Source organism: Grampus griseus, assembly GCF_964374135.1.
Source record: "Grampus griseus genome assembly, chromosome: 2".
NCBI classification, from domain to species: Eukaryota; Metazoa; Chordata; class Mammalia; order Artiodactyla; family Delphinidae; genus Grampus; species Grampus griseus.
Window position 1 is genome coordinate 50,660,406 of NC_139018.1, and position 144,179 is coordinate 50,804,584.

Genomic DNA, 144,179 nt, shown 5'->3' on the forward strand with positions numbered 1-144,179 from the left:
TTTACCCCAGTAGGTGTCAGTACTGAGTGAAGGCAAAAATCCTTTTTCCAAGTGTAAAATTTTAATTAAAACAATGTAAAAGGTTCAGACGATGATGAAGAGACGGTATAATAGTGACATCATTTATTTCTAGAGGGTTCAAAACTCATTTCTGGGGGTTCAAAAGAGACGGGGTCTCGCTATGTTGCCCAGGCTGGAGTGCAGTGGCTATTCACAGGCGCGATCCCACTACTGATCAGCACGGGAGTTTTGACCTGCTCCGTTTCCGACCTGGGCCGGTTCACCCCTCCTTAGGCAACCTGGTGGTCCCCCGCTCCCGGGAGGTCACCATATTGATGCCGAACTTAGTGCGGACACCCGATCGGCATAGCGCACTACAGCCCAGAACTCCTGGGCTCAAGCGATCCTCCTGCCTCAGCCTCCCGAGTAGCTGGGACTACAGGCACGCGCCACCGCGCCCGGCGACGGGAGCCGGCGAAAGAGAAAACTAGAGGCTGAGGTGTGGTGACGTCATCAGCTGTGCCCGCCTAGATTATTTCCAAGCTTCCTCTTCACACCAGCGTAACAGCGTAGCCACACTGCGCACGCGTCCTTTGTCAGCACTGCCTTCTGGGTAAGCTGTGTCTGAAAATTTTGAAGAGCGCCTGCGTGCGTTCCGTCTTTCCTTTTGCCTTGTTGCAGCCAAGGAAGCAACATGGGGCACCAGCAGCTTTACTGGAGCCATCCGAGAAAATTCGGCCAGGGTTCTCGTTCTTGGTGAGAAACAATGTAGCTTCAGGGAAGGGTTGCTCTGGAGCGCGACGCTGCTTGAAATGTACTGTGGAGGAGCCCGCGGGCGGCGTGGCGTGGGGAGACGGAATCGTAGCTGTGTCTGCCGCCATTACAGGCGTGTGATGGGTCCGTGGAGACCGGCAGGCAGTGCGGGTGGTGGCCTCCCGAGTGCCGAATACTTTGCTTTCTGCGACTTGGGGTAACGTCATCTCTTTCCTTGCAGCCGCGTCTGCTCAAACCGGCACGGTCTGATCCGGAAATACGGCCTCAATATGTGCCGCCAGTGTTTCCGCCAGTACGCGAAAGACATCGGCTTCATTAAGGTACGGCCGTCGACGCCGTGCTCTCCTGTGTCCGTGAGGGGCCGACGAGCGGTTAGTTCGTGGTGTGGGCATTTGACCAACGCCGCTTTCCGCTTGTAGCTAGCAGGGCCCTTCCTTGGTAGCGTATGACACTGTTGAGGGAGTTTTGGCAGTCACGTTAATAGAATGGAGGTGGAGGTGAAGGCCTTAAAAGTAGACTTTCTCATTCCTTTTTACCCACTTCTGACAGTTTTAGGTGCTATGTATAATGTTGCATAAAATTACTTTTCAGGAACAATTAAGTACTAAATGTCTAATCGTATTTAGCTAATTTTAGCAGAATACATATGTTGTCCGCTGTCCTGAAATGTTGGATAGGGCCGTGCAGTGGAATGAGCTTGAGGTTTGGGGCCAGGTAGACCTTTTTAGGATTCAGAGATCTGAATCTTAGTCGTGTGACTTTGGTCAAGTCACTCAAAGCTAAGTATTTGCCTGTGAAAAATAAATGTCAGGGTTGTTGTAGAAATTAATGTATATGTGAAGCTTTCTTGGCTCCTAAAAATCGCTTAAATGCTAGAAGTGAAAACTAATTCCTTATTGGCCGTTTGAGATACAAAATAACAGTCACTACTACCTTTTTATTCATAATTAGAGCTCAAAAATACCGAGTAGAATGTATTTTTTAAAATTAGGTGTCCTTATGTTTTAGTGTTACAGTGGATATAAGTTGTTTAATGTGAGATTCCTGTGACAGGAACAAAGTATCTTAAACTTTTGGCTTTGACCAAATACTTAAGAGTATGTTTAGTATTACTTTGTGGAAGTTCAGATAACTTAGTTGGAGGTAGTAGATCAGAGAATGGCCCCAAGCCCGGTAATTTTGTGTCCCATTTTTCAGAGGTTAAGATTAAATGAGTTAATTTATGAACGGCTCCTTAGAATAGTGGTAGAATTTGCTGCCTACTTAATGACCATCCTGAGCTTTTGGTAAAGATCATTTTATGTAGTAGTGTTTTTCTAGCGGGAAATGTCTTTGATGCTAGAAGTGGGTATACCAGTATTAAAACTCACTGTCTAAAATATAATTGTTGAGATTTTTGGAGCAGTTTGTAGTAGGTGTTCAGTAAATATTTAAGTTCTTTATTCTTTAGATCGCCATAACTAGTTGGGGTGGTCAGATTTCCAGTTTAAACCTCATTCTATAATGAGCCATTTTTTTTCCTTGAGCATGAAATGGATATTTAAAGTGTTATGCATTAATTTATTTCCTATCTGCCTTTTTTTTTTTTTGCAGTTGGACTAAGTGTGAACTTCTTGAATGGGTCATCACGCATATCTACCTTCCTCAGAAACAATACTAACTCTTTGTATATAAAATAAAAAATTTAAAACTTCAGTTATGAATGTTTTTCATGTGAATGTAATAGCCAGTTGTTCATAGAAATCTTTTAAAAATTATCTTCAGTGGATTCGTCTTCACAATATGTGTCTTATTTTCCTTCAGTTATATAAAAGTATTCTTGCTGGACTCTGGTAAATCCCAGTTTTATTTTTATACTTAACATCTTTTGTTCCATGAAGTGCCCACTATATATAGGAGCATCCAGCATATAACCTGAGACAAATTGTCTTTAGAGTAGTTGACTGGCTACAGTGAGCTGGGCAGTGAAAGTAAAACTACAGAAAATTGATTTTGAGAAAGAAGGCTAGCCCTAAAACCTGCTCTGAGCATTTACCTGGTGGTGGCAGTCCTAGCTTTTGGTATAATTAGCAAAACTTGTAAATTTCTCAATTATTTGTATGTGGAAGGGGTGGGGTGGGGAGTGATTAAAATGGGTCTTGTGAGCAAAAGTAGATCTTTAGTGGGGCAGGGGTAGAGACGGAAACGAGTCTATTGGAATATTTTAGGCAAATGATCTTGGTTTGGGCTAGGATAAGAGTAGTTGAGGTAGTCACAGTGACCTCTTGAAGAGGAAAAAGACTGGATTTGCTGATGGATTAGTTGTGGGAGAGCAAAGGATGACTCCAAGGGTTTTGGCCTGAGCAACTGGAAGGGTAGAGTTACTATTGAGCTAGGACTGAGAAGTTGTTTTAGGGAAGAAAAAGTTCAGCTTATAGCATATTAAATTCAAAATGCTTATTAGACATTCACGTGGAGCTGTGAAGTAGGCATTTATCTGGAGTTGACAGGAGCTTGGGACTGGAGATGCAACTGGTTGTCCTCAGTATGAATAATTGATGCTATTTGTGGATCTCATCCTTGTGACTGGATGAGATCTAAGCCCTAAAGTCTAAGGATTGAATAATACATGGAGAAGACTGTTCTGGGTTATTCCAGGGACAGGTGGGAAGATGAGGATTCAACAAAGTAGACAGAAGGAGAACCAAAAAGTGGCATACTAGAAGCCAAGCAGGACGTGATCAACTGTAACTGCCTCTTAAAATTGGTTGGTACAATGTCATCCAACAGGAGAGAGTGTGCGCCAATGGAAGCTGGAGTGGAAAAAAAAGCATCTTAACTGACTGGTTAAATTAGCTGTGGAATTTTCAAAAACAGTGCAACACATTGCTAGTTTAAGAACCTTAAAGGGAGCTCATGAAAGCTAGGGACACTGAAGCTTAGGTCTCGAGAGCTTCATGGTAAATTCACCTCTACTGACCCTGAATCCCAGGAGTACATGATAATTCTATGGTGGACCTCCCATGAAGTTTCTGTTTTTTTGTTTTTTTAACATAGTGTTGCTGGGGAAGTGTCTTTAGGGAACAGCTAGGTTTTAAACAGGAAGAGGAGGTGGATAGAATTTTGGTAGAGGAGATTGAGGATGTGGGAGTTTTCTGATGTAGTTAGAGTGCGTGGGTGAGAAGCAGTGCTAGCTGAGCAGTTGTAAAAGTATTTAGGTGAAAAAGAGAGGCTTATTCATAATGGTTTAGGAAAATGAGGTCTGGTATGTGTTTGAGAGTTTTGGGGAAGAAATGGACACCGCTCTAATGGGATAGTCCTGGGTAAATGCACCTGTAAGAATTATGCATTGGTTGAGGGAATGTGTGAAAGGGAACATTCCCTAGCCAGTCCCTGCTCTGTGTGGGTGTGGGTGTGGTGGTAGTGGGTACGAAGGCTGGTGTGCACAGCTGGTCTTCCCTATTAGTGGTTGAATAACTTACTGCTAAAGATTCTATTTTAAAATGTATGTGCCAGATGTTCTTAATACCCACAACACACTGTAAGGTTGGAAGACTGTACCTCTTGTCCCCAAAGATAATTACGTGATGGCAAGCACTACTATTTTCATATTTACCACAGCATGTAGCATGATACCTTGTATATTAATAGTAGGTCCTGAATTGTTGAATTAAATTCCCTAGTAAAACTCAATAATGTTTTGTTTTTTATAAATTTATTTATTTTATTTTTGGCTGCGTTGGGTCTTCATTGCTGCGCATGGGCTTTCTCTAGCTGCGGCGTGCGGGGGCTGCTCTTCGTTGCAGTGCATGGGCTTCTCTTCGCGGTGGCTTCTCGTTGCAGAGCACGGGCTCTAGGCGTGTGGGCTTCAGTAGTTGTGGCTCACGGGCTCTAGAGCACAGGTTCAGTAGTGGCGCATGGGCTTAGTTGATCGGCATGTGGGATCTTCCAGGACCAGGGCTTGGACCCCTGCATTGGCAGGTGGATTCTTAACCACTGCACCACCAGGGAAGCCCAAGCTCAATAATGTTGATGGCAAAATATGATAGATTTTATAAGAGAGGTTTAAACAACCTTTGAAGCATAGAGTATATAGTCTTAGGTTGACTTACTGAATTAGGGCTGAATGGGACCTGTTAAAAGACCTGTTGAGATTTTATTTAACTCATTAATGAAACCAGTAAGATTTTTCTACCAGTTCAAGGGAGAATTCAAAGCATCACACTTAATAGGTGAATCAAGGATATTGAAATGAATTTATAAATAAATGTAAAACTGGCATTTTCAGCAGGGGAGGGAGGTCAAGTTATCCACCAGACAGAATTTGCGTGTCCATGGACAAGTATCATTTATGTATAACTTGCAGAGTTGTAAAATAGCTCAAACAAAAGGCTCAGGTTTCCTCATCCCAAGATTCTACTAGACAGAGCTTTAAGTTTCATGAAAAGTAGCCAGTAACCTTTTGGTCCATTTTGAAGTCTCACAATTTTTCTCTGCAGACTTTTTGTCTTACCTATAATTGGTAAAATTTTTGGGTGAATGCTGTATGTCAGGCACTTTCTTAGTGCTATTACCGAGTCCAAGCTCGCTCTGCTCGCTGTACGACAGGCCAGTAAATCGGGAGACAAGTGCTGAGGCAAGGAATATAACTTTCTTCGGAAAGCCGGCAGACCTAGAAGATGGCAGACTAATGTCTCCAAAAAACCAGCTTATAGTTTTTTTGGGTTTGGATGCCAGTTTCTTTTATAGAACAGAGAGGGGAGGAGATGAGGAAGTAAAGTAAAAAGGCCATAAGATTTGCAAATGTCCCCTGGAATGGCCAGCCCCAGGGAGAGGATGTGTTCATTTCTTCTTTCTTGCAGCCATCACAGGTGGACAGGGTCAGGATGTTTCCCTGAACAGAGGCACTTTGGCTTTAACATTCAGGCAGAGGGCAGTGTTCCCCAAGGCAGGCCACTGTGTATAGACAGTATCCTTTTAGTGAACAAAAGCAAAGGAAAGCGAAGGTTAAAGTGAAAGAAACAGATCCAACATGTCAGATTTGGCTCTTCCCTGTTACAGTGTTTTACTTGAATTAGCTCCTTTAATACGACAGCTATGTGAGGTATAATCCCCATTTACAGATGAGGCAGCTGAGACACAAAGAATAACTTTTCAAAGAAAGCACAGTAAGTGAGATTCAAACCACCAGTTAGGACGTCTTGAGAACTCCTGCTCCTACCATTAAATTCTAAATGTACAACAATTAGAGAAAGCTTTGGTAAATATTTGTAGTCTACAAAATAGCCCAGAGAAATACTTTTCAATAAAAATGGGAAATTGTATATATGGTACAATTTCGCTATGTTAAAGTGCACAGAAAATACAAGGAAACCTGCCAGTATGTCATCAGTGATTGCCTTTGGGTAATAGAATTACAGGTGATTTGCTTTGAAGCAGTCAGATTAAGATATGTTTAGGGGTGGGGTATCCAGTGATGTAGTGTATAGTGCCCCAGGTACCAACTTTGCTAATTAGGTTTCTGCTCTTCCCCACACAGCTCATTCTATTTTTAGATTGCTCTGATAGCAAGTTCTTCTTGCTATTTCCTTCCACTGATTTCTATCCATTGATATTAATTCTATGTGGTCCTATACAAAACAAGTCTAATCTCTTTACTGCAAGAAAAAAGGTTAATTATTTAGGCATGAGGACTCTCATGTTCTTCTGGAATCTTCTTATTTCAGGCTAACCATTATTGATTATTTCAACTGTTCCTTATAGGACCTGATTTAAGAGCCGTCTCTGGTGTTCTCTGAATTCCACTCCATCTAGATCCTGACAGTGCCTGGCATAGCATGTTTCATAAGGCAGGCACATGGTAAAAATATAATGAATGAATGAACAGATTTGGTAGTGTCTTTAATTTGTTTGGGCATCAGTGCTTCTTCACTTTTTATAAGCCCTCTTTTACCATTTCAGAAAGACCAGAGACCCTGGCCTTCAACAGCTATCTACATGGCTAATGCCCCTGACAATTTTAAATCAACCTGCTCTGTCTGAGACATAGTTCTTGTTGAAAACTATCTTTAATGATTGGTGCCTTAGAGAATTGGGCTTTGGGGTAGGCAGAGCAAAAGGTAGGAGGTAGTCACACCTACTAGTGGTGTGACTAAGAAGGGTAAAACAAGGTGTTTGAATTTCCTCAATATCCACAAAAATTGAAAAAGGGAAAAAAAGGAAGATAAGGCTGAGCTGCTAGATGTTTCTCAAGGGTTAATCTAGAAAATTAAAGGCTCAGTTTTTTGATATTGCTGAGTATATATGTGTGTAGCAATCAAAGCTATATAGGGGCCAAAGATTAGACTAGATTAGACTATTGGCTGTGCTAGTTCCAGGTGTCCTCTGTCTATAAGAACTTTAAAGAATTGAGATTGGAAGTGAAAAGTTTATTCTAGATGGGCTAATTATCATATAATTTAAATTTAAAGTCATTTGGTTAATGAGAAAATAATTCAAACAAGTTAAATTCAGCCTATTATGTATGTCATGGTGACCACCCCCTTGAGCTGATTCCAGACTTGACCTTCTGAGTCCTGTAAACAAATGCTGGATTCCCTGACAGATGAACTGAAGACCTATAGAACCACAATGCCCCCATTTCCCTTCACCCCCTAAGCCCCCACATTGTTCCTATTAGCCCCCTTATCCCCTAAACACCTTTTTATTTGTTTACGAAGAGATCCCTACCTGCCTGAATTGTTTCAGAACCACTGATCTTGGGGCAAGGACTAAAACATCTCTGGCTCTGGAAATGGCTGCCGTGGTCCTCAACTGAACCCCCATCCTAAGAGTTCAAAGGATGCATTTCAAGAAGCTATGCTCTTGGTGAAAATGACCAACATTCCCTTCACCTTGGGATGTGTGCCATTGGTCACTTTCCTGGACTCATTTTGTAAGCAGGTAGGGTAGGGGGATCCCCAGAGAAAGAGAACCAATCATGGCTTTCTTGACATAAGAGAAGCCATTTTTGGCTTAAACCCTTTTGTGATCTAAGCCTGGCCACAGTGCTTGTCCTTGAACAGGTTTCAGTAATAATGATCTTAGGAGAACAAAAGGACAAACTTAGCAGGCAAGAGGAGTAACAATAGCAAAGATAACAAATTAGTTGTAAAGTCTTCCAGTTCTGTTTCAATGGTAAAGACTAGCCTAAAGCACTGTCTTGAACTATTTTGCAGAATTTAAATACCCCCTTAGGTGCTCAGCCAGGAGATTCAACTGGAATCTAAGGGATGATGATGTTGACCTTTTTTGAGCTTTTCTGAGTGACTCCTGACCAGTCCTTTGATGTCCTTGGTCAACTCACTTTGTTGCTCAGACTGCCACTCAGCTGTATTACTGTAAAACCTTTACTAATTCAGTTAACCCTAGAACATAACAGTGTTAACAGAAAGGGAGGAGTGAATTTCTATTGACAGGGACTGTGACTAGAGTTGCTAAGGTCCTAACGAAAGGGAGGAGAGTGAAGAGGTACCTGGAGAGTGGGGGAGAGAAGCTAGTGTTAAGAGAAAAATCATGCCTTCTTTCTGCTTATATATGACAGTGGTTCCAAGGTCAGTAATGCAGGATATCAGTGGTCTCTTTGAACACATTTTAGGACAGGTACATGTTCAGAAGCTGCTTTGTAACTTCTTGCTGTGTATAATCCAGGTTTCAGAATAGGATCATTGTAGGTATGTTTATAGTTTTAGATGTTGCAGCAATGAAAGGAAAAAACAGCTTTGCTTAATAAAGTTGTAAAGGGTGTTAAGTACCAGTAGCCTCATGCACATTATACAACCCAATAATAATTATGCTGATTGTGTAAACAGCTCCCCTGTGTAGACTAGCTGAGCCTCCACTGCCAAACATCAAGAATTAATAGCAGGAGCTAGAAAAATCAATAAGCCTTTATCCAGGGAACCAAAGATATGTAGGTTACTAAAACTGTTAACAGTTGCCCATAAAGAATAATACCCCAATATGTTAATGCTAAAGGAGGTTTTGTTTTATTTCCTAAATAATAAAAAGATTACATAATAAAGGACTAGTTGACAGAGTGATATCATTCATGGCAGCACAGGCAAATCAATAAAAGCATAAAATAAGAAATGGAACCTGTTTCTTGGCAATCTAGTTAGTTGAATTTCATAGACTGAGCCTGGTTTACTTTGCGTTCTCTTTTCACAAACCACAAATCCCATTTTTGATAACATGTGCATCTGTTTTTCCTTTGATGCTAATTAACATCTATTACCATTCACAAAGATTAACTGGGGACATCTAGCACAGATGATGTATTCAGTCAATCATGAAAGGAAAGGGTTTGTGAAAATGAATTCTTATTTGGAACTTTTTGGGTAGGTAATCTCCTTAAACACAGTTTCCTTTAAAGTTTTCTCCTTGGACAGGAATCTTTATTATCTGATTCCTGAGTATCCTAGCTTCTTTATTACCAAGGGAGCAAATCATTTGGGTCCTTCATTATAGATTTTCTAAATAACCTTATCCCTTTTTAATGACTTAAATTTGTTCCTGAAAACCCTATCACTAGGTTAAAAGCTGTTAAATGAAAAAATTTTTTCATTAGTTTTATTAGAAAATATTTATGGTGTGTTCCATTGCCCCACAAGATACTCAAGTAATTTTCACAAATACAAAAATATACCAATTAAGCAGTGGGAAAAAAGCTTATAAAAGTAATAAACAATAATTTGAGAGTATTCTGTTACCACCTGGTGTGCTGAAATTTAATTCTGGCACTAACTACTGGAGTTAGCACAGACCCCACCAGTTAAAAGTCATAGTCTACAACTAGGCTGCCCTCATTTCAGATGCTAGCCACACTTGGGGAGTCCCCAGGCCACCTGCAGGATACTGTTTACTTCCTACCTTTTTTAGTGCAATGCTATGTGGGAAAATGAGACAATGTCTGTAAAACTTCTTGATAGAAATTGGCCCTTAAGTGCGTAGCCTCTGCCTTGTTATAATTGAACAGGATGCTAGGTTTTGAGGCCTAATTGTACCACTTGGATGCCTGAGCCAAGAGAAGAATCCTTGGGCCTACCTGGAACTACTAGGTCATATAATTCTTCCGCCTTTGGGCAAAACTGAAGCTGAGCCCTCCTAGGAGGTGAGGGAGAGAGAGAGGCAGAGATGGAGAGAGGCGGAGAGATAGAGGAGTTGGGAGGTACAGTTTGTGAGGCTCATTTCTTGAGAGCCTGTAAAGTAGGATAGATCAGCATCTTATCTAGCTTTGGCAACCTCCTGTCAAGAATATTCTCAAGGGGCTTCCCTGGTGGCGCAGTGGTTGAGAGTCTGCCTGCCGATGCAGGGGACACGGGTTCGTGCCCCGGTCCGGGAAGATCCCACGTGCCGTGGAGCGGCTGGGCCCGTGAGCCATGGCCACTGAGCCTGCGCCTCCGGAGCCTGTGCTCCGCAGTGGGAGAGGCCACAACAGTGAGAGGCCCGCGTACCGCAAAAAAAAACAAACAAATAAACAAAAAAACCCCTCAAAATCTCTCCTTGCTTAGTCTTGGAAGTTCAACTTCCCTTTCTTTGATTTATATTTATGAGGAGAACAGCTGGTTTACACTGTTGTCTAATCACCCAAAATAATCCTTACTGTCCTAGTGAAAGATTCCCACTCTTACATTTAAACACACTAATGGGGCAGTTGCTTTCATAATAAAATGTCAGTGAAATGTGGGTCATTCTAGAAGACAATAACTTCATCTAGAAAATAAACATAATGATCATATTTACTTTAAAGAAGTATTGCAAGTATCCAATGATTTAACGTGTAAAAGTGCACAGATAGTTGACTGTGCATGGTTTTGGATGGTACAGGGCCTTAAAGACTGGGGACTTGATACAAGTCCTAGGCATCTGAGGACTCAAGAGGAGGCTGGACACACTAGGAGCACACATCTCACTTCTGTTGGTCCATCGAAGAGTCACCCAGAGTTGGAATGGCCATGGCTCCAGGGGCCTGAAGAGTGTTTTGGCTCTGTGAGCACTGCTGCTCTAGGGAGCACAATATCAAAGCACTATGGAATGAGTGCCTTGTGCATCTGAACAGGTCATGCTTTTTCTGGAGACAGCATCCTATTTTCATTGTTCTGTGTGTTTGAGAAGAATGTATGTTCTGTTGCTGTTGAATGGAATGTTCTGGATATATCCGTTAGGTCCATTTGGTCTACAGTATGGTTCAAGTCTAATGTTTCCTTGTTGATTTTCTGTCTGGACATCTATCCATTGTTGAAAGTGGGGTATTGAAGTCCCTTACTATTATTGTATTGTCTATTTCTCCTTTCAGATCTGTTAGTATTTGCTTAATATATTTAGATGCTCCAGTGTTGGGTGTGTATATATTTAATATTGTTATAATTGATGAATTGACTCCTTTATCATTGTATAATGACCTTGTATTTCTCTTTTTTATTTTTATTTATTTATTTTTATTTATTTATTTATTTATTTTTTGCAGTACGCGGGCCTCTCACTGTTGTGGCCTTTCCCATTGCGGAGCACAGGCTCTGGACGCACAGGCTCAGCGGCCATGGTTCACGGGCCTAGCCACTCCACGGCATGTGGGATCTTCCCGGACCGGGGCACGAACCCGTGTCCCCTGCATCGGCAGGCGGACTGTCAATCACTGCGCCACCAGGGAAGCCCTGTATTTCTCTTTTTTAAATTAAAAGATTATTTTATTTATATATAAGGTCAGAGAGTCTGAACCTAAAGACAAGAAAATGTCTTACGTTACTGTGGGGTGGGGAGCTTCTTTAGTGAAAATAACCCCTGTCACCACTGATGCTCAGAACTGGATGCCAAAAATTCCACTGCTGCCTCCCCCAAAGAACCTAGTGATGGTGGGGTGGAGGATGCAGTGAGGATGAGTGCTAGGGTTAGAGAGTCCTGGCTTCAAATCTATAACTCTGTAGTCCAGTGAAGAGAAGATATGCTCATGCATTCATTCATTTCACAAATATTTATGAACTGTCTCATTTGTGCCAGTAACTGTGCTAAGTACTAGGGATATACTGATGAAAAAAATGAATGTACACAGTTCTTGCTGTCATGATGCTTAGAGTCTACTGGATAAGACAGAGCTAAAACAAGTAAGCCCTTGGGGAGAATGACAGAGGCAGAGTTCCTCTGAGGAGGCTAGTGTTGAAAAGAGAGCAGAGGAGGAGGCTGAGCTGTTTCAGAAAGCAGCCATAGCCTATCCCTATGTGGGGCTTCCTTGGACTTCAGCATCTCAGAGAAGCACAGGTGCCAGGCTCTCTCAGGCCCCAGGTCCTGGTTCCTTTCCACTGCAGATGGTGGTGCACTTCTGTAAGAAGTAGTTCTTCACTCTGCAGCTGCCATACATACTCTAAGGTCTCACAGAGCCTGGAGCTGGTATTGAGGATGCACTTGATTTTCAGGGAACTGTAGTGTCCCAGAAGGGAGGCTCTATGCAGGAGGCAGGCAGTGGGGCTTCAGAAGGGGTTCTGGTTTCATTCCACTGGCTGCTGGCAGGTGCTTACAAAGACAAGAAGAGCTGCAGAGAGAGTGCTGGTTCATCTTCATGGCCTGGAGGGAGAGCTCCTGTGGGAACCTGAGGGCTGACAGAGCTCTCTCTCCACAATCCAAACCTCTGTCTCTTGTTACTGTTTTTGGCTTAAAGTCAATTTTGTATGATATAAGTATAGCTACCCCTGTTCTATTTTAGTTTCTACTTGCATGGAATATCTTTTTCCATTTCTTCATTTTGAGCCTTTGTGTGTCCTTAAAGCTGAAGTGAGTCACCTGTAGGCAACATATAGTTGCATCTTGTTTTATGCTCCATCCAGTCACTCAGTGCCTTTTGATAAGAGAATTTAACTCATTTACATTATTTATTGATAGATAAGAACTTACTAATGCCATCTTAATTGTTTTCTGCCTGTTTTGTATCTCCCTTCTTTCTTTCATCCTCTCTTACTGTGTTCCTTTGTGAATTGATGATTTTCCATAGTGGTAGGCTTTGATTCCCTTCTCTTTATATATATTTTTTTGGGCTGCATTGGGTCTTCGTTGCTGTGTGCAGGCTTTCTCTATTTGCGGTGAGTGGGGGCTACTCTTCGTTGCGGTGCACTGGCTTCTTATTGCGGTGGCTTCTCTTGTTGTGGAGCATGGGCTCTAGGTGCACAGGCTTCAGTAGTTGCAGTGTGCAGGCTCAGTAGTTGCGGCACGTGTACCCTAGAGGGCACGGGCTTCAGTAGTTGCAGTGTGTGGGCTCAGTAGTTGTGACTTGTGGGCTCTAGAGCATAGGCTCAGTACTGTGGCACATGGGCTCAGTAGTTGTGACTCGCAGGCTCTAGAGCGCAGGCTCAGTAGTTGTGGTGCATGGGGTTAGTTGCTCTGCGGCATGTAGGATCTTCCCAGACCAGGAATCGAACCTGTGTCCTCTGCATTGGCAGGCGAATTCTTAACCACTGTGCCACCAAGGAAGTCCCTCCCTTCTCTTTATCTTTCATGCATCTATTATAGGTTTTTGCTTTGTGGTTACTGCGAGGCTTACACAAAATATTTTATAGATGTAACAGTCTGTCTTAAGCTGATAACTACAGTCCCATATAAAACCTCTACCCTTTTACTCTCCCCACTTTTATGTTTTTAATTTCACAATTTATTTTTATTGCGTATTCATTAGCAACTTATTATAGCTATTGTTATTTTTGATATTCTTGTCATTTAACCTTTATACTAGAGTTAAGTGGCTAACACACCACCATATTGTAGTATGGTGTAATATACATGCATATACAGACTCACCAAAGCTGGTGAGGCTCTACCCATTTTTCTCAGCTCCTGCCATATGTGGGACTTCTGTGCCACCTGATTCTAACTCTGAGGATACCTGCATCCTGGTCTCTAGGTTTCCACGGAGGTGAGTGTGGAAGCAAGAATAGAACTCAAAAGGGACCAGAATATGCTTCTTTGGCATAAGGATTATTTTGAGCTGATTACCTTGAGAAACAGCAGACACAGGAGAAGCTCTGAAAAGAGAGCATAAGTTTCCCTTTTGTAAGGAAAATGTACACTTACAGAGGAAATTTCTATTTGTAAAGGTGTCTCCCTTTCTCATACTAGGAAGGAAGAGGAAGACTCTTAACAACTCTTAACCAATGGCCAAGGCATTGACTTAAATCTGCATAACACACCTTACTTAAAAACCCTTGGTTTTTTTGAGACTTCCATGGTGGTCCAGTGGTTAAGAATCTGCCTTCCAATGCAGGGGACACAGGTTCAATCCCTGGCCAGGGAGCTAAGATCCCACATACAGCGGGGCAACTAAGCCCATGTGCCGCAACTACTGAAAGTGCACGCTCTGGAGCCTGCGCGCCACAACTAGAGAGAAGCCTGTGCGCCTCAGTGAAGAGCCTGTGCACTGCAGCAAAGATCCTGCATGCCGCAACTAAGACCTGATGCAGCCAAATAAATAAATAAAAAGAAAAGCACTTGGATTTGGGTTTTTTTTTCCATTATGGTTTATTACAGGATATTGAATATAGTTCCCTGTGCTACACAGTAGGACTTTGCTGTTTATCCATTCTATATGTAATTACATCTGCTAAACCCAAACTCCCAATCCTTTCCCCCCTCTCCCCCACCGCCCCTTGGCCACCACAAGCCTGTTCTCTATGTCTGTGAATCTGTTTCTGTTTTGTAGATAAGTTCATTTGTGTCATATTTTACTTTATTTTTATTATTTTTATAAATTTATTTTATTTATTTATTTTTGGCTGCTTTGGTTCTTTGTTGCTGTGTGCGGCTTTCTCTAGTTGTGGTGAGCTGGGGCTGCTCTTCGTTGCAGTGTGCGGGCTTCCCATTGTGGTGGCTTCTATTGTTGTGGAGCAGGGGCTCTAGGCACACGGGCTTCAGTAGATGTGGCACGTGGGCTCGGTAGTTATGGCGCATGGGCTTAGTTGCTCTGCGGCATGTGGGATCTTCCCGGGCCAGGGTTTGAACCTGTGTCCCCTGCATTGACAGGCGGATTCTTAACCACTGTGCCACCAGGGAAGCTCTTTACTTTACTTTTAAATTTTTTTATGTTTTCAGGAATTTAATCTACTTTATATTTTAAAAAATTTTATTGAAGTATAGCTGCTTTACAATGTTGTGTTAATTTCTTCTGTACAGCAAAGTGATTCAGCCATATATATATATATTCTTTTTCATATTCTTTTCCATATGGTTCATCACAGGATATTGAATATAGTTCCCTGTGCCATACAATAGGACCTTGTTGTCTATCCATCGGATATATACTAGTTTGTATCTGCTAATCCCAAACTCCCAATCCTTCCCTCCCCTCCTCCTCCCTCCCCTTGGCAACCACAAGTCTGTTCTTTATGTCTGTGAGTCTGCTTCTGTTTTGTAGATAGGTTCATTTGTGTTGTATTTTAGATTCCACATATATGTGATATCATATGGTATTTATCTTTCTCTTTCTGACTTCGCTTAGGATGATAATCTCTAGGTCCATCCATGTTGCTGCAAACTGCATTATTTTATTCTTTTTTATGGCTGAGTAGTATTCCAGTGTGTGTGTGTGTGTGTGTATGATATAATGGATACCATAAGTATGGTATATATATGTGTGTGTGTATATATATGGTATATATATATGTGTGTGTGTGTATATATATATATACATATGTACCATATCTTCTTTATCCATTCATCAGTCAATGGACATTTAGGTTGTTTCCATGTCTTGGCTATTGTAAATAGTGCTGCTATGAACATAGGGGTGCATGTATCTTTTTTAATTATAGTTTTGGGTATATGCCCAAGAGTGGGATTGGTGGATTATATAGCAACTCTGTTTTTAGTTTTTTGAGGAACCTCCATAGTGTTTTCATAGTGGCTGCACCAATTTACATTCCCACCAACAGTGTAGGAGGGTTCCCTTTTCTCCACACCCTCCCCAACATTTATTATTTGTAGACATTTTAATGATGGCCATTCTGACTGGTGTGAGGTGGTACCTCACTGTAGTTTTGATTTGCATTTCTCTGGTAATTAGCGATGTTGAGCATCTTTTCATGTACCTATTGGCCATCTGTATGTCTTTTTTGGAGAAATGTCTATTTAGGTCTTCTGCCCATTTTTCGATTGGGTTGTATGGGCTGTTGTATATTTTGGAAATTAAGCCCTTGTCAGTCGTATCATTTGCAAATATTTTCTCCCAGTCCATAGGTTGTCTTTTCATTTTGCTTATGGTTTCCTTTGCTGTGCAAAACTTACAAGTTTGATTAGGGATTTGTTTATTTTTGCTTTTATTTCTATTGCCTTGGGAGACTGACCTAAGAATACATTGGTACAATTTATGTCAGAGAATGTTTTGCCTATGTTCTCTTCTAGGAATTTTGTGGTGTCATGTCTTATATTTAAATCTTTAACCCATTTTGAGTTTATATTTGTGCATGCTGTTTTGTAGATAAGTTCATTTGTGTCATATTTTACTTTATTTTTATAAATTTATTTATTTAATTTATTTATTTTTGGCTGCTTTGGTTCTTTGTTGCTGTGCGCGGCTTTCTGTAGTTGTGGCGAGCAGGGGCTGCTCTTTGATGCAGTGTGCGGGCTTCCCATTGCGGTGGCTTCTATTGTTGCGGAGCAGGGGCTCTAGGCACATGGGCTTCAGTAGATGTGGCACGTGGGCTCAGTAGTTGTGGCTCGCGGGCTCTAGAGTGCAGGCTTGGTGGTTATGGCACACGGGCTTAGTTGCTCTGCGACATGTGGGATCTTCCCGGGCCATTAACTAACTTCATTAATTTGCATGTGGCTCTCCAACTTTCCCAGCACCACTTGCTGAAAAGACTGTCTTTTTCCCATTGTATATTCTTGCCTCCTTTGTTGAAGATTAATTGACCATAGGTGTGTGGGTTTATTTCTGGGCTCTCTATTCTGTTCCATTGAGCTGTGTGTCTGTTTTTGTGCCAGTACCATGCTATTTTGATTATTGTAGCTTTGTAGTATTGTCTGAAGTCTGGGAGGGTTATGCCTCCTGCTTTGTTCTTTTTCCTCAGGATTTGGCAATTCTGGGTCTTTTATTGTTCCATATAAATTTTAGGACTGTTTGTTCTAGTTCTGTGAAAAATGTCATGGGTAATTTGATAGGGATCACATTAAACTTGTAGATTGCTTTTGGTAGAGTGCCCATTTAAACAATATTAATTCTTCCAATCAAAGAGTATGAGAAAACCCTGACTTAATACACATTTCCTGATCACCATCCTATAATTTACCCCCCAACTTTCCTCCAAGTCAAAAAATACATTTTCGGAATTCCCTGGCAATCCAATGGTTAAGACTCCACACTCTCATTGCCAAGGGCCTGGGTTCGATCCCTGGTTGGGGAACTAAAATCCCACAAGCCATGCGGTGCGGCCAAAAAAACAAGCAAACAAAAACAAAAACAGCTGAAGATAATACATAAGCCCCCAAATTTTGGCCATTTCCTTGAGCCACATTTTTCTTCATGAACTCCTGGGTGTATGTATATAATTAACCTGTTTTTTTCCTCTTCTTAATACATCTTTTATCAGTTTGATTGCAGGTTCCTGCCATTGAACCTAGGAGAGTAGAAGAGTTCTTTTTCCCTTCTTCTGTAAACTCCAACAGCTCTTTCTCTATTTATCCTTCTTACAGCTGAATGGGACTACTTTCTCCCTTTGTATAAGCTGTCTCTGCCCACCTCCTCACCCCCATTTCAAGGCATCCCTCTATCTCCCCAAGGGTTTCTCAAAATATTATCTGTATTTTGATGTTTTTCCCTTTATAGTTCCTTCAGAGATGATCTGGTAGCCAGTAGCTCTGAGCCAGTAGTCCTTGTGAATTCAGTCTCTTGGTGGGAAATGGAGCTGGAATTCTGGTATTCTTAATTTTTTCTTTCTATGGTGACAGTAAGGTTTCAGTGCTCTTGGGAATAGCAACAGTAAGAAGTGATGCTTAGACCTTGGAGTAGACCTTATGAATGAGGGGCAGTGTGGGTCTCAAATGTAATGACAGCTTTTTTTTTTTTGTATCTTGGAGTACAATGTCTTCAGGTTCAATTCTTACCCTATTTATTATTGTAAGATATTATATGTTTTATATAAAATATATTTAGATGATAATATGATCATTTGTTGAGGGTTTAGTATCCATTTGTCTCTGCCAAAAACTTTTAACTCCTCACAAAATCTCTGAGAGGGAATAGCTTATTTTTCCACTTTACACATAAGGAAATTTGAGGCTCAGACAGTTAGATCAATTGCTTAGAGGTAGAGTTGGGATTTGAATTTAGGCTGTCTGACCTCAAAGTTTAAGGTCTTAATTATACTGCCCTGCAGACAAAGAACAAAGGAATGTTAAGTAAACTCCTATATATCCTAGCTCCTCCCTTGCCTCTTTGGAACTGTTCCTCAGAGGTAAGCCTCTGGGCTGCCTTCCTGGGCTATAGTCCTCTGTAATGTCCTTGAATAAAAAATAATTCTTAAATTTTTGTTATGCTTTTTTTAGTTGACACATGTCTCTCTCAAATATGACATTCCAGTCAAAGCCTTGGTATTATAGCTAATACCTAATATAGTTTCCAATTGTATGCTCTTATAAGGAGAATAGATTCTGATTGAACTTATGCAAATAACTATATTCCCATGAAAATAAGAATTTTGGAGGGATCAGGTAGGGAGAAAAAAGATAATTGTTTCATATTTGTTCACAAGGGTATACTTTACCAAATTGCTCTAAGTTATAGTTAGCTCAAGAGAGAAGAAAAAATTTTCCTTAAATCTGGAAACATCAGCAATGTTTCAAACAAAAAGTCATAAAATTATAAGCATCCTCATCAGTTTATTCAGTCCCATATAATTAATTCTTGTTGATCTTGAACTTTTGTTAGCAGTTTTATGAAGCCGTCAGATTTTCCATTAAAGTTCTGTAATATTTTACCCAGTTGGGTGGTATGCCCTAAAGGTTATCAGAAGCCTATATTTGTCAAAAAGTTCTATGGATCTTCCTGAAGATGAAACATTTTTGCAAAAGCATCAGAGTAAAACAATAACTGTTTATAAATGATGAAGTCTTAAAATGGCATGGTTAAAGATCTGATTAGAATGCAGTTGATAACGAAATTTGGTTGTTTCTGCAACATACAGCATTTTAAGATAATAACTAGAATTATGACATATTATACCAGGACATATCTAAATTTTAGGAATTTCATATAATTTCTAGAACATTTTATTAATAACATTTACCCATACAGTATAATCTGAGAAAGTTTATCATCATTCATTTGACAATGCTTTCCATGTAATTTAACATACCAAATATCATAGGTCATGTGAAACAATACTTATTCTCTTAACCAAAGTGTTACTAAGATTTCCAAGGCAAATGCAGAAAGATAAAACAGATTTAAAAGGGAAAGAAACTTTACAATCTGTTATCAAAAGCAGATCAATATTTCAAGAAAACTCTGTCCTCTTAACTAAATTCTCATTTTGCACCAGCTTACTTTTTTTTTTTTTTTTTTTTTTCAGTACGCGGGCCTCTTACTGTTGTGGCCTCTCCCGTTGCGGAGCACAGGTTCCGGACGCGCAGGCTCAGCGGCCATGGCTCGCAGGCCCAGCCGCTCCGCGGCATGTGGGATCTTCCTGGACCGGGGCACGAACCCGTGTCCCCTGCATCGGCAGGCGGACTCCCAAACACTGCGCCACCAGGGAAGCCCCAGCTTACTTTTAATATTAGGATTCATCCAACCAATTAAACTCATTCTAATCCCAGCCAGTCCTGACCACACACAAAATTCTTCTCAGTGTTGCTTTTCTACAAACCTTCTATAACTTCCCCTTTTACATTCAGATTTTGTCCTATGCATGTTCTCTCTCTCTCTCTCTCCCTTCACCCCCAACCTCTTTTTAGGACAAAATTACTTTCTTTTGCCTTAACAAAATGCATTTCCATTTCTTGTACCTTAAAAAAATCTCCTTGCATACAAAGATGTTTTCCTTATTAATTTTAGTAGTTTTAGTTACATATGTTAATTAGAATTCTTAACCTTTAAAAACCTTAATTTCTAGTGAAAACTAAGAAGCCAGTTGTGAACTTTTTGTTATACCAGTATTTTTTTTGGTTGTCAAACTTATGGGTACATAACTTCTAGAAACATACATTTCCTCATAGCATAATTTTTTTTTAATGTGGTACATGACATGTATTTAATAAACCTAAATATCTTTAGCTTTTCTCTAATAAAAAGTCAAAAGTAGGTAACTTGTTTAGCAATTAATGTTTCAGTATTTTATCTTATTTGTAAATGATCTAAACATTCAATAAATTTTCATCATTTAACTTAGCAAAAGTCTAAGGTTTCAAGTTACCAAAAAGAGAGAAACTATTTTAAATAGACATACCATAAAACATAGTTACTCTTAACGAGTTCACCTAAAAACTCTTATCCCATTGACATTTATTTACTTATGAAAGTTTCATCATACAAAGTTATTTTTCTTGCTGAAAAATTTTGTAACAGAGATAACATGAACTTACTTGATTTCCAGTAAACTTAGGTATAATAAAAGTATTACACTTAATGTTGATGACTCTAAAGACATCTCTGTATTAATTAAGCCAACAAACTTAAACTAGTTTAATACATTTTCTCAGATCAAGTGAATCTGAAATTCATTTGGGTCAGTTTCTATTATATTACTGAGAATTTATATAAGTGCTTAATTTTATTTAAGCCAATTAGATACAGCTCTTTTACAAATTAATTTTAGCAATACCACACATCCACAACACACACATATGCTGGACACAATATATAGACCCAATACATAGACACATACAAACACACACAGAGACACCATAGCTCCCATTCTAACACTTCACGATAACACCAAACCTAGCAGTTACAAAAGAGGTTGGATTCAAATTGGGTTTCTGGCAGATAGAACAAAACAAGGTCACCTGTTCAGATAGCTAACACCCTTTTTATTACTATTTGTGGGGAAGACACTTGAGATTTATATTTGTCCTTGACAAGCCAAGTTCCAAATGACTTTTTCCCCTTTTGTGTTTTTCCTTTTGATAAGTTATCTTTCTGAAATTTACATTTTAAAGGGATTGTGTAGGTAAGAGTTCCTGGAGAAGACTAGGTAGAACATTCAAAGGCATGGGGAAAGAAATTCAAGTTCCTCCCAGGACTTTTGTTCCTGTAAGGGCAGATTTTTTTTTTCAGTACTTACAAGCATCTTAAGATAAATAGGGAAGGTTGGGAGTGGTAGAAAGGATTGGTGAGCTTTGAATTGCTTTAGGAGCCATACTCTGGTCCAATAAAGACTAGATTAGTAAAACAAGGACAGCTGTTTTTAATTCCTTAGGGTTGCCACCTAAATGGTATAAACAGGCTGATCTGTCCAACTACGTGTTCTTTAATTTGCTTCTTTATATCAGGGAGATTTCCAAGTTAAATGGAAATAAAAAGATTTCTATGTTCTAGAACTTCAGGGTTTAATCTATCATGTCTTTCAAAAGCCTGCACAAGGTGTTCAACAAAGGCCCTCTTTTTTTTTTTTTTTTTTAGTGACCAAAAACACTAATAAATTGGCTTTGGTCTTCATCCTTTCAAACTTTTTTCAAGTAAAAAATAAACATTACATACACATAGATTAGTTTTTCCAACTTTAGCATATATAAATAAAAGTGTCAATTTAAAGATAAAATACTTAGTTCTAAAAGAAAGAGAGAAATCATACCAGCCTGAAAATACTCTGGCCAATTCTTAGTCAGTCACACAAAACTACCTTCTAAGGAAACCTGATCAGTGAGACCAGTTAAGTTTGTGCTTTTAGCTATAAAGAATTAAATGTAAAATGCACTCACTCTTTCATCTTCTAATGAAAGATAACTTACTCTCGGAAACAGCATAAGCATTGTTATAGTAAGTCTAGTTCCTAAATGAAAATTTGGCAAAGGGCCTCTTTCTGAATGCATAAATTAACCCCAGACCAATCTATCTTAGGGGCAAAAACCTTCCATTATTGCTTCTATTAGTCCCGGAATATCAGGCCCCAGTTTCAACCTCACTTTCTGTGGGTTCAGGTGACCCTACTGGCTCCTTTTAGCATGTTTAATTAACAATGCCTGAAGGGTGGATTTATATGCCCTGTCTTACAATACCAGGCAATACCAGCTAGACACAATATCTATTCCCGCAATACAATCAGGCAAAAGAGGTGCAACCACCTTACATGAAGCCCATTCAAACACACCAATTTTCTTATAAACTTTCACCTCAGTTGCATGAACTCTTATACCTCTAACCATAGCCTCCATTAGGACCCCATCAACAAGTCTCAGTCTTAAAAGGGGTCCCAGAAACTTTTCCTCTTAATCCCCAAGCCAGTCTATCTATATCTGTATAAAAGGCTGTGGATCCCCAGTGAGGGGTCAAGCCAAGGGATCAGGCCCTTTGTCAATCTTTGTGTGTGTGTTAGTGAATTTTATTTTGTTTTATTTCATCTTTTAAAATTTATTTATCTATTTATATTTATTGGCTGCGTTGCGTCTTCTTTGCTGTGCGCGGGCTTTCTCTAGTTGCGGCGAGCAGGGGCTCCTCTTTGTTGTGGTGCGCGGGCTTCTCATTGCAGTGGCTTCTCTTGTTGGGGAGCATGGGCTCTAGGAGCCTAGGCTTCAGTAGTTGCAGCATGTGGGCTCAGTAGTTGTGGCTCACAGGCTTTAGAGCACAGGCTGAGTAGTTGTGGCGCACGGGCTTAGTTGCTCCGCGGCATGTGGGGTCTTCCTGGACCAGGGTGCGAACCTGTGTCCCCTGCATTGGCGGGAGGATTCTTAACCACTGCGCCACCAGGGAAGTCCCTTTTGTCAATCTTTAACCTGATTAATTGGTCTGTTGTCCCAAGCAATTGCTGGTCAGGTTTCTTAGAGTAATTTTTGTCTTCAGCTTTTTAAATTTCTCCAAACTAGGGTAAATAGGGTCGAATTGTTTGGGGCCCTTTAATGTTGGGGGACAAAATGGCATACCTTTGGCTCATCCAATCTTAGGTAGTGCTGTATTAAAACCTTTGTTTTAATCCCATCAATGCTCATTTTATTTATTCCATTTCTTAATAACCATCTAAAGATTGCTATCCTGCTTGAGTCCTGCTCTCCTGAATGAGTCCTGTGACTCTTCCCTTTCTGATTCCCCTTTATTCCACCACTTTTAATATTTGCTTTACTGATCTTATATCTTAATACCCTTTTAAAAAATTTCCACCTTGTTGGGAAGAGTCGCTTGATTTTCCCCTCAGCTTCTTCCTGTTCTCTTGTTAATTAACCTAATATTTTTATTAGCATCTGTGAGACCCATGAGGGGAGGCTGAGACTGCAAATTCAATAAGCCTTCACAAACTTTTTTTTTTTTAAACCAAGGGATTTCTTAGGGTTAGCTGTTATATTTCTTTGTATTTACCTTTTAACTTGGTCTTTCCCTAAGTACCAATAAAACAGCTGTTTATGATGAGAGTTCTCTAAAAATTTTACCAATTTAGAAGTTTTTCCAATTTATAGGATCCATCGTCTGACGATTGGCTACTAGATTGACTACTAGTAGGATCTTAATAGGGACTCAAACCAGTAAGACGCAAGAGGCATCCCCACAGGAAGAGTGCAAAGGGTGTAGCCCTCACAAGATCCGGATAGTTCACTCCCAAAAGTTAGCTAAGAAAGTGAAACTGAGGAGGATCCTGCGGCGCCCTCCCAGATCCAAAAACCTCTCCATGTCCCATGTTTTTTGTTTGTAGAAAAAGGCTTTAGTCTTCTAGACCTTCCCTGAGTTCTAAAGAGCAGGCATAAGTAGTTACTAATTAGGAAAGTGAGGGAATGCAGAAAGAAAGGAAGAGCAGTTAAGCAAGAAAAGTAATGATAATAGTTCAGCAATATAGCAGAATCCTAGTTCCCCCTCAAGGATGTATGTAACAATCTGACATATATCTTTGAGTTGTTCTGCAGGAACTAAGACCCCACCTAGATGGAGGATGGTGACAGCATGCTGACCAAAAGCATACAAACAGGGAGTCCCCAGATGATTAAGATTCCTGAAAATCACCCTGTTACCTCACCACTAACCCATCAGAAGAAAGTCATGCACCCTGCAGCACTCCCTACAAATGTTGCCTTTAAAAATCCTTCCCTGAAAGCCATCAGGGAGTTCGGGTCTTTTGAGCATGAGATGCTTGTACTCCTTTCTGGGCCCTGCAATAAATGCTGTACTTTACTTCACCCAACCTGGTGTCAGTTAACTGGCTTTGCTACGTGGTGGGCAAGTGGACCTAAGTTTGGTTTGGTTACAGAAGTAAACATTTTCGTTGTATCACTAATAGAGCAATGAAGTTTGAGATGACAAAGGATGCTTATGGACTGAATCTCCTTGTAACGAACTTCCCTGAGAGCTGGCATCGCCAGACGAAGAGATGGTTGGAATTCCAGTCCATTGAACTGGCTGCCAAATGCATACTGGTATCTGTGTGCCCCTTCAGGATGGCAGAGATGAGAGAGAGTTTTCTCTCTGGTCAATAAGCCAAGCTCTCAAGACAGAATGGGGTAAAAGAAAAACCTAATCAGATCAACGGTTTTCCTCCTTATGACAAATGACACAAAAGACAGAGATGAAGAAAAACGGTGACCATCTCTGGGACGAAAAGAACAACAAACCAAGAGCACTCTTCCAGATTTTAAACCAAGAGTTGCTGAGTCCAAGGAACTAGCCCTACAAATATTTTCTTCTGCTAATCTAATTTTAGAAGAGTGAAAAACTCTTACCACTCTCATTTCCAACAGACCCTAAGGCAAAGATTTGGGAGACTGACAGACATGGTAAGAATTTTCACCTTCTGCTGGCTTTTGTCAGGTGTCTCTGGATCTGCAACAGCTTTGGGGCAAGTAGTGTCCAGCCAGTAAAGTTGTATCACACCAGAGTCGCCAACTTCCTGGGGAGGAAGAACTTTTCCTCTACCTTTACAGGATCTTCTGACTGGTGTAAGACTTGAAATTGACATGGGACAGATTAACAGGAGAAATCAAACAAAAGTTTAATAACATGTATATCTGGGAGAGACCCAGGAAAACTGAGTAACTCATCAAAATGGCTGAAGCCCTCACCTTAAACACCTTCCTCAGCTAAAGACAAAGGAGGATGTTGAGGGTGGGGACAGTCAGTTACCAGAGGTTCCCTGGAAAAGCACAGTAAACAAGGGTAAGTTATGATGCAGATTGAAGTTACTGCGTTCTCCATTGATAAGAATTTCTAGAGATTTGGCCATCCTCCGTGTATGGTCAGGCCGCTCAAGGTGGCTGTTGTCTTGCTCTCTGTACGGCTCCTGTTCAACCAGTCCCTGCTTCATTCACATGACTATCCAATCCTCTTAATTACAGAGCTTAATCAGTAACTGCCTCCGTGGTTGCCTCCTGCCCCAGCCACCGGTTTCCCTGGTAACTGATGAACCAACCTGACGTCAATATCCCCTATAAACGGTAGCCTCCTTCGCCCCTCAGTAGCGAAGATTGCTGGGTATGTCCTGTCTTCTGTCTGCAGTAGTGTCGCTCCAGGACCTTTGGCTTCAGACTTGTAAGATTCCCTATCTACTAAACCATTGATGTCTCTGCTGCTGCCTTTGGGCTCTTTCTTTGGTCTTGTGGCTGGGCAACTACAAGGCTTGCAGGCCTGTGGGGTGCAGCCCAGCACTCCTCTACTAGGTATACGGAGAGGGAGATAGCCTTACAACTGGAGATTTCCCTTGCAAATGTAAATGTTTCTTACAAAAGATTAACTCCTACTTGGTTTTCAGAGTTTTTCCCACGTCTTCTGTCTTTTACAAAATAACCAGCTTAAAATATTCCAAAGAGACACATTTTGGGGCGGCAAATTCTGTTCCCCTATAGTAGCTTATGGGTAGCAAGTTTATAGAAAATGCTGTTATAGAACATACACAGACTATTAGAAAACACATTCTCTTTTCAACTAAATTTATAAGATTTAGTCAGCAGATGGCTGCTTGGTGTTTTATATGTTGGCCTTTCATGTTAACTTCACTCACTTTAAGTCTTAAAATCTGCATTCTAGATGCTTGAAAAGAAGGAATGCTGTTCCATTGATTTTTTTTTTTTTCCCCAAGCAGAAATCTCAAGTGTCTCAGTTCTCTCTCACCACATTGTAGATTGATCTTTCTGACAAGGACTTCTTCCTGTTGAGGAGACATGCTTCCTGTTACTGCCGTGTGTGTGTGTGTGTGTGTGTGTGTGTGTGTGTGTGTGTGTGTGTGTGTGTGTGTGTGTGTGTGTGTGTGTGTGTGTGTGTGTGTGTGTGTGTGTGTGTGTGATGACTGAACAGTTGTTAAGTGATCTAAAACAATGCATTTTAAAACAAAGCAGTGTTTAGCCCTAATACGCCCCAGGAGAGTATCATGAACAGCCGTATAGACTTAGGAAGCTAGATGGCAGAGTAATCTCACAGTTAAAAGGCTTTATGTGGAGTTGTAGAGAGAAGCTAAACCCTGTCTTCAATTTTAAAAAAGTGAAATTCCTGTTTACCTCTCTGAATGGTAGAAAAGAGGTAGTTGAATGTGATAGTTTAAGAGGAACAATTTTTTTCCAGCTTTATTGAGATATAATTGACCTATAACATTGTGTATGTTTGTTTGATATGTTTGTTGTATTGATATGAATACAAAATGATTACCATTCACCATAGCATGAGCTAACACCTCCATCTCAGAAACACCTGGTCACATGATTACCCCGTTTTTTGGTGGTGAGATCACTTAAGGTCTACTTTCTTAGCAACATTCAGTGTATGATCACCATGCTGTACCATCCATGCATCACCATCCCTAGAACTTGTTAATATTATAACTGAGAGTTTGTACCCTTTAGCCAATATCTCTCCGTTTCTCCCACTCCCACTTCCTGGTAAACACCAGTCTACTCTGTTTTTAAGAGGAACAATTTTTTTCTTTTATTGAAGTAGAGTTGCTATACAATATTATATAAGTTACAGGTGTGCAATATAGTGATTCACAATTTTTGAAGGTTATACTCCGTTTATAGTTATTATAAAATATTGGGTATATTTCCTGTGCTCAGTATATCCTTGTAGCTTATTTTATACGTAACAGTTTGTGCTTTTTAATCCCCATCCCTATATTGCCCCTCCCCTCTTCCCTCTCCCCACTGCTAACCACTAGTTCGTAAGAGGAACAATTTTTAAGGTTAAAAAAATCAGGAAAATATCCTTTATGCCAGAAACTCAATTATTGTAACCAACTTCACGCATTAGTCTCTAAAGAGTGATGCAGGGTGGGAGGTGTATTAGAAGCATGGAGTTGGCAGAAGCCTGGATGAGGATTGTCTTCCCAGCCCTTCTAATGGTTATCCTGTTACTTAGGCTTCACCTCCTCATGGTCCCACCTGGAAAGTGTGCATGCAGTCCTTTAAATTATGATGCTAAGTTACAAATGCAAATGACTTAAATACCTAAGACAATTGATTAAAAGTTCTGCAACCATGGGAGAATGTAATAGGGTAATGGATGCCTAGAACTCTTCAGTCACCAAGCTTCCAGTCATCACCCCTATGACTTTAGCCTACATATAGAGCTTCATTAAGTCTCACTTTCCTTATTAGTAAAAATGAAGATTACAATAGAACTCATGTCACAGAGTTGCTATTGTTATGGTTATTGTGAGGATTGACCTCAGTCTCTGGTGCATAGCAAACAGTTCATACATGACAGTTATTATTACTACTGCCTTTTATTTACATAGCTTTGCACTTAAATATACACATTTCTTTAAATCCTCACAGAATGTTGAGGCATTGTCGTCTCCATTTATCTACAGTGGAGACTGGGACAGGCAGTGTCCTCGATTTGAAGTGGGGGGCCTGGAACTGGGCTCTTCCCAGTCACCATTCCGTTTTCTGAAAAGAAAAACAACTGCAAATGAGGAGCCTAGGGGATCCCTTTGAAATATTGGCAAATCTAAACACTCCCAGAGGTAAAAATATTTTAGGGGTAGACAAGATAGAAAAGTTGCCCAGGCCCAATCCATCCAGAGAGCTGGGGTCTGTAAGACCAGAGTTCCGGGGCACAGTCTGCATCCCCCTGCCAGGGTGGGCAGAGGGTGACCAGGAAGGAGCAGCCAGTTCCAGTGGCCTCAGTTCCGGTGCTTAGCGAGCCTGCTGTGAGATCCTTGAAGGCAAACATCTTCCATCTTTGTATCCCAGGTCCTAGTGTGTGGCATCGTAGGTGCATAATAAGTGTTTGTTGACCTGTATGTATGAATGCCCCAGGAAGAAATCTTCTTTCTATTTTAATGACTGTGTTGGGATGGGATAAAAATTACTAATGTGAGCGTATCTGTGGACTTTCCATCCTGCATCCTGGAGCCCATCAAAAGAATTCTGCAAGGGTCAGCTTGGGTTCTCTATCCACCTCCCTGGGGAGGGGTGTGTGTGTGTGTGTGTGTGTGTGTGTGTGTGTGTGTGTGTGTGTGTGTGTGTGTGTGTGTGTGTGTGTGTGTGTGTGTGTGTGTGCTGGTTATAAGCTTCAACAAGAAAAATTTATTTCTTCACAGTTCTGGAGGCTGGAATTCCTAAATAAAGGAGCCAGCAGGGTTGGTTTCTGGGGAGGTGTCTCCTCCTGACTTGCAAACAGTGCCTCCCTGTTGTGTCCTCACCTGTCCTTTTCTCTGTGTGTGCCTGCACTCCTGGTCCCTTTTTCTTCTTATGAGGCCACCAGTCCTGTTGGATTGGAGCCCCACCCTTACGACCTCATTTAACCTTAATTACCTCCTTAAAGGCCCTTTCTCCAAATACAGTCCTATTGGGGGTCAGGGCTTCAACCAATGAATTTTGTGGGCAAAATACAATTCAGTCCATAACACGCCTCTTCAATACTATTTGAGGAATTGGAGGAAATCTCTTTAAACTTATTTTTACTGCTAAACACTGTACTTGTTTGGTGATGGCATAGTTCCAGGGCTGGCCCACATGGGTCCACAACTTTACTAGAGTCACAAAGTATCTTAGCCAGCAAAACTTCCTGCAAACATACCAGTATACCTGGTGGAGACGATGCTGGTACACCAATTCTCTTTGGCTTTGTTTGAAGTTCAAAGCTAGTTGACTCACTTTTGGGGTCTCATTCCTCACTGGTCTTTATGATTCCCTCCTTCTCAATAAAACCCAGAAAGCATGGCTTAGCATTGTTTGCATTTGTGGATTATTCATCAATGTGTGGAACAGTGTTCACATATTCAGCCTCAATCTCTACTTACAGCAGAAAGGACTTTTCGGGAATCAGCAAACAAGTGGGGAGAGATTTCCTTGGGTGACCCATGAAATCACCCTTGGTCTCCTTTTAATATTGACTTTGAGAACACCCCTTATTAATCTCTTTGGTCAGGACCAGGAAGAGAGACAGAGGGATGCGTCTCCTTTCTAGAGGGTGCCCCCAGATTGTAAGGGCTGATGGAAATCCATTCCTGGATCTTGGGCACAGATTACATGGTGGGGCCTCTCTCTCTTTCTGGCTACCCGTCCTTGATGTTTATAGACAGCTCTCTTTTTCAACAACTTTACTAACTTTACCCCCAATCTTTCTCTGCTTTTAAAGATCGAGACTCCCAGGTGTACATTTTGTAATTTCCAGCCAGTTGACCTTACCTTAATTAGAATCTAATGACTTTAATCACTTTTTTAACTGTAGAATCCTCTTACCACCTTTGCAGAACACAAGTCTATGTTTTTTCCATTACTGATAATTTTACTGATAAATCTGTGTAGGAACTATACCTTTATTAATAAGAACAGCTCTAGAAGGTATAAAAGGGGCTGTGAGGAAAACTAGGCTCACAGTTGGACCCTAAATTTGTCCAACCTTTCCCTTTGCAGTGTTATTCATTGGTATTTACTTACCTTGTTTTAAAATTCAGCATCTCCATTACTGGGGCTGGCTGGAGGTCTGGTAAAATATTTATAACAATCCACCGTGTCAGCAAATAAAGCCTGCTTGGGTTAAATGACACCACACATAGAAAGGTAATGAACAGCACAAGGAAGCACAGGACCACCTCCCCACGAGGGGCAGAGACAAGGGCTGTGGGCACTCAATGAGGAAGACAGCATCGTAGGACGGTGTAGCGGGGTTACTTTGCAGAGGAGGGAGGCCCTGCTGGGTCCTACTGGGATCAGCAGGAAGGAAGGAAGTGGGGGTGAGGAGAGGAAAGGGCTGTTGGGGGCAAGAGGCTAGGATAGCTTGGAAGAGGCATTGAAACCTCGTGAATAGCAGAATAGCAATGGTAGCTTAACAGTCTGCATTCCTGAAGCCCTGCTGTGTGCCTGTCACACTTGTAAACACTCTGTACATGGTCTCATTTCATGCTGACCTGTGACCTTGGCAGGCAGTTAACATGATCCTCATGAGAAATGAAGCTCTCATGAGAGAGGTTGGGTTACTTACCCCGAGTGACCCAAGTGGTTCTGAGGTCCATGTTCTGAACCACCAACAGTCCCTCCATGGAAAAGGGGTGCAGGCCAGGTTGGAGGGAGGTCAAACATCCTGGATTTAGAAAACTGAGGAAGTCGGTGCCTTAGGAAAAGGAGAATGTGTTGTTCAGAATTTCCATATCCCTGGTCCACGGGTAGTCCCGGACTGCACTGGCCCGGACAATTCAGAGCCGACTTGTAGGGCCACAGCCCAGTGGAGGATGAGTTCTCACTCAGCAGGCAGCTATTCTCGGGAAAATGAAAACAGAATGACTCCATGGTGGTTTCCTCAAAAACATGGCTGAAGCGTTTACTGGGGGGAAATACCTCCCAGGTGAAGGGAGGCAGAGAGGGAGTAAAAGGAAACTCTGGGAGCAGCCCGAGAGAAGGCAGAATTAATAATGCAAGCCACAGGTGAGGAAAGGAGGTGGGCCGGTGTGTTGAAAGCACGGGGATATTGTTATCGTTACAATCAGAGACAGCAAATGTTGGAAAGAAGCATTTTCTACTAATAAAAGGTCTGATATGACTGAAGAGTTGACAGTGGCTGAGAGATAGTCTTCTTTGGGAAATGTGGCTGCTGAAAGGAATTCCCCTTTTCTGTTTGTGCAGCACTTTACAGTTTGCCAAGTGTTTTTTCCTCTGTAATCTATTTGACATTAGTGCTGTGAAGCATGGCATTGTCAACACTGAGTGACAAATAAGGAAGTAAGTTTCAAAACGGAAAGGTTTTTTTTTTTAATAAATTTATTTGTTTTATTTGTTTATTATTTTTGGCTGTGTTGGGTCTTTGTTGCTGCACTCAGGCTTTCTCTAGTTGCGGTGAGCGGGGGCTACCCTTCGTTGCAGTGCACGGGCTTCTCATTGCGGTGGCTTCTCTTGTTGTGGAGCACGGGCTCTAGGCGCGCGGGCTTCAGTAGTTGTGACTCGCAGGCTCTAGAGCGCAGGCTCAGTAGTTGTGGCGGACGGGCTTAGCTGCTCCACGTCGTGTGGGATCTTCCTGGACCAGGGCTCAAACGCGTGTTCCCTGCATTGGCAGGTGGATTCTTAACCACTGCGCTACCAGGGAAGCCCCAAAAGAGAAAGGTCTTATTTGAGCTCCTCTGACTGCTTAGCTAGAGCTGAGAGCAGAACTCAAATCAGCCGTGCTAGCCTCCAGCATCATCTTATGTCAGGAGGACAAGCAGGGTGATCACAAAGTAAAGGAAACTTTGGGAAAGAAGCTACAGAGCTGCCTTGGAAAAGCTGAACTCTGTGGAAAAATTTCTGGGGACTCTATTCATGTATAATGACTTTGGAAAGTTTTTTTGAAATCCTTCCAGTTAAGACTGAATTCACAGGAACATCTTATTAATATATATTCAGGTGACCAGAAAAAGCAACTCTGAATACAAAGAGTTTGAATTATCTGATACCCCTTGTTCTAGCAGAAGAGTAAAGCATTCATTCTTGATTCTTTAAAAAAAAAAAAAAAAAAAAAAGCCTGATTATTTGCCTTTGCTCTCTTTCCCCAAGGAGAGGCCTTTCTGTTTTCACTCTCTCCTTCATCATGGCACTTTGTTTTAAAGAGACTGAGTTTCTACTGGCAACGCTCCCTCAGGAACAGAGCCACCTCAGTGAGCTTAGGGATCTGGTTTCACCACTGAGTTTGCTGTAGTTCATGATACTTATTTTGACTTTTTCCGTATCAGCATGGTGACATTTGAGTTCCGCAGTTTTGTTGTCTGATGCTCTGCATACACACAGGTAACCCCATTTCCAGTCCATCCCATTTCGTTCATAGTCTTGGGGTTTCTCCCTTATTCTAAAACCAAACCATTGATATCTGGAATTTTATTATCTTTCCACATTGTTGTCGATTGTTGGGTAACAAATTGCCTTAGATTTGGCAGCTTAAAACAACAAAGATGGGCTTCCCTGGTGGCGCAGTGGTTGGGAGTCCGCCTGCCGATGCGGGGGACACGGGTTTGTGCCCCGGTCCGGGAAGATCCCACATGCCGCCGAGCGGCTGGGCCCGTGAGTCATGGCCGCTAAGCCTGCGCGTCCGGAGCCTGTGCTCCGCAACGGGAGAGGCCACAACAGTGAGAGGCCCGCGTACCGCAAACAAAGAAACAAACAAAAAAACAACAAACATTCCTTAGGTCACAGTTTCTGTGGGTCAGGAATCCAGACACTGGCTTGCGGTCTCTCATGAGGTTGCACTTAAGTGTTCAGCCAGGGCTGTAACCATGCGCAAGGGCTGGAGGGTCCACTTCCAAGGTGTCTTGGGGCTGTCGGCAGGAGCTACAGCTCCTTGTCATGTGAGCCTTTTCATAGGGCTTCCCCCATAGTAAGGGACCCAGGACAAAGAGGGAGGGAGAGCACCCCAGATGGAAACTCCAGTCTTTGTATAACCTACTCTTGGAAGAGACATCCTATCACTTTTGCTTTAATCTATTCAATAGATGTGATCAAATAAGTCCAGTCCGCACTCAATCAGAGAGAAATTAAACTCAGTCTCCTTTAGAGCCCTTAATATATTAATAGTTTTTTTCCCCCCAGGGGCCGCACAGCTTGCAGGATCTTAGTTCCCTGACCAGGGATTGAACCTGGGCCCCAGGAGTGAAAGCGCCGAGTCTGGACCGCCAGGGAATTCCCAATCATAGTTGTTTTAAGTTCCCACTTAATCATTCCAACATCTTTTCCATATCTGAGTTTGGTTCTAATGCTTGCTTTCTCTCTTCAAACTGTGTTTTTTGCCTTTTAGTATGCCTTGTAACTTTTTTCTTTCTTTTTTATTGATGTACAGTTGATATACAATATTATATGTCACAGGTGTACAATATAGTGATATACAATTTTTTTGGGTCAATCCCAAGCTCCCTAACTATCCTTTCCCCCTACCCTTCCCCCCAGGTAACCATAAGTTTGTTCTCTGAGTCTGTTTCTGTTTTGTAAATAAGTTCATTTGTATCATTTTTTTAAAATTCCGCATATGTGATATCATATGATATTTCTTTCTCTGACTTACTTCACTCAGTATGACAATCTCTAGATCCATGCCTTGTAATTTTTTGTTGAAAGTTGGATGTGATATATTGGGTAAAAGGAGCTCCAGTAAGTAGTCCTTCAGTGATGTGTTGGTCAGGCGTGAGGGGAGGGGAGAGGAAGTGTTCTATAGTCCTCTGACTACGCATCAGTTTTTAGTGAGCCTGTGCCTCAGGACTGTGAACTTCACAAGTACCTCCACCCTCACTACCTTAGGTGGGACCGGATGGCCAGAGGGGACTAGAGTTGGGCATCTCCCTTCTGCTGGGTTAGTTAGGCTCTGATAAGACCCCAATAATTTAGGATCCGATAAAAGTCTCTCTTGAGGGCAGGCTCTGTTAAGAAGATAAGGATGCTCTGGTTATTTCAGAATGGTTACTTTTCCCCTCCCCTTGCAGGAAGCACCAGGGGATTTTTTAACTGTTTTTTTTTTTTTTTTTTTTTTTTTTTTGCGGTAGGCGGGCCTCTCACTGTTGTGATCTCTCCCGTTGCGGAGCACAGGCTCCGGACGCGCAGGCTCAGCGGCCATGGCTCACGGGCCCAGCCGCTCGGCGGCATGTGGGATCTTCCCGGACCGGCTCACAAACCCGTGTTCTCTGCATCGGCAGGCGGACTCCCAACCACTGCGCCACCAGGGAAGGCCCCGCACCAGGGGATTTTTTTTTTCCCTGTCTTCACTGTGAGAACCTGGTAGAGCTCCTGGAGGTAAAACTCACAAAATTCCCCTCTCCCCTCGCACCCACCCCCACCGTGACTGGGTCCTCCTGGAGTTTTTCTCTCTCAGATTTGTCCACACTGAGCCTCCAGCAGTTTGTCAATTACAGGTCAGGTTTTCTTACCTCAGCACTGCTTTCTATGGAGGTTTCTGCTCCAATAGGGTGTAATCCTCTATGTCTGTCTGTCTGTCTCTCCAGCTTTAGGGGTGTTACCTTGCGACCTCACTTCTGACAGATCTTAGTTGAATTGTTGATTTTTTTCAGTTTGTTCAGCTTTTTATTTGTTGTTAGGATAGAGGGGTGTCTTTTCTTTAAAAAAAATTTATTGAAGTATAGTTGATTTATAATGCTGTGTTAATTTCTGCTGTACAGCAAAGCGATTCAGTTATATGTACATATATATATTCTTTTTCATATATTCTTTTCCAAACTCCCAATCCATCCCTTCCCCACCCTGCCCCACAGCCACAAGTCTGTTCTCTACGTCTGTCCTATATGATTTGTCTTTCTCTTCCTGACTTACTTCACTTACTATGATAATCTCCAGGTCCATCCATGTTGCTGCAAATGGCATTATTGCAAGAGGGATGACTTTTAATTTCCATACATGTTAACTGCAAGCCAGGGGTTTTGTAACGTCATTATTGCAATCAGCATATCACCATGTTTCCTGGCCCATTTTCTGCTCAGTCTTATTGAGAAATTGCTACATGCCAGGCACTGTTTCAAGTGCTCTACTTGTATTATCAACAACGCTGTGTGAGTAGTACTGACTTAGTTTGGGTTCTATAAAAGCAGAGCCTACAGAAGCAGTTTGTGTGCATGAGATTTATTAAGAGCATGTTCTAAGGAAAACTGGTAAGGGAGAGAGGGAAGCAGAATAAGAAAAGAGAAAGTGCTACACAAGAATGGGATTTCAGGTGAAGTGTGGTCTCAGACTGATGCCTGGGGGCTCTGGAGTGTAAACGGTACCTTGTCTCATTGTTAGGAAGGGAGCAGAGCTTCTGTACCCTCACCTCAGCCAGTCATTAGTTACAAGCCATGATGAGAGCCCTCCTACTTTTTCCATTTTATAGATGAGAAAATTGAGGCCCAGAGAAGTTGAATAATTTGTTCAAGTTCACATGACCAGGAAGTGGTGGAATTGTATTAGGACCCCAGGCATTCTGGCTCTGTGGATATATTTTTATTTTGCACTTTATAAGGAATACTCAACTAATCTCATTTGACTTTCCAAAAGCTCTCTGAGGTAGTTGGAGCGCCAATGATTATTCTAAATTTTCAGATGAGGAAATCGAAAGTCAGATCTAGGTTTTTAAAAAGCTCTAGGTCCTGGTCTTGTTCTGTCTCCCTGTAATGTCTTGCTCTCTTAAATCAACCAGAGTTTGTTTCACTGACCGTATGATTAAAACAGTAATCACCTGATTTAGGAACATATAACTTGATGGGTATAGAGTATCTATAAGCTATTCATACGATTGAAATGGAAAACCTCATCTCACCAATAGGGGAGGGGCCCTAGCTTCTGAGATGTTATTGTAATTTTTTTTTTTTTTTTTTTTTTTTGCGGTATGCGGGCCTCTCACTGCTGTGGCCTCTTCCACCGCGGAGCACAGGCTCCGGACGCGCAGGCCCAGCGGCCATGGCCCACGGGCCCAGCCACTCCGAGGCATGCGGGATCCTCCCGGACCGGGGCATGAACCCGCGTCCCCTGCATCGGCAGGCGGACTCCCAACCACTGCGCCACCAGGGAAGCCCTGAGATGTTATTTTAAATCACAGGCTGGCTGGCTCTCAGATGAGTGGATTTACTGCCTTGTAATTGCAAAGTAATATCAAGAACAGCATCCTGCTGCTGAATTCTTTTTTTTTTTTAAGTATTTATTTATTTATTTATGGCTGCGCCGAGTCTAAGTTGTGGCACACAGGCTCCAGAGTGCATGGGCTCTCTAAGCAGCACCTGGGCTTAGTTGTCCTGCGGCATGTGGCATCTTAGTTCCCCGACCAGGGATTGAACCCATGTTCCCTGCTTCGGAAGGTGGATTCTTAACCACTGAACCACCAGGGAGGTCCCGGTGCTGCTGAATTCTTGATTGCAGAAGAGTTAAAAATTGTGTAAAAAGAGCTTATACACGGAGGCAACTCAGGATGTTATTGGAGAGAATCATACAATTATTTATTATCTTCATTAATATTCTTGAAGAAAAGGAATTACAAGTTAATAAAGAGGTTATAGGTTTCAGCAGAAAAGGAGGAAGGAGAAACTTGAGGAAAAGCTATTCCATCTGGGGAAAAATAACTTGAAATGGAGCTTTTAAAGTCAGCTTTTAGGAATATTTAGTTTCCCCAAATCTCAGGAATATAAGCATGCAAACAGGACAGAGTTAACACTGAAACGGCACAAATGACAAATGTGTGGTCTACATTTGCTGCTTCTGTTTCTTATTCCTCAATTCCTTTTGAATCCTCCATAGTCTGATTTCCACCTAGTTATTTGTGGATGCTCCCAGATTCATTCTCTACTCTTTCCCTGCTCTGTCTGTATCAAACCTACCTTTCTGAGTAGATCTGGTCCATGAAAGGAACTGGCAGGAGGCTAAGGTGGTTTCTCGGGCAGTGGTTCAGTCTCTGTCATTTCCGGCTCGGTGGACTGTGCCCTTTTCCTATAGTCCCAGCTCGGGAAGGCAGCCTCCGCCACTGTTCTCCTTCCCACCAGAAGTCCAGGTTTCTGGCATCACCATCTCCTTCTTTTGTTCCGTCAGGCCCAGGGGTGGCAAAAACTTCGTGGCATTGCTAATCTCTGTGTTGCCTCATTGCCCATTTAGCTTCTCAGCTCTTCCATCACTTGGTTAACCAGTTACTTGTACTGAATTTCCTCTACTTGAATTGCCTCTCCTCACTTTTTAATTATTTGTGCCTCTTACATCTTGACCTCTGCACTTTTCTTTCCACACTGCTTTAACTAAGTGAACTCATCTACTCTCATATCTTCAACCATTATCTTCACCTCACCGGTACCATTTTTCTACCTGCCTAGAGGATGTGCCCACCTCGCAATGCTGCAAAACCTTTGAGATCGAGATGCCCCAAGTTACTTGGCGGACAAAGGTGATGGTGGGAAGCTTATTGGCTCAGAGATATTCGGAGATTGAACATCAGTGGTAGGGAATAGCAATAAGTATAAAGAATATTGTGGGATAGTGACATGAAATTTAGATGATTTTTCTGCTTTCCACCTGCATGGCTCTAGTCCAGAATCTCAAGCTGCATTGCCTACAGAGTTCCAGGCAGGTAACAATTGAGTGAAGTGGGCAGGATGAAAGAAAAATGGTCTCTTGATTTATGTTTTTTTTTGATGCAGAAACACTTTGTGTGCATATTAAGACACTGTAGGAACCCTCTTCCCTTCCATAAGGAAAGTGTTCTCTCCCATTTTTCAGGAAAAATTCTGCCCTCTTGGTGTATCTTTTGTTTTCCTACTTCAGTATAGACTTACAGGTTTTCCCCCCTATCCAAAAGTAGAGAGTTCCTATGAAACCTTTTGTAAGCTGAAAGACGTAAAGAAGCAATTACCTTAGGACACATTTTGCTAACGGATGCACAAAATAAATGGAGAGAAAACACAGATTCTTACAGACACAGTTCAAAGCTATGGCGGCCTGATGCTGAGATCCTGCATGTAGTTCCTGGGGAGGGAGTTTGGTGGGGCCGTTCTTGCTGCTTGGGCTGCGCACTGACTCTGTAAAAGCTTGCTGCAAAACAAACGCTGAACACTATTTTTGCTTTTTGTCTTTTGTAAAAGCGAAAATCCTTTTCTGATTTCTTTCGGTTGGCGAAAACAGGTACTAACGTAGGTCTTTCATAAAGTGAATTGGTGAAAAGCGAACTTTTTAAAAGCAGGGGATACCTGTAAATCCAGAGAAGTGCTTTTCTACTATAAGTAAACACCCCTGTTTACCTTAAACTTACACAGTGCTCTGCGTCAGTTATATCTCTAGTTTAAATTTATTTATTTATTTTTGGCTGCGTTGGGTCTTCGTTTCTGCGCACGGGCTTTCTCTAGTTGCGGCGAGCGGGGGCTACTCTTCGTTGTGGTGCGCGGGCTGCTCATTGCGGTGGCTTCTCTTGTTGCTGAGCATGGGCTCTATGTCCCCTGCATTGGCAGGTGGATTTTTAACCACTGCACTACCAGGGAAGTCCTCTTAAGTTTAATTTTTATCTTCTTGTATGTCAGTTGTATCAATAAAACTGGAAGAAAAAAATATTGCAAAGTTAAAACAAAGAAAGAAGACACCCCTGCAAGCCTAATGCTGATTGACACCTCCAGGCTGAAAACTTGCCTTTGACCTCAGTGTTAGGCATGGAAGAGAAGGTGGTGACGCCTGAGGAAATTTGGACAAGGCATGCCCTGTCTAAAGGGGCTGCAGTTAGCTCCACAGCTGAGTGTTGCCCTCTAGGAAATGGGTCTGGTGTTGCTGGATCTTCCAATTTTTAAAGAAAAGCCAGAAATTATATTTCTATGTGCTATCTCCTGATTTGAAAACACTTGGAAACACGTGCTTTCTTTTTTTTGGTATGCAGGCCTCTCACTGTTGTGGCCTCTCCCGTTGCAGAGCACAGGCTCTGGACGTGCAGGCTCATCGGCCATGGCTCATGGGCTCAGCCGCTCCGCGGCACGTGGGATCTTCCCGGACTGGGGCACGAACCCATGTTCCCTGCATCGGCAGGCGGGCTCTCAACCAGTGCGCCACCAGGGAAGCCCCCATGTGCTTTCTTTGATTTGAAAACATATATACACATGTTTTATTGGCCAAACAAAACCTGTCTGCATGCTGAATTTCCTGTGGGTTTGGTTTGTGGCTTCCAGTCTAGTCCCAGTCTGCATGCTAAGTCAGACTTATTTCTTTAAACCAGTGTCTTTGAGCTAAAGACACATGCTGGCGTATTACCACAGCTGCTCCTAATCCTTGTTAAATCCACTGGATGTTTTTCGTTTCTTCATCAGATCCACTCTTCATGCCTCTCCTTCCTTATCTCTGTCCTGGGAGGCTGACTGGTGTGTCCTTCCTCGATGGCCTTTCTGTTTGGCTTCCGGCTGCTTTTGGCCAGTGAGAGGCACAGGTGGGAAAGGGGAGGAAGGGAGGAGAGCGAGGTCCCAAAGTAGATTACACTCGCAGCGTTGAGAGATCACCCTTCTTGGGCCATGACTTTGGCCTATTACTGAGGAAATTATGAATTGAGTAATGTTTCAACCCGTTATCCAGAAAAGCTAGATCTACACCTCAGCAGCTATGGTCCTTGACCAGTCTTGCTATAGAGTTGCAACTAAGACCTCTGACAAAAGTTGCAATTTTTCTCAGAGGTCTTGTTTGCAACTCTTGTCTGAAGCAGGATTTTACTTCTTATTGATCTGTCTTCCCCAGATTGTCACTTCAGACACACTTCCTGCCTCTAGCTTTTTATATAACAATGCCAGTAACAGGCATATCTCTTGCAGTTAGCAGTTTTGGATGAATACAAGGTTGCTTTTACTTTTTTAAAGCAGTATTTGCGGGCTTCCCTGGTGGCGCAGTGGTTGAGGGTCCGCCTGCCGATGCAGGGGACACGGGCTGGTGCCCCGGTCCGGGAAGATCCCACATGCTGCGGAGCGGCTGGGCCCGTGAGCCATGGCCGCTGAGCCTGCGCGTCTGGAGCCTGTGCTCCGCAACGGGAGAGGCCGCAACAGTGAGAGGCCTGCGTACCACAAAAAAAAAAAAAAAAAAAAAAAAAAAGGCAGTATTTGCAGTTCATAGACACCCTTGACCTTTGCTTCTATTCCATTTCCCCAGGTAGGATAATCACAATTGCAACACTTTGGTAATGTCCCATACCGTTAAATATAAGACCCACCTTTTCACATTTCCTTTAATGTGGACATGAAATCCCACCTGCTTTCTCTCTTTGTGTAATCTCCAGTGGCTTACTCCCCAACTCTTCTCCCAAGCTATTAGCCCCTTCATGGTTTCATTTCTTTATCCTTCCTGATGAAATTCCATGGTGTGTCTCATCCTTCAGTCTCTCTCTTGCTGGCATCCTTGCTTCCTTTGTCCCCATGTCCATCTACTACTTCTTGCCTGCAAACCACCAGCTCATATCTTTTTCACTTCTGAGATGCTCCTTCTCCAGAACTTGGGTTTCTGAAAGATACTGGAGACGGTCACACTACATGGGTACTGGTGTAGATGTAGGTTTATAGCATCCAGTGTCAGTGGAGTGTGCAATCCTTTAACATTTCCTCCAACCCTCTCCCACTCTTCCTAGGCACCCATCTCTACTCCAACTCCTTCATTTTCTGTGGACAGTCTTATTTAATATGTTCCAGGAAAAAGACAGATGATAATTGCTCCCATGTACACATTTTCTGCATGGGAACAGTCTTTATCTCCCGTCATCATGCTTTGTTGATGAGTCGCTCCTATCCAAGGCTCATCTGAGAGCTGAAGTGCTACCTCTCTGATCCCCTCCAAGACTTCAATCTGTCAAATTTACCTTCTATTTTCCATATTTGTGTCCTCTTCTTCTTCATTGCTCTTCCCTGCAGAATAAAACCACTTTCAAATCTTTCCCATTAGAGAACTTTGACAACAAAAGAACATCTGCTGATGACCCAGCTCCACTTCTAGGTATTCCCCTCCCCACCCCCATCTCTCTCCTTCCCTGCTCGGTCAAGTCTCATGAAGGGGCTGTCTACACTGCCTCACCTTCAATTACTCTTCAATCCTCAGTACTCTGCTTTCCGCCCCCATCTTGAAAAGGTTACCAATGATTTCTCAGTTGTTAAATCCAATAGACACATTTTGGTTGACATTTTATTTGACCTTTATGAGACATTTGACCTTTTGGACCACTCCATTCTTGAAATCCTTCCTTTAATTTTCTTGGCACTATTCTCCTGGTTAGTCTAGCTGTCTTCTTCTTACTCAGTATCCTCCAGTTAGTCCTCGGTTTTGGTTTTCCCCAGGGGCCTCCTCTCAGCCTCCTGTGTTCTTATGCCATATCTTCTTTTTGGGCAGTCTCATCTATGCTCATGATTTCGCTTACCACTTATGTGCTGTTATTCCCAAACCCTCTGTGTCGAGACTAAACTACTCTCCTGAACTCTGGGCTTATACAGTCAGTGTATTTTTGTTATGTCGTCCCAAGGTACACAAACAACAATACTTCAAAACAGAACTGAGCTCATTCTCTCTCCTTCCAGCGACCCCCATCCCCACCTCACCTCCCTGTAATGCCCACCACTTGTTAATGTCAGTGAAGAGAACTATCAAAGCCCACGTTCCCTGGGTAAGAAATCTGGGCATCATTCTCAATTCCTTCTTTTACTTTGCTTCTACACTCCCAATTAATCAGTCTATCTATTTTCTAAAAATGTCTGGGACTTATCACCTCCCGTCCAGATCCATTGCCTCTCGTCTCTAAGTTTAGGCCCCTCTGCTTTCTCCTTTAGAAAGAGATTTATGTGTGTGTGTGTATATATATATATATACTTTTCTATTCTTTTTCTGATTCTTTTCCATTATAGACAGGTTATTACAAGATATTGAATATAGTTCCCTTGCTATACAGTAGGTCCTTTTTGTTTATCTGTTTTATATATAGTAGCGTGTACATGTTAATCCCAAACTCCTAATTTATCCCTCCCTCCCCAGGCCTCCGCTATCTCGTTTGATAACCATAAATTTGTTTTCTATGTCTGGAGTCTATTTCTGTTTTGTAACTAAGTTCATTCGTATCTAGAAGATTTCTAAAGCTCTGTGACCTGCCTCGTGAGTGGCCGTCAGGCCTGCTCAAAGCTCCAGGATTCCCTGCTGGGCTGTCACATACCTGCCAAAGCACAGCCTTCAAGCCTCCCAAGAAACCAGCCGTGGAAGGCTTCCTTCTTGAGGAAAAATTCTTTGATTTATTCAGAGATCACAGAGGCTAACACAGCCGCAGAACAGAAGAAAACCTGGCTTCATTGCTGTTAAACCCGGTTCAAAGGCTCCAGCTCCTTGAGCTCCCTGCAGGGCGATTTTACTATTCCCCAAAGGTAGATCCATTTGGAGCCTGCATGGCTGTGCTAGTCCGGATTTGCAGATTTTGTTATTTTCCTCTATCTCATCAGTGAAGGAAACAGCTTGGAATGCAGGTTCAGGAATACAACTTCCTTACTGTTCCTCCCCCCACCCCCTTGGTATCTCAGATCTTTTCCTGCTATCCCCTCCTCCCCTCAGCTGCCAAAGTGATCTTTCTTATATTTAATCAGACTCTTTTCCTCCCATCTATAGGCAGCACCTGGCCAAGAAGGTAAAAGAAAGGACATGTGGGCTGTTGGGTCTGGGGAAAGCCTCATGTGTATTCTTCCTGTTGAAACTTTAGGGCTGTCTAATACCAGCCCTCATTCAATTAGGTAAAGCTCTAAGCTCTCTTCAAGTTTCATCTCAAGCACCTGATTTCCCCAAGCAGACTGTGGGCCCCACATTCTCCCCTCACTTTGTGCAAGCTGCCCCGCCCTCCAGCAACCTCCATGGTGCCATTGTTCTGGGCCCGTCTTCCCATTGCAGTGTCAGCTCCATGAGAGCAGGGCTCTGCCTTTTCTTCTTGATGTTCCCAGGGCCAAGCACATCCTGGGCACTTTATTAACGTGTGTTGAATGAACAAATCAAACGTCACTACCCTCCCCCGTAATGGAAAAAATCAAATCAACAAAAAACTGACACCCTCTCTCATTTGGATGTACAATCATACACCTGATCACGTAGATTAGAAATGTTCAAAGTTCCCTTTTCTTCATTTCCCAAATCTAAAAATTAAAAAACAGAAAAAAAAAACCATTTTTGTCGCTTCTTAACTGGGCTGGAATTCACTCTCTGTTGTCCTTTCCTTTAGTACCATGCTTATCCAGGTTCCTGTTTTCTCTGACCAGGAATTAAGATTTTTTTTTTTTTCCTTAAACACCGCTATTTGAGTGAGTATGCCAGAATCTAATTGGCTGTAAGATTCTATTCCAGAGATGTTAACCTGGAGTTCATGGAGGCCCCAGAGGGTCCCGTGGATGGTCTTTAAAGGTCTGCAACCCTCTGAAATATTATGCGAATTGTTCAATATGTGTGTGATTTTTTTTCCCTTGGAACAATGGTCTACCTTTCTGCTTCCTTTCGAAGGGATCTGTGTTCCCCTCCCTCTCACCTGGTCCTCTCACCTTCAAATTTTCTTATCCTAACACAAGTGTACCTGGGCCCCTCCCAAAGCACCATTCGCATCGTGCCAGTCTCCAGCTTAGACTTGCCTGCCTCCTTTCAAGGCCCTCCTTGATTTGGCCCCATCCTACTTTTCCAGCCTAATTTTACCCTCCTTTCTCGTCTTGAACCCTTTGCTCTAGGTGGCCTGCTTTCCCATAGTCCTAACTTTCCTCCTGCACGTGACAGTGATTCTAGGAGACTTGGTTTGGGATTCCAGGTCCTGGCTGGAATGAGGGGGACTCTCTCTGGCACGGAGCTCTGCAGAAGGTAGTGCAGAGGGTGGAGAAAGCTGGGTACACGTTGATAAGTGGACCCAGTGGATCCTTGTTGTCTGAGCCGGGAGAGGTGGCATTTTAGAGCAGGACAATCGTGGAACTGTGCTCTGGAGGAGAACCCTCAGAGATGTAATGATCTAGTTTAATCAGCCAAGAAAATGGAAAAAGGGTAGTGGTTGGCTGACGTTTTGGACCAATCTGCTCATGGAGGATGGCAGGAGGGCTCTGGGGTGGGGAGTGAGCAAGCAACAACTGAGGGCAGGTGGAGAGAGCACACAGGGCACTACTCCAGGTCAGCTTCAAGGAGACCAGCAGAAGGTAGCTGGTCAGTCAATCAACTGATATGAATTGAATGGCTACTTCATACCTGGCAGAGCTCTATCCGTGGGTCTGCATTTCAGGAGCTGGAGTTTAGTCATGAGAAGGTGACTAAAGATATGGTGTTGGTGGTAGAGGAATTGGACATTGGATAGATTACGAAGGCAGGGATACAATGACAGGGGCCCGAGGCAGGAGTCTCACTCCTCACAGAATAAAGCAGGAGTGTAACTGGACTTCTTAACCTGAGACTATGAAAAGAATAGGACTAGCAGCCAGGCCAGATTCCCTCCTTAATCCCAAAGAATAAGTCTTTAGTGGTAGACTTTCAGGCGCTATGGAAGATAATAGATAACAGCTCACATTTATTGAGCACTTTCTACATGCTAGGTACTGTTCAAAGCATTTCATGTGTATTATTTCATTTAAGCCTCACGACAGCCTTGTGAAGTAGGGTGTATTACATTATTATCCTTATTTAAATTTTTTTTTTAAATTTTGTATTGGAGTATAGTTGATTAACAATGTTGTGTTAGTTTCAGGTGCACAGCAAAGTGATTCAGTTACACATATACACATATCTATTCTTTTTCAGTTTTTTTTCCCATTTAGGTCATTACAGAATATTGAGCAGAGTTCCCTGTGCTATACAGTAGGTCTTTGTTGTTTATCTATTTTAAATATAGCAGTGTGTACATGTCAATCCCAAATTCCCAGTCTATCCCTCCCCCCAGTCCACCCTTCCCTGCTGGTAACCATAGTTTGTTCTCTTAAGTCTGTGAGTCTGTTTCTGTTTCGTAAATAAGTTCATTTGTATCATTTTTAAGATTCTGCATATAAGTGATATCATATGACATTTGTCTTTCTCCGTCTGACTTACTTCACTTAGTATATCATTCTTACTCTTTAAACAAGGAAACTGAGGAGTGGAATGGTTAAGGAATAATTTGTACAAGGTTACACACACTTAGTTCGTGATGAAGGTGGGATTGGAACCCGGGCTAACTCTTTGCGAGTAGGAGACCTTACTTCAGGCCCTCAAATCCATCTCTTCGGCAGTTGCCAGCTCTGCCCATCTGACTCCTGGGTGTCCTGCAGGCTTCAGGGCACAGCGAATGCTCAGGGAGTGTTGCCACCGCACTGACTGCTACTTGTCTCTATGGGCCCACCCCCCCTATTGCTTCCGTGGTCCCCCTACCTCCTACCCTATGAATGGCCCTGACATTAAGTATTGGAAAGGCAGAGACAGAATGGGGAAAGCTCTGAGAAAAGCAACAAAAATGATTCAGGAAAGAAAGGGATTGATGTATTTGGAAAGATAAAAAGAGATATATTTATCTGACCGGCTGGATGACAGCTAAGAGAAGATGTGAACAAGAGGGCACATAATGGGCTAGATCTGTCTTTTTTGGGGTACTTTACAGCTCCAGCATCAATACCTGTCTCTCTGGTCTCATGCTGAAGTTCAACAAGGATTTATTGAGTGTAGGAGGCTTCGCTTTTAGATTCAGTGTGTTTCCAGAGGCTGCGTCTTAAGTGGCTCAGTTGTAAGGTAAAAACCCGAGGGCACCTGTGTTAGTGCCTTCACCTGAGCTGATGGATTTTGGCAGCGTTGTTGGAAGTCATCAAATGAATGGGATAAGATAGAAAGATATGACTTTTATATCTCAAAGAGACCTGAAGGATCATCTAATCTTCATTTTCTAGGTATGAAGACTGAAGCTCCAAGCAGTTATGTGATTTGTCCAGAGTCATGGCAAAATTGGTGACTGGGGAGGCAGGGAGGCATCCTGATTAGAGGGAAGAGCATGGGGCTTCCCTGGTGGTGCAGTGGTCAAGAATCCGCCTGCCAATGCAGGGGACACGGGTTTGAGCCCTGGTCCGGGAAGATCCCACGTGCCGCGGAGCAACTAAGCTCGTGCGCCACAACTACTGAAGCCCATGTGCCACAACTACTGAGCCCGTGCACCTAGAACCCATGCTCCGCAATGGGAGAGGCCACTGCAATAAGAAGTCCGTGTGCTGCAACAAAGAGTAGCCCCTGCTTGCTGCAACTAGAGAAAGTGCGTGCAGCAACGAAGACCCAATGCAGCCAAAAATAAATAAATAAATTTATTAAAAAAAAATTATAGGGGTTGGCAAAATCCATGCTAAACCCAGCTGTACGCATCCAGTCATAGGCAGGTCTGGTCTGGAGTAGGCTTCCCATGTTGGGAGGACAGTCTGGTACAACACTGGCAAGGAGCAGAAGAGAGTTCCTGTTCCACGTGGTAAAAGGGAGATGCTGAGCAGAGCATGTCTGGTTATTCTCCCCAGGTTTACCAATCGCATGTGTTACTCTACCTCCTTGGGTTGAGTGCATAGCTGGACAGAGAGAGGTCACCAGTGTATCACTCACGGGGCTCTCTCCTATGGAAGGAAACTTTAGTTTTTTGGCTGCACTGGGTGGCATGTGGGATCTTAGTTCCCTGACCATGGATGGAACCCATGCCCCCTGCAGTGGAAGTGCAGAGTCTTAACCACTGGACTGCCAGGGCAGTCCCTGGAAGGAAACTTTAAAAGGCAGAACAAGTGTTCTCTCCTCACATGAGGAAAGACAATGATAATCCAATAATCAAATGTACAAAGGTAAAATTTTCATTGTGACATAAGTGGGCATTCCTGGTAACTTATTTATTGATGGACATTACAGTTGCTCCCTTATTTTGTTCTTACAAAAATGCAGCAGTGAACATCCTGGGACATCCGCCTGGTAATACATTTGCTAATTAACTAGTGACTCGTAAATTTCCAGGAGCAGGGCTGCTGGCTCAAAGGAAATGTGTATTTCAAATTTCGATAGCTGTTGCCTTATTGGTCTCTAAGAATGTTGCACTGATCTGCATTCTCAGCAGCGTAGCAAAGTAGTGGCAGGCTCAAATGATGGGCGCGCAGTCTGTTTTAAATGATCCAGAGGGAATATTCAATTTCTATAAAATCATATAAAGTGATAGGATGTAAATTTATAGAGTGTTTGTTGGGCATTTTACTTAATATGAACTTACTTAATCCTCATTCCTCTGAGGAGGGTGTTATTTCCATTTAACAAATGATGGTATGGGGCTTCCCTGGTGGCGCAGTGGTTGGGAGTCCGCCTGCCGATGCAGGGGACACGGGTTCGTGCCCCGCTTCAGGAGGATCCCACATACTGCGGAGCGGCTGGGCCCGTGAGCCATGGCCCGTGAGCCATGGCCGGTGGGCCTGCGCGTCCGGAGCCTGTGCTCCGCAACGGGAGAGGCCACAACAGTGAGAGGACCGCGTACCGCAAAAAAAAAAAAAAAAAAAAGATGATACGGAGGGTGAGCAACATTAAACCATTCAAGGTCACAGAGTTGTAAATGGAGGAGAGAGTTTGAATTCACTCTGGTTCCTGTGGTCGTGCTCATAACCTTGCACATCACCACACCACACAACACACCAGCTGTGTGACACGGTGATTTTGCAAAGAAGAAAAGATCATAATAAAATGATGGTGCTGTAAAAGAGAAGGTTCTGCTTTCATGCAAATGGTCCAGATAATGAGTCTGAAAGAATCATCGACAATGTGTGGTGTATCTAAGAAGAACTGCTAAATAAAATGTTTTCCAAAGATTTGCATGAAACATCAGCTGGGTTTTGATGCTTGCTGGTTGTTTAAAATGTTTATTCATGTTGAACAATGTTTATTTATTGAAAATACCATCTATTTAAATCAAATTATCTCCATAACTGAATATTTATATGGATGGTTTGTTGAATATTCCTAAACATTTGCCCAAACCACAAACGATTTATTCACAGTTATAAACGTTTACTTCTTTAGAGTAAAATATTGCTTGAAAGGAACTTAAAAGCAAATTGACATTTCTGCAGTTTGCGAACATCTGCAAAGCTTTCTGCACAGTAGCTGCTAGATATTTCTGCCTTAGAAAATAGCTAGATATTCTAATTACTTATGTTCAATATAATATTTAAAATTCATACAGCATCTCTTTTATTGTGTCATATAACAGCAGCAGCTCTTGGCTCTGGGACTGGCTGGTAATAGATGGATTTTGAGATTTTTCGAACACCTCAGCTTTGCGCCAGCACTTAATTAGCTGAAACCCCATTTCTTTCACTGTACACTCCAGCTCCATGAACGTTAGGCCTTAAATAATCGTGGGCGGAACAGATGCCAGTATGAGCTGTGAAAAAAGCAATAAACAAAGTGATGTAGTGCCTCGCGGTTTTATTCACTGTATTGAAGGTTCCAAGGGACTAGATCTGGAAACTTCACCGATGCCTGTAAAGGATCATTGACACGTCGATGGATGGACGCAACTACTCGCTTGTTTGGCTTTGGCGCAGATGAGTGTTTTCAGGACTCTGAAGGTCTCAGTGGGAAGCCTTGGTGTCCTCACCTGTGAAGGGGGTGCCCAGGGCAGGGTGGGCACTGAATAATGACCTCGAGATCCTCTTTGGCTCTCTCATCTATGGTTCTATGATTCTGATCGCTGAGTCCCAAGGCTGAGAGGGATTTTAATGCTTCCTCTCTTTCTGGGTGTGCCAATTACTTTGTTGTTGTGGTCTCAAGGAGCACTATTTTATTGTTTTTGAAACAGGTGAGGGCCTCAGTGTTCCAGGGTTACACTCAACACCCTCTCTCCCCAAACACATGCCCCCATCCAGTCAGAAAGTGCCCTGTCTTGGTCCCACTGTTGAAGCAGTGAACTTGTTGGGAAGATAGTGAGCCAGTCTGGAGCAAAAAGGCACACACTTGCCGGGAAGGTGGCTTAGAAGGTTGATTCTAGATGTCCTAACCAGCCCCCCACGCCTCCCCACTGCATTCTGTGAGCCTCACATTGGGAGTAAGGGGATACTTACCCCAAGGTAAGGTCTGTTGAAGTGGGGAAATAAACCAGAAAATAGGAAGAGGCCAACCTCAACCCTGTGAATCTCATGACTCTTCTTCTCTCCACCATTCTTTCCTCAAAGTCTTCTTTCTCCAACACTTTTTCTTTTTTTTAAAACCATTAAAAAAATTGAAGTATGGTTAATTTACAATGTTGTGTTTCAGGTGTATAGCAAAGTGATTCAGACTTTTTCAGATTCTTTTCCATTATAGGTCATTACAATATATGGAATATAGTTCCCTGTGCTATACAGTAGGTCCCTTTTGTTTATCTATTTTACAAATAGCAGTGTGTATACGTTAGTCCCAAACTCCTAATTTATCCCTCCCACCACAGTATCCCCTTTGGCAACCATAAATTCGTCAACACTTCTTCTAAGTGCAAGGACATTATGGGAGAAAAACTAGGGTAACGAATCAGGAGAATGTGGAATAGACAAAGAGGGAGAAGAAATAAACTAGGTGACTTGGATTATACCCAGCTGGGATTGCCAGTGGGTTAGGCAGCTGAGAATAGCTGCAGATGGGGCTGCCCCTCACTCCCCAGTCCCAGCACTCATTTAGTAGTTGGGGGCTAGAGATGAAACAAAGTAGGGAGAGAAGTATGTGTTCTATCAGATTGTTCCCATTCTTTCCCACTTTGCTTTTAACCATTATGCATCTCTTTCAGGGGGAAAATGTGAGGCAGTTGCAAGGACAAACAAATCATCATACACCCCTTCATTCTTTGGTGATGTTTGCGGTGGCGGGAGTGAATGCGGGGCGGGGGGGGGTCCGCCCTCACTCTCCTCTGCTTGGCTTTTCTAAAACTGCTCCTGCCCACAGTCTGTGATTGTTGTGGACTCAAGGACTCTAAGCCCTCCCCTGACCTGCCTGGCCGTGGCAAGTTAAGGTTGCTGATGGCAGAGGTCAAGCTGACTCCTCTGTGGCTCCTTCTGTCTGGGGGTCCTGCTTTGCTCATCCCTGACTCCCATTTTTGGGACTAGGTGAAGTTCAGAAGACAGGTTGACTAGCTCTCTGAAGAGGAAACTAACCAATACTGTCTTAGACATTTGTTTTGCTTGGCTACGGGTGAGTTGTTGATTGTAAGCCCAGAGAGAAAATGTTTTGTCCTTGGGTTGAGGTTTAGGGATTTAGGTTAATTAGGAAAAGTCACCTATTGGAGATCTATCTATCTTCTTGATTTTAACTCATGTTTTTCTTTGTTGTAGTTTTATTTAATTAAATGCTCATAAACATTAATATACAAAAGTATGTCTAGTAAAAAAATAAAGGTTCCCCCCTCCTCCATCATCTCTCCATAGTTTGATATCTTGTTCTATAGTTTTTGGATACTTTGCCTCATTATCATGTCAGTTACTTAACAAATAATTTTAAGAAAATGAAGGTGTCCAATCCACTACCACTCACCCACAGAGTGTGAATTTGATGGTAGCTCAAGATGATAACTTATTCTGTCCCAAGTGTCATTTATCACAGAGCTATCCTTCTGTAACCATTTTATGGCAATCAGACAAGCTTTACTTACTTTTGTCTTAAGAAAGGCTGATATTTGATGCTATGCCTGTTCTTACCAAAATTTCCATTTTTTAATTTGGCTCAATAAACATGGTAGCCTTTTGTGGTCTTGTTGACGCTCTCTCTGGTTAGACTAGGTAAAAATCCTTAATATAGTTGATTTCCATCACAAAATTTTCAGGGAAGAGTGCACATCTTTTGATTGTTTTCCTGTCATCATGCCCTGTGGTTGTGGCCTCTGAGTTCCTCCTTGAGAGCAGTGATGGAATCTTACCCCAGTGCATAGAACAGTGACATTCCCTAAAAAAGAAAAGATTTATTGAATGAATAAATGAATTCTGGAAAGTTTTAGGGTATAATAATGATATCTTACATCTATCAAGGGTGTTCCTTTTTTTTCCCAAAGAACTTATTTATTTATTTATTTATTTTGGCTGCGCTGGGCCTTCGTAGCTGCACGTGGGCTTTCTCTAGTTGCGGTGAGCGGGGCCTACTCTTTGTTGTGGTGCGCGGGCTTGTCATTGTGGTGGCTTCTCTTGTTGTGGAGCACGGGCTGTAGGCGCGCGGGCTTCAGTAGTTGTAGCGCACAGCCTTGGTTACTCCGCGGCATGTGGGATCTTCCCAGACCAGGGCTTGAACCCGTTTCCCCTGCATTGGCAGGCAGATTCTTAACCACTGGACCACTAGGGACGTCCTCAAAGAACTTTTATTTTCTTCATCTCATTTTTTCCTCAGAACAGTACTATAAATTGGGTACAGAATCTCTCCTGTTCCTGTTTCTGATGAAGGACTTGATATTCAAAAATTGTGACAGAAGTGAGACTAGTTCTCCTAGTCTGGAACACTGAGGTTTCATGTTGCACAAAACATCATAAATGTAGTCTTTTCTGTTTTTTTTTTTTTTTTGCGGTACGCTGGCCTCTCACTGTTGTGGCCTCTGAGCACAGGCTCCGGACACGCAGGCTCAGCGGCCATGGCTCACGGGCCTAGCCGCTCTGCGGCATGTGAGATCTTCCCGGACCGGGGCTCGAACCCGTGTCCCCTGCATCGGCAGGCAGACTCTCAACCACTGCACCACCAGGGAAGCCCCGGATTTTCTGTTTTTTATTAAAGAGTTATACAAGTAATAGATAAATGAACTTTCATTTTAAAATATTGAGTAATACAGGAGTAAAAAGAGCAAAATGTAAGTTCTCTTGTTCTGCAAACACCATTCCTAGTTCTCCCCACTATTCAACTAGCCTCAACAATGTGGTATGTATTTTATATTCCCCCTTTTATGCAATGGCATATGTATTCATGTGTTCATGGCAAAGGTCAAGCCGACTCCTTTGTAGCTCACTCTGCTTAGGGCCCTGCTTTGCTCATCCCTGGCTCCCGTTTCTGGGACTGACTTCTGGGAGTGACTAGGTGAAGTTCAGAAGACAGGTTTGACTAACTCTCTTAAGAGGAAACTTTAACCAACATTTGTTCATCTAAATGGAATCTGGTTTGTTTTATCACTTCACAGTCAATTTTGGAACTTCATCCATGTCAGACACTTAACTCCACCTCATTTTTTTAATCCCACCCCTGCACTTCTCGGCATGTGGGATCTTAGTTCCTCAACCAGGAACCAGGGATCAAACTGTGCCCCCTGCAGTCCTGCAGTGGAAGCTCAGAGTCGTAACCACTGGGCTGCCAGGGAATTCCCAACTCCACCTTGTTTTTAAACAGCTGCTTAGATTTCCCAGCATGTGGGTGTACCATATTAAAAAAAAATGACTCTCTTATTGATGGTTATCTAAAGTTGTTTGAACTTTGAAACTTCGAACCTTTACAAACGGTACTGAATTTAATATCATTGTATATGCATCCTCGTGTACATGTACAAGAATTTCTGTAGGATATGGTTCTTATCCCACCTAGGAGTCTTCATTGCTGATTGAGTTAGTGTTTCTTAGTTTTCTTTTGTCAAATTCTTGCTTATTTCCAGCCTGGAACTGTTAAAAAAATTTTTTTTAAACAGTTTAAGCCCATTTATCTTGCAGGTTGGGTGGTTTTGCCTTGCATAATAAGATTAAATGATGGTACATACTACTTCAACTATATCTGAAGACTAGGAGAGATTTCATGATTTAAGAGAGAGATAGCATTTTTGGTTTTTCTTCCTCATACTTCATGGCAGATTCTGGTAAATTTCCCTCTCCTTAATATCATTCTCCTCCGTGTTGCTTACTAACATTTGGTTCGGGACAATAATGGAGCAGTGTAAAACTAGATTTCCCAGGCTTTCTCAGAAATAGAGTGACACAGTTCTGACCAGTGAGATACAAGTCCAGGAAAACTATTCTTTTCCTGACAAATGGACAGATTCAGTAGGCACACATCTTTTACTTCTAGCCTTTTGCCTTTCCTCTTTCCTTTCTGTTGCTTCCTAGAAGGAAGTCTCAGTGTCTCTGTGACCATGAGGACAAGAGCCACATGCTAAAGATGGAGGAGCAGGAAGTTACAAGAAGCCTGCATTGTTGGTGATTTCTTTGAGCACCTGGTCCAGCCATGGTTGGCCTGCCTGTGATTTCTGCTTCCATAAGAAAAATAAACCCTAATTTGTAAAGGCAATCACGTCAGGTTCCTGCTGCATGCGGCTTAACACAATCCAAACAGAGTCTTATCTTAGTTACTGAACAAACATAACTCAGCCCAAGTGAGTGAATTTTCTAAAGATTCCTATCTCTGACCTTCAAAACTGTATGGTCTATGTCAAAGACTTAAGGTTTTTTTTTTTCTAGCAAAGTATTCTAATTTATTGCTTTACATATAACTATATATCTGTATATCTCTAATGTAATTATTTTTTGAACTATTATGCAAAAATTAAAAAATATCTTGAGGATTGTGACAAAAATTTGTGCTTGTTTAGTAGATTTTTTTTTTGTTCTTTGTCTTTGGCATCAGCTGTCTGTTTCATGAGAAACTGAATTTAAAACTTCTAATATGTGAGGCATCTTTTCCTGAGAAACCCAGGAGGAAGGCAGTATCATCCTGAGCACTGTTGTCAGGTTGTTGTCTTTTTTTTTTTTTAATTTATTTTATTTATTTATTTTTGGCTGCATTGGGTCTTTGTTGCTGTGAGTGGGCTTTCTCTAGTTGCGGCGAGCGGGGGCTACTCTTCATTGTGGCGTGCAGGCTTCTCATTGCAGTAGCTTTTCTTGTGTGTAGAGCATGGGCTCTAGGCACGCAGGCTTCAGTACTTGTGGCACATGGGCTCAGTAGTGGCTCGCGGGCTCTAGAGTGCAGGCTTAGTAGTTGTGGTGCACGGGCTTTGTTGCTCCGCGGCATGTGGGATCTTCCTGGACCAGGGCTCGAACCCGTGTCCCCTGCATTGGCAGGCGGATTCTTAACCACTGCGCCACCAGGGAAGCCCCAGGTTGTTGTCTTTAGAGCATATAGAGTTGATGATTTCCTCCTGGTGCCAGGTTTGAAGGCGGCGGTGGGGTGGGGTCGGGGGGAGGGGCTGTGGGACAGTAATAACGTAATGTTTTAAATAAACATTTCATCAGAGTAAAAGCAAGTGGGAGAAACATCTTTTTCACTTTGTTGATGGAGTGAGTTTGCTTTCATTAAAAAAAAAGTTTGAAAGCTCTTGATAGCGTGAGTTAAAGGGATTAATCCGCTGGAGCCATTACCTTCCCGAGTCACTGAGAGAAGGGTGTGAGTGTGTCTGGGTGGGGAGGGAATTGCTGGAGGATGGGGTGGGAATTGAACATGTCTGAGAAAGTTTGGTATATATTATACATTTGGCGTATTAGTTTCCTAGGGCTGCTATAACACACAGACTGGGTGGCTTCAAACCACAGACATGAATTGTCTCACGGTTCTGGAAACTAGAAGACCAAAACCAAGGTGTCGATAGGGCCACGTTTCCTCTAAAGCCTGTAGGAGAATCCTTCCTGGGCTCTGCCTCGCTTCTGATGGTGGCCGGCAATCTGTGGTGTGCCTCAGCTTACAGCTGTGTCACTCCATTCCTGTCTTCAAGTAGCATTCTCCTGTGTCTCTTCACGTTGTCTTCCCTCTGTGCGTGTCAGTCTCTGTGTCCAAATCCACCCTTTTATAAAAACACCAGTCATATTGGATTAGAGCCCCACCCATCAGGACCTCATTTTGATTTGATTACCTCTGTAAAGGCTCTGTTTCCAAAACAGGTTTCATGATGAGGTACTTAGGGGTGAGGACTTCAATATATCTCTTTTGGGGGATACAATTCAACCTATGACAAAAGGTTTTCCAAATCTAACCTGAAATAATCAGGAAAGAGTTTCTTGCATATATCCACTATTACCTGAATTTTGGAGCAGGGAAACAAAATAGTGAATTTGATGCCATTGGTTGTAAGCACTTTACCTCCTTGAGAGTTCCCCTCCTAGATGTCATGTTCCTTTTTGCCTCCCATTAAAACCATTGCCTGGTCCTAATCAAGTTCCGTTTAGGCCTCTCCTTCTAGTGGTGCCCCTAGGATCTTGGCCTTTCCAGACCCCTCCTTCCCATCAAGAGCGCTAGGTTTCAAAATGTCATTTTTCACGGCCACCTCCCTGACCTTGGGGTGGAGTAATTCCATGGCGCTAAGTCCATCCTGGTCACCCCTGAGACGTTCGCTGTCCATTCTCATAATGAGGTCTTGCTATCCCTGGGCAATTACTCTTAAGCAAAGTGGTTGGTCTCCATCTGCAATTTCTGATTTCCTCTCCCCTTCCTAGGGTAATCACCCCTTTCCTTATTCACTGCCTTCTTTTTCAGTTCAGCAAAATGTTTACCCTTTCCCCCAATAATGATTTCTTTCAGAGTGGGGCTATTGGTTCATCAGGAGGCTCTGGAGTTTTCTTCCAGTTAGGCCTGGGCCCTGGGACCACAAAAGGCACAGCCATTTTCTCTGGAAGAAGGCCTTAGCCTTTAGAAATGTTGTAGGCCGTAGAAAAAGGGAACAGAGATGCTTGCAGCCCATTCTTGGAAAGGACGCGTTACCCCCCAGAATGGGCAGAATGACTTCTTCTAAATACAGCAAAGAGGAAGACAAACAAAGTGAGATTTCATGTTAAAAGCAAGTTGGACATTTGTATCCTGTGACAGGCAGATTCTCTGGGCTAGTCTTGTTTTAGCAGGTCCATAAATAGACTTCAAGAGCCACTTGGGGGGCGAGAGTGTTGGGTCATGGATGTAGTCTTAGTTCTTTCCCTTTTGCAGACACGTAGTAGCTACTCATTAAGAAGTGCTTTTCCGAGCCTAAAATAACCTTTAGTTAGGTTTTATGTTGTGAAAGCTCCCGTTACATAACTTGGCTGGTTGTTACATATTGCCACTATAACGAAGTTACCACAAATTTGGTGGCTTAAAATATCAGAGATTATAGGGAAGGTGGGAGGGAGATGCAAGAGGGAGGAGATATGGGGATATATGTATATGTATAGCTGATTCACTTTGTTATGCAGCAGAAACGAATACACCATTGTAAAGCAATTATACTCCAAGAAAGATGTTAAAAAATAAAAATAAAATGCAAAAAGAAAAAAAATCAGAAATTAATTCTGTCTCAGTTCTGGAGGCCGGAAGTCTGCAATCGGTATCACTTGGCAGAAGTCTGGGTGTTGGCAGGGCCCCACTCCCTTCAGAGGCTCTCTTCCAGCTTCTGGTGGCTGCTGGCATTTCTTGGCTTGTGGCTGCATCACTCCAATATCTGCCTCCATGGTCTCATTGCCTCCCCCTCTTCTGTCTGTGTCAGATCTTCCCCTGCCTTGCTTGTTAAGGGTTCCTGTGATTGCATTTAGGACCCAGCTGGATAATTCAGGATGCTCTCCCCATCTCAGATCCTGAACTTAATCACATCAGCAAGGTCTCTGTCATATAAGAGGACATTTTCCAGAGATTAGTAGATTATTTTTTTGGCCGCACCCCATGTCATATAAGGAGACATTTTCCAGAGATTAGTAGATAATTTTTTTGGCCGCACCCCACGGTACGTGGGATCTTAGTTCCCTGACCAGGGATCGAACCCCGTCACCCCTGCATTGGAAGCACGGAGTCTTAACCACTGGACCACCAGGGAAGTCCAGTTCCAGAGATTAGGATCTGATATCTTTTGGTGCCGTTATTCAGCCCACCACATGTATTATGTGTGACAGACATGCATCTGCCAGGGACCTCTCAACACTGGGCTGCCTGCCTTTTGAATAGGCCTTTGTCCCAGCGGATAACTCTTCCCTTTGTTATTATGAGGGCACCAGCACTCTCCCTGGCCACTGATGTGTTAGCAGGGAGAGCTGTAGAAATTAGTTTTCATATGGCCCGAGATCTCTGCCCACAGCCTTAGTAATAAATGGCAGACCAAGGAATCTGGGTTAATTGCCTCAGCACATGGAGGTGCACTGAGGGGTGTGTGTGTGTGTGTGTGTTCACTGTGTTCCTGATTAAGAGAAATGTATCCTCCCCTTGACTTTGAGACTTGGCTTTTGCTCTGGACTCAAGGGTCATCGGGCACTGACAATTTATTTGCAAAGAGGCTCACCGAAATCTCATCCTACCTGTGAATTCCTTCCTGCCCCTCAAAGACAAAGAATCCTTCCTCGAGGTTCTGGTATCCCTGAAGCCCTACTACCTAAAGACCACAGGAGGTAGGAGGGAGCCACAGATGGCTCAGGATTCTTGCTCTAACTCAGAGTAACTGTTTTTTTTTTTTTTTTTAACATCTTTATTGGAGTATAACTGCTTTAGAATGGTGTGTTAGTTTCTGCTGTATAACAAAGTGAATCAGCTATATGTATACATACATCCCCATATATCCTCTCCCTCTTGCGTCTCCCTCCCCCAGAGTAACTGTTAATTCAGAGCTGGGCTGTGGAGTCTTCCTTGAGGGTTGTTATAGCTTGTAGAAAGCCTCAGTGGATATGTTTTCCCCCATCTTGATCCCTGGGATTTGGCTATGCTGTTTGTTATTGATAAGGTTTTGGGAAAATGGTGTAATTTAACAAAGGTTATTGGTTTTATTCTCCTGGTGCTTCTTTAATTAGGCTGCTGACACCAAGCAAGGCAAGGGTTTTGACATTCAGAACAAGACCTAGAGTTGAGTTAGATCCAAACTTTGAATCACTAAGGACCCAGGAGGTAATTTTCCTGTACCCAATTAGCATTTAAATTTGAACCCATCAACATGGCTCTCTGTGGAATTTTCCCTCCGTTTACCTTTTCTAAACAGGAACCACTGGCATGGAAGTTTATCTGTATAGTAATGAAAATATAATTAGTATTAAAATACATCCACCATCTTGTCTCATGTTAGTTCTTAATCCCTGTATATATATTTTTCTGAGCCAAGGTGTTCTCCATCTCTTTTCAATCCTAGGAAAGTCACTTAATCCCTTGCCATAGGCTATGATAACGGTGTAGCTAATGCCCTTTGATTCATTACGCAGAGGACAGATGTATTGTCTTCTGAGGATGGTACATCTACCCAAGTATATCCCTTTGAGTTAATTATGGTCATTGCCTTACTGCATTCTGGACGCCGTTTCCGTTTGGGAAGTGTAACCAGTGAAGATGTTGGGAATTTGGTGTATGAGAAGCAGCTGCTCCCAGACTGTGGAACACTGGTGCTTTACCGGTTCTTTGACAAAAGGCAACCCCGAAGTACATAAGTGAATGCGAAGAATTAAATTCTCCCCTAAATTGTTCTTAGATCATTGGAATCTACTATTACGGGCAACCTTGAGCACATCGAAAATGACTGACCAAGGAACAGGTGCATATTGATGGGGAGATTCCGAGACCGCTGATCTGGCTTAGGTGGAGTTAATTTTCTTGCGGACCTGGGGACTTGTAGTTGTAATGTTGTTAAATCGCAAACACCTGCTATAATATGACATTTTTTTTCCTGCTAATACAAATGTTCCTAAGTTGTGTGATGGAATAAGTACTTCCATGGCGTCGAAAGAAAAGGATTTAGGTGACTCAAATAGAGCTGAGAGGCTTTCCTCAGCTGAGGTACGTCAGGGAGCACCTACAGACTGGGTGCTCCCTCCATCAAGCAGGGAGGGGCAGGGTAGGGGAGCTGAGTTGTGGCTGTGTGGTGTTGGCTCAGGCGGTGGTTTTGTGTGTTAATTGAAACTTGCAGCTGGGGTTGTTCTTGTTTCCACGTCTCTTGTTTGGGGTCAGACAACAATTCCAACAGTATTTTCTGAGGACTGTTTTTTATTTTTATTTTTTTAATTTTTTTGCGGTACGCGGGCCTCTCACTGTTGTGGCCTCTCCGTTGCGGAGCACAGGCTCCGGACGCGCAGGCTCAGCGGCCATGGCTCATGGGCCCAGCCGCTCCGCGGCACGTGGGATCTTCCCGGACCAGGGCACGAACCCGTGTCCCCTGCATCGGCAGGCGGACTCTCAACCACTGCGCCACCAGGGAAGCCCTGAGGACTGTTTTTGAAGCCTTGTGGTTTATTGGCTAGTTGAAATAGGGGGCAGGGACGGTGGTTGCCAAAAAAAGAGAGAAATAGAGGCAAAGGTAGAAGACATGGCAGAAGCTAAGGACCCTTTATTGGGTTTGTCTTAGTCCTTTTATGTGTTTTGCAAAGGGTACCCGGGCTTCTAGTTCCTTCCTACTTTAGCATTTTGAGAATTACTAGGAAAAATGATTGGCTTCAAGTGAATTCCATTTGTAGGAAACTATAAATAACCTATACATATAAATTATATATAAGTATATATTATATTTAAAATATACTTATATAGCACAAATATATATTATAAAAACATAACTTAAAATAATAATATATAAATATATATTTTAAATATAAACAATATAAACATATCACATAAAATATATATTATATGTGAATAAATTATAGTGTTATATTTATTGCATAAATATGTTATATAAATATCTAAATATGTAATATGTATTATATTATAAATACATTATATAAAATAAATATGTGATAAAATACATTGATTGTATGTCGTCTTCGTTGCTGTGCATGGACTTTCTCTAGTTGCAGCAAGCGGGGGCTACTCTTCGTTGTGGTGCACGGGCTTCTCGTTGCAGTGGCTTCTCTTTTTGCGGAGCACGGGGCTCTAGGCGCATGGGCTTCAGTAGTTGCAGCACATGGGCTCAGTAGTTGTGGCTCGTGGACTGTAGAGTGCAGGCTCAGTAGCTGTGGTGCAAGGGCTTAGTTGCTCCGCAGCATGTAGGATCTTCCTGGACCAGGGCTCGAACCCGTGTCACCTGCATTGACAGGTGGATTCTTAACCACTGCACCACCAGGGAAGTCCCTACATGTTTCTTAAAAATGACTTACATTTACAGAGTAAAAAGCCTGATTTAAAAAAAAAAAATTTCGACTCAGGAATTTGGAGTGGTTGTGAGTAGTTTTCTCCTCAAGATGGTGCTCAAGGTGCTCATGGGCTTTAACTTTCTGTGTTGAATAAAAATTTATAGTACTCTATAAATTATGTCACAATCTACGGAATTATTTTCATGTAGTTCTGACAATTCTGTCACATGTCTTACGGTTCTAAAAGTTTTGCCCCTTTTGGGCTCACAGGGTGTTACTTTGTGGGTAGGCTGGCAGTGGAAGTTGGGAGTCCTGGGTCCCTTCTTACGCCCCTGGTGTTATGCACTTGCTAGAAATTATTTGTCCAAGCAATTGTTGTCTTCTTAAAAGATCTCCACGGGGTCGACGATATACATTTATTCTACTGCTGTTAGTGCCTGAAACATAATAGAAATTCTTCTTAGCCTGCCTTCAGAACTAGTCTTGTGAGCACACACATTTAAAAATTCTTTCTCAGTGCTTTATGCGCATTTTGGATGAAAAAGTAGCTTTAACAAGTTTCATTGTCCACATTATTGACTGACTTTAGCGGTCAATTCTAGTTAGCTGTTCTCGGTCAACAAATTCTTTCCTTAAAGGGAAGAAAAATCCCACTAGTTAGGAGAGACGAAAGAATAAATGCTACAAGACTTGAAGGTAACCGTAAGAAAGAATTTCCAAAATGTTTTGTGGACCAACATCTACTATTGTAGGAATAAGCATATAGCCACATAAAGGGGGTACTTTGAAGATTTTGTGTTTGTTAAGAAAGCACAACTCTACTGTGAATGAGGAGCCCTGAGTGGATGTCAGATAAATCAGATGTGTTTGGTCACAGTAGGAAGTGTCAAGGCCAGGAAGCAAGTTCCATGGGTGGAATTACTGTCTTGGGTTATAATTAAATAAGGCTTTGGGGGAGGGGGACACAGGGACATAGGACAGAAAAAAACAGTTACTTTTTAGGATTAAGAATATCTAGAGGGCTTCCCTGGTGGCGCAGTGGTTGAGAGTCCGCCTGCTGATGCAGGGGACGCGGGTTCGTGCCCCGGTCCGGGAAGATCCCACATGCTGTGGAGTGGCTGGGCCTGTGAGCCATGGCCGCTGAGCCTGCGCGTCTGGAGCCTGTGCTCTGCAACGGGAGAGGCCACAACAGTGAGAGGCACGCGTACCAAAAAAAAAAAAAAAAAAAGAATATCTAGATATGGTTATGGTGGTTTGCCACCTTATTTGCAAATTTGCATACATTTGCAGTGTCCTTATTTGAATTTAGTAAAGTTGGCTGGAGAACTGGAATGAAATGGGTTATTTTGCCCCACAGCAGAACTGATGCTATCTGTTTTTATTTATGCTGTTTTTATTTATAAATGCTATCTGTTTTTATATCTAGATCTCTAAAAGAAATGAATTTCAGCCATGAAATGTGGATTGAATAAATAAATATAGTTCAGACCTTCTCAGGATAGGTCACTACTTGGAACCGCCCTGGCTGTATAGATATGTAGTTAGTAAAGAATACTGACCACTTGGGGTAGTGTGGAGTCTCTGAACCGGAGAGGATGAAATTCACATTTGGGAAAAGTTTCTGATTTTTTTTTTTTAAATAAACTTATTATTTATTTATTTATTTTTGGCTGAGTTGGGTCTTCGTTGCTGCGCATGGGCTTTCTCTAGTTGCGGCAAGCGGGGGCTACTCTTGGTTGTGGTGCACAGGCTTCTCATTGCGGTGGCTTCTCTTGTTGTGGAGTACTAGCTCTAGGCGCGTGGGCTTCAGTAGTTGTGGCTCACAGGCTCTAGAGCACAGGCTCAGTAGTTGTGGTGCATGGGCTTAGTTGCTCCCCGGCATGTGAGATCTTCCCGGACCAGGGCTCGAACCCGTGTCCCCTGCGTTGGCAGGCAGATGATTTTTTTTTTTTTGCGGTACGCGGGCCTCTCACTGTTGTGGCCTCTCCCGTTGCGGAGCACAGGCTCCGGACGCACAGGCTCAGCGGCCATGGCTCACGGGCCCAGCCACTCCGCGGCATGTGGGATCTTCCCGGACCGGGGCACAAACCCATGTTCCCTGCATTGGGAGGCGGACTCTCAACCACTGCGCCACCAGGGAAGCCCCCAAAGTTTTTGATTAATGAACCAAAAGCCTTTTTTTCCCCACTATCTTCAGATACTATTAGAAAATTATACAATAAACCAGCCTTGCAAAACTACAGACATTTAAAAATAATTTAAATTTTTATGAAAAGTATGGATTCATATGCAGGTATGAGAAATAACAGAGAGAGAGCTCCTAGTGTGCCCTTTGTCCAATTTCTCCCAATGGTAACATTTTGCAAAACTACCATACAATATCACAACCAGGATATTGACATTGCTAGGATCCACAGTGTAATTTAGATTTTTCTAGCTTTGCTTTTACTCATTTGTATCTATGTGTATATTTAGTTCTAAACATTTTCCCCATTGTTTTATTTATTTATTTATTTTAAAATTATTTATTTATTTTATTTTTGGGTGCGTTGGGTCTTCGTTGCCGTGTGTGGGCTTCTCATTGCGGCGGCTTCTCTTGTTGCTGAGCACAGGCTCTAGGCATGTGGACTTCAGTAGTTGTGGCACATGGGCTCAGTAGTTGTGACTCACGGGCTCTAGAACACGGGCTCAGTAGCTGGGGCACATGGGCTTAGTTGCTCTGTGGCATGTGGGATCTTCTTGGACCAAGACTCAAACCCATGTCCCCTGTATTAGCAGTTGGATTCTTAACCAGTGCGCCACCAGGGAAACCCATTCCCCATTGTTTTAACCATTGAATGTGTACGCTTTAGTGATCTTTAGTGTGTCATGATGTTGTGCAGCCATCATCACTATCTAATCCTAGTCCTGTTCCATTTTAGCACACGTGTAGATTTGTGGATCACCGCTGCAGTCAAGATTGAGCTCAACGCTCAATCTTGTTCAGTTCAGATGGACTGATCACATAGAAACCCACATGGTGTTGCCCTGCCTGTCCCCTCCCTTCCATGCCTAACCTGTGGCCACCACTGATCACTGCAGTATTTTTATTATTGTTGTTGTTTTAATTCTTTGGATGTGAAATATTAATGATTACGATTATAACAAAAATCCCTTTAAGCTCTGGCTTGGGGATTCTTAGCCACTCGCTTATCTGAGAACTCTAAGCTCTGGGTCTAGGGAGGGCATTTTTAAAAAACCATTTAAAAAGAAATTGAAGTATAGTTAATTTACAATATTGTGTTAGTTTCAGGTGTACAGCAAAGTGATTCAGTTATACATATATCTATATATCTGTATCAGATTCTTTTCCATCGTAGGTTATTACAAGACATTGAATATAGTTCCCTGTGCTATACGTTAATCCAAAGCTCCTAATTTATCTCACCCCTGTCCCCCCATCCCCACTGCCCATGCTTTCACCTCTGGTAACCATAAATTTGTTTTCTGTATGTGAGTCTATTTCTGTTTTGTACATATGCTCATTTACATCATTTTTTAGATTGCACTTGTAAGTGATATCCCATGATAGTTGTCTTTCTCTGAGTTCACCTAATATGATAATCTCTAAGTACATCCATGTTGCCGCAAATGGCATTATTTCATTCTTTTTTTTTTTTTTGGCTAAGTAATGTTCCATTATGTATATAGACCACATCTTCTTTATCCATTCCTCTGTTGATGGACACTTAGGTTGCTTCCGTGTCTTGGTTATTGTGAATAGTACTGCTATGATCATTGGGGTGCATGGATCTCTTTGAATTAGAATTGCAGAGAGCATTTTAAGGGGAGCATTTGTTTTTCATTGGGTCTAGTTATTCAGGCCTCTTTGCACTGATTGTTTTCCAACTGTCTCCTGCTGGGCGCCACTGCAAGTCACCCTTGCAGGCTGTGGAGAGGAGTGGACAAAGCGTCATGCCGCAAACAGACCTGCAGGCCAGGGTGTGGGAAGACAGCTTGGGGAGTGAGCTTCGGCAGCACTCCTAGGTGTTTGTATGCACAATGAACGATTACCAGATATAACTGACTTTTGACTCATCTACCTGCCCCGTTAGACTGTAAGCTCCAGGAGGTCCGGGACTGTATCCCGACACTTAACACAATGCCTCAGACATAATACCTATAATAATAACAACGACATTGTGCAATTTTATCAAATACTTATTATATCCCAGGCATGGGGCTAAGTATATTATACTCATTCCATCATTGAATTCTTTCCAAAATTCTGTGAGGTACAGTTAGTCCCCCTCTTATCCACAGAGGATACGTTCCAAGACCCCCAGCGGATGCCTGAAACCATGGATAGTACTGAACTCTATATATGTTCTATTTTTTCCTATACATACATACCTATGATAGTTTTAAAATTAGGCACAGGAAGAGATTAACAATAATAACTAACAATAAAATAGAACAATTATAACAATATACTGCAATAAAAGTTATGTGAATGTGGTCTCTCTCAAAATATCTTATTGTACTGTAGTCACCCTTCTTGTGATAATGTGAGATAATAAAATGCCTATGTGATGAGATGAAGTGAGGGGAATGACGTAGGCACTGTGCCATAGCATTAGGCTCTTACTGACCTTCTGACAATACATCAGAAGGAGGAGCATCTGCTTTGGGTGAACCTGAATCATTGAACCGTGAAGGTGTCGATGGTTGATGTCAGGAACAGATGATGTCAGTGGTTGGGGATCCTGGGGGGGATGAAGCTGGATGGTGTAAGATTTCATCATATTATTGAGAATGGTGTGCAATTTAAAACTTACGAATTGTTTATTTCTGGAATTTTCCATTTAATACTTTCGTACAGTGGTTGATCACGTGTAACCAAAAACTTGGAAAGCAAAGCTGCAGATAAGGGGTGACTACTGTATATATTATTTTACTGATTTTATAGGTGAAAAAGACTAGGGCTTAAAGATCAAGCCACTTGCCCAAGGTTATTTGGCAAACCAGGAAATGAACTAGATTTTCCTGAGTCCTAAGGCCATGCATTTAACCATTGCGTTGCACTCCTTTGACTTTCAGCAGTTTCTAATTTTGTTGCATTGTGATAAGTTTTCTGATGTGTGTTTGGAATGAGTTGAGGTTCTTTCTAAGCCCTAACATGTGGTCAATCTTGGCCTGTGCAGAGGGGAAGGTGCCTCCTGAGGCATGAGGGAGGGTGGGGGAGGGAAGGGGGAATGGTGGTGACCAGAGCAGGTTATGCAATAGTTTGCAGGCCAGATAGAGGAGAGTGGATTGGATATAGGAGACATGAGGATTTACAGAAGGTTCTTAGGCAGGGGTGACTCATTAAAAATGTTGGCAGGGGGACACAGGGCGGAGTGGAGAGAGCCAGGCAAGTCCAGGTGTGGTGGGCAGAAAAATGGGCCCCCAAAGATGTCCATGTCCTAATCCCCAGAAGCTGCGAATATGTTACTTCAGGTTGCTGATGAAATTAAGGTTGCTAATCAGCTGACCTTAAAATAGGGAGATTATCCTTAGTTATCAAAGTGGGTCCAAGGTAACCACCTGGTTCCTTTCACGTGAAAGAGGGAGGCACAGGGATAAGTATCACAGTGATGTAATGAGAGAAAGACTTGATCAGCCATCACTGGCTTTGAAGATGGAAGAGGTCCATGAGGCAAGAAATGTAGTTCTAGAGACTGGAAAGGCAAGAAAAGGTATTCTCCCATAGAGCCTCCAGAAGAACGCAACCCTGCCAACACCTTGATTTTAGCCCAGGGAGACCCATTTTGAACTTCTGATATTCAGAACCATGAAATAATAAATGTGTATTGTTTTAAGCCACCAAGTTTGTGGTAATTTGTTACAGCAACGATAGGGAACTAATGCACCAGGGGACACAGAAAACAGCCCAGTGGCTGCTGCTATTCGACATGAGGTGGTAAGACTTAAGCCCAGGATGATGGCTGTGAAAAAATGGCCAAATTGATGGATCCAGTGACTGGACCCACTGGCTTCTATAAGAGAAAGCTAGGATTTATTAGAAGCTTTGTCAGAGGTATTTTATAAGGAATAGAGAATGCCTTGATGTTTCGCCTCCTTCCATATCCTCTGAGCCAAGTGAGGGGAGTCTCTGAGAGAACCACTAAGAAAGGCCAAGCTGGGAGGCAAGCATCTCACACATGACTGGATGCTTGCTGAGCTGCTGAACCAAGGACACAGGGCTTGAAAGGACTGGAGCAGAGTATGGGGAGAACGTTCTTGGGAGAGTTTGACTCTGTGTCCCTGGAGATTGGGAGGCCTAGAAGCTATGCCTGACTCTTTTTATTTTTAAAATTTAAAAAAAATTTTATTATTTTTTAATTGTGGTGTAGCTGATTTACAATGTCATGTTAGTTTCTGGTGTACAGCAAAGTGATTCAGTTATAGTCTTTTTCAGATTTTTTTCCCTTATAGGTTATTATAAGATGTTGAGTCTAGTTTCCTGTGCTATGTAATAGGACTTTGTTGTTTATCTGTTTTATGTAAAGTAGTGTGTATCTGTTAACCCCAGGCTCCTAATTTATCCCTCCCCCACTTTGCCCTTGTAACCATAAGTTGGTTTTTTAATGTCTGTCAGCCTGTTTCTATTTTGTAAACAAGTTCATTTGTGTCATTGTTTTTATATTCCACATATAAGTGATATCATATGATATTTGTCTTTCTCTGTCTGACTTACTTCACCTAGTATGATAATCACTAGGTCCATCCATGTTGCTGTAAATGGCATTATTTCATGCTTTTTTTAATGGCTGAGTAATATTCCACTCCTGGGCAAATATCCAGAGAAAACTCTAATTCAAAAAGATATATACACCCAATGTTCATAGCAGCACTATTTACAAGAGCCAAGATACGGAAGCAACCTAAGTGTTCACTGACAGATGAATGGATAAAGAAGATGTGGTATATATATACAATGGAATATTACTCAGCCTGACTCTTTCTTGAAGACGCATGAAGGTCAGAGGCTGGCTAGGGCAGGAGTGAGGCAGCAGTGGGAATAGGCCTCAGGAGAAATCAATCCTGCCAACACCTAGATCTCAGGCTTCTATTTTCTCCAGACTGGTGAGAAAATAAATTTCTGTTGGTGAATCTACCCAGTCTGTGGTACTTCGTTCTGGCAGCCCTAGCAGACTGCTACAGGGACCATATATAGAGAAGAGGTATGCAGGAGAGCCAATAAGGCACAGGGCACAAACTCTGGAGCCTGCTAAACCTGGGCTGAATCCCAGATTACAACCACCTACAAGAATATAACCCTGAGCAAGATATTTAACTTCTCTAAACTTGGGTTTCTTGTATGTAAAATAGAGATAATAATACCTTATCTCCAGGATAACTTGGGTTGTTTATTTATTTAACTTTATTTACATATCACTTATATGCCAGGTGCTGCTCTAAATGCTTTGTAAATATTGTGTGGATTAAATGGTAATAGTGTAGGTAATGTGTCTAGCACAATGTCAAGAGCATAGTAAGTGTGGAAACAAATATCTGTCATTGTCACTCTTATTCATATGAGCTCTATATGAAATAATTTTTTTCTAGAAAAATCCACAAATATTTCTCTAGGAAATTGAGACTGTTCTTTAGCAACCACTACTCTCTCTGATAATTAAAGCATAGTATATTGACAATTGAAATTCTGTCAGTCGGAAACTATTTTTTCTATTAAATGTGTGACTTTAAAAGCTTTGCTGTATTCTTTTCTTTTGGCCGCTTGGCTTGCAGGATCTTAATTCCCTGACCAGGGATTTGAAAGCATTGAGTCCTAACCACTGGACCACCAGGGAATTCCCTAGGTTTGCTGTATTTTAAAGTGTGATCTTTATAATGTCTCAGGGACCCCTTCAATGTGAAAAAATATTTGAAATACACAGAAATCAATTAGAATATAATTTGATTTGCAGAACCATGTCTACATATAAACTTTAGCGTTGCATAAAACAAGGCTCTTCCATCCCACAACACAAATAACATATGTCCTCAACGTGTTAAAGAAAAGTTGAGTGCAGTTCCACAGATGGACACTAGGCGGCACTCTTGTAAGGCAAACTCAGGCTTCCCTACTAAAAATAAGTCTGGGTTTTGCTGGTAAAATGTAGTCACTCTAAGTTGATTCTCTTGTTTAGTAGTAAGATATTCATGAGAAATAGAGAAGAACTGATTTATTCTGATACTCTAAAAGAGACATTACAAGGAGCAATCTTACAAACCCTGTAAATGTAGGACGTAATGGGGCACCATATTTTGTAGAGTTGGCCCAGAACATAAGAAATCATCAAGTACTTTGGTGGAAGTGGGTAGTGCTCACTTCTATTTTGAACATTTTAAGCTCAGCACTTACAGATAGATATGTCTTTAAACTAATTTTTTTTCGTTTCCAGTTTATGCTTTCTCCTTCAACTGACAATGTTTGGATGGACTTTGTGAGGAAACAGTGGGAGAGAGCACATAGGAATACAGTTTGGGAAGCTTCATTTTCATCTTCACACAGTTCAGCAGCAATCCCTCTTTTCAGAATAAATTAGTGCTATATATGGAAGAATATGTGTAGGTTCCTTGCCCCAGCTCTCCCACTGAGTTGTGGTGTGTCTTAGGGATCTTGAGTCTGCGCAGAAGGGAGAGATGTTTCTTCCGACTTTCCTTCTTTCTCCCACTGATCCTTCCCCCAGGGCTACTCTTCCCTCTGACTCTCTCCTGCTTCTCAAATGTGCCTTAGACTCTGTCTTCTACAGTCAAAAGGAATGGACTTTTTGTCTGATTGATTTTTATTAATGGTCATGGAAAAAATTGTTACATATTCTAAAGAAAGGAGAAGAGGGAAATCATACTAAAGTAATCAAACTAGTTTTCATTCCTTTAACAATGTTGCTATGATAGAATATTATTTGGTATGGGAGACACTTTGGGGGATCCTTTAGTTATAGGTAATTTTGATATTTAAAAAAGAATTTGCCTTGATGGTAGGAGGGCATATTCTCACCTGTCTCCTCATCTTTCCACAGGCTTTGTAGTCTGCTGAGGATGCTGGGTCTGTTTTTACCCTCATTATTATCTATCCATCCATCCATCCATCCATCCATCCATCCATCCATCCATCCATCTCCCTCGCTCTGGTGCCTTTCCCTCAGCTGGAAAACATGCCTCAGTGTACCTTCTGCTCCAGGTGAGATCTTTTTGAATCAGAACACTCACATTTTCACAAGCAAAATTTAAAAAAAAGGAAAAACTATAGATGTATATGTATCATCCATGTACGTGCTGTTCTTTAGCTACTAATTGGAGATGAGGCTCAGTAGCATTCAGGCAACATAAAGATGTGACCCAAAGAAGCTTCATGCCTAATGCATGGGTTTTGGTTATAGTGGGCGACTGTGCTGAATCCCAGCAATAACAGTGTTCATTAGCACTTTCACATGCTTTTGTGTACATAGCCTCAAGATTTGGATGCCAAGCCAATGCTGAAGCTGTGTGAGGCCGCCTCTGGGACTGCAGAGATGCCTTTGGGTGTGCGTGCCTCTCACAGGAGACCCTCCTTTCTGCCTCCGTGATTTCCTCCTCGGAGCCAGAGATCCCATTCATGTGGTTATTTTTCTTTCACAGTTCTTTCTCTCTGTCTCTCAGCTCACTTGCTCCAGGGGCTCTTGCCTGGGCAGGACTTCTCCCAGGAGGTAAAGGAGAGTTTAATTAGAAAAAGATCCTCTTGCCTATGGTGGCGATTATCATACTTTATCACGGGCCGCAGTCTTGACCCTGGCCTCCTCCGCAGTTTTAGTGCTTGGCTGGGAAGCCAGTTGTCTAATTCCCACTGCTGATGGAGGCTTCTGTGCTGCTCTCCCGTGGCTTGAAATGCAAAGGCACCTCTCTCCCCACCTCCATCCCTTTAGCTAAACTAAATGGTTCTGTGAAAAAGCTTTGCACAACGCTTTAAAATCACTCAACCGCGTTTCAGGTAAGGTCAGAAAAAAAGAGTTTTTGGTGAGGATTTTATGAGCCCAAACTAGGAGGCTGTCATTGCATTTGCCAGGAAATAAGGCCCTAGAAACACATGCTCTCTGGGTGCCTCCAAGGTCATTGCTGTGGAGTGCATGGAGCCAGCGGCTTAGAATTCCTTCTTCTGATTAGATGTGGTAGGCTGATGGCTAAACACTTTTAAGAGATGCAGCTTGTATGTTTAAAGACTAAGGTTGGGGCTTCCCTGGTGGCGCAGTGGTTGAGAGTCCGCCTGCCGATGCAGGGGACGGGGGTTCGTGCCCTGGTCCGGGAAGATCCCACGTGCCGCGGAGAGGCTGGGCCCGTGAGCCATGGCCAATGAGCCTGCGCGTCCGGAGCCTGTGCTCCGCAATGGGAGAGGCCACAAGAGTGAGAGGCCCGCGTACCGCAAAAAATAAATAAATAAATAAATAAATGAATAAATAAAGACCAAGGTTGGGCTGATGAGGATAGAGCACGAAGGCTGTGGGTCTGGGAACTGGAGGTCACAGACTCAATCTTCCTTTTGTGACTTAGAAGCCATGTGCTTTGGCTCTGACATTTTTTTTTTTGAAGATTTGGGTACTATTGCTGTAAAGGAATCTGCCTGGCTGCCTGTTGGCCCAAGCTGAAATCCACAAAGGGCGGCTTAACTTCCAGAGGTGTGTTCTCCCTGCCCCAGAGGTAGGAGAGGGATCTGTAAGGCCAGGGCTCTCCCCCGATGGGACAGGAGCCACTGAGAGGACATCTCTTACTACACCCACCCCCGGCCCAAGCTGCGCGATCCCAGCTCTGTAACAAGTCTCCAAGTTCATAGTGGAACACCATGCACAGCCCTGGAGAAGTGGTTGGGGACGTGTATGCAGGATACACCTTGTTCCAAACTTCCTGATGTTCTGGGCATCTGGATATCAAGACAAAACCTTCAATTAAAAAAAAATTCAGACTTTCTGTCATCATGAGCTGTAGTTGGAGTCTACTTTTTCAAGGAAAGGATTGGCAGTCATCAAGGTAGCAGGTTTTCAGAAGGAGAGGGCTCCCTGACTAAAAATATCTGCTTGTCCTCTTCCTGTTACAGAATCTTTCTTTTGGGTAAAGGAATTGCTCATTCCAGATCCCCTTTTTAAAAATTCTCAAACCTCTGAGAGGTAAAAGATAGGCAGCTATTGTTACTCATGAACACTATAGCCTGAATTAGTTGGCTAGTAACTTTTTAAGAATTTTTTGGCCCCTCTGCTTGCGGGATCCCCAACCAGGGATGGAACCCGCGCCCTCGGCCATGAAAGCGGTGAGTCCTCACCGCTGCCAGGGAATTCCCAGGCTAGTAATTTTTTAATGGTAGCGAGGTGAGGGCTTAGGGGGGGAGGCAGAGCTTAGCTGATACATGTGTGTATGAGTGTGCTTGGGGGAGTAGGAGTAAATGAGGGGGGTTCTGAGCACCTGGGGTGGGGGGATGCTCCAAAGACAGTTTCTTCCTCTGTTGTAGTTTTCCTCAGAGCACTGTTTCTATGGCATCCCCACCCACCAGAGGGCCACAGAGCCATGGTGATCTCCGTGTCCTCCGTGCTAACGCAGTTATTGAGCAATGGAGCCAGGTAATGAGAGAAAGCCCGATCGGAGGAAGCATTTCCCTGCACCCGCTCTCTCTTCCTCCTTTAAAATGATCTTGGAACTTACTAACTGTTTGTCTTCTTACGGTTCTTACACTTTTCTGCTTGTAAATGAATACAGTTATTTTTGTTTGGAGCTCTTTTTGTGTATGGGAGGAGATGAACAAATCTCACATTTTTGAAAGGCTTTAATTGTTTTTCTTAATCTTTTTCTTGGAGTGGTGTCTTGAGGCAGGAATCCAGGCTATACACAGGCTGTTAGCTGGTACCCCTGGCATGGCCCTGTCTGTTGGTAAAACTTTTTATACATGTTGAGTTGGCTGCTGCCCTGAAGTTCCTGACAGCCCTTCCAGTCCCTCATCTGGAAGCCCCTTCTCCCCACAATCCAATAATAAAAAGGTTAATGCCTGGACCCACTGGAGGCCTCCACACCTGTACCAGCTCCATTGCCAGTAGAAGCTCCTGGAGGATGAAGTTTTGTGATCCCCTTCTCCTTGCCAAGCAGTATTTAAAAGCTGCTTTTTTTTTTGTTTTTTACTTTTTATATAAATTTTAAAGCTTACACCACTCCATTTACAGTTATTACAAAATATTGGCTATATCCCCCATGTTGTACAGTGCCTCCTTGTAGCCTATCTACACCCAATAGTTTGTACCTCCTACTCTCCCCCCCATATTGCACACCCCACTCCCCACAGGTGACCATTAGTTTATTCTCTATATCTATGAGTGTGCTTGTTTTTTGTTATATTCACTGGTTTGTTGTACTTTTTTAGATTCCATATATAAGTGATGTCATACAGTATTTCTCTGTCTGACTTGTTTCACTTAGTGTAATGCCCTCCAAGTCCATCCATGGAGCTGCCAGTGGCAAAACTTCATTCTTTTTATGGCTGAGTAATATTCCATTATGTATATATATCACATCTTCTTTATCCATTCATCTGTTGATGGACACACTTAGGTTGCTTCCATATCTTGGCAACTGTAAATAATGCTGTTGTGAACATCAGGATGCATGTATCTTTTCGAATTAGCATTTTTGTTTTTTTCAGATATATACCCAGGAGTGGAATTGCTGGGTCATATGGTAGTTCTATTTTTAGTTTTCTGAGAAACCTCCATACTATTTTCCACAGTGGCCATACCAATTTACATTCCCACCAACCGTGTACGAGGGCTCCCTTTTCTCCACATCCTCACCAACATTTGTTATTTGTTATTCTTTTAAAAAAGTTTTTATTTATTTTATATTATTTGGTTGAGTCAGGTCTTAGTTGCAGCAGGCGGGCTCCTTTGTTGTGTCTCACCACCTCCTTAGTTATGGGATGCGAACTCTTAGTTGCGGCATGCATGTGGGATCTAGTTCCCTGACCAGGGGTCAAACCCTGGGCCCCCTGCATTGGGAGTCTTAACCACTCAGCCACCAGGGAAGTGCCTGTTATTTGTTATTCTTTTTGATGATAGCCATTCTGAAAGGTGTGAGGTGATATCTCATTGCAGTTTTGATTTGCTTTTCCTTGATGATTAGCGATGTTGAGCATCTTTTCATGTGCCACCAAGCACTATTGTTTAAAAATGCCAGTCATATCATAACTCAGGGGTCTGCACATCTGGCCTGTGGGGCAAATCTGGCCACCTCCCTATTTTTTATAAAAAAGTTTTATTTGACATGGCCACACCCACTCATTTACATAGTGTTCTGGCTGCTTTCACGCTACAGAGTTGAGTAATTGCAGCTGAGACTCTATTGCCCACAAAGCCTAAAACATTTATTCTCTGGCCCTTTGCAGAAAAAGTTTGCTGACCTCTGTTTATCCGTTCCTCAGACGAGCAGCAGGTCTGAGGCATTTGCTTGCCGACCATGCTGTTGACTTGGCACTGTCAGCTGGTCAAGGACCCTCTTGTTTTCCTGACTTTGGCTTCTCCCTCCCTCTTTCTTGCCCTGCATCCTGCATCACTCTACCATTAATAAATGAAAAAAGTAATGAAGAGAAGGGAGCTAGTAATTGATTTTTTAAACAAATGTCAAAAAAATCCTTTGCGTATTTCTGACATTTCAAAAAAAAAAAGTTGGTGGTTCTCTATTTGCATAGAGTTTTATGTGGTTCAGAAAGCCCATCTGTAATTCATTGGAGTTGAAGTCCCATTTGTCACTGCTGTCAGGATGGTAAAATATATTTGAAACCTTTTTGCTTTAAGGAAAATAGAAGGCTTCGCTGCACTTGACATTGAGCTGAAAACTTTGCCACTCTCAGGGAAATGTCAATTCTGAGAAAGACTTGTGCAAAATGAGGGTTGGACAAAATAATTATCCTTGCAAAAGGCTTTTGCTTTTTTTGCTTGAATAGGATCCATTTCCCCCGAAGCCCATAGGTTCCTAAAACAACAAGAAGCCGTGAGAGGGTTAGGGTTGGCGTCACCATCACAAGTAGCCTTCACTTCACTTACCCCCTTAATGGGAGGTCAGTAGCATGAATGACAAATGGCAAATGACAAATGGCAGAGGACCCAGGCAACTTCCATTTAGCTCTGGGGTGTGTTTTGTAGTTACTACTATTTTTTTTTTTTTTTTTTTTTTTGCGGTACGCGGACCTCTCACTGTTGCAGCCTCTCCCATTGTGGAGCACAGGCTCTGGACGTGCAGGCTCAGCGGCCATGGCTCACGGGCCCAGCCGCTCCGCAGCATGTGAGATCTTCCAGGACCGGGGCATGAACCCGTGTCCCCTGCATCAGTAGGCGGACTCTCAACCACTGCACCACCAGGGAAGCCCTTGTAGTTACTTCTAGAACAAAAATTTTATGTATTTGGGTAAAAATGGTAAATCACTATAAAAAATACATCGGTATATAAAAATAAAATTTGAAGAAACTTAAAAAAAAAAAGGAATTCTAAATCCCTCTTTTCACATATGAGAAAATGTGTCTGATATTCTTGTGCTCTCTGAAGTTGGAGCCCGTTGAAGAGCTATGTTGGGAGGAGCAGGAAATGTGGCCACTTTAACCTAAGGTCTCCTCAACACCAGACCCTCCTTGGCTGCCTTCTTCTATTCTGAGGAATGACTGTCACAGAAGTAACCTCATCTGAAAAGGTGCATCCCATCACATTCTTGCTTTTTCTGGAGCAGAGGAATGGTTGCAAAGGTCATTTTTCAGCCTTTCTGGTTGATCAACTATGGAAAGATCCTGTTAGGGCCATCCATGGGTTTAGTTACTCAGATCAGAAGACAGTTAAAAAATGGCCAGTGCCTTAATGAGATCCAATCCTGAGGGAGATAACTTTACAGAGAAGAGTCAATTGGGTGGCAGCATTTCCTACAGGACCTGCAGGTGTGGCCCCTGGGCTATCCAGGCTCAGATGCCAAGTAGACAGGGCTTCAGGCAAAGTGCTTTCAATTCACAGATAATCTGGCTGTGCCCTAAAACTGAAGGCTGTTCTCAGACAAGGTTCATGTTAGTATATTATTGCTTCTCTACTGTTCCGTGTTATTTTCTTTTCTCACTTGCTCCCATCCACCCACTCTTTTTCACATGTGGTAGAAAGAGTCAGGAAGAAAGAAAATCAAGAAAAGAAGCGTGGAGGGAATGGGGGATTGGAAGGGTAAGGGAATGGCAGTGACCATATAGACATTTGAGTTAAAAAGAAAGAAAGGAGGAAAAGAAAAAAAAAAAAGAAAAGAAAGAAGACATAACCACTATCATTTTAAGAGGCAGAAGTGATATTGGAAGCCTGTATAATAGGCTTGTGTCCTATCCTGAGAGAGTTCTACAGGAGCCGTCTCACAGGGGATGACTGAGGGCTGTGGAATCTTTAGGGAAATCTTAAGAAATAGGCAATTTGTATAGGTCATTTTTTTCTCTGAGTAATGAGTTTTTACATGGAGAAGAGCTGACTTTTTTCTAAGAGTGAGAGTACTAAAAGGGAATAAGGAAATAGATGTGTGTGTGTGTGTGTGTGTGTGTGTGTGTGTGTGTGTGTGTGTCCTTTCCTGTTTCCATCTAGAAATCCTCCCTTTCTTCCTCCCATCCTTTTTCCTTCCTTCCTTCCTTCCCTCCCTTCTTTTCTTTCTTTCTTTGCCAGAGAGCGGACTGCCTCAGATCTCTCTGTAGGCCATGTGAGACTTTTTAATGGATACACATAAAGTGCATGTTCCTTATTTAGAAGAGATACATAAAAAGGAATTGGCACTCTTCTTGTGATGAGAATCCAGGCATAAGCCTTGAACACACAGCAAGCAGATGTGGAAAAAAATTCTTAGGCACCCAAGTGTGAGAAGAAAGCAAAGTTTAGGTCAAAGGTTTGTGTTGAGCTTAGTCATGCATTGAGTACCCCTCAGAGTCTAGTTATTTTTGCTTGTCAACTCATGTTCCCCTGGGGCTCTCCTCTCTGGTAATGTGACGGGGGGAGGAGGCCAGGTCTAAATCCAGGTCAGACATGGAGTGTGGGAGGGGATGGGAAGGAGAGCCCCAGGCACTGCAGGGTCACTGCGGCCACTTCCATTTGCTGTCGTGTGCCCGGGAGCTCCTCTGGTCTTCAAACCCTAAGGAAGAAATGATGTTGGAAGAAGCGGTCTCCTTAGTTTGTGATTCACCAGCTTTGGTGTTTGGGGTGGGGGTGAGGGGATGGGGCTGAAGGCTGCAGGCAGCTTGTTACTTGTTTTCATCACACATGGAGAAACTATCCATTTGTTTTTAGAAACTGCTGTAAAGCATTGCCAAGCCTGCGTCATGATCTCTGTTGAGAAGTGTGCTCTTTTGTAGTGCCAGCTTTAGGCTGAGTAGAACTTGCTACAAAATCAAGAGCATAGAAGAAGCTAAGGAACTGTGTCAGCTACACGTGTTTGGTTGAAGGCAAGAAGAAACCTGACTTGCAATGGGTTGAACAAATGGGTGTTTGTTTTTCTCAGATAAGAAATTTTGAAGTTGATGGCTGCCGCTCTTGTTTCATAGGCTCGGTGATGTCAAGCTGGCATGTCTCAGAGTCTCTTAGCCTTTCCTTTGTTCTTTTTACCTCTTGGGAGCAAGGCTGGCTGCCCCAACTCGAGAAATCAGGTTGGAAATCAAGGCAGAAAGGCGAGAAAAGGGAGGTAATGCCAGCAACAACTGTCTTCTTTATCAGGGGAGCAAAAACTTTTCCAGAAACTCCAATCAGACTTCTATTTGTATCTGATTGACTGGAGTCATGTTACATGGCTATCCTTGGAAAGGCTTGGAAAGAAAGTAGGGGTAGATGTCAAAGTATAGTTTTTAAAGAAATTAAAATGTGACTATCATACAGATAAAGAATATGTGTCAAACATTTATTTAATGTGTTAATAAGGCAAGCAGCAGGATAGGTAAAGGAGGTTCAAAGAAGAATTTGAAGAATAATATGCTGAAGTAAGTTTACTAGGTTAGAAACAAAACTGGCTAATAAAAAATAAACCATAACCTTTGGTATTCTACTACACAAAATGCTATAACATGTAAAAACCATATAACATGACGTTAACATGTAACATCACAGACTTCGGGCTTTGTTCCCCAACCACAAAGGTTTTACTGAAAGGGTTTTCCAGTGAAAGAAAAAAGAATTATATTCATCTAATGTCTACTGGACTTTTTACATTGTTAAAATTCAGTCAGAATTAGAACGGTCTCCTCAAATCTGGAGGGAATAAAAGAAATTGATTTATGATTTTTAACAAGTATGATTGAGTAAGGAATCATGTCTATATAATTTCAAAGTCATGAAAAGATATTAATCATAATTAAATTTCCTCTAAGAAAACACTTGAAACAGAGATCAGATGCCAGGCTAATTGATTACACAACTATAGGATGCTCGCCCTGACAGTGGCAGGAATACAATGGTTTAGACTCAGTGTCTAAATATTTAATACCAGGTGGGAAGCAGGGAATTGGAACAAAGCCTGTAATGAGAAATAATAGAAATCAGCTAGAAGGGCAATGGACATGTCCCTATTGATTATGTAGTATGTAAAGAGAAAAAGTGATTAAAAGATACAAGAGAATGAGAAGCAGAGTGACTTTTTGTGTTTTTTTTTTTGTTTTTTTTTTTAAGCAGCCAACAGAAACCACACACTTGTAAAGGTCATGTCCAGCCATTTAGAGATAAAATATCTATCTTCAAAAAAAGTAATATTGCTTTAAAATGGTAATGCAGAAACCTTATATTCTGCCAGATTTCTGAATTCTTGTGTTCCTTTTAGTTGTAAAACAGTATAGTTTTCAGCCAGCCAAACTTTTCAGTTTAAAACCAGTGGACCAGATAGTTTTTAGTGGATCTAGTTTGGAATTGCTTAAAAGGAAGAGTGGTTTTGGTTTTCTGGCTTCTTATGTTTTATGGCTCTTTCTTCTTTTTTTAAATTTTTTTTTCTTTTTTTTGCGATACGCGGGCCTCTCACCGTTGTGGCCTCTCCCATTGCAGAGCACAGGCTCCGGACGCACAGGCCCAGCGGCCATGGCTCACGGGCCCAGCCGCTCCGCGGCACGTGGGATCCTCCCAGACCGGGGCACGAACCCGTGTCCCCTGCATCGGCACGCGGACTCCCAACCACTGCGCCACCAGGGAAGCCCAAGGCTCTTTCTTCTTATGTGGGCATTAAATGTCCACAGTCTGGAGAAAAAGACAAAAGAGAGTGTTTTTCAGTTGGTGAGATGTTGTCTGGAAGGGTCTGTAATGAGTGTTGGGGTAACTGAGAATTAACGCTAATTTACCTGAAGCTGCCTTAAGTACTTTTGTTTTATGTCATAGCCTTCCTGTGCTACTCATGTGGTTGTCATTTCCTTCTTTGATCTTTGTCCCACGACATTACACACAGCAGTATAAACTGCGGGAAGGACAGGGGAGACACCACCCTGGCAGAACCAACTGTTCCTGTTACACAAGCCATCCATTTCTGCTGTTCAACGAACACCACATTCATCTCTGGTATGTGCACTCCATTACTGGCTAGTGTGCACAAAAGCTCTGGTACCTTGGATGGATGTTTCTGGAGAGATCTGCTTCTTAAACTATCTCCCAGGGAGGAACTTTTGTTCATGCCCACTGTCCTTTTCACTTTCTCATTTACTTTTCCTCTGTCCCTTTTCTCTCTGGAGAACTCGGAGCACATTTTTCTCCTAAGGGCTTAATTATACTGTCTTGTACTCTGCAACTACTCCGTAGGTGGCTGTTGATTGTAGGACACCCCATTTGTCTTGAGAGGCTCTCTTTTCAGTGGGCACAGAGGCTGCCATTATTTGCTCCATTACAGCTCAGGACACTGCAATGCAGGCAAAGGACACTTGCCTGAAGTCATGTGGAAAGTTGAAGCCTGAGACCCACCCAGAAGTCAAGTCTTTTGACTTGGTCGACTGCTCTCGTGCTTATGTTGCTCCTGCAACACACACACACACACACACATGTATACCCCACACACACACATGCATTTTGGGTAATGCCACTTTTCTCCTGACCTCCATGCCTATTCATAAAAAGACACTCCAAAGACAAATAAGTTGCTCATTGTGGATGCGTGGACGGCTTCCTCTTGTGTTAGGAATGAATCACCGAGAAAGCCCAGCAATCATGTACATAAGACATGCTAGTGAGGTACTTAGCACACAGTAGATGGTATTGTGGCTTATCATTTAGTATTTAAAAATGTAGATTTGTCTGTGATTCCTTCCTGTATACATGTCACCCATGGAGACCACTACAAGTACATGTTGCTTCTCCTAGGTGATGGATTTAAAGATTTATGAATCTTAGCATTGGAAGCGATTTTATTTTATTTAATGTATATATGTATTTACTTGTGTGTGTGTGTGATTCAATTTCCTTTTATTTGTTTTTTCTTTTTTTTTAATTGTAGTATAGTTGATTTACAATGTTGTGTTAGTTTCAGGTGTACAGCACAGTAATTCAGTTATCTATATCTATATCTGTATCTACATCTATTTGCTTTCAGATTCTTTTCCCTTTAGGTTATAAAATATTGAGTATCGTTCCCTGTGCTACAAGGTAGGTCCTTGTTGGTGGAAAGGATTTTAGATGTGAACTGCCTAGTGTGGAATATACTGAAAGCATCATCTCCCTCAAATCAGGCACTGCACTTCACTTGCTATATTTTAAGTTGTAGCCTCTTTTTTTTTTTTTTTTTTTTTTTGTGGTACGCGGGCCTCTCACTGTTGTGGCCTCTCCTGTTGTGGAGCACAGGCTCCAGACACGTAGGCCCAGAGACCATGGCTCACGCGCCCAGCCGCTCCGCGTCATGTGGGATCCTCCTGGACCGGGACATGAAACCTGTCCCCTGCATCGGCAGGTGGACTCTCAACCACTGTGCCACCAGGGAAGCCCCAGTTGTAGCCTCTTTTGATTGTAAAGTGAATCACTCTGAACTTACATTCCACTAAGACCCCCTAGGTCGTTTCCTCACAGACTCCGTTAAGGCCCGTTTTCCTGTATCTTGCATTTTTGCAGTTGAATTTCTAAATTCAAGAGCTGGGCTTACATATCCCTATTATGTTCCATTTTTCTGAATAGTCAAGCTAATTCTGAGTTTCTGTTCTGTCATCTATCAAAAATCTTGGGGTCATTCTTGGCTTTGCAATTCTTTTCATCCTTCATGTCCATTCCATCTGCAAAGTTGGTCAACTGAGCCTTTAAAATATATTGGATGCAGTTATTTCTCATGCATTTCCATTATTAGTCTAGTCTAAGCGTCTGCCATCTCTTGCCTGCACTAATGTATTAGCCCCACTGTCCTCTCTGCTTCCACCCTTATTCTCCCACAGCCTATCCTGCTCCATTGTTAAAGTTTAATTATCTTCTTTTGAGGATAGGGGAAAGGGCACAGACACACAGAGAACAGCAGCCTCAGACATGAGTCAGAAGTAAACATAAAGCCCAGTTTGTCAGGTCTCAGCAAAAACTCACCAGTCAGCAGAAGCAAGAAGAACTACAATCCTGCAGCCTGTGGAACAAAAACCACATTCACAGAAAGAGAGACAAGATGAAAAGTCAGAGGGCTATGCACCAGATGATGGAACAAGATAAAACCCCAGAAAAACAACTAAATGAAATGGAGATAGGCAACCTTCCAGAAAAAGAATTCAGAATAATGATAGTGAAGATGATCCAGGACCTTGGAAAAACAATGGAGGCAAAGATCGAGAAGATGCAAGAAATGTTTAACAAAGACTTAGAAGAATTAAAGAACAAACAAACAGAGATGAACAATACAATAACTGAAATGAAAACTACACTAGAAGGAATCAATAGCAGAATAACTGAGGCAGAAGAATGGATAAGTGACCTGGAAGAGAGGATGGTGGAATTCACTGCTGCAGAACAGAATAAAGAAAAAGGAATGAAAAGAAATGAAGACAGCCTAAGAGACCTCTGGGAAAACATTAAGTGCAACAACATTCACGTAATAGGGGTCACAGAAGGAGAAGAGAGAGAGAAAGGACCCAAAAAAATATTTGAAGAGATTATAGTCGAAAACTTCCCTAACATGGGAAAGGAAATAGCCACCCAAGTCCAGGAAGTGCAGCGAGTCCCATACAGGATAAACCCAAGGAGAAACACACCGAGACACATAGTAATCAAATTGGCAAAAAGTAAAGACAAAGAAAAATTATTGAAACCAGCAAGGGAAAAACGACAAATAAAATACAAGGGAACTCCCATAAGATTAACAGCTGATTTCTCATCAGAAACTCTACAAGCCAGAAGAGAGTGGCATGATATACTTAAAGTGACAAAAGGGAAGAACCTACAACTAAGATTACTCTACCTGGCAAGGATCTCATTCAGATTCCATGGAGAAAACAAAAGCTTTACAGACAAGCAAAAGCTAAGAGAATTCAGCACCACCAAACCAGCTCTACAACAAATGGTAAAGGAACTTCTCTACATGGGAAACAGAAGTGAAGAAAAGGACCTACAAAAACAAACCCAAAACAATTAAGAAAATGGTCATAGGAACATACATATCGATAATTACCTTAAACATGAGTGAATTAAATGCTTCAACCAAAAGACACAGTCTTGCTGAATGGATACAAAAACAAGACCCATATATATGCTGTCTACAAGAGACCCACTTCAGACCTAGGGACACATACAGACTGAAAGTGAGGGGATGGAAAAAGATATTCCATGCAAATGGAAATCAAATGAAAGCTGGAGTAGCAATACTCATATCAGGTAAAATAGACTTTAAAATAAAGAATGTTACAAGAGACAAGGAAGGAAACTACATAATGATCAAGGGATCAATCCAAGAAGAAGATATAACAATTATAAATATATATGCACACAACATAGGAGCCCCTAAATACATAAGGCAACTGCTAACAGCTGTAAAAGAGGAAATCGACAGTAACACGATAATAGTGGGGGACTTTAACACCTCACTTACACCAATGGACAGATCATCCAAAATGAAAATAAATAAGGAAACAGAAGCTTTAAATGACACAATAGCCAGATAGATTTAATTGATATTTATAGGACATTCAATCCAAAACCAGCATATTACACTTTCTTCTCAAGTGCGCACGGAACATTCTTCCAGCATAGATACACCTTGGGTCACAAACCAAGCCTCAGTAAATTTAAGAAAATTGAAATCATATCAAGCATCTATTCTGAACACAACGCTATGAGATTAGAAATGTATTACAGGGGAAAAAACGTAAAAAACACAAACACATGGAGGCTAAACATTAAGTTACTAAATAACCAAGAGATCACTGAAGAAATCAAAGAGGAAATCAAAAAATACCTAGAGGGTTTCCCTAGTGGTGCAGTGGTTAAGAATCCACTTGCCAAGCAGGGGACATGGGTTCGAGCCCTGGTCTGGGAAGATCCCACATGCCGTGGAGCAACTAAGCTTGTGCACCACAACTACAGAGCCTGCGCTCTGGAGCCTGCGAACCACAACTACTGAGCCCATGTACCACAACAACTGAAGCCCACATGCCTAGAGCCCGTGCTCCACAACAAGAGAAGCCACTGCAATGAGAAGCTGGCACACTGCAACAAAGAGTAGACCCCACTCGCTGCAACTAGAGAAAGTCCACGCACAGCAACGAAGAACCAACGCAGACAAAAATAAATAAATAAAATAAATAAATTTATTAAAAAAAACCTAGAGACAAATGACAATGAAAACACAACAATCCAAAACCTATGGGATGTAGCAAAAGCAGTTCTAAGAGGTAAGTTCATAGCTATACAAGCCTACCTCAAGAAACAAGAAAAATCTCAAGTAAATAATCTAAACTTACACCTAAAGGAACTACAGAAAGAAGAACAAACAAAACCCAAAGTTAGCAGATGGAAAGAAATCATAAAGATCAGAGAAGAAATACATGAAATAGAAGCAAAGAAAATAGCAAAGATCAATAAAACTAAAAGTTGGTTCTTTGAGAAGATAAACAAAATTGATAAAGTATTAGCCAGACTCATCAAGAAAAAGAGGGAGAGGACTCAAATCAATAAAATTAGAAATGAAAAATGAGAAGTTACAACAGACACTGCAGAAATACAAATCATCCTAAGAGACTACTACAAGCAACCCTATGCCAATAAAATGGACAACCTGGAAGAAATAAACAAATTCTTAGAAATGCACAACCTTCCAAGACTGAACCAGGAAGAAATAGAAAATATGAACAGACCAATCACAAGTAATGAAATTTAAACTGTGATTAAAAATCTTCCAACAAGGGCTTTCCTGGTGGCACAGTGGTTGAGAGTCCACCTGCCAATGCAGGGGACACGGGATCGTGCCCCGGTCCGGGAGGATCCCACATGCCACGGAACGGCTAGGCCCGTGAGCCATGGCCATTGAGCCTGCGTGTCCGGAGCCTGTGCTCTGCAACGGGAGAGGCCGCAACAGTGAGAGGCCCACGTACCGTGAAAAACAAACAAACAAAAAACTTCCAACAAAAGTCCAGGACCAGATAGCTTCACAGGTAAATTCTATCAAACATTTAGAGAAGAGCTAACACCCATTCTTCTCAAACTCTTCCAAATATTGCAGAGGAAGGAACACTTCCAAACTCATTCTATGAGGCCACCATCACCGTGATACCAAAACCAGACAAAGATACTACAAAAAAAGAAAATTACAGACGAATATGACTGATGAACATAGATGCAAAAATCCTCAATAAAATACTAGCAAACAGAATCCAACAGCACATTAAAAGGATCATACACCATGATCAAGTGGGATTTATCCCAGGTTTGCAAGGATTCTTCAATATACGCAAATCAATCAATGTGATACTCCATATTAACAAATTGAAGAATAAAAACTGTATGATCATCTCAATAGATGCAGAAAAAGCTTTTGACAAAATTCAACACCCATTTATGATAAAAACTCTCCAGAAAGTGGACATAGAGGGAACCTACCTCAACATAATACAGGCCATATAGGACAACCCATAGCAAACAACATTCTCAATGGTGAAAAACTGAAACCATTTCCTCTAAGATCAGGAATAAGAGAAGGATATCCACTCTCACTGCTGTTATTCAACATAGTTTTGGAAGTCCTATCCTTGGCAATCAGAGAAGAAAAAGCAATAAAAGGAATACAAATTGTAAAAGAAGAAGTAAAACTGTCACTGTTTGCAGATGACATGGTACTATACAAAGAGAATCCTAAAGATGCTACCAGAAAACTACTAGAGCTAATCAATGAATTTGGTAAAGTAGCAGGATACAAAATTAATGCACAGAAATCTCTTGCATTCCTATACACTAATGATGAAAATTCTGAAAGAGAAATTAAGGAAACACTCCCATTTACCATGGTGACAAAAAGAATAAAATACCTATGAATAAACCTACCTAAGGCAATGAAAGATCTGTATGCAGAAATCTACAAGACACTGATGAAAGAAATTAAACACAATACAAACAGATGGAGAGATATACCATTTTCTTGGATTGGAAGAATCAATATTGTGAAAATGACTATACTACCCAAAGCAATCTACAGATTCAGTGCAATCCCTATGACTTCAGACTATACTACAAAGCTACAGTCATCAAGACAACGTGGTACTGGCACAAAAACAGAAACATAGATCAACAGAACAAGATAAAAAGCCCAGAGGTAAACCTACGCACCTATGGTCAACTAATCTATGACAAAGGAGGCAAGGATATACAATGGAGAAAAGAATCTTAATGAAATCTCTTCAGTAAGTGGTGCTGGGGAAACTGGACAGCTACATGTAAAAGAATGAAATTAGAACACTCCTTAACACCATACACAAAAATAAACTCAAAATGGATTAGAGACCTAAATGTAAGGCCAGACACTGTAAAACTCTTAGAGGAAAACATAGGAAGAACACTCTTTGACATAAATCACAGCAAGATCTTTTTTGATCCACCTCATAGAGTAATGGAAATAAAAACAAACATAAACAAATGGGATGTAATGAAACTTAAAAGCTTTTGCACATAAAAGGAAACCATAAACAAGTCGAAAAAACAACCCTCAGAATGGCAGAAAATATTTGCAAACGAATCAACGGACAAAGGATTAATCTCCAAAATATATAAACAGCTCATGCAGCTCAATATTAAAAAAACAAACAACCCAATCCAAAAATGGGCAGAAGACCTATATAGACATTTCTCCAAAGAAGATATATAGATGGCCAAGAAGCACATGAAAAGCACTGCTCAACATCACTAATGATGAGAGAAATGCAAATCAAAACTACAATGAGGTATCACCTCACATTAGTTAGAATGACCTTCATCAGAAAATCTACAAACAACAAATGCTGGAGAGGGTGTGGAGAAAAGGGAACCCTCTTACACTGTTGGTGAGAATGTAAACTGATACAACCACTATGGAGAACAGTATGGAGGTTCCTTAAAAAACTAAAAATAGAATTACCATATGACCCAGCAATCCCACTACTGGGCATATACCCAGAGAAAACCACAATTCAAAAAGACACATGCACCCCAGTGTTCATTGCAGCACTATTTACAATAGCCAGGTCATGGAAGCAACCTAAATGCCCATTGACAGACGAATGGATAAAGAAGATATGGTACATATATACAATGGAATATTACTCAGTCATAAAATGAACAAAATTGGGTCATTTGTTGAGACGTGGATGGATCTAGAGACTGTCATACAGAGTGAAGTAAGTCAGAAAGAGAAAAACAAATATCGTATATTATCGCATATATGTGGAACCTAGAAAAATGGTATAGATGAACCGCTTTGCAGGGCAGAAATTGAGACACAGATGTAGGGAACAAACGTAGGGAATGTAGGGAACACCAAGGGGGGAAAGCCACGGGGGGGGGTGGTGGTGGTGGTGGTGTGATGAATTGGGAGATTGGGATTGACATGTATACACTGATGTGTATAAAACTGATAACTAATAAGAATTTGCTGTATAAAAAAAACCCCCAAAACAAGGAAACCCTCACCAGTCAGTTGCAGCACTTTGCGTCCAGCAGGGGGCGACACGATGCATGTCAAAACTGCCTTCGCTATCATATTCCTTGACCCAGGCATGAGCCTCTGTTTCAGTGGGGCACAGAACTTTTCTCTATTTTTATTTGGAGTGATTTGAGCTCATAGTTGACAGGCCAAATAGCATGAAGATTTTACTGATAGTTGGAAATTAAAATGTGTAATCGGTGGTTCAGGATGGGACATGAATGAGTTCTCCACACTGTTGTTGAGAGCACCCAGTGACCTGAGTAAAGTACAGTTTCATGACTCGGTGGCAAAGGGACAGTTGTTCCAAGGCCAGGACACATCAGAATTTCTCAAGACAGCTGATAAATAAAAGGGTAAAGGATAAGGAGAACAGCAGACTCCCTGTTGTCTGCTGCCCAATAGAAACCAGATGGTCAGAGCATAGAATAGAAACCTGTCTCCTGGTACCATTGCTACTTACAGAGGAAATGAAACAGTAGTCATGTGCAAAACAGAACCAGACCTGGCTAAGAACCAGACTTACTCCAGAAAGCAAGAGACAAATGTTTAGAAACAGAAATTGAGTCATTGGGAGTAAAAGGTACATCCCCATAGCCTTTTACTTCAAGGGCTGAGAAAGTCAAACCTGGATGAAAGAGGTCTGACTTGTATATTTATCAGGCAACACAGCTAATTAAGCCCCAGTGGGTGAAAGAAAAACTCAGAAATAAAAGCAATAAGAAAACAAAAGGACCTTTACTTGGAATATTTTGCAAGGAAGACCAGCCTTCAGAATTGGCTTTCCAAGTAAATGACACAGCAAGTATTTAAGAAAAAAAGCCCTTCAAAGTTATCACTGTTTAGCTGTTCATGATGGGAAACAGTGGCAGTTTTCTCACATAATTATTATATCCGTGAAAATGGAGAAGTTTTATGTAAATTTATTTTCCTGTGATGTGTGCATACATTCTGTCTCATATGCAATAATTGTACTTTCTCTGTGTCTTAATATTAACTGAAGAAGGTATGAATAAATCATGAATGATAAGATTAAAAAATTTATCTGTAGGATTGTCTAATATCTGTAGATGCTGGTATTGCAAAAGTCAGGGGTCACCATGTTCACTCTTTAGTTAGCAATTTTTGGGAAAGGGCTCAAGGTCTCATTTATTTTGAGGGTTAATGTTTGATAGGATATTCTGTTTTTAAAGTTTACCTCCAGATGTAAAATGCTTTTTAAAAAAATTCAATTTTTTTAACATCTTTATTGGAGTATAATTGCTTTAAAATGGTGTGTTAGTTTCTGCTTTATAACAAAGTGAATTAATTATACATATACATATACATATGTACCCATATCTCTTCCCTCTTGCATCTCCCTCCCTCCCACCATCCCTATCCCACCCCTCTAGGTGGTCACAAAGCACCGAGTTGATCTCCCTGTGCTATGAGGCTGTTTCCCACTAGCTATCTCTTTTACGTTTGGTAGTGTATATATGTCCATTACACTCTCTCACTTCATCCCAGCGTACCCTCCCCCCTCCCTGTATCCTCAAGTCCATTCTCTAGTAGGTCTGTGTCTTTATTCCCATCTTGCTTCTAGGTTCTTCATGACCATTTTAAATTTTTTTAATTTTTTTGGATTCTATATATATGTGTTAGCATACGGTATTTGTTTTTCTCTTTCTGACTTATTTCACTCTGTATGACAGACTCTAGGTCCATCCACCTCACTACAAATAACTCAATTTCGTTTCTTTTTATGGTTGAGTAATATTCCATTGTATATATGTGCCACATCTTCTTTATCCTTTCATCTGTCAATGGACACTTAGGTTGCTTCCATGTCCTGGCTATTCTAAATAAAGCTGCAATGAACATTTTAGTACATGACTCTTTTTGAATTATGGTTTTCTCAGGGTATATGCCCAGTAGTGGGATTGCTGGTCGTATGGTAGTTCTATTTTTAGTTTCTTAAGGAACCTCCATACTGTTCTCCATAGTGGCTGTATCAATTTACATTCCCACCAACAGTGCAAGAGGGTTCCCTTTTCTCCACACTCTCTCCAGCATTTATTGTTTGTAGATTTTTTGATGATGGCCATTCTGACTGGTGTGAGATGATATCTCATTGTAGTTTTGATTTGCATTTCTCTAATGATTAATGATGTTGAGCATTTTTTCATGTGTTTGTTGACAATCTGTGTATCTTATTTGGAGAAATGTCTATTTAGCTTTTCTGCCCATTTTTGGATTGGGTTGTTTGTTTTTTTAATATTGAGCTGCATGAACTGCTTGTAAATTTTGGAGATGAATCCTTTGTCAGTTGCTTCATTTGCAAATATTTTCTGCCATTCTGAGGGTTGTCTTTTCATCTTGTTTATGGTTTCCTTTTCTGTGCAAAAGCTTTTAAGTTTCATTACGTCCCATTTGTTTACATTTCCATTTCTCTAGGAGGTGGGTCAAAAAAGGATCTTGCTGTGATTTATGTCATAGAGTGTTCTGCCTATGTTTTCCTCTAAGCGTTTTATAGTGTCTGGCTTTACATTTAGGTCTTTAATCCATTTTGAATTTATTTTTGTGTACGGTGTTAGGGAGTGTTCTAATTTCATTCTTTTACATGTAGCTGTCCAGTTTTCCCAGCACCACTTATTGAAGAGGCTGTCTTTTCTCCACTGTATATTCTTGCCTCCTTTATCAAAATAAGGTAACCATATGTATGTAGGTTAATCTCTGGGCTTTCTATCCTGTTCCATTGACCTATATTTCTGTTTTTGTGCCAGTACCATACTGTCTTGATTACTGTAGCTTTGTAGTATAGTATGAAGTCAGGGAGCCTGATTCCTCCAGCTTCATTTTTCTTTCTGAAGATTGCTTTGGCTATTTGGGGTCTTTTGTGTTTCCATACAAATTGTGAAATTTTTTGTTCTAGTTCTGTGAAAAATGTCAGTGGTAGTTTGATAGGGATTGCATTGAATCTGCTTTGGGTGGTATAGTCATTTTCACAATGTTGATTCTTCCCATCCAAGAACATGGTATATCTCTCCATCTATTTGTATCATCTTTAATTTCTTTCATTAGTGTCTTATAATTTTCTGCATACAAGTCTTTTGTCTCCTTAGGTAGGTTTATTCCTAGATATTTTATTCTTTTTGTTGCAATGGTAAATGGGAGTGTTTTCTTAATTTCACTTTCAGATTTTTCATCATTAATGTATAAGAATGCATGAGATTTCTGTTCATTAATTTTGTATCCTGCTACTTTACCAAATTCATTGATTAGCTCTAGTAGTTTTCTGGTAGCATCTTTAGGATTCTCTTTGTATAGGATCATGTCATCTGCAAAGAGTGACAGCTTTATTTCTTCTTTTCCAATTTGTATTCCTTTTATTTCTTTTTCTTCTCTGATTGCTGTGGCTAAAACTTCCAAAACTATGTTGAATAATAGTGGTGAGAATGGGCAAACTTGTCTTGTTCCTGATCTTAGTGGAAATGGTTTCAGTTTTTCACCATTGACGATGCTGTTGGCTGTGGGTTTGTCATATATAGCCTTTATTGTGTTGAGGAAAGTTCCCTCTCTGCCTACTTTCTGGAGGATTTTTATCATAAGTGGTGTTGAATTTTGTCAAAAACTTTCTCTGCATCTATTGAGATGGTCATATGGTTTTTCTCCTTCAATTTGTTAATATGGTGTATCACATTGTTTGATTTGTGTATATTGAAGAATCCTTGCATTCCTGGGATAAACTCCACTTGATCATGGTGTATGATCCTTTTAATGTGCTGCTGGATTCTGTTTGCTAGTATTTTGTTGAGGATTTTTACATCTATGTTCATCAGTGATATTGGACTGTAGTTTTCTTTCTTTGTGACATTTTTGTCTGGTTTTGTTATCAGGGTGATGGTGGCTTGTAGAATGAGTTTCGGAGTGTTCCTCCCTCTGCTATATTTTGGAAGAGTTTGAGAAGGATAGGTGTTAGCTCTTCTCTAAATGTTTGATAGAATTCGCCTGTGAAGCCATCTGGTCCTGGGCTGTTGTTAGTTCAAAGATTTTTAATCACAGTTTCAATTTCAGTGCTTGTAATTGGTCTATTCATATTTTTTATTCCTTTCCGGTTCAGTCTCGGAAGGTTGTGCATTTCTAGGAATTTGTCCATTTCTTCCAGGTTGTCCATTTTATTGGCATATTGTTGCTTGTAGTAATCTCTCATGATCTTTTGTATTTCTGCAGTGCCAGTTGTTACTTCTCCTTTTTCATTTCTAATTCTATTGATTTGAGTCTTCTCCCTTTTTTTCTTGATGAGTCTGGATATGGCTTATCAATTTTGTTTATCTTCTCAAAGAACCAGCTTTTAGTTTTATTGATCTTTGCTATCGTTTCCTTCATTTCTTTTCATTTATTTCGGATCTGATCTTTATGATTTCTTTCTTTCTGCTAACTTTGGGGGTTTTTTGTTCTTCTTTCTCTAATTGCTTTAGGTGTAAGGTTAGGTTGTTTACTTGAGATGTTTCTTGTTTCTTAAGGCAGGATTGTATTGCTATAAACGTCTTAGAACTGCTTTTGCTGCATTCCATAGGTTTTGGGTCATCGTGCTTTCATTGTCATTTGTTTCTAGGTATTTTTTGATTTCCTCTTTGATTTCTTCAGTGATCTCTTGGTTATTAAGTAGTGTATTGTTTAGCCTCTATATGTTTGTATTTTTTACAGATTTTTTCCTGTAATTGATATCTAGTCTCATAGCGTTGTGGTTGGAAAAGATACTTGACAGGATTTCAATTTTCTTAAATTTACCAAGGTTTGATTTGTGACCCAAGATATGATCTGTCCTGGAGAATATTCCATGAGCACTGAGAAGAATGTGTATTCTGTTGTTTTCGGATGGAATGTCCTATAAATATCAATTAAGTCCATCTTGTTTAGTGTATCATTTAAAGCTTGTGTTTCCTTATTTATTTTCATTTTGGATGATCTGTCCATTGGTGAAAGTGGGGTGTTAAAGTCCACTACAATGATTGTGTTACTGTCGATTTCCCCTTTTATGGCTGTTAGTATTTGCCTTATGTATTGAGGTCCTCCTATGTTGGGTGCATAAATATTTACAATTGTTATATCTTTTCCTGGATTGATCCCTTGTTCGTTATGTAGTGTCTTCTTTGTCTGTTGTAATAGTCTTTGTTTTAAAGTCTATTTTGTCTGATATGAGAATTGCTACTCCAGCTTTCCTCTGAGTTCCATTTGCATGGAATATCTTTTTCCATCCCCTCATGTTCAGTCTGTATGTGTCCCTAGGTCTGAGGTGGATCTCTTGTAGATATCATATATATGGGTCTTGTTTTTATATCCATTCAGCCAATCTATGTCTTTTCATTGGAGCATTTAAGCCACTTACACTTAAGGTAATTATCGATATGTATGTTCCTATTCCCATTTTCTTAATTGTTTTGGGTTTGTTATTGTAGGTCTTTTCCTTCTCTGTGTTTCCTGCCTAAAGAAGTTCCTTTAGCATTTGTTGTAAAGCTGGTTTGGTGGTGCTGAATTCTCTTAGTTTTTGCTTGTCTGTAAAGGTTTTCATTTCTCCGTCAAATCTGAATGAGATCCTTGCTGGGTAGAGTAATATTGGTTGTAGGTTTTTCTCCTTCATCACTTTAAATATGTCCTGTCTCTCCCTTTTGGCTTGTAGAGTTTCTGCTGAAAGATCAGCTGTTAACCTTATGGGGATTCCCTTATGTCTTACTTGCTGTTTTTCCCTTGCTGCTATTAATATGTTTTCTTTGTATTTAATTTTTGACAGTTTGATTAATATATGTCCTGGCATGTTTCTCCTTGGATTTATCCTGTATGGGACTCTCTGTGCTTCCTGGACTTGATTAACTATTTCCTTTCCCATATTAGGGAAGTTTTCAACTATAATCTCTTCAAATATTTTCTCAGTCCCTTTCTTTTTCTCTTCTTCTGGGCCCCCTATAATTCGAATGTTGGTGCGTTTAATGTTGTCCCAGAGGTCTCTGAGACTGTCCTCAATTCTTTTCATTCTTTTTTATTTATTCTGCTCTGCAGTAGTTATTTCCACTGTTTTATCTTCCAGGTCACTTATCTATTCTTTTGCCTCAGTTATTCAGCTATTGATCCCTTCTAGAGAATTTTTAATTTCATTTCTTGTTTTGTTAATCAGTGTTTGTTTGCTCTTTAGTTCTTCTAGGTCCTTGTTAAACGTTTCTTTTATTTTCTCCATTCTATTTCCAGGATTTTGGATCATCTTTACTATCATTATTCTGAATTCTTTTTCAGGTAGACTGCCTATTTCCACTTCATTTGGTAGGTCTGGTGGGTTTTTGCCTTGCTCTTTCATCTGCTGTGAGTTTCTCTGTGTTCTCAGTTTACTTAACTTACTGTGTTTAGGGTCTCCTTTACACAGGCTTCAGGTTCGTAGCTCCCGTTGTTTTTGGTGTCTGTCCCCAGTGGCTAAGGTTGGTTCAGTGGGTTGTGTAGGCTTTCTGGTGGAGGGGACCAGTGCCTGTGTTCTGTTGGATGAGGCTGGATCTTGTCTTTCTGGTGGGCAGGTCTGCATCTGGTGGTGTGTTTTGGGGTGTCTGTGGCCTTGTTATGATTTTAGGCAGCCTGTCTGCTAATGGATGGAGTTGTGTTCCTGTCTTGCTAGTTGTTTGGCATAGGGTGTCCAGCACTGTAGCTTGCTGGTTATTGAGTGAAGCTGGGTCTTGGCGTTGAGATGGAGATCTCTGGGACATTTTCGCCCTTTGATATTACGTGGAGCTGTGTCGTGTTTTGTGGAACAGTGTCCTGAACTTGGCTCTCCCACCTCAGAGGCACAGCCCTGAGGCCTGGCTGGAGCACCAACAGCCTGTCATCCACACGGCTCAGAATAAAAGGGAGGAAAAAAAGAAATAAAGAAAGAAGAAGATAAAATAAAATAAAATAAAGTTATTACGAAATAATTATTAAAATTTTTTTAACAAAGTAATAAAAAATAAAAAGAAATAATGGAGAGCAATGAAACCAAAAAACAAATCCACCAATGATAACAAGTGCTAAAAACTATACTAAAAAAACAAACACACATACACACACACAAAATGGACAGACAGAACCCTAGGATAAATGGTAAAAGCAAAGCTATACAAACACATCACACACATAAGCATACACACACACACTCCCAAAAAGAGAAAAAGGGAAAAAAATATATATGTCGTTGCTCCCAAAGTCTACCTCCTCAATTTGGGTTGATTCGTTGTCTATTCATGTATTCCACAGATGCAGGGTACATCAAGTTGATTGTGGAGCTTTAATCCGCTGCTTCTGAGGCTGCTGGGAGAGATTTCCCTTTCTCTTCTTTGTTCTCACAGCTCCCAGGGCTCAGCTTTGGATTTGGCCCCGCCTCTGCATGTAGGTCGCCGGAGGGCGTCTGTTCTTCGCTCAGACAGGACGGGGTTAAAGTAGCAGCTGATTCAGGTGCTCTGGCTCACTCAGGCCAGGGGGAGGGAAGGGTACGGAGTGCAGGGCGAGCCTGCGGTGGCAGGTGCCGGCGTGACGTTGCAGCAGCCTGAGGCTTGCCGTGCGTTCTCCCGGGGGAGTTGTCCCTGGATCACGGGACCCTGGCGGGGGCGGGCTGCACAGGCTCCCGCGGAGGGGAGGTGTGGAGAGTGACCTGTGCTCGCACACAGGCTTCTTGGTGGCAGCAGCAGCGGCCTTAGCGTCTCATGCCCGTCTCTGGGGTCTGCGCTGATAGCCACGGCTCGCGCAGGTCTCTGGAGCTCCTTTAAGCTGCGCTCTTAATCCCCTCTCCTCGTGCACCAGGAAACAAAGAGGGAAGAAAATGTCTCTTGCCTCTTCTGCCGCTCCAGACTTTTTCCCCGACTCTCTCCCGGCTAGTCTTGGCACACTAGCCCCCTTCAGGCTGTGTTCACACAGCCAACCCCAGTCCTCTCCCTGGGATCCGACCTCTGAAGCCCGAGCCTCAGCTCCCAGCCCCACCTGCCCCGGCAGGCAGACAAGCCTCTCAGGCTGGTGAGTGCTGGTCGGCACCGACCCTCTGTGCGGGAATCTCTCCCCTGTGCCCTCCACACTCCTGTTGCTGTGCTCTCCTCCGTGGCTCCGAAGCTTCCCCCCTCCGCCGCCCATCATCTCCGCCCGCGAAGGGGCTTCTAGTGTGTGGAAACCTTTCCTCCTTCACAGCTCCCTTCCAGAGGTGCGGTCCCATCCCTATTCTTTTGTCTCTGTTTTCTCTTTTTTCTTTTGCCCTACCCAGATACGTGGGGAGTTTCTTGCCTTTTGGGAGGTCTGAGGTCTTCTGCCAGCATTCAGTAGGTGTTCTGTAGGAGTTGTTCCACATGTAGATGTATTTCTGATGTATTTGTGGAGAGGAAGGTGATCTCCGTGTCATACTCTTCCGCCATCTTGAAGCTCCTCTCCAAAATTTAATTTTTTTTTTACTATGTAGTGTGTTTGGTCACAGTGGTGGCAGGGCAAGGTGTTAGTTTTGCTTATTCATTACATGCATTAGTTTCTGTGATTAATGTCTATCTTGTACTTTATCTCTATTAAAGAAAATAACTTGTGTATTTTGTTCTCTGCCATATCCTGATACCTAGACTAGTGTCCTGGCACATAGTAGGTAAGTATGCAATAAATATTTGCTGAAAGAATGAATGGATTTAAGGTAGTAGTTCTTCGTTCCTGCTTTGAGCATCTATGAATTTGATAAACCTACTTTCTCTGTCTTCAAACTAGTTGTTGATATGACATTGAACATCAAGGGAAGAATCTTTGAGCAGATCGATGTTAATCCACTAATTGACGACTCTTGGGGACAGTTAATGGAGTGATTTCTCTCATACTGATGTCCCCACATTCTTGAATATTGAAAGCTTCATAGTAGATGAGTTGGTAGGGGAGACTTCACTTAGGGCTGTGAGTGGGACAGTACAGGACAGCAGTGATTGTTCCAGAAAAACCCCTCCAAGGCAAGAGTTGATTCCTTCTTTTCCCAGGCATGGCTCAGTCTAGACAGCACTCTTGATTGTATTGATTATTATCAATACCTTATTCAAAAGTCAGCTCTGTAGAATTAAAGTTTTTTGGGAAGCAGAGTATTTTTTTCACGGCTAAAATTGGTTTCATTTTTAATTAACTACCTTTTATTAATAAATTAGATTGGCTGTTAGATATACAAAAATGAAGGTTATATGGTTTCTACCTTGAAAGAGCCAAACGTCCTATAGGAAGAATACTGTATAAATGATAAATAATCATGGTCCTGTGTGCAAAGTGTTTACAATGTGCTATGGGAGTAGATGGGAGGCCAGAGAGCAAGGAGGCCTCTGTTTAAATTATCCAGGTCAGTTGTGATAAGGGCTGTCATGAAGGTAGAGGTGGTAGGTATGGAGAAGAGGGGACAGAAATGAGAGATGTCAAAGCATTTAAGGTTTATTTACCGAAAACTTATTGAGCATCTCCTATAGGACAAGCACTAGGTTAAAGTACTAGATAATAGAGATGAATAAAGCATAAACTCAAACTTCAAGGAATGGATAGTCTTCTAGGGTAGATAGACACAAAAATAAGTGCTATGTTGGAGGTATGTGTGTATGCTGTGAGCTCAAAGAGGCGAGTGGGGTGGCAGGTGGTGGAGGGGAGATTATGAAGCTGGTATTGAGTTGAGTCTTATTATGAGTTTCTCAGGTGGACCAGATGGGGAAGGCAACCCAGGAAAAAGGACAGAATGTACGTAGGCAAAGGAGGCTCTGGAAAAGTTGAGTCATTGCTACTTGAGACAAAAAAGGAAGGTGATAACCAAAGGAAAAGATTTAGATAAATTTATCATTTAGTTTTGGTGTGTAATACACCACCCCCAAATGTAGTGACTTAAAGCAACAACCATTCATGATTCTGTAGCCCAGCAATTTGGGCTGGGCTCAGATGGGCATTTCTTCTGGTCTTAGCTGGGCTCACTTATGTATCAGCTGTTGCTCTCAGGGAAGCTGGGAGATGGGCGATCTAGAATGGCCATAGTTGGGATGACTCATCTCTGCTCCATGTGGTATCTTTCCTCTAGTAGGCTTGCCAAGAGAGTGAGCAGAGCATCCTTAATTCTGCTGAGGCCAAGATCGGAACTTCCACAGCATCACTTCAACTGCATTTTATAGGGCAAAGGGAGTCAAAAGATTTGTCCAGATTTATGGGGTAGGGAAATATACCTCACCTCTTGATGAGAGGACCTTGAAATTCACATTGCAAAGGGTGTGGATACAGGGAGGTGTGAACAGCTGTGACCCTTTTTGCTATTTACTATAATATGTATGAAGATGAAAGAGAAAGATACTTATGGCTTCTCTTCTCTGCAAATGTGGATTGGGGCAGAAAACTTGAGGAAGTTGACAAGTCTTGGGACTATCAGGCTTGGGGGTATGATTGGCCAAATGAATGGCTTCTTGAGTAAGATGGAGGGTCCAGCAGAGAATGGAAACCATATGCTGGAAACCAATCACATTTAGGCTGTTTTTCTCCTCTGTCAGCTATGATTAGCAGCAAAGATTGATCTGCATCACTATGACTCCGATAGTTTTTCTCATGACACACTTGTAGAATGAGGGCAAAGATTTGATTCTTGAAGCATTATTTACTGATTAATATAAATAACGACTTGGTGGCAGGTTTTTAGTTAAATTCAAGTCATTTTATTTTCAAGTGTTACGGCAACAGTTTTCACTTTCATTCACTCACACACTCATGCATTCATTCATTATTTCAATAAATATTTCTATTACATACCTATTCTGTGCCAGGTACTGTTCTAAGGATGGGAACTACATTAGTGGTCCAAACAGAGAGCTTTTGTGGAGCTTACATTTTAGTGAGAGGGGCTAGAAAGTAAACAGGATAAATTTAAAAACATAGAGTATGTTAATGATGTGTTAAAGATAAAAATAAAGTAAGGAAGGGGGATATGAAAAAAATTTGAAAGATTGTTGAATACAAGATGGCCAGGGATGGCTTTGTTACCAACCAGGGTTCTTGGCCTCCTTAATCAATAGAAATTGATAAGAGACCAGACATTCTGGCAAGGCTTTATTGGGGTGCCTGCTGCAGCAGGGGGCAGCAAGAACAAGTAATAGGTTCCCTTTCTCACTTGCTCAGTGGGGGCGAGCTGATTCCTTATATGGAGTGAGGGTAGTGGTGTGTCCAGGGATTGGGCCAGGGGGTGGCTTAGGTAGTTTGCCCACGCCTTTGGTGGTGTTGTGTGCACGGGGCATCTGCAGTATACTGCTTTTGCTCCTGGCTTTTCAGAAGTGGCAGTGGTTTTTTTGGTCTTTTTGTATCTTGTTGTCCATAATTTGCCCTCACTGCACATGCACATAGTTATTTTTAGTCCCTTGTAGTTTCTTTGTATTTTGTTGCTCGATAAGATGTCTGTTCAGGTGCAAGCACTGCAGCAAAGAGTCTCAGGTCCCACGTCCCAGTCTGTCTCAGCTTTACAGAGAAGGCGCCATCTGCGTGAAGACCAGAAGGAAGTATGGAGTAGAGGGGTGCAGGTGGTGACAGAGCTTAAGACCTGTTGTCAGTGTAAGGACTTGGGCTTTCCTCTGAGTGAGTTGAGAAGTCCCTTGGAGCATTTTGAGCTGAAAAGTGAGGTCATCTGACAATATTTTGAAAGGATTAAGTGCCGGCTGTCTAGAAATTGGAACTTCCCCTGAGACGTCGGGCAAGGACGGGGGTGGGCGGGGTGCAGTTAGGAGACTGTTGCTGTTGTACAGTAGAGAGGGAAGCTGGTGGTAGCAGTAAAGTTGGTGAGAAGTGGTCGGATTCTGGGCATACTTTGATGGCACAGCCCAGTCTCCATCTTCTCTGTTGGACTTTTTTTTGTTTTTATTTTTGCAGTTCGCGGGCCTCTCACTGTTGTGGCCTCTCCCGTTGCGGAGCACAGGCTCCGGATGTGCAGGCTCAGCGGCCATGGCTCACGGGCCCAGCCGCCCCACGGCATGTGGGATCCTCCCGGACCGGTGCACAAACCCGCGTCCCCTGCATCGGCAGGCGGACTCTCAGCCACTGCGCCACCAGGGAAGCCCTCTATTGTACTTTTAATGTATTGACCAAAATTATTTTAAGTGCTTATCATCTAAATGGTACTGCTTCTTTTCCTTGTGTTTTTCAAGGAACTTTCTATGTAAGTTTTTTAGAAGAGTATCTAATCTGTGAATGATCCTTGAAGTTTACACTTGATAAACAAGGACGTGAGGAAGCGGGTTAGGTGAGTGTAAAGTGAAGGGGAGAAAAGGGAAAGAGGACATAACTGTCTGATTTGTGCCAGGACTGATTCTAGTCAAGGAGAATAGAAAGTCTTGACAAAAGTATTGCTCTGCTTTTCAGATTGTTTGGTTTTATCCTGGAGAAAGGAATAGGAATGTTTTGGCAGACTCATTGTAAGATTTTTGATGATTAGGCCAGGAGAGTGGGCCATGCCATTCATTGGCTAATATTTGTTGCACACCTACTATGTGCCAGGTACATTGTAGATGCTGGGGCTATAAGGACAATAAGGCACAGGAACAGCCCTCAGGATGCTTTCAGTCTTGTGGGTCACACAGATGAGCACACAGGCAATTTTAATACAGGGCTATGCGACATATGGGAGGAGCATCTGACTTAGCTGTAGAGTGTCAGAGAGGACTTCCTGGAGAAAGAAGGCCGGGATGATGAGTAGGAATACTAGGCAAAAGTGAAGGGGTAAGAGGGTAGTATTTCCGGCAGAAGAACAGAATATACAAAAGATGGGAGATGAGAAAGAGGTAAATTCGAAGTGTCTTAAGTGAAGGACACTGGGAAATGGTAATGGATGAGACCAGATTATATAAATAGGTCCCGCAAACCACGAGACTTCCACAATATAAGACTTGTGTCATGTTCCTTTCTCCTGGCTTTTTTTGTTTTATTCTGGAAGGAGCTATGTTCACTACTGTACCACCAATGCCTGTTTTTGTTTTATTTTGTTTGAGCTGCTTGGGTTTTTTCTGTTTTCCATCAACAAGTGTATTAGAAACGAATCAAGGATGAATCAGGGTTCACTATCAGCCACTGCAGATTTATTACTGATCTTAACAACTTCAGTCTTAACTTTGCCTACTTTAGTGTTTGCTTCTATTGTTTATTTTTAAATTATTTATTTATTTATTTTTGCGGTACGTGGACCTTTCACAGTTGTGGCCTCTCCCGTTGCGGAGAACAGGCTCCGGACGCGCAGGCTCAGTGGCCATGGCTCACGGGCTCAGCCGCTCCGCGGCATGTGGGATCCTCCCGGACCGGGGCACGAACCCGTGTCCCCTGCATCGGCAGGCGGACTCTCAACCACTGCGCCACCAGGGAAGCCCTATTGTTTATTTTTTATGAGCATGTAAAAATCTCACAGAAACAGGGGCCCTGCCACTGCAGCTTCCAGCTTTTGATGGAGAACATGAAAATAAGACACGTTCCCACATATTATTGGTGAGTCTATTTTCTTTCTGGTCTTCTACCTTCATTCTTTTATCCTTATTTCATTGGACTCACCCTCCTCTGATGACCAGGGCAGGAACTGTGCCTCATGTGGACCCTGGAAGCACAGAGAGTCTGTTTATAAAGACTTAATAAAGGCATGGAGACTCCAGGTGAGGGAGAAAATGCAAACTTGAGTCCAGTGAAAACTTTTTCTCAAAGGGAGATACTTTATAATGACAACAATGCATTCTCTCTCTCCTCTCCCAGAAATCCTTCTGTTTGTGCTCAGTCAGCCTTATCCTGTCTTTCCAATTCGCTCTCTTGCTACCCTGCAATGAGAGTAGATGTTCAATTATTCACTTATTGCTTAGGAGACTTTACATCTAGAAGAGAATTTAGAGATTATCTGGATTATTGTTCCCCCTCTGCTAATAAGGAGACAGCCTCAGAGAGGTAAAGAACTGGTCTAAGGGCACATGTCCAGTCCACTGCAGAGCCCAGATAAGCCCTCAGACTAGAAGCCAGGTCTTCTGACTTGAATTTGAGGGTCTGTTCCCTTCAGCTGTTAACTCTCACCAGAGGCAAAACTTTAAAAAAAATGAGGAAAAATGGTAGTCTTGAGATCCCGTGGGCTTTTGCTTGACATGACTACTTGTTCAAGATGCTTAGGCAGTTGGGTGTTTCTGTTAAAGCAATTGACCTCTAGACATTTATGCAAAGTTATAAAATAGGGCAAATAGTATAGATTCTAAGATTAATACAGGGATATTAGAAAGTAACTAGTCATTGTGTAAAGTGTTTTACTGTGTAGGTCCTCCTTTAATTTGCTAGTTATATATATAATATATAAAAGAAAAATATTTTAGAAATATAAACCTTTAGACATATCTATATATGGCTGGCTATCTATGATTTATTTACTTATTTGTTAATTATTGAAGTATAGTTGATTTACAATATTGTTACTATCAGATATACAGCAAAGTGATTCAGTTACATATATTTGTACTTTTTCAGATTCTTTTCCCACATAGGTTATTACAAAATGTTGAGTAGGGTTCCCTGTGCTATACAACAGGTCCATGTTGATTATCTGTATTATGTATAGTAGTGTGTATATGTTAATCCCAAACTCCTAATTTATCCCCACCTTCCCATTTGGTAACTATAAATTTGTTTGGGTCTATTTCTGTTTATCTATTTATGATTTATGTGCAATTTCCCAGGAATCTATTGCATCAAGGGAAGCCTGATCATGGACCAGGATTTTATAACTCACTCTAGCTGTGTTAAAAGGCTCAATGAAAGTTTTTTATTTTCGTGCTGAATTCTGAAGCAATTTGTGGCAGGTCAGTTATGGTTTATGCCATAGAGTTCCAGCTGAGTGTGTGACTGAGCCAGCAGACATGGGACTTGGGTAGGAAATAGGAGACACTTTCTGTTTTGTGGAGGTGAGAGAAGATTTGACTTCTCCTCTCTTTATAGCCCTCTGGTGAACTTTTCTTATGAAAGGATGCTTTGAATCTTTAGGCTGGGACCTGTTCTGTGATCATTACAGCTTTTCGAGTCCTGATATGTACTTATCTCTTTAGGAGGCTTCTATATGCTTTAGAATTTTAACTCTTTATGATGTTGTGATAAGTAAGTAAGCAGTGGGAAGCCACCATCACTATTTCTTCCTGGAGAGTCAAAAAGATAAAAGTTCTGAGTCTATCCAGATGACTTAGGCCCGTGTTAACAGGTATGGATAATCTTTTTTAAAAAATTTAATTAATTAATTAATTAATTTATTTTTGGCTACGTCGGGTCTTGGTTTCTGCACGCGGCAAGCGGGGGCTTCTCTTGTTGTGGAGCACGGGCTCTAGGCGTGTGGGCTTCAGTAGTTGTGGGTCGTGGGCTCTAGAGTGCAGGCTCAGTAGTTGTGGTGCATGGGCTTAGTTGCTCTGCAGCATGTGGGATCTTCCCGGACCAGGGCTTGAACCTGTGTCCCCTGCATTGGCAGGCGGATTCTTATCCACTGCACAGCCAGGGAAGTCCCAGTATGGATAATCTTAATGCCTAAATAACATTGGTTTATACTGACAGCTTATTAAACGTGTAGAGCAATTTCTCAAGCCTGCGAAAGCCAAGTAATATTTAAAAAATAGGTTTAATAGTATTTAACATCAAAGAAAAAGAAATCCCTTAAAATTAGAATAAATATTGAGGATGAGAGGCAGCTACTGACTAACGAGTAGGAGCACAGTGTTACAATCAACCACATTTGTTCTTTCTGACACCCAGTAGTTGGGTTGATTAATCCCCATTCTGTGAGATTAGTGAGATGAGTCAGTCTGCAACATTACCTCACTTTTTCTATAAGTTGTCTCATTATTCTGTCATTAAGATAGGCTAGGTGAAGGCACAGTAACAAACAGCCCTTACATTTTGATGGCTTAAATGCAACAAAAGTTTGTTTTTGGCCCATGCCATGTGATCAGTGAGAATTGACAGGAGCACTGTGCTTATCATAGCCTTACAGAAACACTCAGGATGATGGGAATTCCAACTCAGTCTGAGCTTCTGTGATCCCCAGGAAGGGTGAATGGAGTTCTGCAGAGTCTCACCCTGGTAATTAAATGCTTCTGCCTGGAAGAGACATGTCATTTCTACTCACATTTCATTGGCCAAAGCGAGTCACATGCCCACACCCAGTTCAAGGGGTCAGAGAAACACAGTCCCACCAAGGGTCTGGAAAGAGTGAAAAAGACTAATGATACAACTATGTTATAATAGCATGTTGGTAAGATATCATCTGTAATACTTTTCTCTCCTCTTTGCATTTTCAATAAATGAAATGAAGATATTTCCAGTGATAAGTGATTGATTTTTATTTAAAAGGCCAAGTAGGTTATTTTGAATACCCTCTTTTATTTCTCCTACATGGTTGCAGTGTATGGACCTTGAGCCCATAACCGTTTAATTTGTTTATGTCATACCCAGAAAACTTACTTAAATATTGAATTAAATTGTTAGTTTTATAACTTCTAGAGTTTGAATTACTCTTTGCCTATTAGGTTTCTTCTAGAATTTTAAAAAATTTGTTTAATTGCTTGAGAGTCTCTCATAGAAAAATTAAAAAAATTGTCATGTCATACATGACAATTAGAACCTTCAATCTAAAGGCTATAGCTTGTTGAATATGTCCTATGTGAGAGGTGCATGACTAGGTACTTTTCCTACATTATCCCATTTAATCTCCCCAGCAATTTTATGTGATAGGCATTATGGTCTCCATTTTACAGGTGTGGAAACAGAGACTCATAGTAGTTAATCAGTTAACCCAGGGACACTCCATTTATGGAGCTGGGATTTGATCCAAGTCAATTGGACTCCACATCCCAGCCTCTGTCTTCTGTAATTTGCAGCGTCCATGTACCCAAATTAATTGTGTAGCATAACAACTGTTATTGTCTATCTGGGCCTATAGATTTGATGATGTTGTTAATGATATATGTACAGAAAGACCTAGAACATCAAAACTCTGATTAGAGCCCTTGAGCTACACGAGGAAGCAGTATGATTTGGTAGTTAACAGCAGAGACTTTGAAACCAGTCTGTCTGACAGTTACTGTACTTCTCCCAGCCTCAGTTTCCTCCTCTGTAAAATGGGGTTAATAATATACCTTACCTACCTGATCATTTATGAGGATTAAATGTGTCATCATTTGTAAAATGCTAAGGAGAGTGCCGAGAACAGAGTAGGTGTTCTACAGTTGTTTCACGTGAATAAAATCTGTGGGTCTTTGTCATGAGGGTACAGAGTTGTGCTGTGGTCCTTTTGGTTAATGTTGAGGTTCAATGTGGCTACAAAGGCATGTGAATATGTTTGCCCTGGACTGGAGAAAGGGTTTTCAGAGGAATCGTATGAGATCTTTGGGATGATGGAGAGAAGATCTGTGGTCAAGGCCATTTCTACTGAAGAGGTTGAGTTTTGGTTTGTGGGCTTTGTCATTTTTCTTTGTTGAGGGCAAAATATGTAGAATTTCAGGGAACGGGCAGGAGGCTTTCTTTTGTTGAATGTCCTACGATGTCGGTGCTGCTGGAGCATTGGGTGCTACTGTATCAGAGTTCTTTCACAAGTCCTCAGCCACTGGCATTTGACTCTTTCACTCTGAAGCTGGCCTGCAAGGAGATAAGAACAGAGGGAGGGTATGAACTTTTCTTATGCCAACCTGAAATTCTAACAACAGTGAATTCTGGGATGATTCTGATCTCAGGGCACGAGACTGGGCATTTTGGACATTGGGTTATAGTTCAGGCTAAGAGCTTTGTATCCCCAGGGAAGGGAACTGACATTTATGAAGTGACTACTTTGAGCTAGACATTGTGTTGGATTTACATAGGTTAACTTAAAAAATATCATTACAAAAAAAAAAAAATATATCATTACAGCAATTCTATGAAATACATTTATTTCCCTCATTTTTAAGATAATGAAACTGGGACTTAGAATGCTTAAAACACATGCTCAAAGCCACCTAGGTAGTAAAGAGATGAGGATATGGTTTGAGCTGCTGTTCATTCTTTCCACAGGGAGAGTGGGACTAAAGGCAGAGGAATCCGTTCAATCATTTCTGTAACTGGATTTTTTTTTTTTTTTTTTTTTTTTTTTTTTTTTTTGCGGTACGTGGGCCTCTCATTGTCGTGGCCTCTCCCATTGCGGAGCACAGGCTCCGGACGCGCAGGCTCAGCAGCCATGGCTCACGGGCGCAGCCGCTCCGCGGCATGTGGGATCTTCCCGGACCAGGGCACGAACCCGTGTCCCCTGCATCGGCAGGCGGACCCTCAACCACTGCGCCACCAGGGAAGCCCAACTGGATTGTTTTTAAGTCAGGGGTTTGAAAGTTGAAAACTGGTCTGGACCTAGGAGTGTGAGTCTGGGTAAAGTGGAGGTGATGGGGCAGTTGTTACCTTTTTTTTTTTTAAACCAAAGGGTTAGAAAATGTAAATATACCTGTCACTTAAAAATTTTTGAAATGCTGAACAATAAAGAATTCCCAAGAGAGTAGGGGCAGAAAACCAGGAATATCTTTTTTAGACAGAGGGAAGCTGTCTGGGTTTTGAAAAGAATGGAATAAAACTCTAATCTTCAGTTATATTTTAGAGGAGAAAGTATACAGGCTCCATCTATTTTTTAGGTGGTTGGGTGGCCGATCCTTCTCTCATTTACTTAAATAAACCATTGAGTTACCTGATTAAAACAGAAGGTCCGTAACTAACTTAGGCATAGGGGAGGTGCTTCATTACATGAAAGAAGGTTAGGGAATGAGTTTCTTGAGTTTCTGTGGGTCTCACCCACTCCTCCCCCCTCACACAGTGCTTTGTATGTTATAGGTTCTTAATCAATATTTGAAACTCAAGTGGGCTGTAGTAGTAGTTCTTCTTTTTTTTTTTTTTTTTGCGTTACGCGGGCCTCTCGCTGTTGTGGCCTCTCCCATTGCGGAGCACAGTCTCCGGACGCGCAGGCTCAGCGGCCATGGCTCACGGGCCCAGCCGCTCCACGGCGTGTGGGATCTTCCCGGACCGGGGCACGAACCCGTGTCCCCTGCATCGGCAGGCGGACTCTCAACCACTGTGCCACCAGGGAAGCCCTGTAGTAGCAGTTCTTGATGGCTTCTCTAGATAAAATATAATGAAACCTCTGTTTAAATTTGCAGATTCTTCCTCTTTTTTAAAATTACGGACAGGATAGCTATTAGGCAAAACTCAGAGCCAAGGATATGCAGCTGTGCAATTTAAAAGGAGCTTTATTATTTATCAAAAATATTCTGTTTTATGTTTTTATCTTTTTATAGTAAAACTGAGGTAATTTCCTTTATTTGACCTATATTTGGTATATTTGGAGTTTTTCTTGTACTTTGGTTCATATCATAACCACCTGGATTTGTTCTATTTTATTACAGTGAATTAGACTAAAACATGATAACACTTGTGAAGTTACATTACTAAAATCAACAACCACAGCAAAACAGCAACAACATTTAATTCTTAACTGCTTTACTAATGTGTGAAATGAAAGGCATTTGTTAAAAAAAATTCTTTTTCACGTTGGGAATAACATTTTAGGACAATCAGTGAAATTTAAAGTCAATCACCAGATAAAAACTCTCTTTTATGTATATCAAAATTTTTCATTTCTGAATTTAAACCTTATACTTTTTGGACCATCATGCCTTTTCCCTTTTCCCTTAAAAATTAAAAAAATTGTGGTTGAAATACACACAACATGAAATTTACCATCTTAACCATTTTAAAGTGTACAGTTCATTTGTGTTAAGTACATTCAGATTGTTGTGCAACCAGTCTACAAAACTCTTTTCATCTTGCAAAACTGAAACTTCTGTGCCCATTAAAGGACAACTTCCCACTCCACTCTACTTCTAGCCCCTGGAAACCACCATTCTACTTTGTGTCTCTATAAATTTGACCTCATATAAGTGAAATCATATAGTATTGTCTTTTTGTGATTGGCTTATTTCATGTAGTATAACGTCTTCAAGGTTCATGTAGCACGTGTCAGAATTTCTTTCCTTTCTAAGGCTGAGTATTATTCCATTGTATGCACCTGCCACATTTTGTTTACCCATTCATCCATTGATGGACACTTGGGTTGCTTCTGCCTTTTGTCTAATGCAAATAAGGCTACTTTGAACATGGATATACAAATATCTCTTTGAAAAGAGACCTTGCTTTCAATTTTTTTGGGTACAGCCCCAGAAGTGGGTTTGACGGATCATATAGTAGTTCCATTTTTATTTTTTGGGGGAACACCATACTATTTTTTATAGCTTTTTAAAATTCACTTTAAATTAGTTTTTACTTTTGTCAAAGCAACCTGGTTATGTCACATATTTTGGTTAAATAACCAGTGTTTACATTGTTATGACTATTGTAAATATTTTGTGTTGTTGAGCCACTATGAGCCGTATGATAGGTTTATTTTCTTTTGCTAATTTTTTTTTCAGGTTGACTATAACATTTCAGGATAATCAGTGAAATTTCTTTTTTTTTTTAATCAGTGAAATTTCAAGTCAACAATTAAATGATGAGAAGCCATCTATGTTTCTTTTTATTATTCCTGGAATTGTTAATATCTCATTTTTTATTACCTTTGTCTCTGTGCCTATTGCTATATTTCTCAAATGCTTTAATAGAGCTGTTGAATGCTGTTACTAGTTTGTCCCAAATGCTCAAGCACACAGTTCATCCTATTGGTTCCACTGTTTCCCTCGGCAACCTTTCTGCTGCAGCTCTGTCCTCCCACTCCACTCTGGCTGGGTTGAGTTCTAGGCTTGATGCACAGCTGATGTCCCAGGACTTGTCTTCACTCACTTTGTGTGTTGGATGCTCTTCCTCTGTTCTCCTGTCTTATGCTTCCTTTTGCCTTACTCTGCCTCCCTTTTTTCTTCCTGGAAATTTTAGAATCTTTATTCCTGGTCTGAGTCTTTTTTTATTCACTGTGCCTGGAACACTGTGGGCCCTTTTGTCTTATTTTCTTGATGTTTCCTCTCCTTTGTTTTCCTCTGTTCTCTCTTAATGGAGCTTGTCTTATTTCTGCTTGGATCTCTCAAACTAATTCTCTGATTTTCTTACTCATCTCCTATTTTCCATTTCTTTGTGTTTTTTTCAACTTTGGGAGATTTCCTTGACTGAGATCATATTGCAAACTTTACTGAGTTTTTTTCTTCTTGCTTTCATATCTATTTAAAAATTTCCAATAACTCTTTCTTGTGCCCTCATTTAAAAAAAAATTAGCTTCTTGTTTCTGTTTCTTGAATGTGCTACATTCTTTTCACTCACTGAGGACATTTAATATGGATTTTAAAAAGTTTCTCTTTTTCTTTGCTTATAGTTTATCCATTTCCTCCAAGTTCTTCTTTTCTATTTGTTTTTATGATCTCACTCTTCCATACTGAAGTCTTTTCTTAAATTTCTAATCATCTTTGGTTATCTGTTCCCATTTAATTGTGAGGCACAAAAACGCTGATAGAAAACTCTGTGAACATAAGGTGAACTACCCTGTAGTGTGATCAGGTTATAAGCATACCTTATGTTCAGGGGAGCCTTAAAGATCAGGATTGTTAGATCTTTTCTCTGCACCATTCAGTTTCTCCCCCAAATTCCTTGTCTCCTGCCAAGAGATGTGTACCTGGACATAGAATGGAGGTTTCAATAAGCAGGCTTCATTTAATTGTGATTTTTTGTTTGGCATCTCACTCCTGCCCTCAGTTCTCAGTGCCTCTGAGCCTGGTGATTCTAACACCGATTAAACTGCCTTTCTAAAGTGTGTAAGTTGCTATTTCTCAGTTCTATTATAATTTGCCTTACTGGTGATATCTGAGGTTCTATGACTGATAAGTTAATAGAATTAAAAAAAAATCAAACACATTTAACGTTCTGGAAAGACAGCAAGTACTTTTAAAAAATTACATGCACAGAGAAAAATTAATCACAGAGAAAGGAGGAAGAGATGCCCCTAGGCAAAAATGTTTCCAAGAGATTTAATTTTTGACCTGATAAATACAACTGATTAAAAATAGGAATAACAAGTTACTAAGCTGCTGTTATGTGAGATCTAGCAGTGATCTAAGCCATGGTAGAACTCACATACGGGCAGCCACATGACCAAGATGGAAGTAGTAGTTTGAAACAAAAACAGAAGATGAAACAGGCAAAAGCTCACAGACGCACCCTCTGAAACCTAGAGGGCAGGAGGGGTTTGCAGGGGAAAGTGGAAGTTCTTTCTTAAAGCCAAGAACAGGGAGAAACTGCAAGGCAGAGAAAAGCTCTAGCGTGGAGCATGGTATGGCTAATGTACAAGTAGGAGCCTTAAAAGCTAAGACCAAGAGGTGCTGAGTGACCACAATGGCTTTGATCCATGACCATGAACCATCTCCTCCTTGCCAGGGGAGCAGTGAGACAACCCTGTCCTGGGGCCATGCCCCTTACATCCTAAACTACAGTCTCGCCAGACCCTGCTGTAGGATGGTCCCTTGGGTCTGACCAGAAGGCTGATTCAGGTCTTCCTCACGTCCAGTGGTGGAGGGAGCCTTTCTTTTTGCCATTAAGAGCAAATACAAGGCCTTTATAACTAGAGTGTCAGAAAATATCTCTACTCTTCTGGCTGTTAGCACTTCTGGCAGGCTGCCTCTTATATGCAGAGACTTAACAGTGGCTTTATAGCTCTTGCAAAGAGTTTGTCTCTCACTTTTACTACTTCCCCTGTAAGTTAACCTCTTTCCTTTTCCTGCTTTTGCAGAGGGATGACCCAGGCCTCGGGATTAGCCCCTCCCAAAGCTTGCCTTTTCCCAGAACACTTCTTAGACTCTGCAGGGTCAGATCCGGTCTGGGGGAGGGTGAGTGAGAAGAACTTGGTCCACGTTCATGGGGCACCCTGATTCCCTGGGGCAGGCACTGCTGTGTCTGGGCTGCAGGGAACAGGGGGACTGTGCTTCCTGGGACAATCTGTTGGGGGTCCAAAGAGCCTTCTGCAAAAGCACAACCTTTCTGCGAAGTGTCCTGTTGTATTTTGAAAAACACTCATGCAATTAAAAAATTTAAAATCCATACTATATTTGTATTGTTCTAATATTCAAATATTAGCATGATATAAAGATTGCATAAATAATTTTATTTCCCCTCCAGTCTTCAAGTACGCATGATACACATGCTTTATGGTGTGACCGTGAGCCCTTGGTAACTCTCTTCTGTGACCCTCAGGGGTCATGTACAGACTAGTTTGACAAGTAAAGAATTGGAAAGAACATCGAACCAGACATTGCAGTACGTGGCTATGCCCTTGGTTCTCTGCTCACAGGCCATGTACCTGAAGGTCAACTGCCTACTCTCTCTGAATGAACCTCTGTTTTCTCACCTGTAAAACGGGGAGGTTGGAATAGATGTCCTCTTTTTTTTTTCCTCTTTAGCATTTCTGTCTCCTGAATTACCTAGATTTTGTCTCAACTTTTGTCTTCTGCTTCACTTCATACAAAATCATAGCCACCCTGTAATCTCTACGGACCCCCTTATATCTGCAGTATTTGTGGTTAAATGATATTAGTGCTCCCCACAGGGTGGTTGGAAGCCATCAAGAATAAAAGTTATTGCAAAGTTCTTTGCATTAAGTAGAGAATAACATGAAGTCATGTTAATTGATTTTATGCTTATGTGGTTTCAATTCCATCCTGGCCTTTTCATTTGAACATACATATGTATTTATGTATGGCGTGTGTATGAAGTGTGTAATTAGGTTTGTCAAATTATGTTCTTGGCTTAAAGTCTCTTGCAGGCATAATGCTTAAAAAAATCAAAACAATTAATTAAAAAGTAGAATTGTTTTGACTATTACCATTAGAGGAGAGATGTTAAAACCCGCAGTGGCTCGGAGGTATTTTGAAGACACATGCATGCAGGTCTGAAACACTGCTCTGCGTCTTTGATGTGACAGAAATTGATACAGTGTTTCCAACTGATTGTGTTGGGATTTAGGGATTTCTTTTTATCCTTGGCATAGTGCTCGGTTATTTTTCAGAGGGACCGAAGTCCTGAGGTAGGGTAGGTACCCTTTTATAAGGTATTACTCCATCTTACATGGGATAATCTACAATTTACTCACAAGACTTGGATGCCAGGTCCAAGGGAAGGGAACTTGGGGGATGTTACAGTTTCAAAATTGGCCCCGAGGTCAAAGACTCAGGACCTGGGGAGGAAGATTTTTTTTTTAATTTTAAAAAATTAATTAATTAATTTTTGGCTGCGTTGGGTTTTCGTGGCTGCGCATGGGCTCTCTCTAGTTGCAGCGAGTGGGGGCTACTCTTTGGTGCGGTGCACAGCCTTCTCATTGGTTTCTCTTGCTGCTGAGCACGGGCTCTAGGTGCATGGGCTTCAGTAGTTGTGGCTCGCAGGCTCTAGAGCGCAGGCTCAGTAGTTGTGGTGCACGGGCTTAGTTGCTCCACAGCATGTGGGATCTTCCCAGACCAGGGCTCGAACCCGTGTCCCCTGCACTGGCAGGTGGATTCTTAACCACTGCACCACTAGGGAAGTCTTAGGGGAGGAAGATTTTAGCAAAACTTTCTGGCCAAGGAAACACCTTAAAATCCACAGAGACCTTTGAGCCTTTGTTCTCAGGCTACGAATACTTACCATTTGATTGGTTATACGAGCAGAATGTGTGCTTTCTGAGAACGTGGCTGTTCTCTGAGTGTTTATCAAGGGACAGTCCTGCTCAGATAAGCCTGGAACTTCCCACCTCTCCAGTCCCATCTCCTGCCATTCTGCCCAGTTATCCCCAATCTCTAGCCAAGCTGAACAATTTGCTTTTCCTTAGACAAAACCACTATGTACCTGCATGTTCCTTCCTTCTTTGCCCAGCTGGTCAGATCTCACTTACCCTTCAGTGGAAGCTCTAGCATCATCCTCTGCAGGAATTCTCTGCTGGTGGCATCCCTGCCCCAGAGGGAGTGAGAGGACCACCCGCCATGTGCTAACACTCTCCTTGCTCATCACTCTTCTCACATGGGTTGTGATTTTGGGTAATTGTCTGTTTTGCTGTTAGACCAGACACTCCAAGGGGGAGAGGAGGGATGGGGCCATATTGAAGGTTGTATCCCCAGACTGACCCAGGCTCAACAAACATTTGTTCAAATGACGACTGCCTGTTGTGCCTACTTGGGTCTGTGTTCTCTCTAAACCATTTTGTCTTTTTTTTTTTTTCTCCTGCTCACACTTGGCACTTTATTAGTGAGGAGCTGTGGTCTGGGAAAGGGGAGGCTGGGATGGAAAAGTTCAGCGCTCATCTCATGGTCTTGCTCATCTTCCCGTGCAAGCAGTTTGGGCATCAGGAAAATGCCAAGAATGAGGAGATCCTGAATTGCCTCAAGTATGTCTGACCATTTTGTCTTTAGTCTTCCCCAAATCAACCAGATAGGCTATGTGGGGTAGTGTTTTGAGTGCATGGACTATGAAGCCAGTCTGCTGATTGGAATCATGTATCTACTACTTACTAGCTGTATAACTGCTATCAGCCTCAGCTTCTTCATCTGTAAAATGGGGATAATAGTAGGCTTCACCTTATAGAGTTGTTCTGAGGATTAAATGAGTTAATATTTGCAAAGTCTTTAGAAGAGTTTTTGACTGACACTGAGGTTGTATTCTAAATAAGTAAAATAATTTTGGGGAATCTGAATCAACACAACAGATGGAAGGGTGATAACTGTGGATTCAGTAGACATGACTCTGGAATAGATCTCATTGCAGGAGTGAAAACTTTATTATCAACTGAAAAACATCCCAGACCTGTAGCTCAGGAAAAAAAAAACAACTTTAATGCCCTTGTCACCTAATTTTTAAGAAGTTTGCTGCTCTCATCTGAACATATCACTACTCTGTTTAACACTTTGTCTCCTTATTGCTCCAAATTTCTCACTGTGGCTTCCAAGACCCACAAAACCTAACCTTAGGTACCTTCTACAGCCTCATCTCTCTCTCTCTCTCTTTTTTTTTTTTGGCGGCGCCACGGGGCACGCGGATCTTAGTTCCCTGAGCAGGGATCGAACCCGTTCCCCCTGCACTGGAAGCGAGGAGTCTTAACCACTGGACCGCCAGGGAAGTCCCAACAGCCTCATCTCTTGCTGCCACTCCCTTTATCTTTTCTTTTCCCCGTACGAAGTTCCAGATACTCACTGCTGTCCATTCCCAAACGTGCAGGGCTCTTTCCCGACTTCCCTCAGTGCTTCCTCTTCCTTTCGTCTGTATAAACAGAACTCCTCCCATTGCTCTGGTTTTCAATTCGAGGTAAGCATCATGACTTCTCTACTAGCTTAGGGACCTTGGCTATCTGCTCCCCTAGTACCTGGACCTCTCTTACCAGGTACCATACCTTTTGTCACACTGTGGTGCATTTTATTGCTTAATTGTAAGCCTTCCCCATTAGATTATAAGCTCCAATGGGGCAGGGGACAAGTCCGTTTTGCTCACTGTTATTCCAACCCTAGTATCTTAAATAAGGTCTGGTGTGCAGTAGGCAATCAATCAATACTTACTGAATGGTGTTTAATTTTAGAAATCAGAAGCTTTTAAGTCTAACCCAACCCAGCTGTCAGCTCTCTGGGTGTCCCCAAGTCCTCCAGCTTGTTGCAGTGAGATTGTCCATTAAGACTGAGTGAAATTGCCTAGAATCTCCATCCTGTTTATGGTGGGTCATCTCATCTCTGGGTCTTTGGAGGATTGTTCTGTTTCTCCCGGCCATCTCTGCTGACCTTTTGCAATTTACTTCCTTACCTGTTGGCCCTTTTCTCTCCTGCAGCTTTCTGCCAGACACCATCCCAGTTCCCTTAGTACCCAAAGCGCTCCCTCTTAAGGCTCTGTGAGCATGGGGTGGTTACTCAGCAGTGCATCATGGCCAGCCGCTTAAAATAAAATATGACACGTCTCCTTTTTGAATGGTCCTATGTCTATTCCCATCTCTGAGCTTTTTCTTATTCATCTTTTGGACTTGGATGGCAACTTCCTGTGATGATTCTGGGTCTCTCTTTGTCTTTTGCCCTGTTCCTAAATTCCACAACTCCTGTTAATCTCTTATGCAGACCCAGCTTAGCTGTTTCATTGTCTGGCTTTTGCTCATTCAGATTCTGTCCCTAGGATTTTATTTTCATGATGAAACCTGTCCATAATCACTAAGCAGAGGCAACAGAGGGTCGTGTTAAGAGGGTGTGCTCTAGAGCCAAACAAGCTGGTTCCAAATTGAGTCTCCACCTTCACTGCTAGTGTGGTTTCCCCATATTACTTCACTTTTACCTGTCTCAGGGTTCTTGTCTGTAAGATGGTCATTGTCATGATGTAAAATGGTAATTGTAACGAGGATCTAACAAGTTAGAATGAAATGAAATGAAAAGTACTTCGAAAATGCCTGGCACATAGTAAGCACCTAATAAATCCTTTGTTTTTGTTTTTGTTATCTGATCTTTTTTATTGAAGTATAGTTGATGTACAACATTACATAAGTTACAGGTGTACAGTATAATGATTCACAATTTTTAAAGTTTATACTCCATTTACAGTTATTATAAAATATTGGCTGTATTCCCTGTGTTGTACAATATATCTCTGTAGCTTATTTTATACGTAATAGTTTGTACCTCTTAATCCCCTACGTCTATGTTACCCCTCCCCCTTTCCCCCTCCTCACTGGTAATCACTAGTTTATTCTCTATGTATGCAAGGCTGCTTCTTTTTTGTTATATTCACTAGTTTGTTGTATATTTTTAGATTCCACATATAAGTGATATCATACAGTATTTGTCTTTCTCTGTCTGACTTATTTCGCATAATACCTCTAAGTCCATCCATGTTGTTGCAAATGGCAAACTTTCATTTTAACTTTTAAAAATAAATTACAATATATGCATAATCAAGGCAGCTTTCTCCCTGAAGAAATTCTTCAAAAAGCTATTTAAGCAACTGTGCTTTTTCCTCATTACACTAATTCCAAGTCACCTGTTTATTTTCTAAGATGTTTTCTAACTATTGGCAGAATATAGGACTGGCTAAGAGCACCAGCTCAGAATCAGTAGGGCTTAGAACTTGGTTCCACTTGGTTTGCCTTATGTGATCTTCAGAAACTGATTAAATTTTCTAAGACTCAATTTCCTCATCTTTCAAATGGGGACACTACTGCCCTCTACAGTGTGTGTGTGTGTGTGTGTGTGTGTGTGTGTGTGTGTGTGTGTGTTCAATGAGCTCATGTATGTAAAGCATTTAGCACAGTGTCCAGTGTGTAATCAGTACTTTATAACTGTGATTATTACTATTATATTAGTATTATTGTTACATTTTGTTAATAATCAAGAGAAACAACATGTGCTTCTGAAAGGCTGAAGAATTAAGTAGCACCTCACTTCATCACACCCTGTGGTGTGAAATATCTTCTTATTTATTTAGAAGAGGCTATTAGCCTTGATGATCAATGGAGCTCTTACAGGAGAGGCAAGGGAAGAGGCATGAAATACATTTTGTGAAAAGAATGATGGATCTGTCCCACGTGGCATTTTACCATTGGTAGAATTAAAAACTATGAAATAGAAAGCTTCTCTTCTCAAGGGGCCATAGCTCTCCAGGAGTAGAGCCTTCTGCTCTCCTTTGACTGTTTAGTGCATGGATGAATGTAAACTTGCTATCCAGCAGAGAGTCTGATTGAGTGATACCCTAATGGAGCCATTGGCAAAGGATAAACCAGGACAGAAACAAAGCTGCGTTCCAAATAGTGCTCAGTGCCTTTCTTAATACTTTCCATTATAATTCATTCCCATTAGAGGCACTTTGGGCCATTTTAAAGCTATTACATTGTAATTTCAGAGCTGACTGTAAATTCAAAAGAACACACATACATGGTCTCTTAACAATTCAAAGAAAATAGAAAGAAATATTAGATTTGCCATCCAGAATCCGAATTCCAAGACCAGTGAGATGTTGAAATACTGCTCTGCATTTCATTTGAACTCAGTAGACAACACATTTCAGAAAAAAATCCAAACTTTAAATAATCATTACTGTGCTGATCATATAAACATATATATCAAAGAGGGTAGGGACTTCCCTGGTGGTGCAGTGGTTAAGAATCCGCCCGCCAATGCAGGGGACACGGGTTTGAGCCCTGGTCCGGGGAGATCCCACATGCCGTGGAGCAACTAAGCCCATGCGCCACAACTACTGAGCCCGCATGCCACAACTACTGAAGCCCATGTGCCTAGAGCCCATGCTCTGCAACAAGAGAAGCCACCGCAATGAGAAGCCCGCGCACTGCAACGAAGAGTAGCCCCTGCTCGCCACAACTAGAGAAAGCCCGCGCACAGCAATGAAGACCCAACGCAGCCAAATAACTAACTAAATAAAGTAAATAAATAAAAACCAACCAACCAAACAAAACAATAAAACCCCCCAAAGAGGGTAGAGAATCAAAGATCCAAAGGAGGAAAGGACCTTTCAAGAATCAGAGGATCCTGAATTTAGTTAGAATCTTGAGCTAAGTTGTATAAAAATAGTATGAACAGTGGCTTCCTTGTTCAGGTGGCAGTTAAGTTATATGCCGAATCATTAGAACAGTACAAAGAGGAGCGTATCTGCTACAAAAAGCAAGTGCCTGATGCGTTATTCAATGGCACTGATTCTTCCCTATCTGGGCCACAGCCAAGGGGGAAAAGTCTGACTTAGTCACATGAAGGCTCTTGCTAAGAGTTTTAAGACACAAATTTTACTAGGCAATAAAGTTTATATAGCTATACCACATGGGCCATTTTGCAGGCAATCTGTAGTTCAGGCACACTGCAGAATTTACCATTTTTCTTTTAATAAATATTCCTCACCGTCAGACTTGTTGTCTGCTTTAATTGAAAGAGTTTCAGCTTCTAGTACCTTCTTCCTAAGTCAGTAACTGCCTCAGGCAGCTTTGGAATAGAGGGGGAAGGAGTAAAAGGACGAAGTTAGAACCACATTCTTTATTCTGCTGCCAGGTGGTGTCCCTCCCCTCCCCTAAGCTAGAGGAAAGGGCTGCCTTCTCCCCAGCCCAGCATCGAGAGACCCCATGATCAACTCAGGACCATTTCTGGGCCTAGAGTTAATTTTCCCTGAAATTTACTGTGGTCCTGGATGTAGTGCTGAAGCTTGTCATAGCAGGAAATAGTGGTGGAAACTTAACAAAAAACCCCAGAAAACCCAAACCCATCCCTGAGTCATAAGTGAAGAGTCCGGGAAAGAATTTTAATGATTATCTAGTCCTAATACCTCATTTTACAAATGAGAAAACTGAGGCCCAGAGAAGTTAGGGTCCAGCAGGAACATGTGTCTTCCCCACCCTCAGCTTCCTGACATTTTGGAGGCACATGCTCTGCTGTGTTTATCTACTTGAGTTCATCCTTTGTTGGAGAGCAGCCACACTGCTCGGCACACGATGGGCTTTATGCCCTCAAACAACTGACTTTCTTCAGCTCTACATAGAAACACTGAGTTTATTCATCAATATTTGTGCACCTGGATGTTATTGCAGTGTCTTCTTTGAACACGGTGAAACTTTTGGGTTATTACGTAAAAACAACTCACTTTGGGAGAGGTCTTTTCTACGTGGAGCGTCAAGGAGGCGAAGTCTTCATCTTCTTTCCTATACTCCTCCAGTGAGAGCTCTTGTAGAGTAGGTACAAGCTGGTGCTTCCCAAGTAGTAGACTGTCTCCTGAAATGTACATAGTTCCAGCGGGCCAGATTCAGTGGTAGGTGTGGCTTGAGTGTTTCAGTTATCTATTTCTAAAAATGTCCCAGGAGCATCTACCCACTGAGAGCCTCGTATAGACCAACCCTGGGATTCTGCCCTAGACTTCGGCACCTCCTCATGTCAAGTACAGCTCAAGGATTCCCCAGCAGATGTAGAATTAGACAGTGAAGCTTCATTGCTTCAGTATCAGTCTTTCACCTCTCTCATCAACCTCTCAAACGTGGAGGGTAAGAGAGGCATACATTTTTGGAACACTTTTGAGTTTTTTCTGTTTCTATATTCAGCCTAATTGACATTTGAATTGGGTGCAAATAGTGATCATACCTCTAAGTCTTTCTAACAATCACACATTACTGTTCTGCTTACATTTAATGTTCTGTGGTCATCTTCAAAGACTCCCATTAAAAGCATCCCGTTTTGTCTTCCCCTCCCCCTGCTGGGGAATCCCTCATCATGCTGAAGTTATTTTCATTCGTCTCTATTATCTAATCCCCTTTCTCACATAAATCATGTTTTACATGAACTCCACTTTAACTTCCCAGTGTATATTAGAGGATTTATATGATACAATTCATCTGCATAATAATCCTATGAGATTAAATTCTATTATTATCTCCATTTTGTAGATGAGAAAACTGAGGTTTAAGAGAATAGATCATTGCTCGTAAGTCGTAGACGTGGGATTTAAACCTTAGGCTTTCAACCAGTACACTATACCAGTCCCACCCGCCTTAAACTGGTTTCAGCATCATCTTAAATCTTGCTGTTGAGGTTACACACAAAATTCTGACATTTCTTGGTGACTGTTGGTACCAACGCCAAGCCAGGAGCAGCCAGGAAGCCAGGATTATTTCTGAACTTAAATTCTCATATCTTTCAAATCTCTTGTATTACTTGTACCTTGACTTTGCATTGCCACATTTTGCAAACATCTTTGGTACTGAACTCTACGAAATCTATTCTTCTTTTGTTTTCCTTGATTCTATTGTCTGTTGGGTGTATGGTCCTCCACATGAGGAGGGGGACAGAGAAGGAACTCAGCAGAAATGTGAAGACCTTAATATTGCATTTGACTTTTGGCTGCCTTCACGTATCGTGGGAAAAACCACATATTCATGTTTCAGTGACAATCTAGGAAGGAGAATGTTTTTCTTTAATATCTCTAGAAAAATCTTCAAGAATGGATTTTGTGTAATTTGAGAGTGGTTCCAGAACAGAAGTAGAAAATTTGTTCAATTTGTACCTATTGTTTTAATTTTTAGCTAATTTGGGTATTGTATGGGTCATCTTTGATCTGAAAACCTGTTTTGAAGGCGTTTCTCATATTGAAGGAGACAAATTGATGAGGAATATGGTGACGCCATCTATTTCATTAAAAAAAAATCAGCTTCACAAATGTATGGACACCAAGGTGGGAAAGAGGGGGTGGGTGGTGGTGGTGTGATGAATTGGGAAATTGGGATTGACATGTATACACTAATATGTATAAAATAGATAACTAATAAGAACCTGCTGTATAGCACAGGGAACTCCACTTCTCTGAACAGTAGAGGCTAACACAACATTGTAAAACAACTATACCCCAATTTAAAAAAAAATCAGCTTCTGTAGCAAGACTTTTGTGTCGCTTTGGGTTTGTGAAGCTGTGCAGTAGATGTTTTTAGATATAGAAATATATAGTTAGGGAGAAATTTTATTGGCTTTGGGCTTAGTAAAGTAGAAAGTTTGGAACTTGGAATGGTCCCTGAGTGTCTGAGTCTTATAGTAGTGATAATTAGAGAACTTTCTTTCCATTTGGTTTGAGAGAAGTCAAATGGATTGAGTAGAAGTTTCCTCTGACAGTATCTGAATAAAAATTCAGCTTATTGAGACAATACAGACACCACCAGACTACTATTTTATCCTAGATAAATGGAGTAAATGTGCTATCAAATAAGGACTGACTCTGAAATCTCCGGATGTACACAGTGTCTGATTTCTCTGGTGCATGTTCTGGTTATATTTAGTCAAAACTCCCTAGAGCGTTGTTTTATCCTTTCTGTTTTGTCCAAGTTTAATGAGAATGCTTGGTTGTACTTGTTGAAGGAAGACTAAGGGTAGGAGTGTATTAATTTATTCTGGATGGCAATTAGGGAGATCTATAACTATTATCGTCATGGATCCTGTCATCTGTCAATTTGCCAAGTATGGAAAAAGTATGATTGCTGCATAGTCCCTAATGGAAAAAATGGAATTCTCCTCAAATCTGTAACATTTTTATTTACATCATGAAGACACAGTGGGAGTGGCTACTTGAATTCTGTGAGTTCAGCTGGTTTTTGAGAACAAATGCAACCAGGAATTTTCACATTATGTAGTCAATTTTGCAGAAACTTCACTGTGGTTGCTCTGTTTACTCGTCTAACCATTGCAAGTATAAAATTTTGGGAATTCACAATATATGCTGATACCTTGATGAAGGAATTTTCTGGAAAGCAAGATTTATCACAACAGCAGTGTTGAAAAGAATAAACCTGAAGCCCATGTAAACTGTGCAAATGCTGGGCTTGAGTTTGTGCCATTTTGAATAAATTAAATAGCACCAGTCTCCAGGTGCCTCTAATTGATGGTGACCACCTCTGTGAGGTTGGACTTCAGTATCCTCAGCCCTTCAATCTTTCCCATCCTACCTCAGTGCCTTCCTTCCCCCAAAGTTGGGAAAGATCTGAGATCAAGCAATCACTTGTGTTTGTTCACTGTATTTTTATTATAGTGCTATCACAACTAGACATTTACAGGCTGAGCCTTTTTTTTTTTTCTACTTAGGGGAATTCTCTGCCTCCATATTTCTGAAAAAGAATGTACTTAGGAACTCACTCTCTTCATTAGTAGAAGCAATAAAATTCTACCACAGTAGGTCGTCAAATTATGTAAGTGTTCGATATCCTTAGCAAAAAATACCAGTCAATACTTTGACTTCCTAGTTTTGGATATAATCACTACGAATAAGGAATAGAGAAACTTTTCTTTTGGGAGATTGGATTGGTAGTGGCTTACTATCTTTTCTTTTTTTGGATTTTATTTTATTTATTTTTTTATAAAGCAAGTTCTTACTAGTTATCCATTTTATACATATTAGTGTATACATGTCAATCCCATCTGCCAATTCACCACACCATGCCCCCCACCCCCTGCCACCATTTTACCCCCTTGGTGTCCATACGTTTGTTCTCTACATCTGTGTCTCAATTTCTGCCCTGCAAAGCGGTTCATCTATACCATTTTTCTAGGTCCCACATATATGTGTTAATATATGATATTTGTTTTTCTCTTTCTGACTTACTTCACTCTGTATCACAGTCTCTAGATACATCCATGTCTCTACATATGACCCAATTTCGTTCCTTTTTATGGCTGAGTAATATTCCACTGTATATATGTACCACATCTTCTTTATCCATTTGTCTGTCAATGGGCATTTAGGTTGCTTCCATGACCTGGCTATTGTAAATAGTGCTGCAATGAACATTGGAGTGCATGTGTCTTTTTGAATTATGGATTTCTCTGGGTGTATGCCCAGTAGTGGGATAGCTGGATCATATGCTAATTCTATTTTTAACTTTTTAAGGAAAATCCATACTGTTCTCCATAGTGGTTGTATCAATTTACATTCCCACCAACAGTGCAAGAGGGTTCCCTTTTCTCCACACCCTCTCCAGCATTTGCTGTTTGTAGATTTTCTGATGATGCCCATTCTAACTGGTGTGTGGTGACACCTCATTGTAGTTTTGATTTGCATTTCTCTAATAATTAGTGATGTTGAACAGCTTTTCACATGCTTCTTGGCAATCTGTATATCTTCTTTGGAGAAATGTCTATTTAGGTCTTCTACCCATTTTTGGATTGTGTTTTTTAATATTGAGCTGCATGAGCTGTTTATATATTTTGGAGATTAATCCTTTGTCCATTGATTCATTTGCAAATATTTTCTCCCATTCTGAGGGTTGTCTTGTCATCTTGTTTGTAGTTTCCTTTGATTTGCAAAAGCTTTTAAGTTTCATTACATTCCATTTGTTTATTTTTGTTTTTATTTTCATTACTCTAGGAGGTGGATCAAAAAAGATCTTGCTGTGATTTATGTCAAAGAATGTTCTTCCTATGTTTTCCTCTAAGAGTTTTATAGTGTCCACTCTTACATTTAGGTCTCTAATCCATTTTGAGTTTATTTTTGTGTATGGCACTAGGGAGTGTTCTAATTTCATTCTTTTACATGTAGCTGTCCAGTTTTCCCAGCACCACTTATTGAAGGGACTGTCTTTTCTCCATTGTATATCCTTGCCACCTTTGACATAAATTAGTTGACCATAGGTGCATGGGTTTATCTCTGGGCTTTCTATCCTGTTCCATTGATCTATATTTCTGTTTTTTGTGCCAGTACCATACTGTCTTGATTACTGTAGCTTTGTAGTATAGTCTGAAGTCAGGAAGTCTGATTCCTCCAGCTCCGTTTTTTTCCCTCAAGACTGCTTTGGCTATTCGGGGTCTTTTGTGTCTCCATACAAATTTTAAGATTTTTTTGTTCTAGTTCTGTAAAAAATGCCACTGGTAATTTGATAGGGCTTATATTGAATCTGTAGATTGCTTTGGGTAGTATAGTCATTTTCACAATATTGATTCTTCCAATCCAAGAACAAGGTATGTCTCTCCATCTGTTGGTATCATCTTTAATTTCTTTCATCAGTGTCTTATAGTTTTCTGCATACAGGTCTTTTGTCTCCCTAGGTAAGTTTATTCCTAGGTATTTTATTCTTTTTGTTGCAATGGTAAATGAGAGTGTTTCTTTAATTTCTCTTTCAGATTTTTCATCATTAGTGTATAGGAATGCAAGAGATTTCTGTGCATTAATTTTGTATCCTGCAACTTTACCAAAGTCATTGATTAGCTCTAATACTTTTCTGGTGGCATCTTTAGGTTTCTCTTTGTATAGTATCATGCCATCTGCAAACAGTGACAGTTTTACTTCTTCTTTTACAATTTGTATTCTTTTTATTTCTTCTCTGATTGTAGGACTTCCAAAACTATGTTGAATAATAGTGGTGAGAGTGGACATCCTTGTCTTGTTCCTGATCTTAGACGAAATGCTTTCAGTTTTTCACCATTGAGAATGATGTTTGCTGTGGGTTTGTCGTATATGGCCTTTATTATGTTGAGATAGGTTCCCTCTTTGCCCACTTTCTGGAGAGTTTTTATCATAAATGGGTGTTGAATTTTGTCAAAAGGTTTTTCTGCATCTATTGAGATGATCATATGGTATTTATTCTTCAGTTTGTTAATATGGTGTAGCACATTGATTGCTTTGCGCATATTGAAGAATCCTTGTTGCATCCCTGGGGTAAATCCCACTTGATCATGGTGTATGATCCTTTTAATGTGTTGCTGGATTCTGTTTGCTAGTATTTTTTTGAGGATTTTTGCATCTATGTTCATCAGTGATATTGGCCTGTAGTTTTCTTTTTTTGTAGTATCTTTGTCTGGTTTTGGTATCAGGGTGATGGTGGCCTCATAGAATGAGTTTGGGAGTGTTTCTTCCTCTGCAGTTTTTTGGAAGAGTTTGAGAAGGATGGGTGTTTGATCTTCTCTAAATGTTTGATAGAATTCACCTGTGAATCCATCTGGTCCTGCACTTTGTTTGCTGGAAGATTTTTGAATCACAGTTTCAATTTTGTTACTTGTGATGGTCTGCTCATATTTTCTATTCCTTCCTGGTTAAGTCTTGGAAGGTATACCTTTTTAAGAATTCATCCATTTTTTTCCAGGTTGTCCATTTTATTGGTGTAGGGTTGCTTGTAGTAGTCTCTTAGGATGCTTTGTATTTCTGCGGTGTCTGTTGTAACTTCTTTTTCATTTCTAATTGTATTGATTTGAGTCCTCTCCCTCTTTTTCTTGATGAGTCTGGTTTATCAATTTTGTTTATCTTCTCAAAGAAACAGCTTTTAGTTTTATTGTTCTTTGCTATTGTTTTTTTTTTTTTTGTTTCTATTTCATTTATTTCTGCTCTGATCTTTATAATTTCTATCCTTCTGCTAACTTTGGGTTTTGTTTGTTCTTTCTCTAGTTCCTTTAGGTGTAAGTTTAGCTTGTTTATTTGAGATTTTTCTTGTTTCTTGAGGTAGGCTTGTATTGCTATAAACTTCCCTCTTAGAACTGCTTTTGCTGCATCCCATCAGTTTTGGATCATCGTGTTTTCATTGTCATTTGTCTCTAGGTATTTTACGATTTCCTCTTTGATTTCTTCAGTGATCTCTTGGTTATTTAGTAACGTATTGTTTAGCCTCCATGGGTTTGTGTTTTTTACGTTTTTTTCCCAGTAATTGATTTCTAATCTCATAGCATTGTGGTCAGAAAAGATGCTTGATATGATTTCAATTTTCTTAAATTTACTGAGACTTGATTTGTGAACCAGGATGTGATCTATCCTGGGGAATGTTCCATGGGCAGTTGAGAAGAAAGTGTAATCTGCTGTTTTTTTGGATGGAATGTTCTATAAATATCAATTAAATCTATCTGGTATATTGTGTCATTTAAAGCTTGTGTTTCCTTATTAATTTTCTGTCTGGATGATCTGTCCATTGGTGTAAGTGAGGTGTTAAAGTCCCCCACTATTATTGTGTTACTCTCGATTTCCTCTTTTATAGCTATTAGCAGTTGCCTTATGTATTGAGGTGCCTCTATGTTGGGTGCATATATATTTATAATTGTTATATCTTCTTGGATTGATCCCTTCATCATTATGTAGTGTCCTTCCTTGTCTCTTGTAACATTCTTTATTTTAAAGTCTATTTTATCTGATATGAGTATTGCTACTCCAGTTTTCTTTTGATTTCCATTTGCATCCCCTCACTTTTTCCATTTGCATCCCCTCACTTTTTCCATCCCCTCACTTTCAGTCTGTATGTGTCCCTAGGTCTGAAGTGGGTCTCTCGTAGACAGCATATATATGGGTCCTGTTTTTGTATCCATTCAGCGAACGTGTGTCTTTTGGTTGGAGCATTTAATCCATTCACATTTAAGGTTATTATTGATACGTATGTTCCTATTACCATTTTTAATTGCTATGAGTTTGTTTTTGTAGGTCCTTTTCTTCTCTTGTGTTTCACACTTAGAGAAGTTCCTTTAGCATTGTTGTGGAGCTGGTTTGGTGGTGCTGAATTCTCTTAGCTTTTGCTTGTCTGTAAAGCTTTGATTTCTCCACTGAATCTGAATGAGATCCTTGCCAGGTAGAGTAATCTTGGTTGTAGATTCTTCCCTTTCATCATTTTAAATATGTCATGCCACTCCCTTCTGGCTTGTAGAGTTTCTGCTGAGAAATCAGCTGTTAACCTCATGGGAGTTCCCTTGTATGTTATTTGTCATTTTTCCCTTGTTGCTTTCAATAATTTTTCTTTGCCTTTAATTTTTGCCAATTTGATTACTACATGTCTTGGTGTGTTTCTCCTTGGGTTTATCCTGCCTGGGACTCTCTGAGCTTCCTGGACTTGGGTGGCTATTTCCTTTTCCATGTTAGGGTAGTTTTTGACTATAATCTCTTCAAATATTTTCTCAGGTCCTTTTTCTTTCTCTTCTCCTTTTGAGACCCCTATAATGTGAATGTTGTTGCATTTAATGTTGTCCCAAAGGTCTCTTAGGCTGTCTTCCTTTCTTTTCATTATTTTTTCTTATTCTGTTCTGCAGTAGTGAATTTCACCATTTTGTCTTCCATGTCACTTCTCTGTTCTTCTGCCTGTTATTCTGCTATTGATTCCTTCTAGTGTATTTTTCATTTCAGTTATTGTATTGTTCATCTCTGTTTTTTAATTTTTCTAGGTGTTTGCTCTTTAATTCTTCTAAGTCTTTGTTAAACATTTCTTTAATCTTCTCGATCTTTGCTTCCATTCTTTTTCCAAGGTCCTGGATCATCTTCACTATCATTATTCTGAATTCTTTTTCTGGAAGGTTGCCTATCTCCACTTCATTTACTTGTCTTTCTGGGTTTTTTTCTTGTTCCTTCATCTGGTACATAGCCCTCTGCCTTTTCATCTTGTCTATCTTTCTGTGAAAGTGGGTTTTGTTTCACAGGCTGCAGGATTGTAGTTCTTGCTTCTGCTGTCTGCCCTCTAGTGGATGAGGCTATGTAAGAGGCGTGTGCAAGTTTCCTGATGGGAGAGACTGGTGGTGAGTAGAGCTGGCTGTTGCTCTAATACACATTTTTATTAGGCAGAAGTCAATGGATTCTTTGAGGATGAATCTTTGGAAATACATAATAACCTTTTACTTGGCAATTGAGAATTGAAATGTTTCCACTGCCTCCCATATGTAATTCTTGGAGCTCAGGTTCCTCTAGACCAGGGCTTGGCAAACTTTTTTGTCTAGAAAAGCTGCAGGCGATCGGGGAGGTGCAGTCCAAACTCAAGATGTTCCGGACAGTCCTCAGCATCCTGCTAGTGTTGGAGGGTCTCCTGCAGAGGCAGGGGGTGGCTGTGTCTCACCGTGAGGACAAGGACACTGGCAGCAGAAGTTCTGGAAAGTACTCCTTGGCATGAGCCCTCCCAGAGTTTGCCATTAGCCCCACCAAAGAGCCCCGCTATTTCTTAATGACTATACAATTCATAACCTCTGTAATCCATAAACATTGTTTATTTCCCTTTTTGTGCATCTGTTTGGCATTTCCAATCACTAGACATTTATTCATTCATTCATTCATGCTACTGCATAAGAGCAACTGAATAGCATGGGCAAAGAGAGCTGCAATTGCAACCCAGTCCACATTTTAAAAATTTTATTTATTTATATATTTAGTGTTGGAGATTGATTTATGCCTTGGAGCAGGGCCAAAAGAAGACTATTCAGCCCCTATGGTATCTGTTGCTGGGGGAGCATCAGGCCATCTGCTAGGCTTTAATGAAATGTGGCAGTAACGTTTCGGTTTGAAACACAGAATGCTTTTCCAAACCAAAATTAAACTTTGTTAGTAAGTGCAACTCAGCCCCTTTCTAATGGAAACTCCCTAGCTTGCTAGAAGAACCTCGCATTCTGACTGGCTTTGACGTCAAAGGGTTAGTTGGAGTCAGTGTATTTATTTTCTATTACAGCTGAGACAAATTATCACACACTTAGTGAGCTAAACAATACAAATTTGTTATTTACAGTTCTGTCATTCAGAAAGTCCAACATGGGTCTCAAGGAATAGGCAGGGCTGCATTTCTTTTGGATGTTCTAGGGGAGATACATTTCCTTGCCTTTTCTAGCTTCTAGAGGCTGCCTTTTCCTCAGTCTTCCTTTGTCTGTGTCCCTCCCTCAGTCTTCAAAGGTGGTCAAGTCCTTCTAACATTGAATCTCCCTGCACCTTCTTCTGTCTTTGTATCTCTCTCTCTAACCACAGCTAGGACAGTGTCTCTACATTTAAGGACTCATATGATTAGAATGAACCCATCCAAGTAATTCAGGATAATCGCCTCATCTCAAAGTCCTTAACCTTAGTGACATTTTTTTTTTGCCATATAAGTTAACATAGTCACAGGTTCGGGGGAATAGGATGTCAAAATCTTTTGAGCCATTATCCTGCCTCCTGCTGCAGGGTATGGAGAAGCTGTTCAACTTGACAGTCTTTTCAATAGTACATAATTTTAAATAAAGAAAAGTGCTATTTAGTAAAGCAGTCTCCTTATTTAATAAATGAAGGATAAATCTACTTTCTTGGCTAATTTACCAAGGAGCATGTTAACAGATCTATTTGATGTTGTATTTGGCTCCTAGAGGGCAAATTCTTTTCCATCACTACAGCAGAAGCACACTGAGAAACTGAACTATTAATAACGAAAGATTCAGTAAATGGAGAATTAAACAAGATCCACAGACCTGCCAAATCCCAGGAAAATCTGGACTCATGTGCTGTATTGTATTTCCTTTCTTACAAGAAAAGACAAAACCCAAATAGTTTAACTGAGTACAGAGAATTTCACATGAACAAAGACAAGTTTCCATTTTTCCAGCATACATACACACACTTTCTCTTTTTCTAAATAGTTTACTTTCTGGGTGAATTTGGTCAAAATGGAAGAGACTGGAATGCTTCACTGTTTTGGAACAAACTGGATGAGAAAATGTCTTATTGCAGTCTCCTAATTGGTACACATGGAAAATCTCTAAAATGGCACACTGTTTTCTGAGAAGTTAAAGGATTCCCAGTGCAGAGATGGCGGTGATGGGACGTGGATGAAGTGATGTTTGACCATGAAAAATGGACAGGTAAGGAATTCCCTGGCAGTCCAGTGATTAGAACTCAGTGCTGTCACTGCCAAGGGCCCAGGTTCAATCCCTGGTTGGGAAACTAAGATGCTGAAAGCCTCACGGTGCGGCCCAAAGAAAAAGGACGGGTGATGGAGCTGCAGTGTCGTGCACATAACTGGAGGCAGGCTTAACATGAGCCATCACTTCATTTTTTTTCTAATTTTATTGGAGTTGATTTACAATGTTGTGTTAATTTCTGCTGTACGGCAAAGTAACTCAGGAAATATATTTTTTCATATACTTTTCCATTATGGTTTATCACAGGTTACTGAATATAATTCCCTGTGCTGTACAGTAGGACCTTGTTGCTTATCTATCCTCAATATACTAGTTTGCATCTGCTAATCCCAAACTCCCCGTCCTTCCCTCTCCCACCCCCCTCCCCCTTGGCAACCACAAGTCTGTTCTCTACATTTGTGAGTCTGTTTTTTATCATTGATATGTTCATTTGTGTCATATTTTAGACTCCACATATGATATCATATAGTATTTGTCTTTTTCTGACTTACTTCACTTAGTATGATAATCTCTAGTTGCATCCATGTTGCTGCAAATGGCATTATTTCATTCCTTTTTATGGCTGAGTAATATTCCATTGTCTATAGATACCACATCTTCTTTATTCATTCATCTGTCAGTGGACATTTAGGTTGCTTCCATGTCTTGGCTATTGTAAATAGCACTGCTATGAACCTAGGGGTGCATATATCTTTTTGAATTAGACTTTTGTCTGGATATATGCCCAGTGGGAGTGGGAGTGCTGGATCATATGGCAACTCTATTTTTAGTTTTTAGAGGAACCTCTGTTCCATTTTCCACGGTGGCTGTACCAATTTACATTCCCACCAACAATGTAAGAGGGTTCCCTGCCTCTTGTTTTAAATGTAATTTCAGAACTAACCTTTATGTTTCTTGGTTGTCAGTAGTCATAGGAGTGGAGGGAAAGAGGAAACAAAAGAGAAAATTGAAGAGTGAGCGTAAATGAGAAGGAAGGGAAAAGCTAATAGATTTTTGCAAAAACACTTGATGTGCGGCCATTTAGGATCAGAGAGAAAAAGTCCAAATTTGGATTTCAGTGATCACAGTTAATGACAATAATCATGATCTGTTATGGGGTGACAAGCACTGTGTTAAGCCTGACACTGATTTGGCTTGTTTAATTCTCCATGTTCGGTGAGTAGGTATTATTATGGCCCCCATTTTATAGATGAAGAAATTGAGAGAAAAGTTAAGCAAACTGCCTGAGGTCACACACCCATCGGAGCCAGGATTTTAATTTCCATTTGGTTTACTTATTGTCCCTCTCACCCCCAGAATGGCTTGGGTTGGGTGGGGGAGATAGCATCTCAGTGGCAAATGTGTGCTGCCTGGCTGGTCTCCCAGGATTGTCCTGAGGGCTGGTGTTCTCCTGGAATTGCCCTGATGTGGCCACTTTTGGAAATTGCTGTTTCCACAGTGGACTGTTGTCATGTGTCAGTGGTTGGGTCTGAACAAGGCAGAAGCCTGTGAATGAGGAGCTGGAGAGAACCCCCCTCTACCTGCTTCACTTAGGAGGCTGGGCCATCACCACCTGGCTTCCATCTGGGCAGGTTCTGGGGCATCACAGGGGAGTCAGGTCTTGCAGAGGTTGAGCAGGTGTGACTGCGCTTCTTTCAGGCTAGGGTCCTAAGCTGAGTCTGCATGTCACTAAGTGCAAAGGGCATGTCTTAAGAGAGAGTCTGTGGTTCTTCCCCTCCCCACAGTGGGACAACTTACCTGGTGTTGGTTGGATTATTCTCCCTGCCATGGCGGAGAGTATCAAGCTCAACGCTTAAAATGATGTCCTCGCTGCTCATATAGAGACAGCATCCTGCATGTGAAAAATGTAAACCGAGTGGATGTGTATGTATTTAACAGGTTTTTCCTCCCTACAAAAATAAAAAGAAACTGTGGAACCCAAATGAGGCTGTTGGGTTCTGAGTCTGTTTATTAAGCCAACAAATGTTTACTTACTTATTCAGTGCACATTCTATACTAAGTACCATTTTTGATCCTTTGAGGGACAACATGACTGGCACACAGTAGGCATTAGATGAATGTGGGGGTGAATCCACATAAAGAAGTAAACGACTTGGTTTCTGGTTTTGCAAATGTCAAATCCCAGTTGGAGGAAACTATACATATATGAAACCAAGGAGAAAAATTGGATATATAAATGGGAGCAAATGACGGAAGGGACGGAGCATTGTAGAGCAGCAGCCCTCAGCAAAGATTTGTTGGATGTGGGTTAAATTGTAAGGAGCACCTAGAAGGAAGCGTAGGAATAAATTGAGAGCGAGTAGGAGAGGGTTTGTTCTGGGAGATTTCCGGGAAGGTGTCGAGCTGGGGACAAATGTGGTGCATCACAGGAAGAACAGAAGGAATGCTATGGAGGAGCTGTGTGGCAGTTCCGACACTGACGGAAAGCTGATGTGGTGGAGTTAACGAAAGACGACCTTCCAGAAGGGGTGGCTGATGAGGAATAAGAGAGGATGTGGTTGGACATAGGTCGGGGCTGGCTCACTGATGGCCTTGACCTCCAGAGGAAGTGCTTGTTCTTGATCTGAGTAGATATATATCTGGGAAGTAGATATATCTGGGAAGATATAGGTTCTCAAGACATTCAGTACACACTTGTTGAACTGAATCGAAGACAAACTTGGAAACGATATATAAAATGGATTGGAAGGATTTTAAACCTGTAGTTCTTTTTTTTTTTTAACATCTTTATTGGAGTATAATTGCTTTACAATGGTGTGTTAGTTTCTGCTTTACAACAAAATGAATCAGTTATATATATACGTATGTTCCCATATCTCTTCCCTCTTGCGTCTCCCTCCCTCCCACCCTCCCTATCCCACCCCTCCAGGCGGTCACAAAGTAAACCTGTAGTTCTTACTTGAAAATATAACTCAAGTTGTTACAGAACCAAACTTGGGTCTGCTCTCCCACGTGCAGTAAAGCCAATCTACTGACACTGGATTGTGGTGAAGGAAAGTGCAGTGTTTATTTTAAAGGTGCCATATAAGGAGAATGGGTGACTGGTACTCAGAAACCCTGAACTCCACGAAGGGTTTCAGCAAAGCATTTTTAAAGGCCAGGTGAGGGAAAGGCGGGGGGGTCTCAGGGTATGTGATCAGCTCATGCACAATTCTCTGACTGGTTGATGGTGAGGTAACAGGGCAGTGTCACAGGGGTTAACATTATCAATCCTTAGGCACAAGTAGGTCTGGGGGCTATGTGCTCATGGCCATCAAGTAGTTAATTTCTTCCATTTGGTGGTGGTTTTAGCATCTGTTAAACAACTCAGGAAATGTGCATCAGATACTATTATCTAGGTGCTTAAGAGAGGAGCTACAGCAGAGCATATGGGGCAGGGGTCTGTCCTGGGAAGGCCCTATAGGGTGCTGCTCAGTTACAAGGTGTTATTACCAAGAATCAGAGGTAGCTTTTTATGGAACTCTGGTTGTGGGGAGAGGTATAACCTAAGAACTAATTCCAAGTGTTACTTTCGTAAAGGTCCCTGCCCACCTCCCCCATTTTTGTTGGGAACAAGGAAGGCAAGGTGACAATAGGAAAATAATCGGCTTTGGGGTTCCAGAGTTCCCCTGGGCCCCCATGGGCCTGTGTGGAGGCCTCGTGTGTGAGATGTGTTTTGTTAGCCTCATGGAACAAGGGGGCAAACAGGAGTGGGAACCAGCCCAAGCCCCAGGTGGAAGCCTGCACATCTCCTCTGGTGCAGAGAAGCTATTGTTCTCCCAGGCGCTCGGCCCTGCATTTACTTCATCTGGTAAAACACTAAGCCCAGTTATTCCAGATGCCCTGTGAGGAAGTCACTCTAAAGACCTGTGCGGGGCCCATTAGTGCCTCAGCAGAGGCTCCCAGTGTGCCCGGAAACAGCAAGACATCATTTCAGTGACTCTGGTCTGTCCCCACAGCGTGAGAGCCGTTTAAATCTTGACTTTGCCTCTCATGCTTCATTGTATTTAGAGCTGGGTGTTTTTCTGCCATTATTTGGCGATTTTCTTGCAAGGAAGCCATTTTACGAAAAATGCCTGATTGTTGCTGCCAGAAAAATAATATCTAACCATTTCTTTAAATGACATAGTCTTAAAAGTTACCGTTCCTCAGACAAATGCAAATAATTTCAGCAATGACTCTGAACTTAATCACCACTAAATTGGTTCCTCCCCGCGTCCCTTCTTTTGCTCAGCGTGCAGTAATGGAGTGTTTCAGTGAAGTAAACACTGAACAGAATGTTAGAGGGAAGGTATTCACCCTTTTGCAGCATGTCTTGTAAGAAGCCTGATCCATTTCAGCAGAAACTAGTTGACTACTAGAGTGACCCTGGGCAAATATTGATGCTGTTACATCCCAACAGCTGATCCACGAACATCACACATTCCTTCCAAGTGGTGAGGCTGAGAGTCAGATCTCGGCGCGTGATGAAGCAGGTGAGCGGAGCACAGCGGTGGGCTATGTTAGGGAGTCCCGGGCACTGGGAGCTGAATCCTCCCTTTTTAAAGATGGAAAGTCTGACCATCAGTGAAAGCCTTTGAACAAGGGCAGGTCCTGTGTTGCTTACTCAGAGGCTGTTTGGTTGGTGCCTCTGAGAGCAGATCCTGTGCTCACTGGGGTGTGTGGCATAAGAGTTCTTAACAGCTCTCTGAAAGGGCTAAATGAATGTTTCTGATCTGCTGATATCCAAGAGGATAAATCCAAACCTTCTTAGGGCCTCAGCTCAGACCCTCACTAACATTCACAGGCAGGGTAATCAGGGCTAAGTAAGAAGATCTGGGCAACATCGTCCCACCTCAGCCAGTAGCAGGAGGAAACTCTGCTAGAAGCCTAGAAAGATATTGCCATCAGACAACTTCTCTCTAAAGAAGAACTTCAAAAACCCCTTTAAAAAGCAAGGGTGAATAAACCCATTACAAGGAAGTGCTCGTGACCTGCATTGTTACAGAGGGTCTTGTTGGGAGATGGGGTCTTTTTGACAAAAATGTGAGCTGGGTATCTGTTACCTTGAGATTTTTAAATTGCTGAAAAGTGGATATTCAATTTCCTTTGCCTTCTGGAAAGGAGATTCTGTTCACAGACTTTACTGAGCACCTACAAAGGCCAGGCATCAAGACTGGCACTTTCCATAGATAAGTCCTCCAGGTATGGCCCACGCGTGTGGTTGTCTTGAATGTTGGGGACTGTTTGTGTCCCCCATCTTCTGGTAAAAGGGCAGAGTACCTTTGGATGAGTTAGTACCACCCAGGAATCATTATGAGTGGACTAAACGGGGCTTCGGACTGCTGTGTGCACACTATCTTCTGTGCAGTGAGTATAAAGACAGCTCCGTTCAGCAAAACATTTAGTTTGCTAGCAGCACTCCCCTTGTTTCAGCAGAGTCTTTCCCCCCAAGTGTGGTCTGCAGACCACTTCCATTAGAATCACCTGCTTGTCAAATATGCACCCCAGGAGTGGAGCCCCATTCTTTAGCAGCCCTGAGGAGAAGGGGCTTCAGAGCAGGCGTCTGGGTTTAAATTCCATCTTTCCTCATTTACTCACTGTGTGACTTTGGGCAAGTTACCTAGCTTCTCTGAGCCTTAGTTTCTTCAACTGTAAAATGGGTTGATAACTTCATCTACTTCACAGAATGGTTGTGAGGATTACATGAGTTAGTGCACACGTGAGTCATTTAGAACAATGACTGGGACAGAGTAAGCATTCAATTAATGTTGGCTGTGTTCATGCTAATATTATAGTTTTTATTATTTTATTATTATCCTGTAGTGAGCCTTGAATCTCTGACAGGCCTTTGTATACCTACTCCCCTTTCAAACATCTACTTCCTTTACCCTATCCAGCTCATTTTCCCTATCATTTGGTCTATAAGCTTAGGGACAGATAGAGTAACTCTTGCCTCTTGCGTTGAAATATCTGTGATGCTCTTTGTATTAACAAGATTCTTTAGTAGACAGTAAAATTCAGATCCATTCCTACTTTCTTACTGCTAATCAATGATGCCCTGACTTCTTCAGGGCTATCCTCTGTATAAATAATATTTTGCAATAATTTTGCATTTTCTGCATAATTCTATTTTGCTGCATAACAATGTGTCAGTTCATTTCCCCCCTTTCTGTGGCTTGGAAAGAAAGAAAGTCATCTGAAATGGCTGGCAATCTCACAAGTGTTTGCTCATTAACATTACATCTTTGAAACATTTCCCAGAGGTATGCTAATAAGCAACAAGCAAAACAACAATAAAGAACGTCAAGGGAGAAAAAAATATACACTACTGCAAAACAGATTTGTAGCTTTCAGTGCTTACCAGTCACTCTGCTGCTCAGCCTCCAAGCTGTTAATTGTATGTAATTATGAAGTGCTGAACTGTGAGAATGGTCCTGACTCAAAACTGGGAACACAGAACGAGGCTATATTCAAATGATGCACTGATCTGTAAAGAGAAATATGCTGTTCACAATCTCAATGAGTTGTTTCTTTCATAGTTTTGTGATTCTTCAGATAATATTTTTGGTTGTGGAGAAACAACGAAAAATGGTACAGACGAGCGGGAGCATCTTCCACATCAGGAATTGAGGGAATTGAATAAAAATGAGATCTGTTTTCGTTAGCTTATACCTCAGGACAGAGGATTTTCATTTTGATAATTTAGACCTAAATCTCACCATGAATATTATGCAAATACTCTTTAAAGCAAAGGAGGAAGGTGCTTGGGAGCTGTAAGAAGAAAGAACCACCAGCTCTAAGTGTGAGAGGTTATGAGGTCTTAGAAGAGAAGAGAGCATTTTGAGTTGCCCTTTAAACCTGGCTTGAATAGTTTTTGTGGTATGGAAGCCTTGAAGATGGCCACAATGGTTTCTCTTGAACTGTAGGTAACCTTGAAAGTAAATGAGAGCAAGCTAGATTCTGGAAAAACGATAATTGCTCTCGGTTTCATTTAGCTGTTGTTTATCATACTTTCTAAACCCAGAAAAGGCATTCTTTAGGTTGAATACACTAGAGAATGTTTCCATTCATGAAATGACTGAAGGGAATAATAGACCCTCTTGAAGACTCCATGCTTTTTAGTTTTTAACAAGTATTGAAATATTGGGTTCTAAAGTCAGTCATTCAAGCTCTGCTATTTACTAACTACGTAACTTTATAGCCTTGGTCAGCCTTCAGTTGCCTCAGTCTGTAAAAAGGATATGATAACAATATGTTTTCTTCCTGTCTCACCTAAACGTTCAGAGGGTAGAACAAGAAATTGCCTGTGAAAGTCGTTCGTCGACTCTGGTGTTCCATTATTATCAGCTGTTACTGTAGACCGATGTCTCTTCCTCAGCTGCATAACTTTTCATCCCACTGATGTAAGAGCTGTCATTTTTTTTTGTGCCAGAAATTGTGGTAGACACTTAACATATATAGTCTAAGTTTAGTCTTGGAATGATTCCATGAGACAGGTAGCGTGATTTCCCACCTTTGCAAATGGGGAAATGAGGCTCAGCAAATGAAGTAATTTACTAGGGTCACACAGCTAGAAAAGGGGGTAGGGCAGGGGACAAGTCTCTATTTATCTGTGTTGATCAGTTAACAAATTAGTAGGAGATCCACACTTACTAGAAATAACAATGCTTTAAATTTAGTTGATACCTACCATAGTGATGGTAGGTATCTACTAAATCTTCTATCATACCTTTGGTTTGATTATGCTTTGTAAGACATTACAAACCACGTGATTTGGCAAACTAGACATATTTTAGCATTGTGACTCCCAGAAAATCACTCAAGAAGCTTGTGACATAAGCAGATTCTAGGACCCAGTCATCCAAGATCCTAAGTTTGGAGGTCTGAGGAGGGGCCTTGGATCTGCCTTTTGAATAAATTCTTCCAGGAGTTCTCCTAGGTTATTGGGGTGACTGGTGGACCACAACGAAGAAACATGGAGAGTCTGGCTGTTTGGGAGTTTTGGGAGAAGGATTTGTCTCTTTGCACGATGCTTTTAACTATTTCCATACAGTTCTTTCAGTTAAATAACATGGTAAGTCTTCTTATGATGACAACATCTAGGCTGATTCACCTGTGGTTAATGCAGAAGGACATTAAAAAATCAACCTCTGATAGTTTTTTTTTTTTCTGTAGGCCTTTCAGGAAAGTAAGTGATAATTGCTATAAAACAAAAGCTGAGTAATAAAAAGTTAGGACCTGTTTGAATTTTTGAGCTTCAAAGATGTGTTAAAAAAATGTCCAGCAGCTTTAAGAATCATTAACTAGGATGTAATATAAAGGGCATTATTAGGGGGAACTTTTTGAAAGTTCTTCTTTTATTAGCAAAAGACAAGACCAAATACTTCACAAAAGAAGAAATATATATGGAGGTATCTTCAATCCCAATAATAGTCAAAGAAATAGAAATTAAAGCAGCAATATATTATTTTTTAACCTAGCAAATCGGAGAATATTTTGAAAACTGACAATAGTGTAGGTGACAAGAGTGTATGCACTATTTTAAACACTTTACTTAAATTAACTAATTTAACCAGCACAATGACTTTATTAGGTACACATTATTATTATCCCCATTTTACACACGAGGAAACTGAACACATAGGGGCTTTAGTGTACTGCTGGTGGCATTATCTTTTTATTGGGTAATTTGACACTATGTTCAAGAACCTTGAAAACATTCACCTACTTTGACTCTGTAATTGCACTTCTATGAATTTGTTCTGTGGAAACAATAAGAGGTTCATGCAAAAATCTATGTACAGGACTTCCCTGGTGGCGCAGTGGTTGAGAGTCCACCTGCTGATGCAGGAGACACGGGTTTGTGCCCTGGTCCGGGAAGATCCCACATGCCGCGGAGTGGCTGGGCCTGTGAGCCATGGCTGCTGAGTCTGCACGTCCGGAGCCTGTGCTCCGCAATGGGAGAGGCCACAACAGTGAGAGGCCTGTGTACCGCAAAAAAAAAAAAAAAAAAAAAAAAAAAAAAAATCTATGTACAAGACTGTTCTGGTAGCTTTATATAGAATACAAAAAAACCAAACCCAAACAAAACAATTTAGTGCTCCAAGGAGAGAAATGACTAAATAACTGATGGCTTGCTTACCCCTATGATAGAATATAAAGCCATTAAAAAAAATCATGGTTTTAAACAATGGGAAGATGTTCAAATGGAATGTAAGTTTAAAAAAAAGGACTCAAAATCACATGCACATAACTATTCCAGTATTAGTCAATGTTAATATAAATCAAATGCCTGGTGGTCACTCTAAGACGTTTGTAGGCCATAAGCACTTTTTTGCATCATATCAAAAATACCGAACTCCTACAGAACACCTACTGAACGCTGGCAGAAGACCTCAGACTTCCCAAAAGGCAAGAAACTCCCCATGTACCTGGGTAGGGCAACAGAAAAAAGAAAAAACAGAGGCAAAAGAATAGAGATGGGACCTGCGTCTCTGGGAGGGAGCTGAGAAGGAGGAAAAGTTTCCACACACTAGGTAGCCCCTTCACTGATGGAGATGGGGGTTGGGCAGGGGAGGGGAAGCTTCAGAGCCACAGAGGAGAGCGCAGCAATGGGGGTGCAGAAAACAAAGCAGAGAGATTCCGGAACAGAGGATCAGTGCCAACCAGCACTCACCAGCCTGAGAGGCTTGTCTGCTCACCTGCTGGGGGAGGGCAGGGGCTGGGAGCTGAGGCTCGGGCTTTGGAGGTCAGATCCCAGGGAGAGGACTGGCGTTGGCTGCATGAACACAGCCAGAGGGGGCTAGTGCGCCACGGCTAGCTGGGAGGGAGTCCAGGAAAAGGTCTGGACCTGTCTAAGAGGCAAGAGACCATTGTTTCGGTGTGCGCGAGGAGAGGGGATTCCTTCCCCAACTGCCCACAGAAGACAGAGCACTGCCTAAACAAGCTTCAAAAAGGGTGCAAGCCTCGGCTATCAGCTTGGACCCCAGACCTGGGCATGAAACACAAATGCTGCCACTGCAGACACCCAGAATCCTGTGTGCAAGCACAGGTCACTATACACATGCTCCCGGGAGCCTCTGCAGCCCACCACTGCCAGGGTCCCATGATCCAGGGACAACCTCCCCAGGAGAACACATGGCATGCTTCAGGCTGTTGCAACGTCATGCTGGCCTCTGCCGCCACAGGGTCACCCCACATTCCAATTATGAGTACCGTACCCCTCCCTCCCTGTGGCCTGAGTGAGCCAGAGACCCCTAATCAGCCACTGCTTTAACCCCCTCCTATCTGGGTGGGGAACAGACACCAGAGGGAGGCCTAAACACAGAGGCTGGGCCAAAGGCAAAGCTGAACTCCAGAAGCTGTGTGAACAAAGAAGAGAAAGGGAAATCTCTCCCAGCAGCCTCAGGAGCAGCGGATTAAATCCCCACGATCAACTTGATGTACCCTGCATCTGTGGAATACCTGAATAGACAATGAATCATCCCAAAATTGAGGTGGTGGACTTTGGGAACAACTGTAGACTTGGGGTTTGCTGCCTGCGACTGATTTGTTTCTGATTTTTATGTTTATCTCAGCTTACTTTTTAGTGCTTGTTATCACTGGTGGATTTATTGGTTTGGTTGCTCTTTTTTAAAATTATTCATATTTTTTAATGTTAATAAAAAATTTATTTCTTTAAATTTCAACGTTTTTTGCTTTTCTTTCTTTTTTTCTCCTTTTTCTTTTGAGCCATGTGGCTGACAGGGTATTGATGTTCTGGTCTGGTGTCAGGTTTGAGCCTCTGAGGAGGGAGAGCTGAGTTCAGGGCATTGGACCACAAAAGACCTCCCAGGCCCATGTAATATCAATCAGTAGGAGCTCTCCCAGAGATCTCTGTGTCAATGCTAAGACGAGCTCCACCCAACGGCCAGCAAGCTCCAGTGCTGGACACCCCATGACAAACAACTAGCCAAACAGGAACACAAACCCACCCATTAGCAGAGAGGCTGCCTAAAATCATAGTAGGTTCACAGACAACCCAAAACACACCACTGGATACAGCCCTGCCCACCAGAAAGACAAGATCCAGACCCACCCACCAGAACATAGGCACCAGTCCTCTCCACCAGGAAGCCTACACAAGCCACTGAACCAACCTCACCCACTGGGGGCAAACACCAAAAACAACGGGAACTATGAACCTGCAGCCTGTGAAAAGGAGACCCCAAACACAGCAAATTAAATGAAATGAGAAGACAGACAAATATGCACCAGATGAAGGAGCAAGGTAAAAACCCACCAGACCAAACAAATGAAGAAGAAATAGGCAGCCTACCTAAAAAAGAACTCAGAGTAATGATAGTAAAGAGAAACCAAAATCTTGGAAATAGAAAGGAGAAAATACAAGAAACGTTTCACAAGGACCTAGAAGAACTAAAGAGCAAATAAACAATGATGAACAACACAATAAATGAAATTAAAAATTCTCTAGAAGGAATCAATAGCAGAATAACTGAGTTAGAAGGGCGGATAAGTGACCTAGAAGATAAAAGAGTGGAAATAACTACTACAGAGCAGAATAAAGAAAAAAGGAATGAAAAGAACTGACTGAGGGTAGTCTCAGAGACCTCTGGGACAACATTAAACTCACCAACATTCAAATTATAAGGGTCCCAGGAGAAGAAGAGAAAAAGAAAGGGACTGAGAAAATATTTGAAGAGATTATAGTTGAAAACTTCCCTAACATGGGAAAAAAATAGTCATTCAAGTCCAGGAAGTGCAGAGTCCCATACAGGATAAATCCAAGGAGAAACACGCCAAGACACATATTAATCAAACTATCAAACATTAAATAAAAAGAAAAAATATTAAAAGCAGCAAGGGAAAAGCAACAAGGGAATCCCCATAAGGTTAACAGTGGATCTTTCAGCAGAAACTTTGCAAGCCAGAAGGGAGTGGCAGGACATATTTAAAGTGATGAAAGGGAAAAACATACAACCAAGATTACTCTACCCAGCAAGGATCTCATTCAGATTTGATGGAGAAATTAAAACCTTTACAGACAAGCAAAAGCTAAGAGAATTCAGCACCACCAAACCAGCTCTACAACAAATGGTAAAGGAGCTTCTCTAGGCAGGAAACACAAGAGAAGGAAAAGACCTACAAAAACAAACCCAAAACAATTAAGAGAATAGTAGTAAGAACATACATATGGATAATTACCTTAAAAGTAAATGGATTAAATGCTGCAACCAAAAGATGTAGACTGGCTGAGTGGCTACAAAAACAAGATCCAGATATATTCTGTCTATAAGAGATCCACTTAAGACCTAGGGACGCATACAGACTGAAAGTGAAGGGATGGAAAAAGATATTCCATGCAAATGGAAATCAAAAGAAAGCTGGAGTAGCAATTCCCATATCAGACAAAATAGACTTTAAAATAAAGACTATTACAAGACACAAAGAAGGATGCTATGTAATGATCCAGGGATCAATCCAAGAAGATATAACAATTGTAAATATTTATGCACCCAACATAGGAGCACCTCAATACATAAGGCAAATGCTAACAGCCATAAAAGGGGAAATTGACAGTAACACAATAATAGTAGGGGACTTTAACACCCCACTTTCACCAATGGACTGATCATCCAAAATGAAATAAATAAGGAAACACAAGCTTTAAATGACACATTAGACAAGATGGACTTTTTTGACATTTATAGGACATTCCATCCAAAAACAAGGAATACACTTTCTACTCAAGTGCACACAGAACATTCTCCAGGATAGATCATATTTTGGGTCACAAATCAAGCCTTGGTAAATTTAAGAAAATTGAAATTATATCAAGTATCTTTTCCAACCACAATGCTATGAGACTAGATATAAATTACAGGGAAGAAACTGTAGAAAATACAAACACATGGAGGCTAAACAATATGCTACTAAATAACCAAGAGATAACTGAAGAAATCAAAGAGGAAATAGAAAAATACCTAGAAACAAATGACAATGAAAATATGACAACCCAAAATGTATGGGATGCAGCAAAAGCAGTTCTAAGAGGGAAGTTTATAGCAATACAACCCTACCTCACAAAACAAGAAAAGTCTCAAACAACATAAATGTACACCTAAATCAATTAATGAAAGAAGAACAATCCCCACCCCCGAAGTTAGCAGAAGGAAAGAAATCATAAAGATCATATCAGAAATAAAAGAAGAAGCCACCTCTATCCACCGCCAGTCCCTCCCATCAGGAAACCTGCACAAGCCTCTTAGATAGCCTCATCCACCAGAGGGCAGACAGCAGAAGCAGGAAGAACTACAATCCTGCAGCCTGTGGAACAAAAACCACATTCACAGAAAGAGAGACAAGATGAAAAGGCAGAGGGCTATGTACCAGATGAAGGAACAAGAAAAAAACCCAGAAAGACAAGTAAATGAAGTGGAGATAGGCAACCTTCCAGAAAAAGAATTCAGAATAATGATAGTGAAGATGATCCAGGACCTCGGAAAAAGAATGGAGGCAAAGATCGAGACGATGCAAGAAATGTTTAACAAAGACTTAGAAGAATTAAAGAACAAACAAACAGAGATGAACAATAAAATAAATGAAATGAAAACTACACTAGAAGGAATCAATAGCAGAATAACTGAGACAGAAGAACAGATAAGTGACCTGGAAGACGGAACGGTGGAATTCACTGCTGTGGAACAGAATAAAGAAAAAAGAAAGAAAAGAAATGAAAACAGCCTAAGAGACCTCTGGGACAACATTAAACACAATAACATTCGCATCGTAGTAGTCCCAGAAGGAGAAAAGAGAGAAAAGGGACCCGAGAAAATATTTGAAGAAATTATAGTCAAAAACTTCCCTAACATGAGAAAGGAAATAGCCACCCAAGTCCAGGAAGCGCAGTGAGTCCCATACAGGATAAACCCAATGAGAAACACGCCAAGACACATAGTAATCAAACTGGCAAAAATTAAAGACAAAGAAAAATTATTGAAGGCAGCAAGGGAAAAACGAAAAATAACATTCAAGGGAACTCCCATAAGGTTAACAGCTGATTTCTCAGCAGAAACTCTACAAGCCAGAGGGAGTGGTATGATATACTTAAAGTGACAAAAGGGAAGAACCTACAACCAAGGTTACTCTACCCGAGCAGGATCTCATTCAGATTTGGTGAAGAAATCAAAAGCTTTACAGACAAGCAAAAGCTAAGAGAATTCAGCACCACCAAACCAGCTCTACAACAAATGGTAAAGGAACTTCTCTACATGGGAAACAGAAGTGAAGAAAAGGACCTACAAAAACAAACCCAAAACAATTAAGAAAATGGTCATAGGAACATACATATCTATAATTACCTTAAACATGAATGGATTAAATGCTCCAATCAAAAGACACAGTCTTGCTGAATGGATACCAAAACAAGACCCATATATATGCTGTCTACAAGAGACCCCTTCAGGCCTAGGGACACATACAGATTGAAAGTGAGGGGATGGAAAAAGATATTCCATGCAAGTGGAAATCAAAAGAAAGCTGGAGTAGCAATACTCATATGAGATAAAATAGACTTTAAAATAAAGAATGTTACAAGAGACAAGGAAGGAAACTACATAATGATCAAGGGATCAATCCAAGAATAAGATATAACAATTATAAATATATATGCAGCCAACATAGGAGCACCTCAATACATAAGGCAACTGCTAACAGCTGTAAAAGAAGAAATTGAAAGTAACAATAATAGTAGGGGACTTTAAAACCTCACTTACACCAATGGACAGGTTATTCAAAATGAAAATAAGTAAGGAAACGGAAGCTAAAAATGACACAATAGGCGAGATAGATTTAATTGATATTTATAGGACATTCCATCCAATAACAGCACATTACACTTCCTTCTCAAGTGCACATGGAACGTTCTTCAGAATAGATCACATCGTGGGTCACAAATCAAGCCTCAGTAAATTTAAGAAAATTGAAATCATATCAAGCATCTTTTCTGTACACAACGCTATGAGATTAGAAATGAATTACAGGGGAAAAAACGTAAAAAACGCAAACACATGGAGGCTAAACACTATGTTACTAAATAACCAAGAGATCACTGAAGAAATCAAAGAGGAAATCAAAAAATACATAGAAATAAATGACAATGAAAACACAATAATCCAAAACCTATGGGATGCAGCAAAAGCAGTTCTAAGTGGGAAGTTTATAACTATACAAGCCATCTCAAGAAACAAGAAAAATCTCAGATAAATAATCTAACCTTACATTTAATGGAACTAGAGAAAGAAGAACAAACAAAACCTGAAATTAGCAGAAGGAAAGATATCATAAAGATCAGAGCAGAAATAAATGAAATAGAAACAAAGAAAAAATAACAAAGATCAATAAAACTAAAAGCTGGTTCTTTGAGAAGATAAACAAAACTCATAAACCATTAGCCAGAAAGAAAATATGGGAGAGGACTCAAATCAATAAAATTAGAAATGAAAAAGGAGAAGTTAGAGCATACACCACAGAAATACAAAGCATCCTAAGTGACTACTACAAGCAACTCTACGCCAATAAAATGGACAACCTGGAAGAAATAGACAAATTCTTAGAAAAGTATAACCTTCCAAGATGGAACAAGGAAGAAATAGAAAATATGAGCAGACCACTCATAAGTAATGAAATTGAAACTGTGATTAAAAAAATCTTCCAGGGCTTCCCTGGTGGCTCAGTGGTTGAGAGTCTGCCTGCCGATGCAGGGGACAAGGGTTCGTGCCCTGGTCCAGGAAGATCCCACATGCCACAGAGTGGCTGGGCCCGTGAGCCATGGCCGCTGAGCCTGTGCGTCTGGAGCCTGTGCTCCACAACAGGAGAGGCCACAGCAGTGAGAGGCCCACGTACCGCAAAAAAAACAAAAAAAAAAAACAAAAAAAAAACAAAAAACTTCCAACAAACCACAGTCCAGGACCAGATGGATTCACGGGTGAATTCTATCAAACATTTAGAGAAGAGCTGACACTCATCCTTCTCAGACTCTTCCAAAATACTGCAGAGGAAGGAACACTCCCAAACACATTCTATGAGGCCAATATCACCCTGATACCAAAAGCAGAGAAAGATACTACAAAAAAAGAAAATTACAGACCAATATCACTGATGAACATAGATGCAAAAATCTCAGTAAAATACTAGCAAACAGAATCCAGCAACACATTAAAAGGATCATACACCATGATCAAGTGGGATTTATCCCAGGGATGCAAGGATTCTTCTTTATATGCAAATCAATCAATGTGATACACCATATTAACAAATTGAAGAATAAAAACTGTATGATCATCTCAATAGATGCAGAAAAAGGTTTTGACATATTTCAACACGGAATTATGATAAAAACTCTCCAGAAAGTGGGCATAGAGGGAACCTACCTCAACATAATAAAGGCCATATATGACAAACCCACAGCAAACATCATTCTCAATGGTGAAAAGTTGAATGCATTTCCTCTAAGATCAGGAACAAGACAAGGATATCCACTCTCACCTCTATTATTCAACATAGTTTTGGATGTCCTAGCCACAGCAATCAGAGAAGAAAAAGAAATAAAAGGAATACAAATTGGAAAAGAAGTAAAACTGTCACTGTTTGCAGGTGACGTGATACTATACATAGAGAATTCTAAAGATGCCACCAGAAAACTACTAGAGATAATCAGTGACTTTGGTAAAGTTGCAGGATACAAAATTAATGCACAGAAATCTCTTGCATTCCTATACACTAATGATGAAATATCTATAAAAGAAATTAAGGAAACACTCCCATTTACCATTGCAACAAAATGAATAAATTACCTAGGAATAAACCTATGTAGGGAGACAAAAGACCTGTATGCAGAAAACTATGAGACACAGATGAGAGAAATTAAAGATGATGCCAACAGATGGAGAGATATACCATGTTCTTGGATTGGAAGAATCAATACTGTGGAAATGACTATACTACCGAAAGCAATCTACACGTTCAGTGCAATCCTTATGAAATTACCAATGGCATTTTTAAAGGAACTAGAACAAAAAATCTTAAAATTTATATGGAGACACAAAAGACCCTGAATAGCCAAAGCAGTCTTGAGGGAAAAAAATGGAGCTGGAGGAATCAGACCTCCTGACTTCAGAGTATACTCCAAAGCTACAGTCATCAAGACAATATGGTACTGCACCAAAACAGAAACATAGATCAATGGAACAAGATAGAAAGCCCAGAGGTAAGCCCATGCACCTATGGTCAACTAATCTATGACAAAGGTGGGAAGGATGTACAATGGAGAAAAGACAGTCTCTTCAA

At 41.4% G+C, this 144,179-nt stretch overlaps 1 protein-coding gene across 3 annotated transcripts; it reads left to right on the plus strand.

The window, feature by feature from the left end:
* Positions 1-614: 614 nt before the first annotated feature.
* RPS29 (ribosomal protein S29) lies at positions 615-68,737 on the plus strand. 3 transcript variants are annotated; one of them, XM_082648299.1, is made up of 3 exons: positions 615-756; positions 995-1,094; positions 68,714-68,737. In XM_082648299.1, exons 1-3 carry the CDS (start codon positions 695-697, stop codon positions 68,720-68,722), a joined length of 171 nt encoding a protein of 56 aa, XP_082504425.1. In that variant the 5' UTR covers positions 615-694; the 3' UTR covers positions 68,723-68,737. The 3 variants fall into 3 exon arrangements, with proteins under 3 accessions (XP_082504425.1, XP_082504423.1, XP_082504424.1); XM_082648297.1 differs by lacking the exon at positions 68,714-68,737 and adding an exon at positions 2,368-4,480 and having other exon boundaries at positions 995-1,145; XM_082648298.1 differs by lacking the exon at positions 68,714-68,737 and adding an exon at positions 2,368-4,480.
* Positions 68,738-144,179: the final 75,442 nt, after the last annotated feature.

What these genes read in the sequence shown, in the direction of transcription:
- RPS29 (XM_082648297.1), top strand. Translation starts at nt 695, where the DNA reads ATGGGGCACCAGCAGCTTTACTGGAGCCATCCGAGAAAATTCGGCCAG. An exon ending in GGCCAGGGTTCTCGTTCTTG is followed by an intron (nt 757 to 994) that starts GTGAGAAACAAT and finishes CTTTCCTTGCAG; the next exon opens with CCGCGTCTGCTCAAACCGGC.